At 49.0% G+C, this 121,896-nt stretch overlaps 2 protein-coding genes and 1 long non-coding RNA gene across 6 annotated transcripts; 2 read left to right on the top strand and 1 right to left on the bottom strand.

Moving 5' to 3' along the window:
• Positions 1–3,948: 3,948 nt before the first annotated feature.
• On the top strand, positions 3,949–40,146 carry RCC1L (RCC1 like). Of its 2 annotated transcripts, none has more exons than XM_031432776.2 (11): positions 3,949–4,321; positions 11,916–12,045; positions 14,711–14,839; positions 15,675–15,741; positions 16,315–16,366; positions 18,135–18,219; positions 20,939–21,120; positions 24,015–24,102; positions 24,964–25,137; positions 27,589–27,674; positions 39,140–40,146. In XM_031432776.2, the coding sequence occupies exons 1-11, from the start codon at positions 3,995–3,997 to the stop codon at positions 39,215–39,217; spliced, it is 1,398 nt and encodes a 465-aa protein (XP_031288636.2). In that variant the 5' UTR covers positions 3,949–3,994; the 3' UTR covers positions 39,218–40,146. The 2 variants fall into 2 exon arrangements, with proteins under 2 accessions (XP_031288636.2, XP_031288640.1); XM_031432780.2 differs by having other exon boundaries at positions 3,959–4,024.
• Positions 40,147–43,992: 3,846 nt separating this feature from the next.
• Positions 43,993–95,172, bottom strand: CASTOR2 (cytosolic arginine sensor for mTORC1 subunit 2). The gene is made up of 9 exons (XM_031432781.2): positions 95,003–95,172; positions 64,261–64,331; positions 55,985–56,178; positions 55,183–55,315; positions 54,548–54,671; positions 53,685–53,795; positions 53,188–53,270; positions 49,616–49,710; positions 43,993–49,534 (listed from the first exon to the last, which is right to left on the bottom strand). The coding sequence occupies exons 1-9, from the start codon at positions 95,113–95,115 to the stop codon at positions 49,469–49,471; spliced, it is 990 nt and encodes a 329-aa protein (XP_031288641.1). The 5' UTR covers positions 95,116–95,172; the 3' UTR covers positions 43,993–49,468.
• Positions 95,173–95,480: 308 nt separating this feature from the next.
• Positions 95,481–107,108, top strand: LOC116147185 (uncharacterized). Of its 3 annotated transcripts, none has more exons than XR_010377698.1 (4): positions 95,481–95,512; positions 96,549–96,623; positions 97,198–97,287; positions 105,922–107,108. It is a non-coding gene; the product is annotated as an uncharacterized LOC116147185 (long non-coding RNA). The 3 variants fall into 3 exon arrangements; XR_004130670.2 differs by having other exon boundaries at positions 95,481–95,732; XR_010377699.1 differs by having other exon boundaries at positions 95,481–95,766.
• The last annotated feature ends 14,788 nt before the right edge of the window (positions 107,109–121,896 follow it).

Here is a 121,896-nt window from a genome sequence, read left to right as displayed (position 1 = left end):
TCTGGTTCTCAGGCTCAGACTGGAACTATACCAGGGCCTTTCCTGCATCTCCTGCTTACAGATGGCCAATTGTGGGATTCCTATTTCTCCTGTTGGTTCTGTTTCTCTGGAGAACTCTCATACAGTAATACTCACATAATTCTCGTTTATCAATGTATGTCTCAGCTTTATCAGTAAAAGCAGAGCTGGAGTAAGTCTTGTGCACAGAAACTTCATTTTGGAGGCATCAGGAGCGAGAGCAGGGAGAGTTAATGAGCAGTATTGTCCTTTCCATACGGAGGCCAACTACTTTTGACCCTCTTTGCCATGGGGATTGAAAAGAACCCGTTCGCCAGATCAGGACCCCGTGGGAAGTTCCAGAAACTATGTTTATCTGCTCCAGTAAAATACTACCCCTGACACAGCAGCTATGCTTGGGCTGTGCGCTTGGCTAATTTTGTAGTAGTTTACAGTCATCTGCCGCAATCCATCTGGTTTTTGCAGGAGCCAGACAGGTGAACTGAGTGTGATGGGAACCACCACTTCTGAGTCCTTTACATCTTAGAAGATGGTGCCCAGGTCTGCGATTCCACCTGGGATGCAGTGTGTCTTCTCAGTTAATACCGCCTGGGTCAAGACAGGGTGAGGGGACCAGTGTGAGCTGATGAGAATGTCTGTCCCAACTGTGTACCTGGGAACCAGGTATATTTCCACAGGGAGGGTGGGACAGACTAGTGCCTGGCTCTATATGCCCTCACTCTGACTGGGGGCCTTGGTGGTGTTTCAGGTCCTATGATGTCAGTGTCAGCTCAGACCTTGTGTCCACTCTTGGGAGATCTGATTCTCACTTCTCCAGTGTGTAGTAACTCTGGCAGATAACCAGAGGTTCCTTTGGGAAATGATAAGAATATTCATTGACTCCACTTGGAGCAGCTCTGCAGGGTCCTTCTTCAATGAGACCCAGCCATCCCTATGGTTTCTAGACTCTGGCCTGAGAACTGGGTCAGATCCTAAAACTGGGTGAGAGATTGATTTTCCATTGTACTAACTAACGTCAGCCTTTTGCTCACCAGATTGCTTTTCCTTGTTACACAAGTCAGGAAAGCACCTTAGCTGTCTGCCCTTCCATCTCATCCCTCAGAATAACAAGAAGGGGGAACTTGTTTTAATAGGGAAAAGGGGATAATTGGGAGGGGCTGTGATAACTGAAGAGTCCATTGGAGGAAGCTGGGAATCCCGTGTATGGAGGCTTCTCATTGGTTGGGCTGCCACAGTCTCTGATGGTCTGGGCTGTCAGGGGATGGAGAGTCGTTTTCTTATTCAGCCGGAGGGTAGAGGCACCTCCCTGTGGGAGGTGTAGTATGTCTGTTCTTGTTTGGAGTAATTGATGATGTCTGGTGCGGTGTGAGAGCTCCGCTACAGACCTGTACCGACTCCAGTTTCAGCTGAAGTTTCTTTAACAACATTTAGATGGAATTAGATGGGCAAGGCTTTTGCTAAGGGAAGTACCTCTGTAAGAGAAAATGGCTGGGTCTCGGGGTGGGGTGAGGGGGGTTGCTGGGAAAGCTGGGAGAGCCATCAGGCCACGATGCAAGTGTGACTCTAAATGAGAGCGAGAAAGAGGGAAGGCTGGGTAAAAGTGTCCTACACTGCGGTTTACTCTAAGGAAAGGTAAGGTAAGGTCACTGGGGAGGCCTTGAGCCTAAGGTGCCCATCAGAGGAATCCATGCCTCCCAGGATCAGGTTGGCCTGAGTGTCTGTCCCTGCCTCCTTCAGTCACTGGGAGCAGTCCAAGGGAAGCATGACCTCAGTGCAAACGGGATAGAGTTCATAGCTTTGGCTAATTACATTCTCTGTAGTTGGAGGAGCAGTCTCATGGCTACCGCATCTCATTGGTCAGTGTTCCCCATCACCCTGTTTAAAATAGCCCCACAGAATGTAAAACATTGACCATATTTCACCACAGAACAGTAAACTATGTTTCACAGACTGAATACAAGGCATGTTCCAGGACAACAAAGTAATTTGAACTAGTTTTGGGAGTAGATTAGAACTAGATTAGTTCCAGGTGTGGAATTAATGAAACAGCTAAAATTGGAGTTGGGACAGGTCTGTAGGGGGCGCTCTCTTACCCCAACATGCATCATCAATTACTCCAAACAGGAAGAGACCTTGCCTACATTTCCCACAGGAAGGTTCCTCTACTTTACTATCCAGCAGGAAGAAAACTCTCCACCCACTGATGGCCCAGCCAGAGACGGGCAGCCTAACCAACAGGCAAGAAGCCTCGGTAAGTGGGACTCCCAGCTTCCTCCAGTGGACTCTTTGGTTATCACAGCCCCTCCCAATTATGCCCTTTTCCCAGTAAAAGCAAGTTCTTTCCTGTCCTCTGGGTTTGTCTATGGCATAGTTCTCAGATCCCAAATTGCAGTTCCTCGCTCTTCTTAAATAAGCTCACTTCTGCTGGCAAAATAACTGGCTGTTACATTATTAAAGTTGGCACAGTTATCAAGCATATAAAGACAAGGAGAGAAAAGGAATTAAGAGGAGGGAAAAAAAGAAAGTTTGCCCTCGACGTTTGGGACTAATGTTCAGGAACGACTGTCGTGGATCACAATGGACTGCAAGAGCTCCTACAGGCCATGAAGTCCAAACATCCTCTTTATTTAAAACATTTTGTATTTTATGTATTGATTTTTTTTAATGCCCTCATTTTAGAGGTGAGATCCAGATAAGAGACAATTTCCCAATGAGATAGGATGGGACCTGGAACCACTTACCGGAGTGCTTGCACCTGGGCAAATGACTCCCCCAGCAACAGCATAAAAGGAAACTACAAAGGACTAGAAGTAACTGCAGGCATGTCCAGTTGGGGAAACTATGAACAGTAAGATACAAAAAGGCCGCAAATCAACTGACACTCCTTGAGGCGCCAGGAGGAAAAGCAGGGTACTGCGCATGATCCCTGCACACAGCACCACCAAGGAGGTGGGCAGGCCAACTAAGCTATGCCTCCTGCTCAGCCCAGGGGTCCGCCCCTGTTGTTACCCCACTTAAGGGACTAGCTCGCCCAGACTCAGGGAGTGAGCAAGGGCACCTGTTACTTGTTTTTACTCCTTCCTGCTGAGTCCCCATAAAGCCTTGCCTGCATGTCTTGTCTGACCTCTTATCAGTTTCTATTGAGAGTCCAAGGGCCTGGGTCAGTAACACCAACACAACATTGCAAGTCACTAGAGATCCAGGACAGGAGTCCAGGTCCCTAGACTCCCAAATCAATCATGAATCTTAGGCGATGAGCAGGAGTTTGCCAGGCATCTGCAGGGAAAGGAGGGGAGTGGGAAGGGCATTCGAGGCACTATGTGCAAAGTAGGGAGGCCTGGAACATCTCTGGGGTTCAGAAATTACAAGTAGAGTCACCTGACTCAAGTGGAGTGAGGGGTGGTGGGGCGAGGTGACGCTGGGCGCAGGATGCACTGTCGAATATAGCAGGGAGCTCACTGTGGCTGGAGCAGGGGCTGGATGGCCTGGGAGCGGGAACAGTGGCAACGAGGCCAAGTAAGAAATGACGAGGGACAGTGGCAAAGGGAGTAAAACAAGATACAAAAGAGCACTATAAAGGAGTTGCACAGAGTAGGCAACCTCTTAAGTTTTACCTCTTCTGATTGCGAAGAAGCAGAGGGCCTTGCAAAATGAAAGCACCCGCCCAAGTCGGGGAAGGTGCTCAGCAAAGGTGCGTGGCGCGGGGAGGGGAGTGAGTTAGGCCAGCTGCCCTTAGCTAAGAGACAGGTCGTGCACTAGGTGGACAGGGACAGGCCCTGCCCCCAGGTTGGGTCACTTAAGGTCCGAGTACCCGGCTCCGCCCAGCCAGCCCTCCTACCTCCCTGAGCCATTGGCTGCCTTCAGCGCCTTTTTCTTCAGCCAGTAGTAAGCGTGGCCGCCGGTTCTTCCGCCGGGCCTGGGGTCAAGGGTTACCAATATGGCGGCGCCCAGGAGCGGCTGAGGCGTGAAGCGGAGGATGGCGCTGGCTACGCTGGCTGCGCTGGCGGTGAGGGCGCGACTCGGGCGCCTGCTGAGCGGGCCGGGACGAGGGCACTGGACGGCGGCCGGGCGCTCCCGGAGCCGGCGCGAGGCGGCGGAGGCCGAGGCTGACGCGCCCGTGTTCCAGTACGTGGGCGAGCGCGCGGCCCGCGCAGACCGCATCTTCGTGTGGGGCTTTAGCTTCTCGGGGGCGCTGGGCGTGCCCACCTTCGTGCTGCCCAGCTCCAGGCCCCAGTCCCGCCCCGGCTCGCGGCCGCGCCGCAGGATCCAGCCTGTGCCCTACCGCCTGGAACTGGACCAAAAGGTGCGGGCCGCGGCTCCCACTCTCCCTTTCTCCCTGCCTCCGATCCGCCGTCCGGCCTCCGCCGCTCCTCCCGAGGCACTCGGCCCTCCTGGAGAAGTTGGCGACTCTGGGTGCACAAACTTCGGGGAGGAACACTCTCGAGCGGGCTGCAGCCTGGCGCGGGGAAAGCGTTAGGGCGCTGCCAGCCTTTGTCCAGTGGCCAAAACGTGCCAGGTGTGCCCGGCTCTCGTCGTTTGCACGTCTCCTCGGGAGTCGGAGTTGGCACCACAGTTACAGGGGAGAAAAGGGAGGCTCAGAGAGGTTAAGAGGCGGCCCTACAACTGGTAGGGGTGGGATTCGCGGTCGCACCACTCTGACTCCAGAAGTTCTGATGTTAGGAAAGCCGACTTCAAAAGGTCAGAGAAAACGTGAGCTGCCTGGAGTTGGTGAACAATTCTGAAAGGAAGGTTAACAGGAATGAGAGGAAGGATGAAAGGTCTAACTACGCTGGAATGGTTGAACAGGAGGCCTGTGAGTCGGCTCAGATTTTAAAAGATCGTAGCAAAGAACAGCTACCGGAGGGCGGCTTATCTCCGCAGCCAACACAACAAAGAGCAAAAATGAATGGATATCAAGGATATCAAATGATCTTTTGCCCGAAAAGGGAAGATAGAGAATAACGGAATTTAAGCTCCAGATGAATGAAGAATTGGGTTTTTTAACTTATTAGAGTTCTAAGAGTTACTTATGTATTCTGAATATAGGTACTTTTTATCGCATCTGTAATATGTGCAAGTATTTTCTGCCAGTCCGTGGATTTTATTTTCTTAATAGTGTCCTTTGAGGAGCAAAAGTTTTACATGTTTATGAGATTCAGTTGGCCAGTTTTTCTGCTGTGTATGGTATTTTTTGTGTATCTAAGAAATCTTTGCCTAACCCAAGATCAGAAAAATAATTTTCCTGTGTTTTCTCCAGCAACTTCATAGTACTGTTTCTTCGATTTAGGTCTGTGAGCCAGCCATTTGAGCTGACTTTTGTGTTGTGGTGCTGGGTAAGGTATGGTGATGTGTATCGTTTTTGCATGTGGCTATCCATTTGTCCTATCATCATTAGTTGACAACACTGTCCTTTTCTTAATTGAATTGTCTTGGCACTTCCTTGAAAACCAGGTGATTGTAAATGTAAGGGTTTATTTCTGAATTCTCAGCTCTGGTCCATTGATCTATATGTTTACCCTTATGCTAAAACTACACTCTCTTGATTATTGTGGCTTTGTAATTGGTTTTGAAATTGGGAAGTGTTAACTTGTGGCTTTTCTGGGTCTTTTACTTTTCCATACAAATTTTAGAATTAGCTTGTCAATTTCTGCAAAAATACCTGCTGGGATTTTGATAGTGATTACATTGAATCTGTAGATCGATTTGGGCACAAATGCTCTCTAAGCAGTTTTGAGTCTTCCAATCTGTGATCATGGAATGTCTCCCCCTTTAATTAGGTCTTTAATTTCTCCCAACTATGTTTTTGTAGTTTTCAGTTTACAAGTCTTACACTTCTTTTGTTAAATTTATTCCTATGTGTTTTTCCTTTTTGATGCTCTTTTGAAGAGAATTGTATTCTTAATTTCATTTTTGGAGTGTTCACTATTTTTACATAGAAATACAATTGGTTTTTATATTTTGACCTCATATTTTGTGACTTTACCAAACTTGTTAGTTATATAACTTTTTGTGTATTCCTTAGGATTTTCTACATACAGGATCCCATTGTCTGGTTGTCTGTGAATAAAGACAGTTTTACATCTTCATTTCCAATTTGGAAACCTTTTCTTTCTTTTTCTTGCCTGATCGCACTGGATAGAACCTTCAGTACAGCATTGAAGTGGCATCCTTCCCTTGTTCCTGTTGTTAGGGAGACAGTATTCAGTCTTTGACCATTAATTATGACATTAACTGTAAGTTTTCCATAGATGCCTTTTGTCAAGTTGAGGAAGTTCCCTTGTCCTGCTTTGTTGAGAGTTTCTTTTCTTTTTTTTAAATTATGTATAGGGGTTAGATTTTGTCAGCTGCTTTTTAAATGTCTATTTAGGTGATCATGTGTTTTATCCTTTATTCTATTAATAGAATATATTACATTAATTGCTCTTTGGCTACTAAGCCAACTGAATTCCTGGGATAAATTCTACTTGGTCATGGTGAATAATCCCTTGTAGATTACTTGATTTGGTTTGCTAATATTTTTTGAGGGTTTTTTTTTTTTTTTCCCTTGTGATACCCTTCTCTGGTTTTGATATCAGGGTATTACTGGCCTCATAAAATGGATTTCTGGGAAGGCTTGTAAAGAATTGGTATTATTTCTTATTTTAATGTTTGGTAGAGTTCACCAGTGAAGTAAGTCATTTGGACCTGGCTGGGCTTTTCTTTGTAGGAAGAACTTTTTAAATTACTAATTCAACTTTTAAAAACTTGTTATAGGTATATTAAATTTTTCTGTTTTTTTGTGAGTCAGCTTTGGTACTTTGTGTCTTTCTGGGAATTTTTCCATTTTATGCCAGTTATCTAATTTGTTGGCATAAAGTTTTCAGTATTTGCTTATAATCTAAATTTCTGTAGGGTTGGTGGGTTAGTGATGTCTACTCTTTCATTTCTGATTTTGTTCATTTTTATTTTCTCTCTTTTTACCGTGGTCAGTCTAGCTAAAGATTTGTCAACTTTGTTAGTCTTTTGAAAGAAACAACATTTGATTTAATCCATTTTCTCTATTGGTTTTTCTGTTTCATTGATTTCCAGTTGAAATTTTATTATTTTCTTTCTCTGCTTTAGGTTTAGTTTGCTCTTCTTTTCTAATTTGAGGGTGAAGGTTAGGCTACTGGTGAGATCTTTCTTCTTTTCTAATGTAGGTGTTTATAGCTAAAATTTCCTCTTTAAGCACTATTTAGCTGCAGCTCATACGTTCTGATATGTTGTATTTTGATCTTCATTCACCTTGAAGTATTTTTAAATTTCTTTGTTGATTTCTTTGACCCCTGAGTTACTTAGAAGTGTATAATTTCCAGATATTTATGTTTTTCCTAATTTCTTTATTTGTTGGTTTCCAGGTTAATTCTTTTGTGGCTACAAAACATACTTTGCTTAATTTCAGTCCTTTAAAACATACTGGGACTTTGTTTTATAGCCTAGCATATGATCTATCCTGAAGAATGTTCCACGTGTGTTTGAAAAGTAACTGTATTCTGCTGTTGTTTGGATGGAGTGTACTATAGCTGTCAGGTCAAGTTAGTTGATAGCTTCTTGATTAAGCTATTTGCCCCAACTGTTAATCCACCACCTCAGGCAGCTGCAGTGTTATCATTAGCCTCTGACTATCATAAGCAAACATCCTTGGGGAAAAGGCTGTTTGTACTAGATGATACCTGGGTCAGGTCACATAAATAGAGCCTTGTGGTTGGGGTCTTCCAGGGAACCACTAGGCAGATCAAATGAGAATTCTCTGGGAATCGGACTTTGAAGTTGCTCTAGTCCTGTTTTTCCTCCTCTAATGGCTTCCAGACTGCTGGTTTTCACTGTATCTGTGAGCTCTTCGTTTTCAGTAGCTGAAGAGAGGTGGATGGGAATAGGTCAAGTTAAAATGCTATAAAGGTTGTTGGCCTTACTAAGATTCAGCTGCTTTTCTTGAGTAAACATTCCGCAGATTGCTTTAGGTCTTTGGCTAATTTCCAGAGTTGAAGAGTTGATTCCGCCAATGTTTGCCAATGTACTTGTTGCTTCACCATTTTCTTTCAATCCATGTCCTTTTAATGTAATTACTAATATGGTTGGATTACATCTGCCAGTTCGTTATTTGTTTTTATGTCTTTTTTTGTTTCTCTATTCTTCCTTTGCTGCCTTATTTTGTGTTAAATAGGTATTTTTCTAGTGGATCCTTTTACTATATTTTTGGAGTTGTTTGTTTTTTTAGTGATTACTCTTGGGATTATAGTATGTAATATCTTAATTTATAACAATCTATTTTAGGTTAATAGGGAACTAATTCTGAAAAGACTATAGCAGCTTTGTTCCAACATAGCTGCATTTCCTCTTCTCTCCTTTGTGTGGTTATTGTGATGTATATTACATCTTTATACATTTTGAGTCCTAACAGTACAATTTTATAATTATTACTTTATGGAGTTGTCTTTTAAATCATGTAAGAGGTGAAAAGAGAAAAAAACTTATGTAGTGTTTTATAATTATCTTTACAATTACCTTCACTGGTGTTCTTCATTCTTGTGACTTTTAGTTACCATCTGCTGTCATTTTCTTTGAGTCTGAAGGCTTTCTTTTACTACTTGTTGAATCAGGTCTGCTAACAGTGGCTTCTCAATCTTTGTTTGGGAATGTCTTTATTTCATCTCCTTTTTTTTTTTAAACAATAGTTTTGCTGGATATAGAATTAATTCTTGGTTGATGGTTTTTGTCTTCCAGCACTGTGAATATATCATTCTACTGGTTTCTGTTCTCCATTGTTTCTAATGGGAAGTCAACTGTTAATCTTATTGTTGTTCCCTTGTACTTGATGAGTCCCTTTTCTTTTGATGCTTTCAAAATTTTCTTTTTCTTTCAACAATTTAACTGTGATTTGTTGAGCAACTTTAATCTGTAGATTTATGTTTTTTCCCTAAAATTGGGTAAGTTTTCTGTTATTATTTCTATAAGTATATTTTTCTGCCTCTTCCTCTCTCTTTTTCAAGACTCCCATCACATAGATGTTGATACACTGGATGTTGTGTTGCAAGTTTTTGAGGCACTGTTGACTTTTCCCCCCTATTTTTCAGAATGAACACTTTCTATTGATATTTCTTCAACATAACTGATTCTTTCTTCTGCCATCTCAAATCTGCTATTGAGTCTATATAGTAAATTTTAAAATTTGGTTATTATACCTTACAACCCTAGAATTTCCATTTGGGCTTTTAATGCTTTTATTTCTGTATTCAGATTCCATATTTGTTGGGTCATTGTCATCATATTTTCCTTTAGCTTTTTAAACATGGTTTAAAAATATTCTTTGAGCAGTAGTTCACTGAAGTTTTTGATAAATCCAACATGTAGGTCCACTTAGTTTCTGTTGCTTTCCCCTCCTCCGTGTAGGTCATACTTCATTGCATGTCTTGTATTTGTTTATTGAAAGCTGGACTTTTTGATGGTATAGCAACTTTGGATTCTGATGTCCCTCACCTCCACCTTTCTGGGTAACTTTTATGGACATAATCTGTGGAGTCAGTCTCCCCCACTGTGTGTGGCCACTATTGTCTGCTTGTGTTTTTGTTTTGTATCCCTCCATCTCCCCCCCACCCCAACCTGCTGCCTCTTTTTTTCTTTCTTTTTTTTTTTTTAAGCCAGGCTCCTTGAGGGTTGCCCCTTACCTGCATACCTTTGTGGTCAGACAGTGATTTGGGCAGAAGCTGTGGTCAAACACCTTGAGCATAAAAGGTTTCTACCCTCCACCTTTGATTCTGTGTGTGGATTGGGGACCACAAGCAAAGTTCAGCCTGATCTCAAGTCTGCCTCAGCTTTCCTTCCCCTGGGAGCTCAGGGCTCCTCTCTTCCATTGTGTAGTTTCCCAGCCAGCCACGCATGTGTGGAGAGCCTTCTCTGGGTCTCTAATTTCTAGAACCTTCTCATTAAATTTCTGATTGGCCTGCCTCCCCCTGCCCCCACATCAGGAGTGAGTTGTGGATCTTCCTTGTTTGTTTCCTACTGAGTTTGCTGTAGGGCATGAGTTTTCACCCTCTACTCCAAATTCAGTCAGTCCTTTGTGGCAACGAAGCTGACGGTTTTCACGGCCAGCCCTGCCCTTTTGAAACTTCTGTGCTGGCTGAGCTGGGGTAGATGGAGTAGTCCAGAACCCCTGGTTTCTCACCTGTAGTCCTAGCAGTCTTTTATGAGTAATTTCTCAATTTATTTGCCTTTGATTTCTTGAGCCCTGAAATGGTTGTGTTTTTTTCTTTTGCAGTTTTGTCCAGTTTTATACTTGTTTTTTAAGGAAGAGGTTTGCTAGCCTTTCCTACCACCATAGTTGGAAAGTCTCCTCCTGCCACATTATTTTAATATTACTTAATGCTGATTCTGTCAGGGATTCAAAGCCTTTTCATGTATTAGCAGATTTAATGATATAGTAGGTGCTTACCAAATATTTGTTGCATGTTGAGTAAACAGACACCACAAGCAATGAGAATAACCATAATGTGCTGGGCATCAGCTTTGAACTGACTTCTTTTCTATGTTTCCTGCTTTATGGTCAGGGGCTGGCTCCTGCCTGCCCAGTGGGTCATTTCTGTGAAGCTGGAACCATCCCAGAAGGCCAGAGAACTGAGGTTTTTTGACTCATACAAGGATGCATGTGTATAGGTTCCATATGACTGTTACGAGAGAAAATGTCACAAGGCAAAGGGGGGATATATAACTTTCGGATGACTTGATTAAACAAGTCACCAAATGTAAAAGAAGTACTTAGCTTTCTTCAAGAAATGCTGGAATTAAAAAAAATCCTCACATTTGTTATCAGTGGTAAGTTGGCCCTTTCATCAGGGTTAGGTTAGGTTTCCATGTAGTCTCTGAGATTGACTACATAGGCCTTTGGTAGACTAAGCGGCCAGGAGATAGCAGGGGATCATTAGGGTGACTGTAATTTGTCATCATTTGCTTGAGAGTGAACTTTGTGACATCAGGTGTAAACCAGGACGATCTCAGACCAGCTGGGAATGTGGCCACTCTGGGCATCATGGGAAGGGGGTTGACCCTAAAGCCAGGCTGCCTTTGGTTTGCTTCCGGCCCCAGTGCAGCCTCAGTTTCTTCATCGAGTCAGTGAGGGTTGGGATTGATAACAATGTGGGTAAAACACCCAGCAGGGACGCTGGCCCTGTTAATGTGTTATGTTCATGTTCTATTCACCGTAGCAGTAAGACTAATTCTTCTTCATGGTGATGGTAGTTTGAGAACGTAATGGTGTAGCATCGGGGTTAAGAGCATGCACTCTGCGGTCAGGCAGCTTCCACTTACTGGCTGTGTGACTGTATTAAGCAAGTTACTTAATCTCTAGGAGCCTTGATGTTCTCATCTACCAAACACTACTACTGCCGCCAATGACAAGTACATTACATAGCGCTTAGATTAAGTCAGGTACTGTTTACTCTAAGGGCTTTAACTATATTAACTCGTTTAGTCCTCACAACCATCCAATAAGAGAAGCACTATTATTTCCATTTTGCATAGAGGGAAACACAGAGAAGTTAAGCAATCTATCTCAGGGCACATAGCTGGTAAGGGTCTACCAGCTGTAAACCCTGTGGTCTTGCCGAGATTCACACTAAGGGAGTCTTCAACCTAACTACTATGTGGGACTGTGTCTTGGTGTATGGGGATGATTTGATACCTAGACCATTGGGTGATTGTGAAGATTAAATGAGCTAGTACGTATCAGGCACTTAACACATAGTAAACACCCCAGTAAATGGTAGTTCTGTGGTAATAGTATGTGTTCTTGGAATGGATAGACAACCTGTCATTTATTGCTGGGAAAACTTGATACCACAAATCAGTCAATGTTTTCTGTTTTTTTTTTTTTTTTTTTTCTTCAGATTTCATCTGCAGCCTGTGGCTATGGATTCACATTGCTGTCCTCTAAAACCAAGGATGTTACGAAAGTTTGGGGAATGGGTCTCAACAAAGATTCTCAGCTTGGATTTCACAGGAGCCGGAAAGATAAAAGTGAGTATTCTCACCTTGGTTTCTCTCTGTTGGGAATGGTCTGAGAAAGCCCCCTTTGATTTTCAAAAGTACGATTACATAAACCAAACCGTTAACAACAAAACCGATGGAGACTTTAAAGGGATGTTGTTTGAAACCATCTAAACAAGATTTATCTTTTAGCCTGTTTGGTAATGACTTTGAACCTGAAGGCAAAGGGGCACTTGCTGATAAGTAAAGGTGTTCTTTTTTGGCCCAAGAGATGACCTTTGTTTCCCTACCTTTGAGATAGCCTGAAATATTCTACAGTGCCTAGAATATGGTCTGGGGGAAAAAATTCAATGAAATCTTTAAGATGATGGCTTGATTGCAGATATTTGAAACTTGAATTTTTAAAAATGTTAGAAATGATTTATAATGACATTTTAAAAAGTAGACATTAGCCCATCAGATTATAAGTACAATAAGAAACATATTTTAAAATAAATACTCAGAAATACATACTGGATACCCCCCCCCCATTTTTCCTGTTCCCCCGTTCACATGCAAATTTTTTCTGTATATATATACATATATATTGAAGTATAGTCAGTTTACAATGTTGTGTTAGTTTCTGGTGTACAGAGTAGTGCTTCAGTCATATGTGAATATACATGTATTTGTTTTCATATTCTTTTTTACTGTAAGTTACTACAAGATACTGAATTTAGTTCTCTGTGCTATACAGGATGAACTTGTTTATTGCAAATGTATTTTTAATATAATTTTGATTACACCTTACGTTTGTGTTTGTGCCTTTTTTCACTTAACTTTCTGTCAGTATTCTTTTATAAGTTAGTTTTGAAGTCTTTATTAGCTGTAAGATGCCACATTACATTTTTTTATACCTTTTACCAGGAACAATTTTAGACATATACAGAAAGCGACAGAATAGTATAGCACACCTTGTGCTCCGTTACCAGCTCCAGCAATCATCAACTCATGCCAGTCTTGATTTATTCATTTCCCCTGCCTTTCCTCTCACTAACATCATGTATTTCTTCATAAATATTTCAGTATATATCTAGAAAAATAAGCACTTTTAAAGAAACATGAACATAAATTCATTATCTCATGTAAAAGTAATTAACAGTGTAATCCCTTAGTATTGTCAAATATCCATTGTTTAAACTGCCAGTTGTCTCATGAATGTCGTTAGGTTTTTATTTTATTTTTAAAAAATTATTTGTATCGAGATCCAGATAAGGTCCAGACATTCCAATTGGTTGTTTAGTCATTTTAAGTCTTTCGAGTTTGTTTTAATCTTTTTCTCCTTGAAATTTATTTATGGAAGAAATCGTGTTGTTTATCCTATAGAAATTTCCCGTCTGGAGTTTGCTGAATGCATCCCCGTGGTGCCATTTAACATGATCCCCTGTCCTCTGTTTCCTGTCAGTTGGTAGTTGGATCTAGAGCCAGAGTCCCTGTAAATGTTGTATATTGACTGCTTCCCAGGCCCTTACGGGTCGGTGAAGATAGTAATGGGAGGTGTAAGTTTTCAGTATTTTAAAGTACTGTATATTTTCAGCTAATAAGGCTGTACAAGCTGACAGCATTGTTCAATTTCTTTGATTTTGCCTAGAATTGCATTTTCTTATTGTGGTAAATCAGTTATTCCATGCTAAATCGAAAGTTCTGTCTGACAAGTTCCTACCGTGTAGCGCAGGGAACTATATTCAATAGCTTGTAATAACCTATAGTGAAAAAGAATGTATATAATTGAACCACTGTGCTGTACACCAGAAACTAACACAATATTGTAAGTCAACTATACTTCAATTTAAAAAGAGTTTTGACCTCCAAAAAAAAAACACCGTCTGAAAGTTGTCAGTCACTGATAATACAAATTGGCAAATGTTTTATTATAACAGTTATAATTCCATGTATTTGGTAGACAGAATCTTTTTAAGCATAGGAAAGAAGAGAGGGGTCACTCATAGCGAGCAGGTTGAGAACCAGTGCCTTTGCTTGTCGTCTTCTTAACTCCGTTACAAATATTTAGAAGGTCGTTGTTTAAGGCTTACAAGAGGGACTCCCTGCATACACCAATCTGGCTCCTCCAGTAGGACTGCAAAGAACAATAAGGTTCTTCCTTAGGTGTCTTCTAAAACACTTTCCCCCTTTCTTGCTTATTTAAATATTAAAAAATTCTTTTTTGAATGGATAACATTTGCATCATTCAGAATCCTAAAGGATTGAAATATGGTGAAAAGTCTGCTTTCACATCTGTCCTCCCAGCCACAGCTTTTCTCCCTGTGAAGACAACCTGTGTTAACAGTTTCCAGTCTGTCCTTCTAGAGAGATCTGACGTATGTGCAAGCACGTGCATCTGTGTGTTCTTTTCACTTCCTTTTAATCCAAGTGGTATCATACAATATACACTGTTCTTCGGTTTACTGAGAAATTTTAGAGAGTATTGCGGGAAGAAAATGCTTTTCCTTTCCTTAAAAATCTAAAAGGTGTTAAATGACCCGGGTTGGGAGTTGGGGACCGGAGTTCTAGTCTTTGCTCTGCCACTAGCTTAAAACGTGTCTCAAGTAAGTCATTCCGATCTCCGTATGGGGGATGGACAGTATGATTTCTCATGTTAGAAATGCTCTGACTCGGGCCGTGTAATGTGCTGTGAACCTGGCTGTTGTTGTTTCAGCAAGGGGCTATGAGTATGTTTTGGAGCCCTCACCCGTCCCACTGCCGCTGGACAGACCTCAGGAGACACGGGTGCTGCAGGTCTCCTGCGGCAGAGCCCACTCTCTCGTCCTGACAGACAGCGAAGGAGGTGAGGGACCTGCTCAAGGGTGATGGGAGAGCGGGGGTCCGCTTTCTTGCCGTTGGGCCCGAAGTGGCTTGTTTGCGCCACATCTAATTAACGAAGCTGTTGGCATTTTCCTGAGCAAATCAGCAGGGTGGCCGCAGAGAGCTGTACTGGCCAGGGCTTGCTCACTCTTTAATGCTCTGTATGGTCCTTGGCAAATCTCAGGTGTTTATAAATGTGACAGTGCACATACCAGGCAGCCGTATCAAGCCTCCCGCTCCCTTTGCTGTGAAGTCGCCGAGCCTGGCTGTGTGTGCAGACGGTTTTTCCTGTTGTGCTGCAGGCAGCCTATTTGCTAACACTTACTCCAGGTGGTAGGGGGCTTTCACGGTCCAGGCTCCTGGGTCACCCCGGCCCTCTCCAGAAGAGAGGGGGTCAGCTTGACTAAAGTTGTCAAATTTCATTTTTCTGGCTAAGTGTGCTCTGCAGGAAAAGGTGAAGGTGGTGTTAGGAACTCTGCAGAGGGGACTCGGCACTGAGGGCAGCCTAGTCACAGGTAACAGGGAATGGGGGTGCCAAGGCTTCTCACAGGAGGTGCTCGCCTCGTAACGTGCAGTTCCCGAAAGGCAGAACTAGGGCCCGGGTGGGAGGCGGTGACAGTGGCCCCGGAGGCTGCGGCAGGCTAGACCCCAGCAAGCCTGTAGGCGTGCTTGCAAAGGCTGCGAATGTTGAAGGGAGTCAAGTGGCAGCCAGGGTGAGTGGTTGGGCTAGGACCACGCTTGAGACTCTCTTCCGGTCCTGACATTTGAGGGTTCCATGGACCTGCAGAACTGATTTAATTGGTGGTGTTATTCTTTAGTCTTCAGCATGGGAAACAATTCTTATGGACAGTGTGGACGAAAGGTGGTCGAAAATGAGATTTACGGGTGAGTTCCCAAAGGGACTGCCCCTTCGCCAAATCGTGTTAGGCATTAAACCCCTCTTGAGTGACTACTGTGTGATAGACCCACAGAGCAGTAAAAAGCCGGGTTCCTCGTGCCTGAGGGGAGCAGGGAGGACTCACTGGGAGGCTGTGGAGAGTATCGTTACGTTGCAGGAGGAGGTCCAAACATTAGCTTAGTGGGAGGGAGGGCATGTGAGCATTGACTGTGATGAGTGACTCAATCTGTTATTTTCCCCAAATTGACCAATGTAAAAATTTCTCTCTCTTTCAGTCCTACTCATTTTAGTCTTTAAAAAAAAATTCCCTCTAGTTCTCACATTATGTTGCTGGGTCTAAACACCAGTCACAACTCTGCAGCATATTAAAATCACCAGAGGATTTTGTTTTTCAATCGTGTCCAGACCTACCTCTTCCTTAAAATTTGACCTTAAGGGTTTCCCTAACGTTACCATGTGCATGTGGGGGCTGCCAGTGGGGGTGATAGGGGAGGGGCCAAAATCACAGTGCTTACCATGACCATGTTTCTTGCTTCTCCCCAAATTGCTCCTGGCTGTAGCGAGAGTCACAAAGTCCATAGGATGCAGGACTTCGATGGACGGGTGGTCCAGGTGAGAGACGTGGCCTGAGAACCAGTTGTCCTGCCTCCTGGGGCACTTTCTGAAAGCGTGAAAGTTGAGTGGGGCGATGGCAAATTGTTAGGGGCATTTTCTGAATTAATAAATTATTGTAGTAAATATTATTGCCTGTCTACTATAGGCCAGGGTTTACACTAGCCTGTGGGGATGTGAAATTTAATAAAAATTGGGGTTGGGGGGGCGGGTAACACTGTACTGGGAGAAGCAGGTTATAAACACTAACTGAATCAGAGTATCAGTGCTGTGTGTGCTCCAGGCTGCTTTGTCTTGCTCACTGTTTTATTCCCATCCTCGGTGCAGTGCCTGGCACGTGGTAGATACTTCAATACTTAAATATGTAAAGAAATGTATACATAAAGTGCTTACAAGAGCACCAGAAGGAGAATTGTTACATGTACCTGGGGTGGACAGGAAGGAGAGATGGCATCATGGAGGAGGTGGCAGAGGAACTTACCAGATGGGCCAGGGATGGGTGGGAGGAAAGGTTTTATGGCAGAAGGAGCAGCCGGAAGGCTTTATCGTGCTGAGAGCATGCAGCGTGGCTGGAGTTTGGTGTGCCTGTGGGGCAGTGGCATGGAACTGGCTGAAAGATGGGCTGAGAGTGAATGATGCAGGGTCTTATATGCCCTGCTTAGACTTTGTCCTCTTGATGGTTGGAGGCTGTCAAAGTTTCTCAGTAGGGCGAGTAACAGCCAAGTCATGGTCTGTTTAGAAAGATAACTTTGGCCATGGAATAAAGGAGCATTGGGGGAGGAGGTGATGAAGGCCATTTGGGAAGCTGTGGGGAGAAGGGACAGGTGGGGAGACAGGTAAGGAGAACTGACTGGATGTGAGGTGTGATTAGATGGGCAGGTAGGCAGCTGGAAGGAGCTAAGTGTGTGATTCCACAGGCTAATGAGTGGCTGCTGATGTTCTTGACCTGGTGGCAGGCGGAGTTCTGGAGAAGAGCAGGCTTGGGTCGGGTGGGAGGGGAAGCGAGGAGGAGGTGCAGAGGGAATTTGCTTTTAAGGTGGCAGTGGAGTGGAGTGCTTATTGCACAGGCTTCACAGACACAGGGATGTGAGTTCAAGTCCCTGCTTCTCCACATATTACCTGGGTGACTTTGGGCAAGTTACCAAACTCCTCTGAAATTCTGTTTCTTACTGAGTGGCTGTGGTCACTGACAGCACAGTGCCTGGCAGAAGGAATGTTCACTAAATGGTGCTTTTCGTTAGGCAGTTAGCATGTTAGGTCTGGAACTCAGTAGAGTTGTTGAGACTGGAGGTGACAATATGGAGGTGACGGTGAAAGCCTTGGGGACAGACGCAGTCTCCCAGGAAGCATGTAGAGTGAGGAGGGAAGAGGACAGAGGACAGACTTGGGAGAAGGATTCCAGCACTGAAGGGTCTGAGTGGAGACTGAGCTAGAGAGGCAGAGCGGGGAGGGAAGAGGAAGGCTTACAGAGGAGGGAGTGGTTCCCCAGCAATGCAGTGGGGTGGAAAAGCTTGCAGGTTTGCTCCCAGGACATCTGGCGCTGTTCTTCAGCAAGGGCAGTCTCAGGGGAGTGGGAGACACAAGCTGGGCTGCGCTGGATTGAGAACGAGTAAGATGTGGAGGCAGAGGGGGCAGCCTGCCAGCCCCGGCCGTGGCCTGCTTGGGGCTCAGGAGCAGGGGGAGTGGTGCAGAACTCTGGGCTCTTTGACTGGGACACTGGGCTTCTAAGGATTCCTTCTCACCAACCTCACTCCTCTTTGTCTGATAGGTCGCCTGTGGTCAGGACCATAGTCTGTTCCTGACGGATAAAGGAGAAGTGTATTCTTGTGGATGGGGCGCCGATGGGCAAACAGGTACTGTCCCTTCCACCGCTTGCTGGGGATGGTGCAGCTGGCTGGAACCCGCCTGCCGCATTGGACTCCTACCTCTCCTGTCTCTTCCTGGGGAGTGCTATTCTGTTGTGTCCTGTCCATTCCCCTCATCCCCGGCTCCCATAGAAACGAGCTGATAAACAGGATCAGATAGAGGATTGGAGCCGCCCAAGACGAATTCTGAGGCTTTTTATTTTTGTTTTTTTAATGGAGGTACTGGGGATTGAACTGAGGACCCCTTGCTTGCTAAGCATGCGCTCTACCTCTGAGCTATACCCTCCCCTCAATTTGAGTCTTTAAGAGACAAATGCTACCTAAATGGAGCTCGATTTCAACTGATTTGAGAAGGATGTGATTCAGGGAGAGAGGAATAAGGGATAAGCTTTATCAACCTCGTGTGTTTTATCTTTTTGTTTTTGGTATTTGTCTGAAGGGAGGACCTTAAACTTAAGATTTATATCCTGCATAAATCCTCTCTAATCCTGCCGCCACATCAGATCATCTTTGTTCCTTGACTGTTTTCTTTCAGTCCTTGTTCATATGTGTATGTCTTTTATATGGTAATTATGGTAATCATGGCAGAGCTGTGATTTTTATATGCTTGTTTTATTGTTAAGTTTACATGAACCATTTTTCCATGTTGGTATACTTTTCAGTTACGTTTTTAATATTTGTGTGATTTAGCATCAGACTAATATACCATAAAGTAAATTACTCAGTTTATCATTTTATCAAATAGTTGTTTAATCATACTTTTTTCGGGGTGGAGGTGCAGTGGCCATTCAAAATATTATGGCATTTGTCATGTATATGTATCTAGCTTTTTCTTTCATTTGGATTATTGCCTTAGGATAAATTCCCAAGAGTGGGTCAAAGGATTAGAATGTTTTTATTGTTTTCAGAATGTGTTGTTCAGTTGCTTTCCAAGTTTTACTAGTTTATATTGCCATTAGCAATGTATGGAAGAACCAACTTAACCATAACGTCTCTAGCAACAAGTATTGTCAAATTAAGTGTGCTGATTTAATTACTATGCCAGCTTTTAAATTTCTTTAGTGACTAGAAAGGTGAAGCTTCTTCTTTTTTTAAATTTTGGTGTGGGTAGCTCTTAAAATTCAGCTTTTTATAAGAAGAATGTAAATTGTTGATACATTTGGACAGCATAGACCAAGGAATAAGGTGAAAGGTGAAAGTCTCACTCGCTGGAGATAACCATGGTTGACAGTTGCCTGGTGCCATTCCAGAAGGTCTCCGTCACATGCTATGCCTCCTACGGCCTCACTGCCCTTGCTCACCAGGCTGAGTCCAGCCCTGTGGGCCCCTATAGGCTGTTCTGGAGCCTACCCACCTCTTTGCTGCCATAGGGCCTTTGCACATGCCATTCCCTTAGCCTGGAATGCTCTTTTTTGCTCTCCTTTTCATCCTGTAGGCCTCAGTTGGGTGTTGCCTCTTCAGTGAAGGCTCCCTGACCATCCTGTTTAAATTGCTCATTCTTCCTGGCAGTTTCTGTCTTGGCATCCTAGTCCTTACTTTCATCACTCAACATTTTGAATTACTTTTTTAAAATTGTTTTTATTATATATGTATTATATTTGTAATTTTTATTCTGTCTATACCCAAAAGATGACATGTAGGCTTTGCTTTTGCCTGTTGCCAAGGTGTGCTGCCATTCTGACATGGCTCTGGGTTCCTTTGGGGAAGCCTGGTTTAAGCAGGTTCTGTTTCCTGCCTCAGTCTGCTGCCCAGGCATTACCTCCACGGCAGTGCTGACCGTAACATGAGTCCTCTGGCAAGCCCTTTCTTTTCCTCTGCTTGCTGTTTACCAGTCCAGTTTGCCAGTTTCGATTTGTTGTTTTTGGGGGAGAGTATGGGGGACTGAGGTGGAATGGGCTCTTAGAGAGTTTATTTTCTAGCAAGCCCCACAGTGCATTAGGATTTGCTGGTTGTAACTTTGGTTTCCCAGTGCATGTAAAAGTTATGTTTGCACTACCCTATAGTCTGTTAAGTGTGCGATAGCATTATGCCTAAAAAAAAAAAAGTACATACCTTAATTGAAAAATATCTTATTGCCAAAAAATGCTATCTCTGACAATATAGGGTTGCCATAAACCTTCGATCAAAACAAAAACAAAAACCCCAATATCTGTGAAGCACAATAAAACGAGGCCTGCCTATGTAGACAAGGTCTGATGGGTTCATTGTGTGGTGGTGTTTCATCTTGAAAGGGTTTCTAACTTGAATCAGACTTAGAAAGTATCAAGGGTTTTAAACGTAAACAGTTACTCTGATGTTTTTTCCTTTTCTGAGAGAACCTGGAGAAGGAAGTTAGATAGCACACAGAGGAACAGATGAGCATTTCTGAGTTGACGTTTGTAAAGTGCTTAAAACAGTTCGGCACATAGTAAGTCAATGCGTAAGTAAATAAATAAAAACCTAATTACCCCCCCAAACAAAATTTAAAAATAAATAAATAAATAAATAAATTTAAAGGGGGAATGTATAGCTCAGGGGTAGAGTGTGTGCCTAGCATGCATAAGGTCCTGGGTTCATTCCACAGTACCTCCATTAAAATAAATAAATAAATAAACACCTAATTACCTCCCCCCAAAACAAAATAAAAAAAAAATAAGTCAGTCAATGCAAGTGTTGGTTAAAAGAATAAACAGTTCAAAGTAAGTAACGCAGTTTTCCGTGGTGGCAGGTCTAGGTCACTACAGTATCACCAGCACACCCATCAAGCTGGGTGGAGACCTTGCTGGTGTGAACGTTGTCCAGGTGGCCACCTACGGCGACTGCTGCCTGGCTGTGTCGGCTGATGGCGGCCTCTTCGGTTGGGGAAACTCTGAGTACCTGCAGCTGGCTTCTGTCACTGACTCCACACAGGTATGAGGTCACCTATAGCCTGGTGCTGGGAGGTTTGGAAATAGAGCATTAAGGACATTTACAAGAGGTTTTTCACTGAGGTATGATGTATAGAGTGCTGTGTAGGCCTCACCTGCTGTAAGATGCCTCGTCAAGGGACTGAGTTCTTGGTGATCTCATTGGAGCCTGGAAAGAAAACAGGCTGAAAACCATCATTATCAGTACTTGGATGAGACAGTCCTGGTTTAGAGCAGTACTTTAGATGTGTCCGTGTACCCTGTTTTGTTCTGAAAGGGATGTGAGGCTGTTTACACAAGTTCCTGTGATGTCATGTGCATTTTGTTGTGGTCTAGCATTATGTGCCCCTAAAGCACACGATCTGAGGTGTGCACCTCGATGAAGACACCTGTGTGACGCCCAGATCAAGCAGTAGTGCACCAGCAGCCCTGCCTGTGGCCTCTCCCCATCACACCCCTCCTTCTCACCAAAGGGAGCCAACATCAATACAATACAGTAGGATTCTGAACATTTTATTAAGGAAAATTCCAAATATAAACAAAAAGTTGAGCTCACTGCATACTTAATCTCTGTATCCATCACCCATGTTCAGCAATGACCAACTAACAGCCCATTCAGAAAAACAGATATAATTCACCATTTTAAATTGTATGATTTAGTGGTTTTTAGTATATTCACAAGGTACTGTCTAATTCTGGAACATTTCTATTATCTCTCCCCACCAAAATATCAAAACAAAACAAAAAAACCCCACACATGTAATGGCCAATTTTGTTGCATCTGTAATTCCATATACTTTTCTGTCCTAGGTTATTTTGAAGCAAATCCTGGATAGCATATCCATAAAAGTTTCAGTATATATCTTCTGATAAGGACTTAGTATCATCCAACTTCTGACAACATACAGAAGGGTCTTAAATATATATTACTGGATAAAGAAATATGCACAAAGGGATAAAGTTCAGCTAAGAGGATGAAAACATTCATTCTCTATGGTCAAACGCAGTGGCTAGAAGTGGTTGCAGATTAGGCTCTGAGCTCTCTTGTAGCCAAAACAAAGACAGAAACATGGTCATTTAAGTGATTCATTGTTTCTATAAGATAAACAGCAAATAAAGTGTCCAGAAGCAGTGCTGCTCTTCCTGATAGCGAGGCCTGAGACCAGTGTCTCCCACGGCCTTCCTGTGGGGGACAGATCCAGGGTCATGTCATGTTATCTATGCTGCGTAACAAATGACCCCAAAAGTTAGTGGCTTAACACACGTTTATTATCTCACAGTTTCTGTCAGTCAGGAATCTAGAGGTGGCTTAGCTGGGTCTTCTGGCTCTGAATCTCTCAAAGCTGGGTGGGAGGCTCTACCTCCAGGCCCACTCTGGTGGTTAGCAGCAGGATGCAGGTCTTTGTGGACTGTTGGGCTGGGGCCCCAGTTCCTCCCTGGCGCTTGGCCGGCTCCTAGTGGTGGTTGGCCAAGCCTCCTTGGTTCCTTGCCGTGGAGGCTGCTCCATGTGACAGCTCACAACATGGCAGCTGCCTTCAGCAGAGCGAGCAAATGAGAGGGAAGAGAGTGTCAGTGAGATGGAAGCCAGTGTTTTATAATTTAATCCTGGCAGTGACTTCCCCCAACTTTTGCTGGAATTCTGGTCTTTAGAAGTAAGTCACTGGGTCCAGCCCCCCACACAAGGGCGCAGATTCCACACGGGTGTGATTAGCAGGAGACGGGTCATTTGTCTTGGAAGCAGCCCACCACACCCGAAATTCTTTACTTGGCCCGAGCCTCATCCTGTTGGTGACAACAGTCGTGCGTTGCCAGTGGCTCTTTGCTGGAGCATCTCTCAGCCTTTGCTGAAGGCCTTGTGCCAGAGCACAGTTAGGCAGAGAAGCCCTGAGAGCCAGACAGCGGAGGCCAGGCCAGCACCGACAGCCTGGTGTCGGCTGGGCATACATCCTCTGGATCAGGAAGCCCCTTTGGAGTCAACTTAGGGCTTGTTATCCTCCAGCTGTCTCCATTAGCACGTAACTCTGTAAAAATTCATGGCTATCACGGAAGCACTTAAAACCTATCTTTCCAAAGGTATTCCTCAGTAGAGGCGCCAAGATCAAATCCTGCTGGAAAGCTAAGTTGGCTACGCTACATTCTGCAAACCCCTGACCCTTCCATCTCACTGAGCAGAAGTGCCACTTGGCTGTGTCTAGGCACTGAGAGTTCAACATGTCCCAGGGTGACTTCATGCTCATCCCTGATGCCCCAGTCTTTCTCCCTTATTACCCACGTCCACTCACATTCCCCTCTAGAAATCATGTTCCTCTCCTGCGTAAAACCCTTACTGGCTCCCACTGTGCTTAGGATAGAGACCAGATCTTTACAATGGTCTATAGCATCCTGTGTGATCTGGTTTCCCTTCTCCCCAGCAGCATCCTGCAGATACTCCCCCTCGTCCCCCAGCTTCAGCCACCCTGCCCTCGTTTAAACTCCTGAATGTGCCATGCTCGCCCCACTCCCTTTGCACGTGCCATCTCCCCAACTTGGGATTTCTTCTCTCCTCCCCTGGCCTGCTTCCTCCTGACTGCTCCTCCCCACAGACGAGATCAGGTTCCCTGTCTCACACCCAGAGACCCCTGCACTTTTCCTCATCACACTCAGCTCAGATTCATCTTTTGTTGGTCTTGGCTGACATCTGCCTCCTCCACTAGACTAAACTCTGAGCGTGGGACTGGGTCTCTCTCCCCGTCTCATTCCCAACACCCGTTAGATGTTTAGCATATGGATGACGTTCAGGAAGTATTTGTGGAGTGAGTGAATGAACTGGGACTTAACCTACTCTGTACATAAAACAGAAGATCTCCAAGTTCTTGCTGGTTTGTCATCCTCACAGTATGGATTGTTCTTTTGATTCAGGTGAATGTCCCCCGGTGCTTGCCCTTCTCAGGAGTGGGGCAGGTGAAGCAAGCTGCGTGTGGGGGTACAGGCTGTGCTGTCTTAAATGGTGAGACCCTCTTGCAGACAGCTCACTGGGAAGCTGGCAGTGGGTGGGATGAAGGAGGGTTGGTGTCCATGGGATTCACAGGCTGCAGTCCTCAGCGTGAGGAAGGGACGTGGTTGTGGGAAGATCTCGTTAGTTTGGGTTCAGTTAATAGAGGATGAGGGTGACATTCTTCACAGAAAGATAACAGCCATGATTTATACATAGACAGATGGCCAGCACAGAGCTGCGTAACTCTATCGCAAACCTCCGGAGCAGAGAATGACTACTTTCTCCCCCTCCCTGAGCCTTGGCCAAAGACTCCAGCCCTGCCTTCTCTGGAGAGGCTGGGCCGAGAAACCACAGGCAGACGGGAGGAGAGCCTTAGGGCTCAAGATACTGAGATCCAGGCCCTTGGGATTCAACATCTGGCACCACTGATGAGTGTTAAACTTTTTATAACCTGAAAATCATTTGTATGAGTTTTAGAATCTGGCCAGAAGTTGTGCTTGTACTTGGCTTGGTCTTCTGATCTGTGTGAAACTTAGAGCTGTTAGAAAAAACTGCCCTTCTAAGGCTCTCCTATGTGCACATGGAGCGGTGGGTGATTTACAGACTAGTTCTGTCCAGGGTGCCCTCAAGACGTGGGCTCATTTGTCTCCTGAGATTGGTTAGCTGTCTAGACATGTTCCACAAGCAAGAATCTGAAAGAGGAGAAAAGAAACATGATTTTAAATACCTATCAGCATGTTCTTGCCAAGCAAGGAGAGGAAAAAAAAAAAATCCATGTGGATATAATGCATCTTGGTGGTGTGGTTTGAATTTCTAGCGAGGGCGGGCTGCACTTGGTTTGACTTCCTGACTGTTGCTTTTACTGTAATGCAGGAGAAGGACATGTTTTCGTCTGGGGCTATGGAATTCTTGGGAAAGGACCAAACCTAGTGGAAACGGCTCTTCCAGAAATGATTCCACCCACTCTCTTTGGCTTGACGGAGTTCAACCCAGAAGTCCGGGTTTCCCGCATTCGCTGTGGACTCAGCCACTTTGCTGCCTTGACCAGTAAGTGACCAAGCCGGGTGGGCCCCAAAGACTGACGGAGCCTCCCCCTCTCAGGCCCAGCCCCAAACTATGGGCCGCTCTGTTTCCATCCATCCAGTGGAGTGGCGCCCTGGTGTGGATAATTAAAGAGAGCAGCTAATCCAGAAGTTTGGCTTGAGGTTGTATAATATGTGTCTTTTTATCATCCTGGAGATTTGTTTTTGATTCATTTGGTTTGTGGTTAGGCTAATGTTACAGTGAATTTTCTCAAGAGGACACCAGTCGCTGGTAGGAGAGGGGACCCTCAAGTAGGCCAGGGCACTGGGGGAAACCAGCAGAGGTTTGGCGCGTCCATGGTGGGTAAGTAGTAAATGAACGTGTGGGGCTTAATCCCGGGCCTCGGCCAAGCCTAGCCCCTCATCCAGCCGGGAATGCGGGGCGGCAAGAGGCAGGTCTGTAAGCCCGCCCTGTGGTTTTGTGGAGGTAAATCTGCCCGATTTCTCCAAAGTGCCGGGGGAGAGAGTGATCAAAGGGGAGGCTTCTGAAGTGGAGGTTTTCTCCAAGGTTTGCCAAATTACAAAGCCACAAAATACCCAGTTCCTCTGCAGACCTCCAGCGTGCCTGCTTTTCTTGATTACATCTTTTATCCCAGCACAGTGGCTGTTCAATTTGCTCCTCTTTGGTTGAGTTGAATAGTAAGACTGAGCTAAATTAATTTCACTTTGTGATTCTTAAGTAGATTCACTATTTCCTTGCAATTTAAAAATCCTTTCATCTCACGGCAAGTAATTGCTTCCTTTTTAAACATCTGGGTTGGGACAGTCCGTTTGGGCCATCCTCGTTTGTGTTCTCTGGCCTCATACTGATGTGAGGACCGCTCCAGATGACCACCCTCTGTACCCGGGTCCTTGCCACGTTCAGTCACCGTCTGCAGTTCAGATTTCCGGGGCTTGAAACAGCAGCTGCGGCGTGGGCCGCTGAGGTGGTGGGTGGAGTGTGTCCGACTGTGTGCACTGAGGCACCGAGTGCTAGCGGTGGCCCCTGGGGCGAAGAACCCTCATCGCCCCTCACGCAGTCAGCCGCTTCCATTTGCAAACGAGTCTGGGTCACATGAGCGTTTTCAAGCTATCTTGATGTTGCATAGAAGAGGCAGTAAGGACGAATTCTGGAGGTAACTATTGTCTATTTCCAGAATGTTTTAAGGCTTAAACTATGTGCAAAGTCACATACTTGGAAATCCATATGAAATCTTCGACTATGATAGATTACTTTGTTTGCTGTCATGCCATGTGTCCATTTTGGGTCACAGTGAAATGAAATCCTACCTAGACCAGTAGCCACCCTCCAAGTTACTACCCCTCAGTAGAGGGAGCCTCAGAGCACAGGTTTCTCCCCTGTCTGTGGGAGCGTTTGCCTGCGGCCGGCTGGGAAGTGGAGTTGGTTGGTTTACCCTGAGGTCTGCTCACGTTTTGGGGGCCAGATGGAACTGTTCTGTTACCCACATAAAATCTGAGGTGGAAGACCAAGGATGGTGATCAGACCAGAGGGCTCTGACAGCTCATCACAAAAGGATTCCGAATTTAATCAGCTTGGATTGTTTTCGGTCCTGGCTTTCCAGGTCTTCTGTTTCCCATGACCAAAGCCTTCTGCTAGATGGGCAGTGGCCAGTGGGGCCTCTGTGCCAAGGGTGCCCGCAGCCGGTGCGGATGGAAGTCTGGACTGAAGGCTGGGTTGTGGGAAGCTGCCCTTCCAGGGCTGGGGTCCATCCTGGAGACTGGCCTTCCCAGAGCCCAGTCTGGATTGTCTCCTGAGTGTTCTCTGTAGCCTGTCCTTTTCTTTCATGGCACGTCTTACAGTTTTAAAACATGCATTTGTTGGTTTAATCATTTGTTTATTTTTTGCTCTTTGACCAGCTCCAGCCCCATGAGGACAGGAACAGGTGTGTTCAGTCACCATCCTGTCCAGGCTTCTAGCACACAGACATAGACCTGCCCACAGAGGCACCCGGTCCCCGTGTGTCACTTGACCAAATGCTCCTGATATGTGGGGACCTAGACAAGGAATGACAAATCTCACTCTAGCAGGGCATGACCAGAATTTGAGGATGCTGAGATTTCAGGACTCGTGGAGGGCAGGGTTTGGTCAGATGTAACTGGGCCATGAGGGGTGTGCATTATGGCCGAGCAGAGTGCGCTGTGTGCAGGAGCCCAGGGGCCCGCAGCTCCACGCACACCCTCATCTCCCATGAGATGGACATAGTGTAGATCTGGGCTCGGACATGTTTTTGGCATGAGGATGGGACTGTGTAATTGTCCCTTCAAAAGAAAGCATTAATGCCTGGGAGAAATTGACGTTTAACATGGATTTGTTTTTACCTGGTTCTAAAAAGCTTGTTCTCATGATCCTTCCCCTTCTTGGAGACTTGCTCTTGGCCTAAGCCCTAATGAAGCCATGGTTTTCCTTTCTTTGCAGACAGAGGAGAGCTGTTTGTGTGGGGCAAGAACATCCGGGGGTGCCTGGGAATCGGTCGCCTGGAGGACCAGTACTTCCCGTGGAGGGTAGGTCTGGACTGGACGGGTTATGGGCATGACCCCAGAGCAGATTCACCTGACGTGGCGGCTGGGCCTCCACCAGGTCCTCAGGGACTGCCTGCCCGCCCTTTGCGCCATGGTGTCAGCTGAGGCTACGTGCTGGTGAGCTGCCCAAGCGCATGCCTGGCACCAGCCTCTCAGGCCACAGAGCGCATTGACCTCAGCTCCTTCCGGGCCCTAGGGGGTGAGTGGCCCGCCCAAGGGGGCATCAGCCTGACCTGGGCTCCAGTCGTAAGGTGCCTGTGAGAGGCCTTGCTGGAGGCGGTCTGTGGGCACACGGGTGCCTCAGGGCAGAGCAGGCCGCAGGCCCAGGGCCGCGGGGCTCCTGAAAGAGGGGAATTGAGATGGAGTTGATGTGCCAGGAGCTGTTTACAGGGGCTCATGGACAGGAATGTTTTACAGAGAATATAAAAGAAAACAGGATGTTTAATATCTAAGAGCGCCTTACCACAGCCACCAAAGTAAAAACAAAGGCTCTTCTTAGGGGGAGGATGCAATTATACAAAAAGGCTCATTTCAAAATTAAAGGGGAAGGAGAATTGTAGTTTATCTTAGTGTTGTTTACTAAGCCAGTTCTTCAAGATCTAAAAAGAAGCTATTTTTCTGAATACAGACCATTTGGACATGATACAAAATGTAGTATGAAAAATAAGTCTCCCACCTCTGGTCCCAGAGGCAGCCACCAGTTCTGGTTCCCTCTGTTCCCTTCCAGGGACGGGCTCTGTGTAGAGAAGCGTGTGTGCGTGTGCACGCCTGTGCGCGCGCCTGCCTAAGGGTCTTCTTTGTAGCTTACGTTTTATTGTGTTTTGAAATTGTTTAAAGCATTTTTTAAAAAAACACATGTAAAAATGCAGAAGAAATGTATAATTAAAAATAAGGATTTGTCAGTCAAAAAGCCACAGCAAAATATTCTGAGGCACTTTAGTATTTTAGGGGCTGTTTCCCTCGGCCCCTCCCTTGGCTGCCGGCTCTCCTGGCTCCTTGTGATCTCGGCACACCCTGACTCCCTTATAAAAGCTGTGGGCGCTGTCTCTAAGAGAACAGGTCAGAACAGGCCAAAAGGGAGACTTTAAACTCGACTGTGCCCCAGAGTTGTTCCCAGGCTGCTTGGTGCTGACCCGCTTGTAATGCCAGGAAATGCATGAGCCTGGAAATGCCAGCGTGTGTGAGCAATGGCGCATCGGCCGGTGGACGGCAGCTCAAGGAACGTGCACGTGGAGTAAACATCCCACTTGTTCTTTTGGGAGTTCGTCCCTGCCCTCTCTAACCCCCCAGAAGGACTTCTTTCGGAGGGGAAGCTTGGGAAGCAGTCAAGCAACTGGGTTTTGGATAACTGACCATTGTGACTAGGGGCTCCCCACCTGCCTTCATTTCCTCCAAATCAAAACAAAGATAAGCCATGAAATAAGGTTTGAAATCAGAGAGCATTTTCTCTGTTGAAATGGCCGAGCCAAGCCTGGTCTCTGTGGTAGAGTGGGGAGCGGTAGGCTCTGGAGGCCGGCGCCCTCACTGTTCAGGCCAGACTCCCCTACGCTGACTCCTCCTTGTCAAGTGTCCCTCTGGAATGTCATTCCCGGGCTCCATGCCATTAGGGAGAGGCCACTCCGCTCTGTTCCTGTGACGGCTGCTTTCTTGCCACACTGTTGTCTCCCCTGGTGCATTTGTGGAGCCCTCAGTGTCTGTGGGGCTCCTTCGCCCCTTGTCACCTTTTGGTCAGGGTTGAGAGAACTGGGTGAAGGAGAGGGCTTGGAAGGATGGCGCTGAGGTCCGGGGCTGGGCCCTTTCCATGCAAGCTTGAGGATGCGAGTCTGGGACTCTCCCAGAGTGGAGGTGGCAGGCACCAGGTTTTTGATCAACTAGGTTGGATTCCTTAAAAAACTATACTTTCTTATTAATCTTCAGTAGGGGATATGTTACATCCTTTAAAAAGTATTCCAAGAGGGGCGGGGATTCAAGACGGTGGAATAGAAAGATGCAGAGCTCACCTCCTCCCACAAATACATCAAAAAATACATCTACGTATGGAACAATTCTCACAGAATACCTACTGAACTCTGGCAGAAGATCTTACACAAGCAAAGCTACAAGAAAAATCTCCATGTAACCAGGTAGGAAGGAAAAAAAAATTGGGATTGGACCTGCACCCCTGGGAGAGAATGGTGGGAGAGGAAGGGTTCCTTCAACCTGGGGAGCCCCTTCAGTGGGGAGATCAGCAGGGCAGAAAGGGAGCTTCCGAGGCTCAGAGGAGAGTGTAGCAACTGCTTTCCAGCAGGCAGAACAGAGAGAGACTGGGGCAGAGGATCCCTGCCACCTCGCTGCGGTCCCCAGCCCGAGACATGAGCCTGCTGGTGCGTGCTGGGGCTGGGTGCTGCAACTTGGGCTTCAGGGGACAAACCCAGGGAGAAGACTGGGGTTGGCTGCGTGGAGACATCCTGGGGGTGCTGGAATGTAGAATGGGCTGAAACTGGAAGTGTGTGCAGTGGAGCCGGGGTCCACCATAAAAAGCTCCATTGTTAGCTTGCACAAAGGGGTGGAAAGGGAGGGGCAAGACCTTGCCATAGCAGCCTCCTTCTTGGTGTGTTCACAGGGTGTGGCCCTACCATAAAAACATTTTTAATGTGTGAAGGGAGGGGCTAAAAGCTGAGCAGTGGCCCAGGCAGCTTTTGTGAATTTATGCCAAATGCCTTTGTAAGCTCACTGCCTGTTGGACATCTGAGCAGAATACTGGCGTGCAGCTGGGGCAGGTCCAGTGTTAACAGCGGGCACTCAGAGGTAGGTCTGGGGTCTGGGCTGACCCTATAGCCCAGTGGGTGCTGGTGCTTGACTTCAGCAGATCTCCCCTGGTGGCTTTGTGAGCACAGGACTTGAGGGACACCAGGGCAGGCTGCCTGTATTCCCATGGCTAAGGTGGGGCCGGGGGCAGTGTCAACAACAGTGTACTTCATAGGCCTGCACAGTTCCAGTGGACAGCTCCAGTGGAGGAATACTCAGTGGCTTCCCAGCTGAAGTGCTCCAGTCCTACCTGCCTCACACAGCAGCCCAGAAATGGATCTAGGGGTTATTACACCAACAACTGGGGAGCAGACTCAGCCCCTGACAGGACTGTGACAACCACAGGCAAAGAGGAGGCCTCTCCCAACATCCAGTGCAGGCTCTGGTCACCACAACACCAGTCACACACCGCCTGTCAAGGGGATAACAGCCAGCTCACACACAGGAAAGATGTGGCAGCTATCTATACTAAAAAGGGACCTGGCAACAAAAATAGTAGATGCACGCGCACTATATACAGAAGAACAGCCCTTCAAGACCAGAGTAGATAATGATTACTCCTAAATTCATAGGAGATAATAAGAATACTGAAAGAAAGGCTATTGATAGAAATGCAGGTTACTGTAAAAAGGAACTAGAAACTATAAAGAGGAGCCAATTTATATCAGAAAACTCTTTAAGATGAAAGCCAAGTTAAAGGCAATAAATAGCAAACTAAATAATGCAGAAGAATGAATGAGTGATCTGGAAGATAGGATAATGGAAATTAGCCAATCAGAACAGCAGACAGAAAAACAGATGAAGAAAATGAAAGCAATATGAGATCTATGGGATAATATAAAGCGTGCCGATCTACACATAATAGGGGTTCTAGAAGGAGAAGAAAGAGAAAAGAATTGAAAACATTTGAAGAAATTACGGCTGAAAACTCCCCAAACCTAAAGAAGGAAACAGATCTCCAGGTACAGGGAGCACAGAGGGTCCCAAACAAGATGAATCTGAACAGAAGTATTATAATTAAAATGGCAAAAGTTAAAGAGAAGATTTAAAGGCAGCAAGAGAAAAAACAAAGAGTTAGCTACAAGGAAACCCCCATAAGGCTATCAGCAGACTTCTCTATGGAAATGTTGCAGGCTGGAAGGGAGTGGCAAGATATATTCAAAGTCCTGAGAGAGAAAAACCTGCAACTAGGATACTCTACCCAGCAAGATTATCATTCAGAATAAAAGGAGAGATGAATAATTTCTCAGACAAGCAAAAACTGAAAGAATACAGCAATACTAAACCTAGCCTCAAAGAAACATTTAAGGGTCTTCTCCAAATAGAAAAGAAGCAAGAATCTATAGAAAACAGAAAAATCACAATTGGAAATATGATAACTACAATGAACAAGCAAAAGGATAAACATGAAGATATAAAAGAGGACATCAAAATCATAAAATATGGAGGAGGGGAGTAAGAAAATGTAGGTTTTTTTTTTAAGAATGTTTGAGTCTTTATGACTACCAGTCTAAAGCATGTAGATACAGTCATGTGTTAATATACTTGAAAAACAGGGTAACCACAAATCAAAAACATACAGTAGAGTCACAAAAACCAAAAGAGAGAACTCAAGAATAATACAAAAGAAAATAATCAAACCACAAAGGAAAAGAAAAAACAAAGGAACAGAGAAGAAATACAGTCAACTGGAAAACAAGGTTTATAATGGCAGTGAATACATACCAGTAATTACCTTAAATGTCAGTGGACTAAATGCTACAATCAAAAGACACAGTGGCAGATTGGATAATAAAACAATCCTACAGTATGCTGCCTACAAGAGACCCACTTTAGGGTAAAGGCACAAACGGATTGAAAGTGAGGGGATGGAAAAAGATATTTGATGCAAATGGAAATGACAAGAAAGCCAGGGTAGCAATATTCATATCAGACAAAAGTAGACTTTAAAACGAAGTCCATAAAGTAAAATAAAGAAGGACACTATATAATGATAAAAGGATCAATATAAGAGGATATTATACCCTTTAACATATATGCACCCAATATAGGAGCACCTAAATACATAAAACAAATACTAACAGACATAAAGGGAGAAATTGTTGGGAATACAATAATAGTAGGAGACTAACACCCCACTAACATCAATGGACAGATCTTCCAGACAAAGTCAGTAAGGCAACAGAGACACTAAATGATGCAGTAGTACAGTTAGACTTAATATTTGCAGAAAATCACATCCAAAAAAACTCAGAATATACATTCTTTTCAATTGCACATGGAACATTCTCTGTGGTAGACCGCGTACTGGGACACAAAACAAGCCTCAACAAAGTCAAGAGGACTGAAATTATTTCAAGCATCTTTTCTGACCATAATGGCGTGAAACTAGAAATCAACCATAGAAAGATAAACAAGAGAAAAATGATTGCGTGGAGACTATATAACATGCTACTAAAAAACCAATGGGCCAATGATGAAACCAAAGAGGAAATGAAAGAATACCTTGAGACAAATGACAATGAAAACACAACCACACGATCTGTGGGATGCAGCAAAAGCAATCCTATGAGGGAAGTTCATAGTGACACAGGCCTTCCTCAAAAAACAAGAAAAATCTCAAACAAACTAACCTAAGAATTAGAAAAAGAACAAACAAAACCTTAAGTCAGCAGAAGGACAGAAATAATAAATAAGGACAGAGAGAAAATAAAAGAGAGATTAAAAAAAAAAAAACAGAAAAAAAATCAATAAAGCCAAGAGCTGGTTTTTTGAAAGAGTAAACGGAATCTACAAACCTCTGGCCAGGCTCACCAAGAAGAAATGAGAGAATCCAAATAACTAAAATAAGAAAGAGGAGAAATTACAGACAATACCACAGAAATAAGAAATAAAAAAGAGAGAATAGTATGAACAATTATATGCCAACAAATTGGACAACCTAGAAGAAGTGGACAGGTTTCTAGAAACAAAGTCTACCAAAACTGAATCAAGAAGAAACATAATTTGAACAGACTAATCACCAGAAATGAAATAGACTCTATAATTTAAAAAAAACTCCCTGCAAACAAAAGTCCAGGACCAGATGGCTTCACTGGGGAATTCTTTCAAACATATAAAGAAGAGCTCTTAACAATCCTTCTCAAACTCTTCCAAAGACTGAAGAGAAGAGGACACTCCCAAAGTCTTCTGTGAAGCCACCATCACCCTGATACCAAAACCAGACAAAGACATTACCAAAAAAGAAAATTACAGGCCAGTATCTTTGAAGAATATAGATGCAGAAATTGTCATCAAAATATTAGCAAACCGAATCCAGCAACACAGAAAAAGGATCATATACTATGATCAAGTTGGATTTATGCCAGGGTCACAAGGATAGTTCACACAGATCAGTCAATGTGATACACCACATGAACAAAAGAAAAGGACAAGAACCACATAATCGTCTCAATAGATGCAGAAAAAGCATTTCATAAAATTCAACATCCATTCATGATAAAAACCCTTGCCATAATGGGTATAGAGGGAACATACCTCAACATAATAAAAGCTGTTTACGACAGACCCACAGCCAACATGATACTCAACAGTGAAAAGCCGAAAGCCTTCCTGCTGAAATCTGGACTAAGAGAGGCTGCCCCTCTCACGACTGCTGTTCAGCATGGTATTGCAAGTCCTAGTCATAGCAGTCAGACGAGAAAATGACATAAAGGGACCCACATTGGAAGGGAAGAAGTAAAACTGCTACTATATGCAGATGACACGACACTATCTATAGGAAACCCTAAAGACTCCACACAGAAACTACTAGAGCTGGCAAACGAATTCAGCAAGGTAGCAGGACACAGGATTAACGTATAGAAATCTCTTGCATTTCTTTACACTAGCAATGAAATATCAGAAAAGGAAAGTAAAAAAAAAATTGGGACTAAACCTGACCAAGGAGGTGAAAGACATATTCTGAGAACTATAAAACACTAATAAAGGAAATTAAAGATGATTTAAAGAAATCGAAAGATACCCCATGCTCTTGGACTGGAAGAATTAATATTGTTAAAATGGCCATAATACCCAAAGCAATCTACAGTTTAATGCAACCCCTATCAAATTACCCAGGACATTTTCCACAGAACTAGGACAGACAATCCTTAAATTGTTATGGACTCACAAAAGATCTAGAATTGTCAAAGCAATACTGAAGAAAAAGGAGTGAAGCTGGAGGCTTCAGGCAATTCTACAGAGCTACAGTAATCAAAACAGCATGGTACTGGCACAAAAACAGACACGGCTCAATGGAACAGAATAGAGAGCCTAGAGATAAACCCACACACCTACGGTCAATTGATCTCTGACAAAGGAGGCAAGAATATATAGTGCAGAAAAAACAGTCTCTTTGGCAAGTGATGTTGGGAAAGCTGGACTGCCACATGTAAATCAATGAAATTAGAACACTCCCTCACACCATAGGCAAAAATAAAACCAAAATGGCTTAAAGAATTAAACATAGGACAGGACCCCATAGATCTCCTAGAAGAGAATATAGGCAAAACAGTCTCTAACATAAATCGTAGCAATGTTTTTCTAGGGCAGTCTGCCTAGGCAATAAAAATAAAAGTAAAAGTAAACAAGTGGGACCTAATTAAACTTACAAGCTTTTGTGCAGCAAAGAAAAGCATAAACAAACCCCAAAGACAACCTACGGAATGGGAGGAAATATTTGCAAATGACATGACTGACAAGGGCTTTATTTCCAAAATATACAGACAACTCATACAACTCAATAACAAAAAACCCCCCAAAAAACAAACAAACAAAAAAACAACGTACCAGAACATGGGCAGAAGACCTAAACAGACACTTCTCCAATAAAGACATGCAGGTGGCCCATAGGCACATGAAAAGATGCTCAGTATCGCTAATTATCAGAGAGATGCAGATCAAAACTACAATGAGGTATCAGCTCTCACCAGTCAGAATGGCCATCATTAAAAAGTCCACAAATGATAAATGCTGGAGAGGGAGTGGAGAAAAGAGAACCTTCCTACACTGTTGGTGGGAATGTACTTTGGTGCAGCCACTATGGAAAACAGTACGGAGATTCCTTAAAAAACTAAAAATAGAGTTAACTATATGATCCAACAATCCCACTTGTGGGCATATATCCAGAGAAAAATCTAACTCAAAAAGATAACATGCACCCCAATTGTCAGAGCAGCACTATTTACAATAGCCAAGACATGGAAGCAACCTAAATGTCCATTGATAGATGACTGCATAAAGAAGATTGGTGTACACACACACACACACACACACACGAATACTATTATCATAGAATGAAATAATGCCACTTGCAGCAACATGGATGGACCTAGAGATTATCATACTAAATGAAGTAAGTCAGAGGAAAACAAATATATATCACTTATATGTGGAATCTAAAAAAAATGACACAGATGAACTTATTTACTAAATAGACTCAGACACAGAAAACAGACTTATGGTTACCGGGGGGAAGTTGAGAGGAGGGCTAAAGTAGTTGGGATTTATGGATACAAACTACTATATATGAAATAGATAAGCAGCAACAAGGTCCTACTGTACATCATTATAATAACCTATAATGGAAAAGAATCTGGAAAAATACATATATAACCTAATCACTTTGCTGTACACCAGAAACTAACACAACATTGTAAATCAACTGCAATTTAAAAAAAGTGTACACCGGAAATGGACACAACATTGTAAACCAACTATAATTAAAGAAAAAAAAAGTATTCCAAGAAAGAAGAAAAAAAAAGTAAAGCCTTATTTGTAGCTCCTACATTGGTACTGACTAGTTACTCTTAGACTCACGGAGCCTGGGCTTTTCTGATGGTTCGTAGGTCCCTGAAGTGACCTCTGAGCAACCTGATTCGAACCTCTCCTTCCAGAAGCTTTCCAAGATGTTTTCCTGCTCCTCATTGATGCTCGGAGCCCAGAGGGGTTCAGTGATTTCTTCAAGGTCATGCCTAGCAAGAAGCAGAGCCAAGATTCAGATGCAGAAATGTCTGACTTTGAGATGATGGTCTTGTCACCACAGTCCCCTCTTCTGGGTGGGCTTGAGCTGGAGTCCCCAGTGGTGAAGAAGAGGGTGAGGTGGGTCCCCTCTGCCCAGCGACTGCCCTGCGGGCCTGGGAATGGACCACTAGGGGGAGCTCACCTTCACCCCCACCCTCACCCCCTGCCCAGGACGTGTGCTCACTTTCCAGGGAAGAATGTGACAGCCCAGCTGTCCAGTGCTGGTGCTTTGTACCGTCTCTCGTCCCCAGAACACCCAGTGAAGGCTGGGCTGTTGGACGCGGCCTGCACCTGCGCACACTGACTTCAGGAGTCTCAGCTGCTCAGTGGGCCGGCTGCGACGTGAACCTGTGCTTCCCCATGCCCTGCTGCTCGGGCCCGGCTGGGGTTCGGGGCATGAGCTGGGGACCCTCTGGCTGCTGGGCCTCTATTATGTGGCAGCCTCAGGAGCCGCTGGGCCTCCTCGCGGGCTGAGCCATCTCCCCACTGTGGCTCTGCCTCTGGGTGCCAAGCAGGGCATCTGGGATGCAGCCGAGTGGGGAGGCGGCGAGCCTGGCTGCCTGTTCACTCCCAGTCCAGTGCTCGTCCTCAGCCTTACTGTCTTTCACCTGGTGGGCGTGTGTCTTAGGAACCTGTCCTTGTGCTGAGAGATGTTCCTACACTGATTCTGCTCACAGTTTTCAGAGTCACTGAAACCGGCCAAATATGGTTCTATTTCTGGATCTGTTTGCCTTTGCAATGTGAGTGTAAACTGGTTTAGAATAGAAACTCCTTTTAACCTTGACAAGGACAAAAATAAAACGTGGCTGAGGGCAGCCTCTTGGACTCACTTCAGGGACTGAGACTGAGAGAGCTGTCTCGCCAGGGGGCGCTGGAGCCCCTGGGGCCGCCTGCTGCTCCCTAGAGAGGCTCCCGGGGCCAGCTGCAGCCACAGCTGTCATCCCATGTGTCCCCAAGGCCACGTGGTTCCCTCTGCTCTGGGCTCTAATGGCCATGGCACTTGGGGAACAAGAACAGAGGTGCTTAAGTGCAGCAGCCTGGCTGCAGGTCAGCGGGAGAGTGGTGCTTTCCCGGGAAAGGTCAATAAAGCGCTCTAGTGGTCTCGGGAGGTTGCTGGGAGCTCACCTGGACTGGTCACCCTGGGCAGCCTGGAACGCTGTCTGCAGCTCCGGGCCTTTGCGATGAGCTGGGGGCACCGCTGTGTGTTTATTCAGTGATTTCTGTAACAGGTTTTGCTAAAGGCGTTTGTTTAGGGAGGGAGGAGTGGGTAGCATCCGTTTGCCTTGTGGCCAAGAGCCCTTAATGGACTTGTCTCCCAGCGGTCAGCGCTGCTGCTCTGGGCTTTTAGGCCAGGCCATCTGGATGAGGCCTTTTCCCCTCTTAAGCTCGGTAAACTCTGCAGGCTGTTACAGATCCCTTTCCAGCTGTCCCCGGGGAGGCATGGCGAGTTCCGATCCGGTCAGAAGAGCAGCATCAGCGTCCTGGCAGGAGGCTGGGGAGTAGGTGGTGTGGGGGCTCTGTCTTAGAAATTGCCCTCTGAGAAGACACTACATTTGTACTGCTGCTTCTTGCGTCCAGAATCTCTGGAAAGAGAAGAGTGAAGTTAAAAGTAGTTTCCAGTTCAGAGGGAAGGTGGGGAGCCGGGCAGGTGATGACAGCAGTGGTGTCCAGATGTATTTAATGCCTTTTGTTTTTTTCTCTAAATGTCACTTTAAATTGTAGCCACATGACTACCACCTATTTAAAGTAATATTTATAATAACGATAGTAATACAACAACAGGAGAAAGCAAAGTGCTCCTCTCCTGGAGAACCCGGTGGCTCTGTGGACCTGGCGATCCCAACCGTGCCGTGGGTACTGAAGAGGAGCTGCAGGGGTGGGGTTTGTCTCCAAGGCCCAGCTGTGGGACAGCGAGGGTCACCTTAAAGGCCAGCTGACTGGAGCCTCCACAGCTGCACGAGGCTGTCTGCACGTGACCTGGAGGGTTGGGCCTTCTGTGATGATGTCATCAGCCTGGGTGGGCTGTGTCTGCAGGACGACCATCCAGGCCTCTGGCACCTTCTTTAGCAAACACCCCTCGAGGGTGCCCAGGACTGGGGAGCAGCCTGCCTGAGTCTGGGGCTGGAGCTGATGGTAAAGTGAGTGAAGATGCTGGGCTGGGGCTGCCTCATTCCCAAAGTGGGGCCTGGAGGCAAGACAAGGCAGGAGGGTTTCTTGAGCTGTGGTGGTGACCCTGAGGAAAGGTCACTGAACCCATGGCTTGAACGCGAATGTTGCCCTCTGGGGAGTTACTCAGAGGAGCAGCCTCTGCGGGACGTGCATGTCCCCGGACGGTGCACGTAGGATCCCTGCTCGGGCCCAGTGTGGGCTCTTGGGGTATCTGCCGTTGATGCTGGGGACTCAGGGTGGCCCTTCCCATGGTGATTGACCCTTCCCAGCTGATTCTGCCAGGTAGGTATGAGCACCCACTTCAGGCAAGGGAGCCGAGGCCGCGCGATGAGTGAGGTCACCTCCCTAGAGGCAGAGCCAGGCTCAGGCCCTTGCTGGGCCCCTGCCAGGCCATCTTCTCTTATGGTGCGCCGGGTCTCTTTTCTCAGGTGACGATGCCGGGGGAGCCTGTGGACGTGGCGTGTGGTGTGGATCACATGGTGACTCTGGCCAGGTCATTCACCTGAACCTCCTCCCTGACCCGCTTGAGCCCAGCTCCGGCCTCAGGACCACTTGGACTGCTTAGCAGAGGTAGTTGCCAGGGCTCTGGATGGTAGCCGAGAGGGTCAGGGCCCTGCGTGTGGTGGGACGCTCTCCTGCAGCCTGGAGTGGCAGGAACGGCAGTCCTGGGATGTGGTCCCCTCTCCCCTGGAGGGCGAGCCATGCTGCCCGCACTGGGCCGAGGCCCGGGGCTGCGTGGCCCTGGCAGGGCGGGGGTGATTCGTTCACCTCGGCTGTCTCTGGGAACACAGGGCTGCTTCTGGTGTCCTGTCTGGGAACACAGGGCTGCTTCTGGTGTCCCGTCTGGTCTTAGGAAAGCTTAGCTCTGACAGAGGCCATTTCGTTGTGTCTTAAAAGGTGGCCTGGCAGTGTTGAGGGCTCAGGAGAGCTCCTGCAGCCCTTGGGCACAGCAGCGCTCCCGGCTGGTGTCTGGGCAGCTGTGCTGGGCATTGGGTGGGCCCTGCCTGACTGAGGGAGCCGGCTGGCAACTGCCAGGGTTCCTTCAGGCCCCTGCCCCTCAGCCGTTTCTGGTCGGCGCCCCCAGCCCGCTTGCTGCCCGGACACCAGCCAGAATCCCCTGGACCCAGGTTCTCTCTGGAAGTGCCAGTGGGCGCCAGCCTGGTACCCTGTGGGCCCACGGCTGTCACCGGCCTCGTGACCATTCTTACTGCCTGGCTTAGAAGACTTGAGGGGCCCCCTCGGGAAGAAATGCTGAATTCTTGTGGGTCACGGACTTCAAACACACCTGCGAAAGCTTGGCTGGAGTGCCAGCCTCGGAGAAGAAAGATTCAGAAATGGTGGAAAACATTCATGTAACTTGTCTCTTTCTTTAAAAACATCTTTTAAAAGTCTCTTTTGGAATAAAGTCTATTTTTTGCCTTTTTACTTTTAAGAACTGACAAGGTATTTTTATTTTACCTGATCATTTAGAGGTTAGCTTTCAAAAATAAGGCTTTTAGTAAAGAAGCAACTAGAAGCCAGTGAAAAATACTTTAGAAGACAGTCCTGTCTGAAACTGTTTTCTGAAGAGTCAACTCCCACAGTTCATTTGGGAGAAAATGATGAAGTACAAAAGTAACTGGTAATCATGTCACAAACTAGGACCTCACTCAGTCTGCCTACATCCTCGGCCTTTTATTCATTCACTCAACAAACACTCATTGTGCTTACGTGCCAGGTACTGTTGATCACGCTGGGTCACGTGCTGACAGAAGAATCCCTGTAAACAGGTCTCATGACGCTTACATTCGAGGAGGCAAAACAATAAACAAGCAAAATGCCACGGACGTGCGATGGCTGTGTGGGCAGTGGGGGGAAGTAAGTGGGAGAGGGGACGGGTGATGCTGGGGGGAGCTTGAAGTGGAGTGGACGCTGAGCACACGTCCTTGCTGTGACCTGAGGCAGCGGGGACCAGCCAGGCGGTGTCGGGGTGAGTGGCCCTGGCACCCCTCACCTGGGCTCCTGCCACCTCCACTTGTCAGGGGGTTGGGATTCTTCTGTTTATTGTAACAGGTTTTCCATAAACTTGAAGTAGAAATTGACAACTACCTGTCATTTACCTTCCTGCAGCTCCTAGTTGGGCGGGGTACCGAGTCACCCCAGCGGAGAGCAGTAATCTGTCCTCAGGCACACACCGTATAGCACGTGCTGATTTGCAGAGGGCAATGCCCTGAAGGGCTGGTCGGGGTCCCCCCGTGATGCTCAGAGATAGCAGGGGATGGTGGTGATGGAGGGTCTCTGTTGAAGGTGGGAATGGTTTTTAGCCTCCCCCTCAAGTGGCAGCCAAGACAGATCCAGCAACTGCCTGCACCTCAGACATGGCAGCCAGGGTACACTAAGGGATGTCCTCAGATTGCTCTTAAAATTCAGCATCTCCTAGCAGGGCCTGGTCTGCCCGGCCAGGTGGCACAGCTGCACCCTTTGTGGGTGACGGGTTCCTGGTCGGAGCGCATCTGCCAGGTCCTCTGCGCTCATGTCCCTTCACAGCTTTTGTCCCCTCAACCCCAGCCCCATGCTGAGAACCACGCAGGTGAGGGTCTGGCTGAGTGCCCAGCACTAACCTGGCATTGGGTGAAAACTCGGGCTGCGTCTGTGAAGATCCGTGCTGTTCTCCTGCGTTGCACCTGGTCCCAGCGCCTCCCCACCAGCCACGGGAGTGACTCAGACCGTCCTGAGGGCCCTTCTTCCTGTAGTCGCTGGATCAGAGCTGACCAGGTGCCTTGGCCTGTGTGGTGTGACGTACAGACACCTTCAGGCAGCCTTGGGGGCCGCACCTAGCACTGGCCCGGCTCTGTGAGACAGAGCCCCAGGGCCCGCCCGGCTCCGGAACTGTCCCCCAGGAGCTTATCCCCACCCCCAGGAACCCCACACCTGCCTTTCTCTCCCAGGAACCCATGCTGCACTGATTAAGAAATCCCAGCCTTTCTTTCATACATCCTTTGGAACTCAGCCTGGAGCATCAGCAGCCCAGATAAGGGTTGAGCTGGAGGCAATGTCTGGAGTCCTAAGCTGTACTTTTCTCACATCTGGGGCTACACTGAGATGTGTGCTCAGCAGTCACATTTAGAAGGATAAATCCAGATACTGTGGTCACCTCAAACCAGGAGTCCACTGTCTTGCCAAGGAGGCCAACAGGTGGGATGTAGCGGGTGGGGGTGGGGACAGCCCATGGAGGAGCAGAGAATCTTGGTCTTCCTATTGCTCTGGTAGCCTGGTAGCAGCGGAGGTGCCAAGAGACCAGAGAGTAGAGCACATGAAGCCATGACCATCAGAAAATGGCCCTTTTGACAAACTGGACCTAATCAAACTTAAAACCTTTTGCACAGCAAAGGAGACCGGCAACAAAATGAAAAGACAGCCTACAGAATGGGAGAAAATATTGGCAAATGACGTGACTGACAAAGGCTTAATTTCCAAAATATACCAACAGCTCATACAACTCAATAACAACAACAACGACAAAAAACCCACCAAGCAACCCAGTCAAAAAATGGGCAGAAGAACTAAACAGACATTTCTCCAATAAAGACATACAGGTGGCCAACAAACACATGAAATGATGCTCAATATCTCTAATCATCAGAGAAATGCAAATCAAAACCACAAAGAAGTGTCACCTCACACTGGTCAGAATGGCCATCATCAAAAAGTCTATGAATAATAAATACTGGGGAGGGTGTGGAGAAGAGGGAACCCTCCTGCTCTATTGGTGGGAATGTAAATTGTTGTAGCCACTATGGAGAACAGTATGGTGGTTTGTTAAAAAACTTAAAATAGACTTACCATATGATCCATCAGTCCCTCTCCTGGGTATCCAGAAAAACCAAAGACAATAATTTGAAAAGATACCTGCACCTCAGTGTCCATAGCAGCATTATTTACAATAGCCAAGGAAACAGCCCAAGGGCTCATCAACCGACAACTGGTTTAAGAAGATGTGGTATATGTACTCCACGTGTATATATATATACAATGACATATTAGCCATAAAAAAGAGTGAAATACTCCCATTTGTAGCAACACGGAGGACCTAGAGATCATCATACTAAGTAAAGTAGGGCAGAGAAAGACAAATATTGTATATTACTTATATGTAGAACCTAAAAATAATGCAAATGAATCTATATGTAAAATAGACTCACCAACATAGAAAACAAACTCACGGTCACCAAAGGGGAAAGGGAGGAGGGAGGGATAAATTAGGACTGTGGGGTTAACAGATACACACTACTATATATAAAATAGATAAAGCTTTATGGTATAGCACAGAAGACTGTATTTGATATCTTACAATGGAAGAAAACCTGAATCACTTTGCTGTATACCTGAAACTAACACAGTGTTGTAAATCGACAATAATAATAAAATAATAATAATAATAATAATAATAATAATAATAATAATAATAATAATAATAAATAAATGCCCCACTTGAGCCCACCTTGGAGATGAAAACTGGCTGTAAGCTGTTCCATGGCTGCAGTTGACCCTTATCCCGGGGGGAGAAGCGGGGGTCTGAGTGGGTACACAGTCCTGAGCGCCTGCTGTGTTCCAGGACCTGCTGGGGCCGGGGATGCATGGTGAGAAGGATGCATCCACCCCAGCAGGTGCATCTGGGGGCTGCCTGCCCCAGATGAATGCAGGATGAGGCAGCTGCCCCACGGTGCAGCCAGAGGAGGCAGTGTCCTCCATGGGGGCTTTGGGATTCCTTTGGGCAAACTCGACGCCTTAACCCTGGCCTTCTCAACCTTGGCTGTGGAACAGAATCATCTGGGGACAGTTCTGTTTTTGACATACATTTTGCTTATTCATCAGTTGATGGACATTTGGGTTAGTTCCACTTTTTGACTACTGTGAATAACGCCAAAACATCCATGTACAAGTCTGACATTGGCCCAGCGTTTTATTTGTTTTGACCATCCCCACACAAGTATTTGGCTGGACGTGTTTTCAGTTTTCTTGGGTCAGTACATCAGAGTGGGATTGCTGGGTCTTTCAAAAGTTTCCACACCCACAGAAAGCAGGACACATAATTATTTTAAGCCTTAAGTTTTGAGGCAACTTGTTACACAGCATCGAGTAACTTAGAACGAGAGGGGCTGTATTAGAGCTATTTCCTTTCTCAGATTCTTGCTCGGCCTTCCCAGCTCCTGGCCCGTGTTCCCCCAGCCTCAGTACGGAGGATGGAGAGAGATGAGATGCAGCCCGGGTCAACACAGAATCAGGCAGACGTCAGCCAACATCGTTTTTTTCCTCCATTTTAATGAACACTTTACAAAGTACAAAATATACTGTTTTTTGGGGGGGAACATTAGGTACTTTTTTCTCTCTGTCATACAGTACATGAATCTCGAGGGTTTTGTATTTCTTCAAGAAAGAAAGAAAGCATGAGGACCCCAGGGTGCAGGGCTGCCCAGTTCTCCCCTCACCCAGACCTTGGGACAGGTGTAAGGTGTCACTTCTACTGCTGGTGACCCAGGGCATGCCGGGTGAGGGCGAGACCCAAGACGAGACCCTGGGCAGGGCAGAGACCCCTCTCAGCCCCACTGTGTATCCAGCATCCACTTAACCCCATCTCAGAATAACGGAAATGATTCTGGCAAAGAGCAAGAGGAGGGCCTGGGGTTTTGTTTGCTGTTAGCCAACCCTCCACCCCACCCCGTTTCAGAACCAACTTTGCCCAGTTCTTCCTGGACCATTAACTGAACAGGTAAACTGAAGCAGTGGAGAGGAAAATGCACTGCGCATGGCCTCTGTCTTGGGACCTGAATTTGGCCTGTTTTTCATTCCCCTGCCGTGTCCCACCTGTAGTCTCCCAACTTTGTTGGACGCTCTTCGTGGACAAACCCCAGTAGGCGAGGGGGCACCGATCCCCAGAATCTCTCCCTATAAATACTGTCTTCAGGATTGGCTCTTCCTGGAGTTGGCCCGGCAGGTCTAGACCTTGCAGGGGCACCTCTGCCCCCTCCCCAGAGCAGTTTTAACAAAGTCAAGGGGATGGGCGGTCCCGTGATAGAGGTCTGCCACCCCCACCCTTTCAACTGTACATGTGGCCCACGGGTAAGAATGTACCAAGGTCTCAAAATACTCAGTGAGCCAGTCCCTTAACTCTGATCTGGGCTCTGCTGCTCACATACGTATTAGTGGGTGTTACAGCACACGCCCACACGTGTGTGTGTATAAACAGAACACTGTCCTGACTCCCAGCACTGCCCACTGTCACAGCATCCTCCACCTTGAACTGAGAGCCACAATCCTCCTCCCCACCAGGCTGCCCACGGAAGCCACGGGCCAGGCTGAGCCTTCTACCTCCAGTCCAGGTCACAGATGGTGCCTTCAGCCCCAAGGACAGCAGGCTGCCTCAGTCAAGAACTCCTGTCCTGCTCCGCCCGAGAAAACAGACTTCCTAGGAGGGCATGGGTTTCAAAGCTGAAGCTTGCAGCCCACCCCGTGGCTTTCTCCCCGGGTTTAGGGAGAGAGTTAAGCTTGTCCTTTTGCTCCCTCTAATTTGAAAATGAAACAAAGAAAAGAGCTGGGATGGGCTCTGAGATGGAGGAAAAGGTATCTAGCTATACCAGGGCTCAGCTCCCCTCAGGGCAAGTCCCAGCCACTCTTCCCAAGCCCGCTCTCCGCCCTCTGCCCGGCTGACCACCGTCAGCCATTGTGGTCATTCCCATCCCACGTGGGTCTTTGAATAGAGGGCTACTTCCCACTCCAGACCTAGCACCTCCTTGGCACAATACAGGAAACCCGAAAAGCCAAAGCCCCTGGCTTTCCGCTAGGAGACCCCATCATCCTCCACCAAGCTCCACTCACCAAGCGAACCACCACCGCCACTTCTCGGCGGTCGTGACATTGGTGCCTGGGCTGCTCCCCAGCCCTGGCTTATGTGGGCACAGATACATTGGGGGTGCTTCCTACCTACCCCTCACCGTTTTCACTCAGGAAGTGGCATCAAAAAATCCCTCAGCCACAGGGCTGCTGTGCCATCACCTGGGAGGTTCCCAAGGTCCCCTCTCTTAGCTGGGTCTGGGAAGAGCCCAGACCCAGAGGCTCAGAATGGTGGCCCAGGGTGGATGGGAACTGTGGCCAGAGGGGCTGGTGGGTGGGCAGGTTCATTTGTGATTATCAGGCAAATGGTACCCTTGGCTTGGGGTAGTGGCCTGACCTTTCCCACCTTCCCAAAGCCTCCTCTCCTGACCTCCATGGCATCCTCTGTCACCTCAGAGGGGACAAGCCCCAAATGACCAGGCATCCTCTAGATACCACATTGGTCACTGAGGACATGCTGCCTTAATGGGAGGCCCCAGCAGCCAGCTCCGGGCCACCCACTCCCTCCTTTCCCACCGGGGGCCTGTGGCCTCGAGCTGGTGGGAGGGGACAATGCTGGTGCCTGGGGGGTTCTGGACCCTGAATCCTGGGAGGTCTGTGCACCTCTCGTGCTCAGATGTGTGCCCTGGGCTGAGGGCAGTGGTGTGGGCACCGCCCTACTCTGTGCTGGCTCAGGCCTGGGGCTGAAGGAGAAAGGGGGTTTCTTAGGAACCAGGGGAGCCCGCAGTGAGGGTCGAACCAAAGGGGCAGATTTCTGTAACTGGGGGCGGGGGCGAAGAGGGTGTCCACAGCTCCCCGCCTTCCTCCCTCTCCCCACTCTGTAGTGTGTAGTGATGGGGCGAGCGAGGGGCAAGGGCAGCGTTCAGATGGTTTGAGCTTTCTTACTAGGGAATAGCACAGAAGCAAAAGACACACCTGGAACCCAGGTGGCAGCTCCAGGGCCGCCTGCTCACCCCCCAAACACAGCCAAGAGTGCCCAGCCCAGCAGGGTGTGCTCCTCAGACTGCCTCTGTGGGTCTGGAGACCCGGCAACCGCTGGAAATGGCTGGGGGCAGCCAGCCACAGGGAAAACCGCTCACTTTCCCCAGATGGCTGGAGATCAAACCCCTGACCACGATGACCCCAAGGACGTGCTGGCCTCCGCACACGGCTAGGGGGCAGAGGATGGGGAAGAGAGGGAGTGGGTTTCCCGGATGTCGGCTCCTGCCCCGTTGGCTGGATACACACCTGTGCAGCGGGGAGAGCCGAGTCCTTGCACCAGCCCCTCCTGGAAACGTCAAGGGCATCCACCCACTTCTCAGAGAGGCAGGGCCTGTCCCCAGGATGACACCTGGGAAACGAACCTGAGCTTTCTACCTTGCAGGTGAAAGAAACCAGGTGAGCCGTCAGTGATCAAGGGTGCGGGGAGCAGACCTGGACGGAAACCCAGAGGGTGACCGTCCAGCTGACCCAGGTCTTCAGGTCGAGAGGACTGGCAAGGGGGCCGTTCTGTTCCAAAGCAAGAAATTCCAACTGCTCCTCCCTCCGTGCTGCTGTCCCCCAATAAAACAAGGGTGTCTGGGGGCCTTGGTGGTAGAAATGGGGGTGGGGTGGGGTGGGAAGGAGCCAAATCCTACTTTCAAGGGAGACTCGGGGAGGAGAGGGTAGGGACCCTCAACACGCACCCCGGGGCTCAGTTCCTGGGCTGCTGGTTTAGTTTTTCTCAAGTCAGGGCCGAGGCCGCCAGTCGGCTTCTCTAATAATCGTATTGCCTATATACTTGAATTAAAAATATATGGTGGCTCAAAATGTGCCTGTGTGCATGGCAGACACAGCGGGGCACGCCCACACACACGCGCACGGACACACAGTGGAGTCTGTGTCCACGTACTGCGCACACACCCGTGCACGCGCTCTCACGCTATATATTAACATATATTGCTCAAGTATATATGCTATTTACAGTATATATCTATATCAACATAAAACACAGGTATTTATATGTGTGTACAATATACGTCCTAGGGGGTCTGGGGCACACGTTTCTGGGGGGCACGGGGCCGACACTGGCTCGGCGGGAGGAGAGGCGGGGAGGGGACACGGTGAGGGGAGCCGACGGGAGGGGGTCTGGAGAGACGCGCCACGGAAAAATCAAGGCCTTCCAAGGACACAAAGGGGACTCGGGGCCTGAAGGGCCACCCCCATTTTGGAACCAGCAAAGTATTGACACGTTTTGGTTGTTTTGGAGTTTTGTGCAAAATGAGTCAACTTAAAAAAAAGAAAAGTGGGTTCTGAATCAGTGCTGGAGCCCTGAATGCCTGCAAGGACCTAGATGCACAGCTCCCCCACCTGGTGGGCTTGCAGGGCTCAGAGGGTCCCACGCGGCTCGCATGTCACCAGGCCAAGAGAAGGTCCCTTCTCCGAGCACACACGTCAGCTGCTGCCCGAGCGCCGAGGAGGGCCCCTCAGGTCCTGCTCGCTTGGAAAGCCCTTCCAGCTGGGGAGGAGGCACGGGAGTCACCCCATTGTCCATGGGGGCTGGCCTGCCACCTGGCTTTCCACCTCCTTGTGGCCCTCAGGGCCCCTCAGATGCTCAGAACGACTCTGCCTGGGCACCTGTCCGTGGGACTGGCTGGGCAGCCCTGTGTAGGGGGCCCTGGGGACCTGTCTCATAGCAGACCTCTGCTCCCAGCTCCCTGCCGCAGAGGCCCCCGAGGCAGCTCCAGCTCCCTGTGCCCGAGCCCGGCCCCACAGGGTGCCAGCCAAGCAATGTCAAGCTCTGGGCCCCCAGCGGCCTCAGAGGGCCCTGTCCCCTGAGGCTGCTGCCGCCCGCAGCCTGGGTGCAAACACATTAAATAAGAAACTAAAATAAGGTACGGCTTTCGCTATTAAGGCTCAGATAAGCTGCCTCCTAGGTCGTGTACTCATGAACGCCACGGTCCCTGGACTGAGGGACAGGTGGGCAGGTGAGTTGGGGGCAGAGGCCTTCTGTGTTTCCCCCAAAAGTGGGGTGGGAGCGGGGGGAGTGGGCAGGATGATGGGGGAGCCCTGTGCTGGTCTAGTCAGCTGCTGGGGAGGTGGGGGTGACCTAAGAAACCCCAGGCCCCGAATGCTGGGGATGTCCCCACTTGGGGGAACCGAGGCTCTGCCTGCCCAAGAAGGAAAGGCAGAGGGGGTAGGAGCTTGTGCCCCAGGCTGGGGGGGTGTCTCCCGGGAACCCCCTCCCCCAGGCCTGAGTGCTTATGATGGGGTCTGGACAGGGCCCCCTTGGCAGTCTTGCTGGGAGTCAGGGCACAGGCCCTGCGGTTGGCAGGCAAGGTGGCTGGCGTTCCCTCCCTCAACTCAAGTCCCCACCCGAGCTCCCTCGGAGCCTCGCCAGCACAGGACCAGAGGGCCGCCCACTGGCCTCCACTCTGCAGGAACAAGGGAACCAGAGACCAGCGACCACAGCGTGGTCTCATGAGGGCCTACCGGGCTCCGTGAACTCAGCCCCGCTCAGCCAGCCCCCCAGGATGACACAAGAATCGGTACCCTAGTGTCTTGTAGAAGGCGCCAGCTTCCTTCGGCGTCTGCCCCAAGCTGTGGGCAAGGTTGGATGGGGAGGTGGGTCAGCTCACAAGCTCCCTGGGCCTCAGACATCATTTTCTGGGGCAGGGGTGGGAGGAGAAGGTGCAGTGTTCTCTGGAGGGTCTGGGGGCTCCAGGAAGGCAGGAGGGCAAGGGGAGACCTTGGCATGGGCCTCAGGCCTAAGGGAAGGGTCAGCCGTTGGAGGTGTCTCCCAGAGGCCCCTGCTTTGGGGTCCCCGGGGCTGATTTTCCAGTCTGTTGAGAAATACTGCATGAAGAGTCTTCGGGGTGGGGCCAGGCCCAGGCCTGGGGGGCGGCCGGAGGGGAGCGGAGCAGGCCCTCCTAATGCTTCTCTGCTTGGCTGACTTTCAGGGCGCTGATGACACCGTTGATGTTCTCTTCTGGTACCTGCAGGGGCGGGAGGGAGTGAACACCTGTGAGCCCCTGGAACCAGCTTCTCCTGCGCCAGGGCGGGTGCTGGATACTCACCAGTGCGTGGTCAAACTTGAAAGTACTGATGTAGTAGGCGGGGATGTCTGCAGCAGCCAGGGGCTCGGAGATCTGGGCCACAATGCCGCACTCATCTGGGGACAGAGGTGGGGACCTCGCTCAGCCTCCTCCCTACCCCGTCACCCAGCACATCCTTGGCCCTCCTTGCTCTCCAGCTTCTCCATCCTTCTGCTGGCAGTGCCTGCCCTGCACCCAGTCTTCCCAGAGACTCCCCACCCCACGCCCTGAAGGCTTAGTGCACAGGCCCCTCCATCCAGCAGCCTTCTCTGACCTCCTTGGCCAGTGAAGAGCTCTCTATCCTCAGGGCGCCACAGAACCCAGCTCTAACTGGGATCATCTGCCTGTTTCCGTGCGTTGCACATGGGATTCACCTTCCCTGCCACCTTGCGAGTTCTCTAAGACAGAGCAGGAGGCAGTGTGCGTAAAAAGGGGACATGGGTCCAGGCCCCCTTTTCTGTTGCTCTGACTCTTTTCTAGCCAGATGATGTGGCCAAATCAAGCCATCTGAGCCTCAGTTTCCTCATCTGAGTCCCTCCTGGGTAAAGGTCCCTGCCTGTCCTAAAGGCAGTCAGGCAGCTGATCACAAGGAATGTGATTTCTCCTTCTAAATCTTCAAAGCAGTGGCGCTTTCTGGTCTCCCCCAAACCTCAGCCAATAAGGTGGCCTTGGGGTTGCCTGGCGATGGTCCTCCACCAACCTCCACCTTTCTCCCTGATTTGAAGGCACCATGCAAAGCTTCCTCCTACAGGAAGACCTCCAGGATCTGAGGACCACTGTTCTCCATCAACACAATACCTCAAATGCGTCTGGCAATGATGCATTTCCCCAACACTGTCCCCACTGAGTGGGAGAGTCCAATCTGGCCACCAGCTCCCCATGGGATTCTGAGGCCTGAGCCTGGGCATCAACCTGAGGTCCAGCCTTCCTCCACTGCCATCAGCGCCTAAAGCATCCTCTGCACCCCTTCACTCCCTGGTCCTGGTCCTGCTCGTCAGCCCGTCCTGGGACCCAGGAGGTGACTTCACAGGTCTCTCAAGTTTCCGCTTTCTGCTCGGTCTCCCGGGGCTCCTGGATGGAGGCCCCTTCGGTGGCTGTTCAGGCCTTGTGACTGCCTGGGGTGCTATTTAGTGGAGACCGGTTGTATCCTAAGATCCTTTAGCTACAGACACATTCATTTTTATTCCTACAAAAGGGGGGTGGGTAGGAGATTAGGGTCTAGAATGGTGCCTTTCCAACCGTGCGTGGTCACGGTGACCCATGTGGGATATCAATTTAGAAGACTGGTGACCAGCATTTTACAAAATGACAATAGAAAAGGATAGTATTGGAGTGAGCTGAGTTTTGTGAAACTGTAGAGTTGTCTGTGTATGTGCATCCTGGGCTGTGATGGAAAACATATTTATCCCAAACTGTGGTCAAAAACATATGGAATCCACCAAGCTAGAATCTTTCAGATTCGCAATAAGTTATTTTTCTTGCAGGGCTATTTACAGCTATTAGCCTGGTGCTAAACCCCTCCACATCCTGGAAGGCAGATGCAGCTGCTGCCCGCCAGGTTCACGGTGCTGTTCCTTGCAGTCTTCCCTAGGGCCGCCCAGAACAGCCCACAGCAACACGCAGAGGGTAAGACAGCTGAGTTTCATCTGCTCTCTCCACCTTGATTCTCCCTTCATCCTGACTTTCTTTTTTCTGTAATATTATTATACTGAGTGTATTCTGGTAAACTCCGAACCAAAGCTGGAAATAAAAAGACAAGCCGATGTGCACGTATTCCTGCTTCTTGCCTGAGTCTCCTCCCCAGTGATGCCTGGCTGACCCTCCTGCTCTGCTGGTCCCTCTACCTTCAGGAAGAAATGGTGACAGACCCATTGGTCTGGCATCAGGACCCTGCCCCTCTGCCTGTGATGACCCAATGAGGCTCCTCTCCCACTGTTTCTACTGTGGAGAGGTGCCTCTGTGTCACACCTCCCTCTGTTGGCACTGCCCTCTCCTCCCCATCAGTGGGGTAAATATCTGCTGGTCAGCTCTGGAGCCACCTCCTCCGGGAAGCCTTCCTTTCCTTGACATTCTCCAAGCCTTACACGTGACAGTGACAGCAACTGCTGCTTGCAACCAGTTGGTGTAACTGACACGTTGCGGAGCGTTCAGAACCACCCTGAAGCAGCATCCACTGTCATCCTTATTTTACAGGTCAGGAAACAGAGGCTCCCAGGTTAACGGCACCCCCGAGGTCACCCTGGTTTCCTTCAGCCTTCTTCACTGGCGACCTTTCCTCTGGGTGACTCAGTCTCCACATCCCCATGGCCCTGAACTGGGCAGCGAACGTGGGTAGGAGAAATGCTGGGGTCTGTGGAGAATGTAGGTAGGAGAAATGCTGGGGTCTTGGAGAAGGCAGCCTGAGAGACAGGCTGAAGCCCCGGGTCGGACCAGGAGCCCTCAGTATACGTGTCCTAGCACTCCAGAGAGCAGCCCACTACCCTGCCCCCAGGATGCTCTGGCTTTGGCCTTGATGTGAGCAGTTAGGGGGTGCTGTCCAGTCGTGGAGTTACTGTTCCTCTGTGACCTTGCTGACAGAAAGGCACAGGCAGGCGGCAGAACCTGGCTCCCTCATGGACCCGTTGCCCCCAGGGTCAAAATGCCCTGCTACCTCTGTGTCCTGTCCCAGGAGCAGAGCCCCCAGGGCTGACCTGATGGCCCTGGAGCAGTCTGTCCTTAACTGAAACACTCTATGCTCTGTCTATGGGAAGTCAGGGTTTACCGACCCCACCAGGGCTGGCTGAGGGGTGCTCCCTGGAAACAACCATCCTGTGATTTACCAAGACCCTCTTCTGGGCACAAGCTTTTTGGTCTGACAAGTCTAGCCCAAAGAAATCATTTCTATTACCAAGAAAAAGCTCGCTGCAGTCACCACAACAGGGCCAGCAGCCTACACCCGATTCTGGGAGAATCAGTACCGCATGGCCCTTCTAACTGAGGGGTCTGAGACCATGGCTCCTTGGAAAATGCTCATGGGACAAACTATCTCCCAAAGACAGTTTGGACAATTGTGGACATTGAGGCTAGACTGAGTCTTAGGGAATTCGTGTGAATTTTCTCCGACGGGATCAGGTCACTATGGGTACACAGGGAGAAGTGCTTCTTCCCTGGGACAGAAAAGGTGAGGTATTTAGTGGGTGAGGGGCTGGGACGTCTGAGTTTTACTGAGAGATGGACAGTAATTATGTGAAAGAAACTCATTAAAAATGACAGCAGTCATTAGCTGTCAACAGTGGGACTGAGGAGTGATTTTTTTTTTTCCTCTTCAATTTTTACCATGTCCCCAGTGTTCTAATTACAAGCAGGTTTTAATTTTCGAGTTGGGGGAAATGAGTGCTGTGGTTGAAGCCGCTCCTCCCATCCTCTGGAGGCCAGTGCTTCCTGTCGTTCAAAGGTTAAGGGACCGTGGGCAGTGGGGACCTCAGTCTCCCCATCTATACCAGGGGTACAGGTGCATCAGCAGTGCTGGCCCACCCCCCACCCCCCGTCCCAGTGCTGAAGTCCGTGGGGCTCACCGAATCCCAGGGGCTGTCCTCCGATCCGCACCATCTTCCAGAGCTCTCCGGATGCGCTCGTGAACAACAGGTTACTAGGAAACCTTAAACGGGAGTGAGCAATGTTGGGATGGATGTTCATCCCCAGATGTTAACCATGCTCCCTCCGCCAGCCCTCCCTGCACCGTCCCCTGCCCCTGGGGCACTCAGTGCAGGGCCAGAGCGAGGGGGTGGCTGGCCTGAGCTCAGGGGTCCCAAGGGGCCTCCCGAACCCTCGACGCACTCGTTGTGTAGCTCCCTCATCTGGGGGCGGGCGGGATGGGGACAGGAATGCAAGGCAGGGGCCGGATTTTGGAACAACTGCCCTCTTTGCTCGGACTGGTCAGGTTACCTCTCCCCAGCTCTAGATGGGGGGCTGAGGGACAAACAGTGATGGATGACACTGGGTGACCCATGGTCTTTTAGGGCAGGGTGGGTGACATGCCCATCACAAGCCCCCCCCACCCTGGCCAGCTCACCTCTGCTGGGTCTGCACGTCCATCACCAGGGAGATGTAGCCCTCGATGAGGGAGAAGGAGAAGAAGCGGATGTGGCCGCAGTCGTCACCGGCTGCCATGGGGTCCTTCACCCTGGGGGCCGAGAGAGCTGGTGAGGGGTGGCGTGGGGCCCCTGCTACACCGTGACCCCTGCCAAGCCCGCCTGCTCTGCCCATCAGCCTCAGGGTGCTGGGGAGAGCACCAGCCTGGCCAAGTCCTGGCTCTGATCCTGCCTCACTGGGGGACCCTGAGCCAATGCCCCCCATCGGTCTCCTTCTCTGTGAAATGCGAATGATTCCACGGCATTCATGGAGGTGAGCACTGCACTTCACAGTGCTGGGACCCAGCTGGCCCTCGGCGCAGGTGACACTTGCCCGGTGTCTCTGTCCCTGTGTTGGCCCACATCTCAGGGCACACACAGCCTGTGGTCACTGTCAGCTTGCTGGACCCCGGCCCCACCCCACCTGGTGTTGGCTTAAACTTAAAATCTGCTTTATGGAAAATTGCAAAACCTGGCATCCACCAAATGAAAAAACTTGAGTTCCTGTCTCTTCAAGTGACTAGGCTCGCCCTTGGAGCTCAGGGGACAGGGGGTGTTTGTCACATCTACATGTGGGCTGGGGGCTTCACCAAGCTTTGGGGCTCCCAGGGAAGAATGGCTCCCCTCTTAGAATGGGGCTTTGGGGTAGAGCCATGACTTCCCCTCTTAGACTAGTTTCCAGGGCTGGTCTGTGCCTCACCCTCGAGACTGGCTCCCAGAGCAGATTTGTGCCTCCCCTCTCAGACGCGAGTTCTAAACAGACCCACGTCGCCCCTCAGCCCAGCCTGCAGCCCCTCACTCCTACCCGTTGGAGTAGAACATGACGTCCATGAGGAGGGTGGCAACAGCAGGCAGTGTGTCGGGGTCCAGGCTGGTGACGCAGAACCTGTTGCTTGGGCTGGACAGGGGGTGGATGACGGGCCTCTGGACTGCGAGGGCACAGACATCAGGCGCTGAGCGGGGACGGGAGGAGCAGCGGGGCAGTGGGAGGGCCCAGGAACAGGGGTGGGGGCAGCAGCAGCTGCTCTGGGGAGGACAGGCTGCAGGCCCTGTGAAATCTGGCCCCCATCACCACCTAAAGCTCTCCTGATTCTCCAGGCTTACCTCTAGGGCCCAGGACCTTTGCACATGCCATGCCAGCTGCCTAGAACGCCCTTTCCAACCTTCACCACTTGGGTTAGCTCCTATTTGTGCTCCAAGCTTCAGCTTGAGAGTCACTGGCTTTAGAGGCCTGCCCTGATACCCCAGGTCAGGTTAGGGGTGGCCTCTGGCCATCGCTGGCTGCACCCTCGCTAGACTTTGGGCATAAGGTCTGACCAGGACTGTTGTACTGTGTTATGCCTGGCCCTCAACTGATGCTCTAAGAACGGGGCTGCCCTGGCACAGGACCTGATAACTTCTTGATGTCTCTCTGCACAGATCCCTCCTCCCTCAACTCACCCATCTTGGGCTTCACAAAGCCATTGGTGATGCCAAGATTCTCAGCTGCCACCGTCTCGCCATTGACAACCCGCAGGATGGTGAACTCTGATGACAAGGTGTGGGTGACGAAGGGCAGGTCCCGCTCTCGCACCTGGGGATGGGGAGTCAAGGATGTAAGTGTCCCATGGTCCCTGGGTGGAGTGGGCCTGGAGGCACTGGCCCCTTCACTCTGAGATTTGAGATTCTGTACCCAGAACCAGCTTCCTTCATTCTTGTCTCTCGCTGTCCTGGTGGGGGACAGGAGCCCAGGATCAGGGCATGTGCTTTCCCAGGAGCAGCAGGGAGGACACAGAGGGGAGGAGACTGTGCCGAGGGCCAGGAGGTACAGGTCCACGTCCCACTCTACACTCTTGAGTGTGGTGCCCAGATCTGTCTCCAGCCCTCCCAGGCCCATGCTCTGGAGGGTGGCCAGGCCCCACAGGAGACAAGCAAGAATGACACGGTGGCTAGGAGTTGCTGCTGGCTCCGTGACCAGACACCCCAGGAGGGGTATGGGATTGGTGAGCCAGATGTCCAGCTGGGAGGGGGCCCCACCCACATGTCCCCAGCCCTCACTGCCTGGCCTCCAGCTCAAACTAAGCTTGGTCCACACAAAAGGCAGACGGTGGGGCTGGGCCTAGGCCATGCTGACAGAGGACTAACGACCCGAGGTATCCTTGACCTCTCTCTGCCTGTGACCCGAGGTGGGTGACAGACTCTGCAGACCGCGTCTGTGGAGTGCCCACAGTGCCCAAGGCCCTCAGCACGGGCCGCGGCTTACCAGAATGAAGTCCGTCTGGTAGGTGGAGAGCATGAACACGGAGATGTTCTGGTCAGCCAGCGGGGCGATGACTGACTTGGCGATCTTGGTCACGCCGATGGGCTGGGAGCTGGAGAAGCTGCCGCCGCCTGACACCACGTTGAGGGCCAGCCAGGTGGCGTCAGCCACACTCAAGTGCTCTGAGGAGGGCAGCTCTGGACGGGGACAAGGCAGGCAGGCCTGTGACTGATAAGCCCCAGTTGTGTGACCTCGGCCAGCACACCCTCGGAAACTCAGTGCCCCCATCCATCAAAGGAGGATGGGATCGGCCTCAAATGTCCCATCCTGGGAGGACAGAGCAGGGAAGGCCCTCAGAGGCCTCTGGATGTGCCAGGCAGCTCAGCAGGGCGGGAACCCCAGGGACGAGTAGTTTGTCTGTGTTGGGCCTCAGTCTCCCCAGCTGTAAAACGGTGAGCACTTGGCAGTAATGACTGTGTTATTTCCGGACTTTTCACACATCACAGTCGCCTGCCCAAACCCACCCCATACCAGGGCTGCTATTCCCACGGTCCATGTGACAAACCAGAACTCTGAGGGGCTGGTGACTTACCCAAGATCACTCAGAGAATAACAGAGCCAGGATTCAAACCCAGGTCTGACTTATAAACAGACCCTCATGCTCCATGCTGGGCACCACCTGGGAAGAAGGGCAAGGTCCCCAACAAGGGCGGAGGCTGAGCGACCCCGACACTGGTGAGTTAAGGGGGCTGTGATGACATGATGATGCCCAAGGGAAGCTGGGCTGGCCTCAGGCAAGAGGGCCCCTACCCGCCCAGCTCCGGTCACCATGGCGACTGCAGCCCAGGGAGCCCGCTGGGCCTGCTGGCTGGGAAGGGCTAGTCCTCTGCCAGGCTGGCTGGAGGGGCAGAAGGTTTGCCAGGGAAGGGAAGGGAGTTGGGGAGGGGAGCAGAAGGAACAGTTTTAAAAGGACCTGACCTCGGGCTTCCACACCCAGTCTGTCCACCTGTTATCTGGGGTGTCAAAAGACAGACTTCTCAGCCCCAGGACTGCCAGAGGAAACACGTTCCACAGAACTGGGGGTCCCAGCTCAATCCTGAAATTCTAAGGGCCCTGGACCTGGCCATGGAGGGGACTTCCTGGGGGGAGCTTTGTGAGCCCCCAACCCTGCCGTCTTAAGCAGAGACAGCCCCAGGAGCCACTGAGGGCTGGGTGCCCCGATGGTCCTATCATCTGAAACACCATTTTGATATAGTAATAAACAAAATATTAGTAAACATATTTAATGATAAAAATGTAAATGCCCCTTTCCATTAGGGCAGAACCCCTCAAGCCTTCTTGGGAAAAATCTGGGAGGGTCCTTTATGTCACCACATGCTAACACAACAGGGCCATGTCAGCTTTTGTGAACCTGTCCTCTGCCTGCCTAGTCCAAGTTCTTCACAATTCAGAACTGCCCAGTGGCTTCCCATGTCCTCTGGAGTAAAAGCCAAAGACCCTGTGACGCTGGGACCCAGCGCTGTTCGAGAGGGCTTTCTGGGATGAGGGAGACGGTCTACACCGGCGTTGTCCAAAGCGGTAGCCACTCACCCCATGCGGCTACAGAGCACTTGAAATGTGGCTAGTGCTACAGAAGAAATACAGCTTTAAGTTTTATTTATCTTAGTTCATTTAAATGCCCATAGCCACCTTGGGTGAGTGGCTACCTCAAGTCTATGACTGGCCCCACTAGCAGGTCAGCTCCCCCAGGGCGGCGGTCCTGATTGGCATTGTTTTCTGCTATTCTCAGTGCCTGGCACACGGAGACTGCAAACAAACGGATGAGGAGGAACACGGGCAGCTATCCCTGCCTCTCTACTCTGTCCAGGCCCCTGTTCCCACCCATCTACCCTGTCTGCTCCCCCCAGCCCCTCAGCTCAGTCTCTGCGGTCACGGCTTGGTCCCACTGCCAGACCCTGGGCGGGAGGTGGCCTCTGACATCATCCCCTAGTCCTATACCCGACTTTCCAGGATCAGGAAAGCCAGTGCCATCCCGAGACACTGCCAACTTCTTTGACTTCTCAGTCCACCAGTGGGGACTGAGCAGAATGCGGTCCATTTGCTCAGAGACATATGTACACTGGCTCTGAGAAGCCAGCTGCTTCCCCATTTCATAGAACAGGAAACTGAGGCTCAGAGATGGAAGCTGACTGGCCCAAGGTCATGCTGCAGTACATGATGGGGGTGAGGGGTAGGGATGTTTCATTCTGGGGGTGGCACACCTTCCAGACCCACCTTGCCACCGGCCCTCTGTGGGGTGTTGAGCAAACTCCTCTTGTAGGGCTTAGCTTCACAACTGTAAAGTGTGGGTGTCCGGGAACCCGGGGTTCCAATGCCCCAGTCTGACACCACGGTCCCACCCGCAGGTGGACACTCCGCTGCCTCAGCCTCAGGACTGCCCTCTGTCCCCTGTCCATCATCCAGTGGGGTCCTCAGTGAGCACGTGGGGGTGGCGGCACAGAACCCAGGCTTTGGGCTCAGACGGGGACAAACTCTAGTCCTGGCTCCATCCTTTCCAGTGGAGGCTGCCGGGAAGCTGCTGCCAATACAGTGGGGAAGGCTGTTCCCTCTGAGTCCATGAAGCACTGGGGTAAGTGCATTTTCAGGGGGTGCTGGAGTCGCCAAGGCTCTGCTCCGAGGGGTCTCTTGGCAGTTTCGGACAGGCCCCAGGCTTGAGGCTTGAGGCCGACTGGAAATGGGGGCGTAAGTGGGTGGGCAGGGGATGGCGAGCAGCCCACAGGCTGCCACTGCCCAGAGATTTCAGGTCAACCCAAATGCTGGCCAAGGTCCGGGCGGCCAGTGAGCGGGGAGGGGTCTGTCTACCCAGCTCCCGGCCTCTGGGCCTGCTGCTCCCGGCTCTCAGCCCTGGATGGAACCCAGTGAGGTGCTTCAGGCAGCAGGCCTGGACGGAGAAGCCGGTCAGCTCTGGGTCAGTGGTCACTTCTCTGAAGCTTCCAGAGGGCAAGCTCTGTCAGAGCAGCAAAGCAGGAGGCCACAGAGCTCGCTGCCTCTGGCCCTGGGAACCCCAGATGCTGCCCTGGCACTCTGGGGGAGAGGGGAGGCCTGCCTGGGCCCCCTCCTCACCCGGGCCAAGCCTCTGGGTGCCCAAGGTGCTGCTCTGGGGCTGTGGGGATGGGCCGCCGGGAGGTTGGCCAACAGGGAGTAAGCTCGCCCTTCCCTAGAGGAGAAGTGGACCTATTCCAAGACTGAAATGGAGTATTATTTCTGTCACTGCCCATCGTCCAAGACCCTAAAAATAGCCTCTCAGAGCTGAGGACGCTCCTTGGTGGATCGCTGGGGACGCCTGCCACCTTCCAGACACAAAGTCAGCAGCTCTGTCTCTGGCTGCCCCCCCCCCCCCCGCCTCACCAAGAGTCCCCCATTTCCGGCTGCAGGACGCGTGGTTCCCTGTGCTACGTGTTCACGCCCTCCACACAGTTTGTCAGGCTTCTCCTACCCTGCCTGCTGCAGGGTCAAAAGTCCTGGGGTCAGGTGGGTGGGTTTCACCTTGCTGTGTGACCCTGGGCAAGACCAGCACCTCTGCTGTCCGAGGTTGACAAAACCCTGAGCCTTTCTGTTACAACTCTGCTGGTGGTAGTTTTGCTGGTTTCTGGATGGCAGTTGGGGAGAACGTATTAAGAGTTTTAAAATGTGCAGTTTCACTGTAAAGGAGTAGTTACTCAAGGGACAAAGAGTCATGAGTATAAGCGTCCAACCCAAAAGCATTTCAAATGAAGACCTGGGAGCTACATAAAAGTCAATGTCAGAGCCGGTAGCCGAACCACAGTTCAACTATGACAGAATACTATGCATCTGTTTAAAACATATGTTTTCCAAGACACTCAGCATCGCTAATTTTCAGAGAAATGCAAATCAAAACTACAATGAGGTTATCACTTCACACCAGTCAGAACGGCCATCGTCAAAAAGTCTAGTAATTATAAATGCTGGAGAGGGTGTGGAGGAAAAGGAACCCTCCTACACTGTGGGTGAGAATGTAAACTGATGCAGCCACTATGGACAACAGTATGGAGGTTCCTTAAAAAGCTAGAAAATAGAGTTGCTGTATGATCCATCAATCCCACTCCTGGGCATATATCTGGAGGAAACTCTAACTCGAAAAGACCCATGCACCCCAATGTTCACAGCAGCACTATTTCCAATAGCCAAGACATGGAAACAGCCTAAATGTCCATCGACAGATGACCAGATAAAGAAGGTGGGCATTGTCCCCATCAGTGTTTATGGGGAGGGCCAGCTTCAGGGGAAGTAAGAACCGGCTCGATCAGAGATCCAGGCTCCTTCTCTCACCTGGACCTTGTGTAGAGGGACCCCTGCTGGGGGCAGTACTTTGCCCCAAGGCTTACTGAAATGGTCAGTTATGAGCTTAGAGCCAGGAGGGCGATGCCAGGAGCGCTGATGGGCACTGCACTGTTAGCCCCAGCGGACAAGCAAGGTGGATGTGGCGACTACCTGGTGCAAGTCATACGGCCCTGCGAATGCCTTACGGAAATGAGGGGGAAGGAGGCGGTCCTGTTCAGGGATGAAGCCACGGAGGCCCCAGTTGCTGAGCAGCTTGCTCAGGAAGTAGCAGAGCCTGGATCCGAATCCAGGCCTCCCCATCTTGGCCCTGGGGGAGGCCAGCAGCTACTCCTTCACATTTCCCTCCCTCTGTCTTTTGATCAGTCAGGCCTACGGATCACACCGACACACACAGGGGACTGTGATGGGCGGGGCTCCTCTAACTGCAAACCTGGGGTTCTGCTCACTCCCCAGCGGTCAGGGCAGGGGCTGCTGCTCCTCTTATTCTGGGTCCCTGATAACATGTAGCACTGCACATAGTAAGTGCTCATTAAATACATAAAAGCTCAAAACACACACATGCACATCGCTTCTGTTTGCCACCCAGACACACAGTATCCATTTGAGCCAAGAACCTCTAAAACCCCACAGTGAATGAGCTGTCTGGTTAATGCCACTGACCATCACCCCTCCCTCCCAGGAAAGGTCCAGTATCTTACATACAAGTGAGCTGTGGACAGCTGCTGGTTTCTAACTGTAAAACTTCACGCTGGAGTACTGCCAGCGAACAATAACCGAGGCACCCTGGCTCATGTTAACAGTGGCCAAGGGAGGCCCTTTAGTGAGAAGCAACATTTGCAGAGCTGGGAGACAGGACACCTTCCTTCACATGGTGGGCGCAGCCAGCGTCCCTCCCTGGTCCCTCCGGGGCAGCCACAAGACGAGACTCCCTTTCTGAAGAGGAGCCTCTTGAGAAACCCGCACACACCCCTTCCAGAGCTGAGGCGAGAGGGTGGAACTCAGCATCACTGCCTCTCACTGCGGCTCCCACCCCGCTCCACCCCAAATCCTGCCCTCTGAGAGACTTCCCCACTTCTCAACTGCTCCTGACCCTGGTCTGTTGGGAACCACCACCCTTCTCAGCAGTATTTTCTTCTCATTTTGGCCGAAACCACCCTGAAGGCATTTCCAAGTTCAAATCAGCCCATCACTCATAGTGAGTCCGGGCACATGTCAGTTTCCTCACTTGTAAAATGGGTCTTCTCTCTTCAGCCTCCAGGCCACTGGAATGATCCCAGGAGGTGGTGCGCCTCTGCTGAGCTCCAGTTACAGTGAGAGCAGTGAGGCTGAGTGGGAGTCTGACTTTGCGTACCTTCCCCCCGCAGCTCCACAGCACGAGTGAGAGAGATACTTACCACTTAAAACAGAGGTACACAGTTTTCTCTCGGGCAGAGATGGATATCCAAGCAGCCTGGTGTACTGACCAGGAAGTGAGACTCTCACTCAGAAGTCACAGGGTTCAGGACAGCCAGTGGCTGGGCCACTCTTCGGCTGATAGTTTAAACTTGCCTCCCCATGCCCCACCTTCCCAGGACCGAAGTGCAAGCTGACGGCCTCTTCGTCTCCAGCTGGGAACCTGCACCTCCTGGTCTGCCCTGCTTTACCCTGCTGAGGGCCTGCTCCCTGGAAACACCCATAAAGGGCGCCAGGAGTGAGGCCTGGGGTGGCTCCATCACATGTCTGTGCTTCAATGTCCTCATCTATAAAACGAGGATAAGAAGAGTCGTTTCCAGCGTTCCGCACAGTGTCTGCGGACAGAAGCACCGTTAGGGCTGGGGAAATGTCCACCTATGTCGACTCAGGGGTCAAGTCTCAACCCTCTGGTCTTGCCTCCTATTTCAAGGGCCTCTGCTGTAGGGTCTCCTGGACGGCGGGCATCCTTTCTCATATGCCCTCCCAGCATCCATGCCCTCCTTGTGCAACACCTGCCACAAGGGCAGCTCGACAATGAATGGTGTAATTAGCTGGCAGGCCCTGAGGCCCAGGGGGTTGGAGGTGGTGCCTCTCATTCCGGCTGCATCTCCAGGGCCCAGCAAGACGCCCGCACATGGCCAGTGCTCAGTAAATACTGCCTCCCGCCACCCCTGGGCGCTGGCTCAGAACAACCAGCCACTCAGCTCAGCTGAAGGACAGCCAGCTCTCTGGTTATTGACAATTCCCGCAAACACAGCCTTCCAGGGCCTGCAGAACCGGCTCACCAGGTCCTGCAGCCTCCCTCCCTCCCTCCCTGCTCAAGGTATTTTCTCATTTGCTGCCTCCAGAGGGAGAGTCAGAGATAGAGCCTGCTCCCATCTGGGAAGACGGATTGCACAGAATCTCTCTTCCCAGAGAAGAGATACCCTGGGGTGTTCCTTCCACATCCGAGGTGCCCCAATTCCCAGCAGTTCTGAGTGCCCATGAGAAAAGAAACATGTGTTTGGGTTGCCCAGGCAGACACTCTTCATGTGACTGTGTTTTGTGGTCAAGGCAAAATTCCCATCTAAGGCGCCTGTCCTCAGAAAATGTTAGATGAATGAATGAGTGAGTTGAGTGAGTGACTAAACGGGTACTTTGATGGTGGGGCAAGGCCTCCCATGGGGTCTGCCCCATCCGTGCTCTGGCCACACAGCTGCCCCCTAGGAGGCAGAGAGGGACACTGTACCTCTTGGGATGTGGGGGGCCAGGCCCAGCCCCCCATACTGGTTTGGTGCCCGAGACCAAGCGCACGTGAGGATGACAGAGTGTAGTGGGGCAAGTTGCTTCCCGGGGCTTCACTTTCTCACCAGTAATAGGGTCAATACCATTACTCCAGCAACGCGAATCGAGAATCACAAAACAGTCAACTTCTGACCCCACAATGCCATTTCTCAGGCCCCGTTTTGGGAATTAACCTGCGTTAAGGATAAGTTCCTAAATTTCTCACTGGAGAACAGCTAAAACAACTTTAATGCCAACCGTAGGGGCCTGAGCAGGGAGGCAGGACTGCTGCGGGAAGGCTCTGATGTCTCAGGAAGTTTTTAAGTTGTAACGTGAAGTGAAAACGTTTCTATAAATTCAAGGAGACCACCTGAGAAAGAATTAGAATGAAAATCAAGAAAAAGTGACTAGTAGTTGTCTTTGGGGTGGGACTAGGGTTTTAAAACATGTTAGATTTGTTGCATTCTCTGCGTGTTTGGAAGACTGTAACTCAGCTCTGGGGGGAGCTCAGCTGGTGGGTCAGGACATGCGACTCCTGCCTCCGCTCCCAACTCCTCACTGATAACCGCAGGGCAGGTGACGACCCCTCTGCAAGTAATGCCTATCACTCAGCGTTCAGCACGAGTGATGCTCGCCGTCACTTCAGAGCAGGACAAACATAATGAACTTAAATAATAAAACTAAAAGGGTGTGGGGGAGGCGGGATGGAGTTTCTTTTTGGTGTGATGGAAATGTTACGGAATCGGACAGTGGTGATGGCCGCACCGTCTTGTGAATATCAAAGACCGCTGAACCTCTGCACATTGTAAAATGATGAATTTCGTGGTATGTGAGTTATATCTCAATTTTAAAAATGGAAGGAAGATAAAGGAAAATCATGAAAGGATGGTGACTGGGGCTTGTTTCCGTGAGAACAAGGACTAAGGACGATTTAATACACCCCCCCCTCACAGTCAGTGCCCCAGAGAGCATGCCCCTGGCATTTCTGGCTGCTTCAGCTCCTGCCCCCTTTTAGCTCTGAGGCCTTTCCTGAGGGAAAGTTTCATGAGTAGAAAGGGAGGGGACCAGCCAGAACACAGGGAGAGAAGGAAGCTCTGCCGACTTCCTAACCCACCAGCAGGTGGGGGCGGAACTAAGGCAGCGCCAGCCAGCACTGACCGCAGGCCCCCGTCCAGCCCAGGCCCCAGGACAGAAGCACTCACCCAGGAAGCCCTCCTCGTCGACGATGATGGTGTAATCCTCCGGCGTCTCAGTCAGACTGAAGAACTTGCACCTGGGTGGACAGACAGACAGACACAGGTTGTCATAAGTCCCGGCAGACCCTGTGGCTGGCAGCCACCCACCTGTGACCCCGCGGGAGATGACTCAGTTTACCCAGAGTGCTGCCCCAGGCTGCTGGGGGGCTGCTTGTCTCTCCTTCCAGTGCCCCAGTTCTGACTCAGGAGGTCCCAGAGAGGCCTAGAGATGCTGACTGTTCCCTCTGCAACTCCCAATCTTTGGGGGCCCCTGAGCCAGCCAGCCTCCAGGGTCCTGTACTGTCCCCAGGGCAGCTCTGGCAGGGATCATGCAGATGAAATATCTTTTCCACAGCAACTCCCATTGCTGTCCATTCCGACCACTAGGACTGTTGCTGTCCCTGCAGCTCCCCTCGCCCTCTGCTGCCACCCCCCCCCCCCCGGTCCTGGCCCCTCTCCTCATCAACCTGAGAGCTCCCACTGTCACTTAACTGACAGCCCGGCCTTTAGAGTACTCTCCTTCCTTGCAAGAGAGAGGAGTGTGGCTGACTGCCATCTTGGAGCACGGATCTCCAAACTGCCACATGTCGCCTTTGGTAATACTGTTTAGCCTAGGGTGTAAGTTGCTCATTTCCACCCCCAAAATGAGACCATCAATTTCCCAAGGCCAGGGTGGGGTCTGGCAATCACTCCATCTGTATCTCGTCCCTGCTGGTCTCAGCCCTGAAGCACACTCTTGGTGACTGGCAGACATGCTGGGCTCTGGGTCCAGACAGCCCTTGGGCTGAGCTTCGAAGCTTTCCATCACCAGGTGAGGGGGGTTACCACCCCTCCATGCTTGTCTCCCCGCGCCCTGTCCAGCTAGAACAGCCCCCAGACCACTGTGCAGGCAGCTCCAGGGAGAGACGGCATGCGAAGGCAGTAGTGTGCGGGAAACAGCCCATGGTCATTTATTCATCTGGGGTCACAGATCTCAAGTGTCAGGCCCAGCACGGGCTCCATGCCCAATGTGTAAAACCCATCCATCACGGGAAGTCATGACAGAAAGAGGGCCAACGAGTAACCCCGGCAAGGGCCCAAACGTCGCTTCTACAAAGATTAAAATGGAAAAGCAATCTTGATGTAGAAGCTGTGTCGCAGCGAATGGGGGTGGCAAACTTCAGGGATCTCTCTCCTCCTGGTCCCCCGATCCCTGCAGCCGCCCGGCAACGCTGAAGCCTTATCAGCAGAACCCCTGAAGCACCCTTTTCACTTTATTCTTTAAATTTTTCACAAGGAAGGAGAGCAACCAGAACTGGCAGGAATGCAAATGGTACAGTTGTTTAGAAAACACCAGTTTCCTAAAGAGTGAAACGTACGTGACCACAAGCAACCCTAATCCTGGGTATTTACTCAAGAGAAATGAAAACACATGGCCACACAAGACCTGTATGCAAGGGTTTACAGCCTGTATGTGCAATCACCCCAAACTGGAAACAACCCAAATGCCCTCCCTTCAGCTGGAGAACTGGATAAACTGTGGCATATCCACACCATGGAACACTGGTCAGCAACGAGGAGTGAATTACCGATCTGTGCGATAACATGGATGACTCTCAGCTGCATTTTGCTAAGTGAAAATCAGACTTAAAAGGTGACACGTTATATGATTCCATTTATATGACTTCCTGGAAGAGGCAAAACGGTAAAGATGGAGAACAAATTTGTGGTTGCCCGGATTTGGGTTGGGGTTGACTTGTGAGGACCACTGGGGACCTTTAGGGGTGACAGACTGTTTGGTATTGGGATTGTGGTAGTGATGACAAGATCATACACGTGTCAAAACTCAAAAGAACTGTACCCTAAAAGGGGTGAATCTTACTGTATATGTAAATGATACCTCAGTGAACCCAACTTCAAGGAAAATGCTTGCGCCAGAGTCGTAGACAAGGTGGCATTCTCCGTTCTCTGCCTCCGACATTCTGCTCAACCAGCAGCACAAATCTTCAATTTCCCTCCAGCTCTTTGGTTTTCAAATTACATCTCTGTCCCTGCCTGTCCCATATCCAATTTGCAACTATTGCCTAGAAAAATGAAATCTGTAATTGCTGGGGGACAACGGCAAATTATCACCTTAGTGAGTGGCAATCACTGGTCTGGCCCAGCTTCTTTTTGGGGTGGGGACCCCTGTGTGCTCAGAAAGAGCCTTGGAAGCACCCCCCACCCCAAAGTCACCAGATTGCCACGAGCAGGTACTCCCTGGGTAGAGAGCCCCGTGAAGGCAAACAGATGTGGCACTGGCTCCCCGTGCCCTCTCGGCGGTGAGGGACACTCCAGAAATAGACCATGTCAATGACCCTGGAGGGCATAAACACCAGCAGAAGGCAACATCAGCCTCTATATAAATGGGGAATAAATATGTTGTTGATGTGGCCTGTCTCCAGGGGCCGAGGGCCAGCTGTTGGACATCCATCTCGGAATGCGCACTTTGGCACGGGCAGGCCTCCAGGAGGGCGAGGCAGCCAGAGGGACCTGCCGCTGTTGCTCTGATCATTAAACTCAGGAGCAGACTTCCTGCTCTCCTAATGTCACCCCCCAAGTCCTGCATGTCTCTGAGCTCACCCTATCTTCCCTCCCGAGTCACTCTGAGATCTGTTTTCCCCTCTCCACCACTCCTCTCCAGGTGAATGCTTGCTAGAAGACCATACTAGCTGCCTGCCTACCTCATCTAGATCCCCCATTCTTCACCTGCCTCCTCAGTCTCATGCCTCCAAAGGCTGACAAACGTTCTTTCCACTGCCCGACATACCCTCCCTCCTCGTCTTTAGCTGGACATGAGTTACTCATCCTTTATGACCCAGTTTTAGCTTTTTCTTTGAGGTGAAACTTTTTCTGATTGGCACCAGCTACTTTCCGTCTCTCACTTCCCACCATAGGGGTGGTCCTCCCTTGAAAGTAGGTCTATGAGAGGTCATTAAGGCCACTGTAGGCAGCTGGGTTGGTGGTGCATCACACTCTAGGGGAGAGTTCGTTCATCTCAAGTGTATGTGAAGTATGCCCTTTGAGTTGGGCAGTGCGCAACCTATACAACTGCACATGACAGTCCTGAGTGCTTCCCACAATCTATTACAAGTAATGCTCACAGGCAAGAACTATGGGTTCTCTTTATACACACCTTATACCTGACACTGGCTGAGCAAAGAACCAACACTTGCTGTCTGATGAGCAAAAGAGGGAACTATGGCCACATTTCTACCCCCAAAGCCAGAGAAGCCCTGATCAGCACAAACCCTCCTTGCCTGTGTGTGGCACTGCCTTGACTTACCCTCCTCTGGGAGACACTCAAGTCTCCTGTCCCAACCCCACGCTCTCTAATGAGTCGTGAATAGATCCATACCCCAGATGCTGGGTCCCTGGTATTTGTGGCCTCTCTGTACTTTGTCTACAAGTAGCTGGAGAGAGGACCTAAACCCAGCAATTACTCAGCTTGCTGCGGAGTGCTGGTAGGAAACCCGAGGAGGAGGAGAAGTGTTTGCCCTCTAGATGCCCTCATGGTGCTTAGGAACAGAATGAAACAACAGGGGAAGAGAGAGCAGCCTGGGAGAGAGGGAAGAAGACTGGGGTCCTGGAGCCAAAAGACCTGGGTTCCAGTCCCAACTTGGCACCTGGGGGCGGTGAGCCCTGGGCTGCTTCAATCCCCTCTACAGTGAGGGGCAGGTTAAAGGTGGACTAGTTCTTGTCTAGCTCCAGCTTGGTCGGAGCACAGGCTACATGGAACCCTGCCAGCTCCACAGCAGGGTGAACCTCGAGGGGCGTGGCAACAAGGCATAGAGAGATGATCCCAGAACCATCAAGTCTGCCTAGAAAATGCTTTTCAAGGACAGGCAAAACCGCCCAACCAGCTCCGATCAGAACCCAAGACAGATCTGCTGCCCAGGAAGCTGGGTAGGTGGTATATTAGGACTCCGGGGGGAGGGCTCATTCATCTCACAGTCTATTTGTGAAGAGTGCCCTTAGAATTGAGCGGTGCACAACCTGTGCAACCGTGTGTGATGATCACTTGGCTGGTCCTGTGGGAGCAGTCAGGTAGATGGGATACAAACCTCTAGAGTCTTGAGCAGTGAAGGAGGGAAGCTGGGGAACATCAGCTCTGGGGAGAGCCCTGGTTAACTGTGGTTCAGGATAAACCCCAGGGATCATACAAGTCCCCTGTCCAGGGGAGCCAATGCATCCTTGGGCTCTGTGAACAGAGCATGGGTGCCAGATAGTACTAGAGGCCACATCAAGAAGTCCCTGTCTGTTTGGAGCCTCACGGCCCACACGGAACAGGCCCAGAGGAAATGAGGGGACTTTAAACTGTACCCACTTCAACCCAAGGAAGATTCCGGCTGCCATCTTTAGATCTCTGTGGTTGTTGTGGACCATAGGATGGAAACAATGCTACTGCTTATGACTGTGACTTTAGGCAAGTTACTTAACCTTTCTGTGCCTCAGTTTTCTCATGTGTACAATGAAGATAATAATAGTTTCTATTTCATAGGGTTGTTGTTGATGAATGACTGCATGAATACCCACCATGACTATGGTAAGTATTCAAATATGTTGGCTAATTTTCCGTCTTGGAGGGCAGAGGCAGCTAAAGGGGTGTGGGAGGGCCACGGTGAGGGGGCCGGCTTGCGGTCCTAGTAAGAAAAGCTTTAAAGTCAAATGGGCTACAGAGACCAACGGGCTGGTTTGGGAGGTGGTGAGATGTCATTTCTCCAAGGGGCTGAGCCCCAGGCAGGTGAGCTGCAAGGATGCTGCTGCCTCGATAAGGAGGATGGATCAAGCCCCCGCCAAGGTTCTGTGGAGCGTCGAGTCTCCGATTCTTTGAAACCACTGGTTCTTACACACTGACCCTACACAACAAGCTTTGGCTAGGAAGTCTCCATTCATCTTCCCAGTAACCCAGCTCCCACCAGGCAGCCAGAGAAGGGAGGATGGTTTATGATGGAAGAGATCGACTTAGACTGAAATTCCCAGTGAGTCTGTTGGAGCCAAACTGGCTCTCTGACATGCCACACCGAGGCCTCAGGAATCATCACAGATATCTGGCGTGTCTGAGCACAGGGACCATGCAGATTAGGGGAGCCAGGGAAATGGCCTAACACATCACTGTTGGGTGGGAGCTCCGATCAGCATCCGTCTCGCCTTCTCCAGTCACTGAGTGACTCTCCTGCTGGCTGAGTGATGGTCCTGCAAGGCTGTTCTGCGCTCCCTCCCTTGTTTCCCACACACACAAAGACCCCCTTACAGAGTCAGGATGCAGCAGAAGTTGCCTTTATGTGGAGTCTCACGCAGAAGACCTGGGTCTCTGGGAGAGAGAAGCTAGCTTTGTGGGCCAGACCTCATCTGGGATTGGGCCTCTTTTCCACATAACGTGCCCTGTGTCAGCCAGACCCTGCTGAGGTCACCTGATGCTGCCCACAGAACAAGTCCAGTCCTCTGCATTTAGAGCCTGGTCAGCAGGGCTATGAAATGAGCAGGAGCCTTCAGGCACACTGGACGGAACCTGCAAACAGGACTGAGAACGGCCTTCTAGCACGTTCCAGAGTACTTGTCCATAAGCTGCTCTCATCCCTTCCTTCAGGCAGGGCTTCTGAATGCCCATTCTGAATTTCAGCACCAGCCTGGAGAGCCACAAGTGTTTCTGGCCAAGTGGAGCCTGTCCACTCTGGAAGGAGGGAGGTTAGCCACATCTTTCTCTATGGCATATCACAGCGATGAGATGGAGGGGCCAGGGCCCGACCCGTTTTTGGGGACCACCCATCCCGGACTCTGTCAGCCCCACTGATGCTTTTCTGCAGTGGAGCACAGGAGCCTTGCACACTATATAGTGAGTGACAGATGCACTTCGGGGCGCTCATGGTGCTGGCCTCATGCCTTCCCGGGCTCTTCTTCCCACAGGACAACCAGGAGGAGGGTGTGTGTCAGGCTTTTTTCTCTTAACCAGCTGCAGATTTTCATCCACTTTCCTGGGTCTTCAGGAGGTCCCTCATGTTACCTGTACTTCACTTCTACTGTCTTTAACAACTAGAAGCTGCTGTTTCAAGTTTTAGTTAGAAATAAGCCCTGTGTCAGTTCTGTGATTTGAAGGGCAATCCCAAAAAATGTCTTCTATTAAGATGGGAAAAAAAAATCTGCTCATGTCTCAGGTGGCCAGGAGAATCAGACAGCATAGGTAATGGGGTTAGAAAATTCTAGGGTGACACACACAGGGAGGACTGGGTAGAGGAGAAGGAACTGGTAAGGTCTGGATAAAGCTCCCAAGACCGAGGCAACAGCCTAATGCAGTGGGCTAGATCACTCAGTCATTCAACAAATTGTTAAATGCCTTTAATGTTTAAAGGCACTGCTTCAGGTGCTGGAGACACACCTTGAATAGCTGGACAATTAGAATTTACATGGGGGCAGGATAAATAAAATAGTGAGTCAGACAGTGGTGCGGGCTGCAGAGCCAATAAAATAAGTGGATTTGCAATTTAAAACAGAGCAAGGAGTGGTTGCTAGGGGCTGTGGGGGAGGGGGAATGGGGAGCAATTGTTAAATCGGTGCAGAATTTCAGTTTGTGATGATGAAAAGTTCTGGAGGTGGATGGTGGTGATGGTTACAGAACAATGCGAATTTAAGTGCTTAATGTCGCTGAGATATACACTGAAAATGGTTAAAATGGTATATTTTGTACTCTGTAAATGTATTATGTACCTTTGTCCACAATAAAAAAAACAATTGAGCAGGGAAGGTCTTCACGAGACCTGTAGAAGCTGGAAGAGCGGGTATGCTGCTGTTCCAAAGCCTTCAGGTCAGAGTGGCCTTGTGGTGGGGGAGGGGGAATGACAGGTGGTGACATCTGAGGTAATGGGGGAGGGATGATGCCTGTGGCCACTGTAAGGACAGGGTGGGGCCAAGAGATCAGTTAGGAAGCTATTCGTCTACTTCAAGGAGGCTGGTGAGAGCTGACAGTGGCTTGGACCAGTCTGGCGGCGGTGGTGGGTGTGGGTCTGTTTGTGGCCAGGAAGTAATCAACAAATTGGTGCTAGGAAGTTGGTGAGAAACACGAGGCCAAGGCAGGGAACCACTGTCTTCCACGGTCAGCATTCTGGTCAGAGGCCCCAGGAGAGAGGTCAGCAAGCAGAGGTGGGTCCCTGAACTGGCAGAATTCACTCACCTCCGAATCTGGCCCCGACTGACTGCGCTGGTCCTTTCCTCCATGGAGACCTGGGTTGGTGAGGAAGGTGGGGCTCCCTACCCTTGCCCTGAGGGCCAAAGCACAAACCACAGGGAGCTTGAGAACGGCTCTTCCTTCTGGCCATGCCAGAGGCCTGGGGCAGCCGAGCAGGTAGGAAGGGTCCTGGTAGGAATGCCGTCTGCCCGTCTGAGGATGGCCAGTTTCTTGTTTGTGAACACGAACCCAAGGGCAGGGCGCATACGAGGCACTGGCTAGTGGTTCCCTTTCTTCTTTGGGAGGGACTGAGATGGAAAAAAGCCCGAGTGGGCATCTTGGCTTTTACTACCCACCCACGATGAGGCTGGAACAACTTACTGGTCCTCCAATCGCCCCAGGTTCCTTAGACTGTGAAAGAAGTTTGAAGATACCTCTCCTGCAGGGTAGTTTAGGGTTTAAGGAAGAGCTCAAGACCCTGCCTGAGCACGTGCAGTCGCTTGACGCAGTGAGCCGGCCTGGGGACCGAGGTGGGACTGGACGTCCGTGGTGGCATTACCGTCCGGGCCGTGCTCAGGCCCTGAAGTGGACTCTTGGCTTCTCTGGTGTTAAACCATCTCTGCCTGACTTTGCGTCTCCCCATTCCTGTGGCCTCCATCCCAACCCTTAACAGCTGTACAGTCAAGTCTCACGCAGCAGTCAATGAGCCCAGCCCAGATCCCCCAGGCAGGCTGAAGACCCCGTCCCAGTGCACTCTCACCCCCACCTGCCTATCACCTCCCCAGCGATGACAATACCCACTGCGGTGCTGAGATGATTCACTTCCTGGCCTGTCTCTGCTGGCAAGGTATCTGTTCCAGGGAGACAGGCCGAGTCTATCTCATCCAGGTCCCCTACGCCTCGTACAGCACATGAAACGGGGTCCACGTGTCATCAGTGGAAATGGAATGAATATGTAGTGTAATTAATGATTCCCATTTTGTAGACGGGAAAACTGACACCCTGTTCAGTGAAGGCAGATATGGCCTTGGGGCCACTGTAATGTGTGGTCTCTAAGGTGGGGGGCAGCCCGGGGGCAGGTGTGGCCCACAGAATATTCCCTATGACTCAGCTCTTCCCCGGGAGCCATCCACCCTCTTAAACATGGGTAACCGGAGACACGGATGAGAGAATTGATAACAGGCTGTAACAAACACCTGGCTGTAACCCACATGCCCATCACTGGGAGAGGAGGAGGAGGAGGACAGAATATTACCCAGCAGTCAAAATGAACACTACAAGGACTTGCAAAAATACAAATGAGTTTCAGCAATGTAATAGTAGATGGGAAAAAGGTCCCCAACTCTTATGTACAACATGGTACTCTTTTACCAGAGTTAAAAGCAGCTACAATGAAACAAAAAACTCAACACCTTTAAGACTACACAGAGTTTCAATATAACTACATAGAAAGAAAGAACACGTTACCTGGGGTAGAGGATGGGCAGGGGAGACCTCTGGTTAGTTGAAGGGTATTGTCTCCATCCTACTTTTGCTCTGGCTTTGCATGTGCTGATCACACTATTAACTAGTTAGTTCAATGAATAAAGGTGGGCTGTGAGAGGACACACGATGGGTGAGGGTGATGAACCTGAGCTGAGGAAGAAGGATGAGGGGCTGCAGGTGTGTCCTGAAGGCAGCTGCTGCTTTCAGGGAACCTGGATCAGGCGAGCGTTTAAGCAGTATGCAACTGGGACTGGGGTCTGGCAGAAGGCACCCAGTGACGGAACAGGAGCCAGGCTAAGCTGCAAAAAGGTGCCGGAAACGCAGCAAATGAGCCACCCAGAGGAGGAGGCCTGAGAAGGGTTCAGGTGCCAGAACCAGGCAAGAGTCCCAGGATGAAAGGGCAGGACTGGTCCCAGGGCTACAACTCACCCCCACCTGGGCCATTCAACTTGGCGTTGGCCGATCAGTGATTTGGGGGCTCACTTGGGTGTGACAGATCTACATTCGCTCCTCAACTTGGTCCCCACAGTCCAGCCTCTATCTGACCCTCTGATGGCGCTGTGGGTAACGAGCTATGCTGAGTCCCAGGTACATGACCTTAGATGCTTACGCAGACCTGGAGTCTACGTCCTCTCATAAAGAGGGGATAACCTCACCGATCATGGGGCCAGTGTGTGAGATCGGCATCCCCTTTACAGATGAAAGCACCAGGCACCAGTGGTTGCTCAAACAGCATTACTTTCTTTCTTTCCTTGCAGTTTGGATAATGGTGCTGATGTTCCCCTGGTTTTCTCAGAACATAACTGGAAGCTTATTCAGTCTCCCCTGTTCCTCATACTGCAGCTGAGGACACACACAGATACACACCCTCCAAGGATGCAAACAGCTTCTGGTCAGCAGGCTGCAAACAATAATCAAAAGGCTCGATCCTAAAGCAGTCTGTGGTCTTCGTCCCCGAGTCCCGCCCTACCAAGTCACTGACGCTATTAATGGGGAACCAGTGTTCCCTAAAGGGTTTGCTATTACAGGACTTTGGAGCCACGCTGAGGTGCTGCCTGGATGGAGCTGCCATCCTGTTGCCTGGCAACAGGCTGTGATGCCCCCACTCCTGGGCCACTCCAGCATCTCTCTCATCAGCAGCTACTCCAATTCTGTACCATTTGCTCCAGGGGCAGGGCATCCTGGGTGCTCCCCTTGGCCAACCCCATCCTTAGATGATCTCAGTCCAGCACCATCCTCCTCAGCAGCAATTTCCAGCCCAGAAATCCCCCAGGGCCTGGCTCTCGCCTGTCGTCTCCCTGCAGGACCAGCTCAGCCCTCCCTCTCCACCTCACTGTGTGTGCACGCTCCACACCCCAACCTCTACCCCAGAATTCCTAAGATTTCGGCAGACCAGTGAGGGCCTCCTCTCAAAACATCTCTGCCTTTCCATCCATCTCATCCCTTCTCTCTGGCCTTGGAAAAAATGGTACCACCAAGGCAGCCTTTTTTTCTCTTAAGTCCCTGATCCCACAAGCGCCTTCCTCTCTGGAATCTCATCCTTGGCTACTTTGTCTTAGTGACAAGCAAGCTCAAGTTTCCTCCATCCTAAAAAAGTCCATCTCCACCTCAGGCCACCACCGCCAACTCTGTAGTCACTGCCGCTGGCCAGCCTCCACCCTCTAGTGGGTCCTGCTCAGCTCACCAGTGACCGCTGCCCTCCTGTCCTTGACCTATTTGCTGGACCCCACGTGGCTGGCCAAGGCCTCAGCCCAGGGTCTCCTCTGAATTCTGATGCTGACACTCCTCTTGTTTCCTGCAGTGACTTCTCTTTGAAGCCTCCCCAATGCTGGCTCCTCACCTTACACCCTCCCCCCGATTCTCTCACTCTCAGGGTCCCAGGGCTGTGGCCCAGGCTTTCTCCCCAAGCTTCAGACCCTACACTGGCTGGACCAGTCTCAGACTCACTTCTCACATCCACCCTCTAAGAGGGAAGTGTTGATGCCCATTTCACAGACAAGCAAACTGAGGACAGCAACCTGCCCAACGACCGAGAACACAGCGCGTGCCCTCATCCCCATGGGACGAAATGGAACTCTGCATCAGTTGCCCGACTCTAAAAACCCACTGCTATTCCCCTTGGGCCTGGCCGACAGCCAGCCACCGGGGCTGAGCCAAGGCTTGGGGCTGCCTCTACCCTGGGGCTGAGTGGCTGAGTCATCTCAGAGAACATTCTCATTTTCAATAGCTGTGGCCGCCTGTTATGGGCAACCCGGCTGACACTGGAAACATGATCTGTTTACTCTTGTTGGATTCCGAACCCAGCAGAGCGAGGCCCTCACACGGTCCTCTCCTGGGCATCCTAGGCAGTGAGCCCCGGCTGGCTAGTCAGAGCCCTGTGGACTTCAAACCGGGAGGGGGAGGGGGAGGGTGGGGGAAGGGGGAGGGGTGGGGGCCATTTTCAGGTAAACTCGTCTAGCAGACTCACTCTGAGATTTCAGATTTATGAACCAGATAAATTAGCAGAGGGAAGAGATTTGCAACGGTGAGTTTAATTGGTGGAACCGTTCACCGCAGGTTCCCCATTAAATTCACAACAAGGTAAGGCGGGGCGGCCTTCCTGGAATCACCCAGAGATGAAGGCGGACCACAGGGAGGCACAGAATCAGGCTGGGATGGCCGCTGTGTGCTGCCTCCTTTGGTAATGGAACCCTGGACCCAGACTCTATTTGCAGACCCCTAGGGAGGGGGAGCTCACTCCTTTGCGAGGCAATTCATTTGAACCTGGGTTAGCTCATTTCTAGAAAGCTCTATCAATGCTGCTTCCTTTTACCCAACACACGGAGAGTCTTAATTCTGCCCTTCAGGAACCCACAGATATTCACTCCAGCTGGGAAAATGACAGGACAGTCACCTCTTCCCTCGGTGGGAACAGGGCTTACAGGCAAAAACATTGCATAAGTCCCAGCTGTTTGCTTAAAGCGCTGGTCCTCTACCTTGGCCACACATTGAACTCACCCGGTGAGCTCTAAAAAGTACCCACTGGGCCTTTTGAGGGTGTACAGCCAAAGGTGGAAAACCAGAGAGGCAGGGGGCTAGCCTCCCTCACTGGACGCCTGGGCCTTCCTGGCCAGGAGAGGCTGCCAGCCAGCTGCCTAACAGGGGGCTTGAGCACGCACACCTGTCACCACGTTCTGGGTACCCACCCCGGGCAAGTGCCTACCTGCAGGGCACTGTCCATTTAAGGAGCTCTGGTGTGCCGCTCCTGGGGCTGCCGCACACCCGGCTCTGCTGTCTTTATGTTTGCACACTGCTCCAGGCAGCTGGCACTAATGGGTCCTCTGAGACAAAACTGAGGATGCCTGTTAGACCCTGCGGAGCAAGCTGCTCCCTAAGTTGGAGGCACCACTGTCTCCAGGATGTCAGCGCCCAGGCCTGTGGGTTTAAGCTGCTTCTAACAACGCCCGTCCACTGAAATACCAGCAGGACGATGATGATGGGACAACTTCTTGGTTCGCCTGTGACTGTCTCACTTTGGGCACCAAAAATGCTTCAAAAACGGGCAGAATCATACAGAGTTGACAGAGCTTAGGACAGCAGGCAGAACTGGGTGATGGAGGACCTCTGGGATCCTGGGAATGTTCTCTGTGGGTTTCTCCTGGGTGCTGGCTCCCCAGGTGTGGTCAGTCCTTGGGAATTCACTGAGCTGCACACGGATGCCCCAATGCGGCTGCTACTTCACTACCAGAGAAGAAAAGTCCCGGGTTAGGGGGGTAGGTATAGTTCAGTGGCAGAGTGCGTGCTTAGCATGCACGAGGTCCTGGGTTCAATCCCTAGAACCTCCATTAGAGGAGAAAAAGTCCCAGGGGCAGGCTGGGCGGAGGCCAAAGGGGGTCAAGTTCTTGCCGTTCTTCTTGTCTACCTTGGGTCTTCCTGTGTCACAGTCGAGCAGAGGTGGTGAGTGGTTTCCCTGGAGGTGGCCACATGGCTTACAAACCAGCGTGGACCTCAAGGACACTCAGAACAAAGATCTGAGGGAGCACCGGCAGTGAGGAGGTGACCCAAACATGGATGAGGATAAAGGATTCTAGAACGTCCCCTTGGTGATATCCCTCTCTTGGGCCAGGGCCTCTGGGCTCCTGAACAGCTCTCATCATTTTAGGCAAGAAATGCTTTTAAAAGTGAGATCAAATCTGGGCTTAGATCATAATTTCTTACTGATGACTTGTTTCTTTTCACCCAAAACATTTTTTTTTGAACTGTGGCATAATTTACTGTAATGAAGCGTATAGATTTTAGGCATGCAGTCAGACAAGGTTTAACAAATGCATACTACCATCCTAGACTGCTTGCTTGCTTCTGTGCTTCACAGCCATGAAATCATCCAGTGGGTACTATTTTACGTCTGGCTTCTTTTGTTCAATGTATTGTTTGTGAGATTCATCCGTTTTATTTTATATCATTTGTAGCTGCTTTTATTGCTGAATGTATATCTATATATGTTTATATATACTTATAATGTATTATAATATATTTTAATTTATCCTTTCTCTTGTTGATGACATTTGGTGGTTTCCTGTTTTTGGCTATTATGAATAAAGCTGCTACAAACATCCTTATTAAAAAAAGATTTCCTGGCTGGCTTCCTCTGCCCCCAGTTTCCATAATTCCACAAAAGCAGCTCAAATTTGCCCCCAAAGAACTCCTTTGCACACCTCAGCCCACCCAAGCACGCCTGGGCCCCGCCCTCTCTGTGGGGTGGGCCTTGGGGCAGGGCGTTCAGGTGCTAGCGAGACTGGAAGGGCGCCCCGCTGGTGTGGGGCTGGGAAAAACAAGCATGCGAACCATGATCACAGTGTGACTGCAGAAAGGCTGTGAAACAAGGAAGCGTTTAAAAGGTAGCACCAGTGTGGGTTTCCTTTGGATGGGGTGCCCGGAAAGGGCTTGGGGTCGGGGGGTAAGAGATCCAGGAAGGGGTGGCAGCACACGCAGGGGACCCCGGAAGGAAAGACCCCTAACTCAAGGAAGAGAAATCCTCTACAGCGCTGCGGTCAAACTGTCGCCAGCGATTCGAAACATCGACTATCTTCTACCCCGTGATACAACGCTGAGTGGAAAAAAGCAAGCCCCAGAAGAGAGCACACAGCCAGATACCCTTGTCAGATGGAGACCCAGGACAAAACTGTCAAAGTCAAGGGAAAGACAAGCGTGGGTGGACAGCCGTTACCATCAATGTCACGGTCGCGGTGGGGCGTACTGTTATTCAAGCAACAAACGTCACGTGAAAGCTAGGATCAACAAGTGCATCACAGACCAAGGAAGATGAGTAATTGCATTCTGTACACCTGAGGTCCATTAAAAAAAAAGGCTTTGAAATGTTTGAGGGTCTACGTCTTAAGCAGCTGACTTTGGCCGCATGGAGGAGAGCTGTTCCCGTACCTCCATGGCAATCTCGCTGTTCTCTGTACCCCCCCCCCCCCCCACCTGCTTAGTCCCATCTTCTCTTAGGTTGGAGAGCTGGGCTCATGCTTCATTCACTATGGGCCACCGGTGGGGGGGTTTCCAGGGTATGCTGGGATGCAGGGCCCAGAAACCGAAGCCTGTGAGTCTGGCCAGGTCAGACCCCAGCCTCTGTGCCAGGTGGAGAGCTGGACGGATGGTCGGGAGCCCCAAAAGGAGGCACGCTCACCTGCTACAGTCTTTACCAAGTCAGCACAATCTGGCCAAGTCACCCCCAAGATAGGGGGTCACACACAGACACGTGTGTATTTCTACAGGGGCCCCAGGGACAAGAAACCAAATGGGGTGAGAGAGAGGATGGGAAGAGGACCTCAATCAAGAAAGGGCTTGGAAATGTCTCAAACAGGGGTTACAGCTCAGAGGCCTGCAAGATACTTGGGTGAAGAGAACCAGGAGTCAGATACGTTTTGCATATTAAATACCCAGGAACATTCTTCACTTGCACCAAGAAGGGGTGTTCCTTTCAGCCTTTCTTCCTAGCAGTTTTGGGAAATAATAGTAGAGACATCTTATTCAGGCCAGTAACAACATGATGACAAACGGGCCTGGTACCTGGTTTCAGTGAGGGTCGGGGTGGGGGACATGGTGTGGGGGGAAGGGATTAAGGCTGCTTGGAAGAGGGGAGGAAGAGGGGCAGCTGCCACTCAGCTCTGAGAAACTGTTCCACGTGGGCCCTGGGTTGCAAGATCTTCCAATTTTTCCAGAAAAGCTGGAAATCCAGATTTCTGTAATCTCTCTCAATATTTAAATGTTACGGTGTAATTAAAAAAAAACACACTGGGTGGGCCAAAGAAAACATGCCTGGCCTACAGATATCCCGTTTTCCCCTCCCAGACCCCTCAAGTGTTCAAATGTCTTGGGTTCTCGGGGTGATTTCCTGGATGAAGGGGTGTCGGGTGTCTGTGTGTATGCCACTCGTGGGATCAGTGCCAGGAGTGCCGGAGCGGGACCCTGAGCTCAGGGCCCTTGGGACTCCTCAGAGCTCCCTGGGCTGCCTCTGAGGTGGGGTCAAGAGTAGGTTAAGCAAAATAGAAACCAGATCAAACAGAAGTGGCCTGTGCCCATCTGGACGCTGACCTGCGTGGCTCAGTTGCTCACTGCTGCAACTGGGCTACGTCCTGACTCCTGGAATTCTCTGGGGCTCAAACCCAGGGCCTGGGTAGCAGCACCTCAGGCCCGGCCTGGCTGTTTAGCCTTGATTCCTGCTCCTAGCAAGCTGGATGACCCTAGGCATGCCCCTGTGCCTATCTGTGCTTTGGGTTGGTGCCTTGTCACTCCTGGAGTCAGAACACATGCCCTGCTTCATCATTGCTCCAGCTCTGTCAAGACGCTGCCCTGTCCACTGTGGTCCCACGGGCCCAGTGCTATGCTTGCTGGGGATGCAGACACAGTGCAGTGTTTACATAAGGGGGCGATGCAGGGAATAAGCAGAGAAGGGCAAGTGGGGGGAGTGCTGGGGGGGTCTGAAGCTCAGGGAGGGCATCCTGGAGGTGGTGACGCTAGAGCAGAAAGCTGAAATAGAGTAAAGTGTGGGAGTGGCTGGGATGTCAGAATGGAGCCCTGAAATCCCAGGATGGAGTCAATTCCCGCCAGCCTGGCCAGCCCAGGCCCAGCCACATAACACTACATACAGCACACAGGCTGCTTTGTCTAGAAGCCCACAGACTGCACCCCCAGCACCCGCCTTGACAGGGTGTCACATATAGGCAGGTGTGACCCAAGTCTGCCCAACCCCAAGTCAGGACAGCCATTACCAAAATCAATCTGGCATTCTCTCTTATGGAATCCAAACCAGGCTTCTAGAACAGTGCTATCCAGAAGAGCTTCCTGAAATGATGGAAATGGTCTACACCTGAGTTGCCCAGCTGGGTAGCCACCAGCCAAGTGTGGCTACTGAGCCTGTGAAATGAGGTTACTACAGCTGAAGAATTGAATTTTTTAAAAAAATCTTATTTGGTTTTAATTAAAATGAACTTAGCCACATGTGGCTAGAGGCTATCAATTTGAACAGCACAGTTCTGGAACTCTTCTACCCATCACTCACTCAAATGCAAGCAGCTTCCACCTGAAAAAAAGCCCATGGCCCCTCCTTGGCCTGCAGCTCCAGGTCATTTGGCTGCAGTTAATCCCCAAGGCACTGGGACCATTCCAGGCTTGACTCCATCTCCAGCTCCTTGATGTCCAGAACCTCACTGAGATCCTCAGAGAGAAGGACTAGCTGCTGGCACGAGGCGGGGTCTTGAGTTTACCACTACTTTCCCCCAGGAAAGGCCCTTTCGTCAGTCACTTAGCTCAGTGGAGAAAATGTTGAGCCTTGACACTTAGCTCTTTTAATGGGCTCAACCCTGGCCGGAAAGAAAGGGCAGGAAAACTGTGACTGTGCCCACGAGTACCAGACCTACTTGCCACTCCCTCCCCACCACCGCCGTTAGCAAGATGGGCACAGAGGCTCGGGACAGTCTCCTCAGGGCTTCTGCCACTGGCTCTCACTCTCAGGGGCCCGAGAGGGCTCGGGTGCCAGAACAAAGGACCAGACACTGGGGGCCTTAAACAACAGAAGTTTACTGCCTCCGTTCTGGAGGCAGGAAGTAGGTCAAAGTGCTGGCAGGGTTTCCGGCGAGGGCTCCTTCTTGGCTTGACAACAGCCTTCCTTCTGTGCCCATGTGGAGAGAAAGCAAGCAAGTATCTCTTCTCATAAGGACACTAATGCTACTGGATTGGGGCCCCACCCTTATGACCTCATTTAACCTAATCACCTCCAAAAGACCCATCTTCAAATACAGTCCCCCTGGGGGTTAGGCCTTCAGTATGTAAGTTTTGTGTGGTGGGGGGGGTTACAAATACTCAGTCTACAACACCTACAACTGGTTACTGAGAAGAGACCCATGCAGCAACTGGACAAATGACCAGAAATGATGGAAAAGGGCTGAAATGAACATAAGCTAGTGAGAAACAGTACAGAACGGTTTCCAAGCTGAAGGAAAGGAGAGGAAGTGTCACGTCAAAGGCTAACGGAGCAGGGAGGTGGGGGCTCGGGGTTCCACGTTGACCAGCAGCCTGGCTCCCCAGGACCTGTCTGCACCCGGGGGATCAGTGTAACCACCACGTGTGTTGGCAAGTCCTCTCCTTTAAAGACTGGGTTCCAAATCCATGAATTAAAAGAACTGAACTAAAGATGTCAGGCTGGGTCCAGCTCAGAGCAGTGGAGAACTAGGCACTCAGTGTGCTAACATTTTCCACCAGGGAGGGCAGTGCTTACACCCAAAAGGCGCTGCCAGACCTCAGGCTGAGGCATGAGGGGCTGGAAGGGATCCCTCTGTCCCCAGTCTCCAGCCCTGCACCTCCCTGTCTCGGAGAGTCCAGGGCAGGTGTATGGACACCCCAGACAGAAAGAACACGCCGCCTCCGCTGTGCAGCTCTGCTTCCCCCAGTCACGGTCCGATGGGACGGATTCCCCCAGGGGTGACGGATAAGCCCCCGGAGGCTGGAGGCACAGGCTTCCCGGACTACACACCGGCCTGCACTGCTCCCTCGAGGCCCCTCCTTGGTCTGTCCCTGTCCTTGGCAGAAGGATACCTACCTGCTCTCACAGGACAGAGGTGTGTGTGTGCAGCTGGGTGGGGGTGATATAAGAACCTACACTCTGTGGGAGCACTCAGAGGTCCTGGCTTTGGAGAACAAGTGCTTCCCGGGGCATTAACACAGGGCAATCTTCCAATGGCTCGATTTTTCACGGGACATTTTAGCAGCACGGCTGGTGTGCAGGGAGGCTGGCAGTACAGGTGGGCACCGAGGGGTCTCCCCTTCGCCCCCGCCTCCAGCCCCACAGTTCTCCCTGCGCTTGGACTCTGGACCAGGCACTGACCTGAGCATTTGATCTGTATATAGGATCTCATTTAATCCTTGGAGCAGCCCTTGCACTGTGATCGCCTTCTGCGTTTTTTCAGTGGAAACTGACAACTTGAGGCAGTTAAAACCAGGTCGATTTGGACTGAGGAGCTGAGGAGGGTGGGGGGAATCACTCTGAATAGAACTACTCTGAGAAGTATTTAGAAAATAGCAGATTAAAAAAAAAAAAAAGCAGTTTCACTGCCTTCAAGGGTGGTACTCTGTACACCTGGACTACCTGCTGGGGCCCTCAGATCTCGCTCTGGGAGACAATGTGGACCACTCACCCCAAAAGGAAGGACTACTCAGCTTAGGGGGCTCCAGCCTGGGTGGGTACAAATGAGTTCTGTCCAGTAGTGGGGTCCCCATGCCAGAGCTGCACCTGTATGGGGCCAAGCCATGGGAAGGGAACTGGATCCCACAGAAGCCCTAGCGCCTGTCCCTGAGCCCTACTCCAGTCTCACCCCTAAGGCAGTGAAGATGAGTGGAGTCCAAGGACCCCTCTGAGGCCTCCCCACCCACCCCTCCATGCCAGTGGTCCAGATCCTACCACAGGCTCCAGGTTCTAACCTCCGCGAAGCATGGGGTGGGGGGAGTTTCTTCCTACCGCTAGGGCTTCCTCTCGAATGTATCACATTCACAGCTGGGTGACACCTCTGTCCCAGTCCTAAGGCCTCTGAGGCCACGTTCAAACTCTCCCACAGAAGCATGGTATGGACACCATCTCCGTACCCTGAATGGCCAGAGAAGGGCCATGCCCTGCAGGCACTCCTAGGGAGGCACTAGCATGGACTTAGAAAGGGACCCCCCGCCCCCGCCATTCTCAAGCCCACCTGAGGCTGCAAACACAGCCCCCCGCTCCTCTCAGGCTTTAGCCCCTGGTCTCACTTGGGCCAAACCTTCCAGGCTGCATAAAACACGACTGCCTTGCCCTGTTTTGCTGATGCATCTCAGAGACCAGAGCCGCGGGGCTCAGAGACGGGAAGCGATAGGCAGAGGCTGCACAGCTTGAACACAGAGGAGCCGGGCCCCGAACTCAGATGGTGGGACTATCCAGGGCCAAGCAGAGATTGTCAGGCAGAGAAGAGGGTAAGGAGTGTCACAGGGGAGGTGTAGCAAGAACAAAGCAGGAAAGAAAAGGCAGGGAGGAGCTGGGGTAGGGGAGGCTGGAGGGTGGGGCCTCGGGCCTCCACTCAGGGCCTGGACTCCAACCCAGAGTAGTTCACGCTGTGTAGGTTGGGATTAGATTTCTGCGCAAATCAAAGCTGCCCTTCTGCCTAGAAAAAGGGCCTAGAGGGGTCGAGGGTCACCGGGTCAAGTGAGGGGGCTTGAATGGAGGGGACTAGGGCAGTTGGGGGTACAGAGTAGGGGCTCAGAGAAAGAAACTGGTGATGGGCTGGGTGGGAGGGAAGAGATGGATGGGGATGCAGAGGAGGGTGGGAGCAGGTCTGGAAGGGAGATGACGAGGACCGTCTGGGACACGCCAAGCCTGGGGTGTCTAAGCATCAGCCAGGCAGAGCTGTCGGGCGCAGGGTGCAGAGAATGACTCCCAAGACCTTGCTGGGAGCAGAAAGCTCACACCTTTAAAAGGCCGACTAGAGGACACCAGTGTTCTTGGTTCTGACAAGCTGCTCCTACAGTGGGCCACCTGCCTACCCCAAAGGCTCTCTGGTCCGTGTGCCTGCAGACACTAGCCTCTCCCGCTAGCCTCTGCCTCCCTGGGCCCTGGGGCCAGTCCAAGCTAGTCCCCAGAGCTTACTCAGTCGAGAAAAACAAAAAAACAAAAAGAAACCCCACCCCTTGTCAAATAAAAATCAGAATTAGTCATTCCAACCTGTATCAGCTCAGCCCATCCAACGATTCTGAAGCAGAACAAGCCGTCAGCGCCATGGGGACAAAGGCCACCACTGCCCCTGGCCAAGGCGCGCAGGCCAGCCCAGGGCACTTTGGTCCTCAATGAATATTCATTGAATTCATATGAATAACCAGCTCAGTGTGTGTCGGATGCCTAAATCCCTGATGTAAAATTTCCTATTTAATCCTCAGCACAACTCAAAGAGCTCGATATTATGGTGTCCACTTTAAAGATGCAAAAATTGAGCCTCCTTTGAGGAGCTCAAAAACTTGCCCAGGGTTACAAAACTGGTGGGATGAAAAACACATTTTCTCGACCCTTACAAGTGTGTACATCCCCTAAGAAGTGGGCCTGAGCACAGGCCTGAACCCCAGCCTGCTAGGTAGGTCTGCTGTGTGACTTGGGGTGAGTTATGAGCAGCTGTCTCCGCTGCCGGCTGAGGTGGGAGAGCCCTCCTCCCTACGGGACCTGCTGAGGCAAAAGGATGAAAAACCCTCGTGCAGCCTGGCACGCAGTAGGCTCTCAAGAAAGATCTCTGAGGCTGAGTTTTGTCTGTTCTAAATCTATCACATCAGTCACTGCCTCAGTGACTTTTGAGCCCTGAAGGAAAAAGATTGGACTCTTCAGAACAAATTTCTACCCACTGCCTTTCCTGCTCAAGAAAGGAACTAAATTATGGGGCCGGGAGGGGCTCGAAAAAAAGGCAGGCCTGGTGTGGAGGCCCTGAGGGTAGAGAGGAAAGTCCAGGTGAATGTCCAGGAGGCCCAGCCTGGACTCCACGGAGGGCCAGTCTTGGAGGGGAAGCCAACCCTACTCTGAAAGTAAGCACCTTGCTACTGTGCAGGGTCCAGGGCCTATGCAGGAGGAGAGAGGTCTGACCTGACCCCCGACCCCCGCCCTCTGCCAGGGCTGTTCACCTCTTGGCTGCCTCAGCTCAGATCAAGTGGCCACAGCCCAGGCTGGGTCAGCGAGGGAGCCCGCCCTCCCCTGACACCTCCTCAGGGCCTCCAGGTGCGGCCTCCCCAGGGCCGCCTTACCCTCTCGGGGCCCATCACTCCAGTAACCACCCACTCCAGACAGGTGAGAAACAGGAGGTACCTGGGAGCATCTCTGATAACCCCAAGAACCACCAGAATCTACACGTGACACTTCCTTGCCTCCACTCACAGAGAGACCTGCTAGGTGACACCAAAGTCTAGCAAGCTCGGTACCAGGACAACTATAAATGACACCTCCTGTGGCCAAGGGCTTTATCTGGGCTGGCCTTTCCCCATAATCCTGTCTGCCCACAAAAAAACTGAATCTCCCAGAGATTCAGCAGCCCAGCTGTGGCCACCCACCTGGTAAGGGACTCCAGGCTCCTACCCACACTAAGCTAGTGTGATGGTTTAAGAACACGGACTCTGCAGCCAGAGGCCCTGGGTTCAAATCCCTACTCCTCAGGTACGGTAAACGGTGCAGCCGCTGTGGAAAACAGCCTGGCAGTTCCTCCAAGTGTTAAACACAGAGTTACCATATGACCCAGCATTTTCACTCCTAGGGATCCACCCAAGGGAAATGACACTTGTATACAGATGTTCACAGCAGTGAGCTTGACAACAGCTAAAATGTGGAAACAATCCAAATGCCCATCAATGGATGAGTCAACAAAATGTGGTCTATCCATACAAAGGAATATCATTCTGTCAGAAAAAGGAGTGACGTACTGAAACACGCTACAACACAGATGAACATTGAAAACAGGATGCTCAGAGAAAGAAGCCAGTCACAAAGAACCATATATTGTATGATCCTATGTATATGAAATGTCCAGAATAAGCAAATCCCTAGAGACAGAAAGTAGACCATTGCTGCCAGGGGCTGCGGGAGTGACTGCTTCATGGGTATGGTTTCTTTCGGGGGTGATGGTGAATATGTTTTGGAATTAGACAGTGGTGATGGTTGCACAACTCTGTACATACAAGAAGCTACTGAGGGTAAACCTGAAGAGGGTAAACTGTATGGTATGTGCATTATATCTCAATAAAGCTGTTATTAAAAAAAAAAACAACCTACTCTTCACTTGTTGGTTTTGTGATCTTGGAGAAGGTCCTGAACCATCCATGCCTCAGTTTCCCCATCTATAAAATGGGGCCAGTAATTGTACCTACGTGATAAGGGTCACTGAGGATGAAATGAGTTATCACAGGACGTGTTCAGAGCAGTGGTCTCACTGGCTGCTAGCTCTTTCCCTCCGTCTGACTCTGCCACCCACGCTGCCCTGGCTCCCTGCCATCCACTTGCCACGCTGCTCTTTGGTTCCGTGCACTCGCCAGGCTCCCACGTTTTTTCCTCTCTCCCCAAATTTTCATAAAACATCAGATCCAATTTAACATCTTAATCATTTTAAAGTGTCCAGTTCGGTAGTAAGTACATTCACGTTGTGTAACTGATCTCAAGAACCCTGCATCTTGCACAACTGAAACCCTATACCCACTGAATAACAACACCCACCCCTGCCCCCACCAGCTCCTGGCACCCACTGCTCGACTCTCGGTCTCTATGAATCTGACTGCTCTAGGGGCCTCATGTAAGTGGAATCACACAGTATTTGTCTTTTTGTGATTAGCTTATTTCACTTGGCATAATGTCCTCAAGGCTCATCCATGTCGTCAGAATTTCCTTCCTTTTTAAGGCTGAATGATATTCCATTGTGTGCATATACTGCATTTTGCTTATCCGTTCATCTGTCAAAGGACACGTGGGTTGCTTCCACCTTTTGGCTACTGTGAATGCTGCTGCTATGAATATTGGTGGGCAGATAAGACCCCCCAAGCTTTTAAGCTTAGATCTCAGAGGCTGAAGTGTGTCCAATATATTATATTTGAGGCAAGGAAGAGCGTAAGGCACCCAGAGGTGAGCTTTCCCTTAGAAGCTGTAATTTAACACACTCACAACAAACTGAGTGGCTAAAGGTTTGGGTGAACTGGCAGCTGGGGGGGTGGATCTCGGCAGATCTGTCTACTGGTACCCAGGTATAGCTGACTGCTCCAGCACTGGCGAGATGAGGCTGGTTTATTCAGGACTAGATCCTAGGCCCAGAGGTCAGTTAGAAGGAAAAAACTAGCCAGTGTGTGCAGGCTCAGTCCTTTGCAACAGAAGATGGGTCACTGCAAAAGAACACTGGTCCTGAGGCCTGGACATGCACCTGGGGTGAGAACAGAGGGGGAACAGCCCTCCCAATCTACACCCTGAGGCACAGGTGATCCCAGAAAGGCACTCACCTAGCCCCAGGGTGGCTTCGAGGTGACTCCAAGAAGAGTCTGTGTTAGGTCTCTGGACTTGTGAGGGCCGTCTGGCTGGACGATCACACGTTCTGGTTTGCCCTGCTGTCCAGGGTAATTATTTTTAGTGCTCCCTGTTATTCTCAGAAGTGTCCCCACTCAGATGATAAATTACATAGTCACTGTATCAGTTATCTGCTGCATAACAAATTACCTAAAAAACTTAGTTGCTTGAAACAACAGCCAACTTTGATCTCTCTTACAGTTCCTATGGGCTGGGAATTTAGGCATGTCTCCTCTGGGCACTTCTGGCTGAGGGTCTCTTATAAGGTCGCAGTTCAGAAGCTGGCTGGGGTTGTGGTCACTGGAAGGCATGCCTGGGGCAGAAGGACCTGTTGTCAAGGTGACTCACTTATAAGCTGGTTGCTGGTGGGAGGCCTCAGTTCCACTCCACTGTGGGCCTCTCCGCAGGGGTGCTTGAGTGTCCTTCCAACATGGCAGCTGGCTTCCCACAGAGCAAGAGAGAGACGGAGCAAAGCAGTGCCAGGCAGAAGCCAACCTTTCATGCCCCAGCCTCAGAGGCCTCGCAGCATTCCTTCTGCCATCTTCCGGTCCTTAGAAGAAAGGCACTAATCCAGACCCCACACTTAAAGGCAAAGGAGCTCTAGCTTTTGAAGGGAAGAATGTCCAAGAATCTGGGATATTTAAAAACTATCACGCTTACTATAAAAATAGGGCATGTGTGGCATAGAGATGGGGCAATGCCAGAGAGGACAGAAGAAGTCAGACTAAGGAATATTCATAATGCCAGATAAGGGGAGTAAACCAGGCCCAGGGGGCAGTCTGAGAAGGTTTTTGAGCAAGGCAGAGACACGGTCAGGGATTCAGAGGGAAGCAAGCTCCGGTGGGGCCACAGGGCCTCCCCCTGGCCCTCGCAGTACCAGCTGTTCCCTGCTCCTGGGCCTTCGGGCCTCTCACCTTTCACAGAGAACACACCCTCTTCTCCCCAGACAGAAGCTCCTTTTGTGTCTCCCCCTGCACATAGCAAGGGCATGCTGCAGGGTTTCTACATGAATAAAACATGCCAATTTGCACCCCAAGCTGTGGTCACACTGGCCACAAGTTGCAGCATGTGCTCTGCATACACCTGTCTCTTTCCAGCCTGTTGGCCTTTGCTCCTGCGGTTCTTCCTGTCCAGAGGGCTCTGGCCACGCTAACCATTTGCACTGCCCTGGAGGCAGACAGGACTGGTGGGGATGCTATTTGGATAATTCAGGGGAGAGATGTGAAGGACTGGCCATGGCAAAGGCCATGGGCCCAGGTGAAGAGGGTGGACCACACTGAGCAGCTGGGTATGGGACAGGCCAGGGACAATCCTGTGCTTCCCATACCTGGTGCTTGGGAGCCGGGGCTGAGCAAGCACCTTCCTCTGCGACAGCAACAGGCCACGGCTGCCCTAGGAGGGCATGGGAAATGCCCACTCTGATATCCCCACCTGCACCCCTCCTCTGATCCATCTGTGCCCACCCACTCCTGCTCCCTGCCTGGTCTGTCTTCCTTTATCCCCAGCACCTCCACCTCCTGATGTTTTCCCATTCCACCCAGACTCAGCTCACACTGTCGCCTCCTCTAGGAAGCCTTACTTGCTTACAGCTCTGGGGTGCTATGGCATTTTCACAGCCCCTTTTGGAGGCCCTAAATGATTAGTTTCCTTGGCTAGGTTCCTGGAGGGCAGTGACAGAATCTCCACTTCCTAGAATCAGTATGATCGTGCGTGTGCAAGGAGCCTTAAAAAGTCTCCTCACCCTAGGCTTTTCAAACTGCCTCCACAGACTCAGCAGCCAGCTTCAACAGGGCGTTTTCTCTCTCAGCTGTTACTAGAGTTTGCAGTGGACCAGGCTCCATTCAAAGTGCCTGTCATGGTTTGTCTAAGTCCTCAACACAACCTAGGCAGTGGGCACGATCACTGTTTAGAAACTGAGCACACAGAGGGGTCAAGCACCTTGTCTAACATGCTGCCGCCAGGACGTAGGGGTGCTGGGATTCCACTCCAGTCCAGAGTCGCAGGCGCTAACTCCCCTGCCAGCCTGCCTGTCCCTAATGCGATCAAGCAGTGGCCTGGCCTCTGGCACTCAGGAAAACAGTGGACTCTGGAAGGACTTTTTGCAATTTTGAGCTTTTCTCCTGTAAATGCCTAAAGTCTCTAGTGCTCATGATAGCATGTTGGCAAGATTTCCCAGAGGCAGCACCGTGGATGAACGATTGCAGGCCAAACCATACCCAAGACTTGCAGATGGTGAATCCAGTCCAGGTGGACAGGGTGGGTTTCTGGGAGCACGTGCTTACTGCCTATTACTTAAGTGTCTTTTTTTTTTTTTTCCTTTTTGCCAATCAAATGAGATGGACTTTCTAGATACAAGCATTTCATGGGCAAAAAAAGAGGGTGCTGCAGCTTCCTGCCATCTGAACTTGCATTTAAGGACAATGATCTTGCCCTCATCCCTGTTTCATTGCTATGGCCTCTCAGAGACACCTCTGCTAAGTGGCCCCTGGGAGGGGGTGTCCAAACCAGTATGATTTTAGACCTGGCCAGGTGGACAGGTCTATGCCAGACTTCCCGGGTTCAAATCCCAGCTCTGCCACTTCTGTGTGTCCTTAGGCGCTCAAGTTCCTCGGTGTCCTCATCTGTAAGATGGGGGCAAGATGGGGGCACCATCTAGCTCCAACTTTAGAGGGTGGTAGTGAGGATTAAATGAACAGATGTATGGTGCCTGGAATAGTGCCTGGAATGTAGTAAATGCCTTATAAGTGTCAGCTATTATCCTTGTCATTCTTTTTTTTTCAAACATGTATACATGTATTAATTATTCCCACTTTCACAGAAAGCAAATTGGAAAGTCCCAGGGGGCCCCACTTCCCAGTGGACAGGAGCCCCAAGGCAGCCGGCCTCAGCTGCATTGGTGGATCCTGATTGGTCCGTGATGGTCTCATTTCCTGTGTCAGTGATTGGTGGAGGCATGCTCATGAGACCCAGTTCTGACCAGTGAGATGAGGAAGTCTGCATATGAGGTGTGGGTGTATTCCTGGAAAGGCTTTCTCAGAGACAGCCTGGAGGCAACTGCCTTTTCCATCCTCTGGGTCCTCCACCATGCCTTCCTGCAACTGCCCATAATGCCTGGAGCTACCCCAGCCATTCTACAGCCTCAAAGAGAAAGACTGGGTCCTTGATGACATCATCAAGCCCTTAAATCACCAACCCTCGAGCAGCCTGACTTATAATCTCTTATCTCGCAAAGTTCACACTTCTTACTGTTTGGGCCAACTTATTTGCAGCCCAAAGGATCTTGCTGATATTCCATGGCTGGTCATGTTACATCTTCTTGAGATTAAGCCCATCATAACAGAGAAAGGGTCTGAGCTCAGCTGTGCACTCAGGGAAGACTTCCTGGAGGAGGTGAGGCTAAAATGGAACCTAAAAGAATGAGGTGGACAAAGTGGGTAGAGCAAGGAGTGACATTCCAGGCAGACAGAACAAAGGCCTGAGATTGGAGACACTACAGGGCGTATGTGTGTGTGTCTGTGTGTATCTGTGTGCATACATGGAAGAAATAACCTGTGAGACTGGAGCAGTGTAGTGGGCTGTAGCACGCCCTCAGTCAGGTACAGAACTGCAGGTTATCATGGGCTGAAGGGAAGCTCTATGACAGCCTTGATTCTGCTCACCCAAGGTCTTGCACTCCAGCGTTGTGCCTAGAATAATTGTACTCAGCCTGGCTTCTGTGCCCTATTCCAGTCATATCCAGATGCTGCCCTGAGAGTTGGGGCAGGGGGACTGGGCCTTGCTTCTCCAGGTGTGATTCTGCCTGCCAAGCCTCTTCCAGCCCCCAAGGCACTCATAAGAGACTCTGGCTGAAATCTGGGTCACTCTACACGAGTCAGACATCCATCAAATAGGCAGTTACTAAGTGCCTACAAAGCAGTGTGCTAAGCACAGTGGAGAAAGGACCTGGTTTAAATCCCAGTTCTGTTTTTTCCCAGCTGTGTGACCTTGAGCAAGCCACTTTACTTTTCCAAATCCAGTGTCTTCACCTCTTTGGAATAGATGGTGAAATCAATGGCAGCTCTGTTATCTCGGATACTTGGGGGGTGGGGGGTGGCGGCGGGGAAGCAGTGGATAAAAAGATGCACAAAAAGCTTCCTGAGAGTAAGGGTTATAATCGAGGTGATAGGAGAATAAGACAAGCAAAGGATACACTGTTATGGATGAAAGTTGAGAAGCGATGAAAGTTAAGGGGAGGAAGTAGAAAGTCTAGATGGGAGGTGATGAGGGACAAGCATTCCTGGCAGAAGATAAGGCCCACAGAGGCAGGGCGGAAGGGATGTGGAAAGCCTACAGGTTCCATCCTTTGCCCCTGAAGCTTTAGAACAGTATGCTGCAAATACAGGGCTGGACATAACTGTTGAATATGGGTGTCTCTGGAACCTCTAATAGCAAATCTCTGAGTCTGAGCCAAAAAGATGCTGATTCAGATCCTAGTTCTACCACTTACAGTGTGACCTTGAATGAGTCACTCAATCTTTGAGACTCAGATTCCTTCACTGCAAAGCAGGTGTAAAATCTAATTCACAGGGTTGTACCATGCACAGGATCCCGGGCCAGGATCTAGCTAATTCCTATTTTTTTTAAAGCCCGAAGATGTAGTGCCACCTCCTGCAGGAAGCCTTCTAGGCTCCCCCAGGCAGTCCCCCAGATCCTTTTTCTACCCTTTAGACATTCTCTTTCCTGCTGTATTGTGATCACCTCATCCTTCTCTCCCATCAGGCTCTGGGCTTTGAAGAAGGAGAGGTAGGGTATCTCAGCATCCCTTGAACCCAGCTGCACCCCTATACGGAGTAGGTATCTACCAATGCCACATCCTTCCCCAAGCCTCCACCCAGGTAGGCATAAGAGGGAGGAAGTGACTGAGTCTGCTGGGGGTGGAGGGAATGGAGGTTCAGGAAAGTTTTGGGTGATAGCACTAGATCTTGAGGGTTGAAAAGGAATTTACTGGTGGTGGGTGGGTGGGAAGGAGGTTCCAGGAAGAGATGAAAGTATTAAAGCAGGGAGGTGTAAAGGAAAGCAAATTGTGGGTCACAGAGTATTTGCCAGAGTGACTGAAGATGAGGACTCTGGAACCAGATCCCAAAACGTCTCAAATGCCATGGCAAGGATTGGCTCTTCCAGGGAGGGGTCGGAAACTTGTAAACAGGCAGCACAGTGACCAAAACGACAGGGTTATGGGCCACCACTTGGGGGCACGTACTGATGGAACAATCAAAAAGGACCAAAAGTTCTACATGGATGACCGATCACTGAAAATCACTTAAATAATATATCCACACCCCATCACCGTTCCACTTCCAATAAAGCCAGTTTCCACAGTCATTCCCTGCTACACACACAGCAGCCCTGTGAAACTGAGCGGGCCAAGTGGTGCTGTCTCCATTACAGATGGACAAAGTGAGAGCCAGAGGAGGAGAGGGATCTTGCCACAGTCACACAGGCAATGAAGGGGTTGGTCACAACCGAAGTCAGTGTCCTGGCCCAAAGTGCTGGGGAGGCAGGCCTTTGGCCATTTGACAAATATGCTCAGCACCTTTGAGAGCCAGACCCTGGAGACATAGAGGTGACCTTTGACCTCTGTGTCATCTTGAGACTGGACTGGTCGGTCACCTGGGCCTCAGACCAGCTGCCTCTTGCAGGAGAGGGAGAAGCGGGGCCCACGGAGGAGTGGGGTTTCCATGGTCAGACCGGTCAGCAGGGGCTGACCCCCCAGAAATTCCTACCTATGAGTCCCCTAAACTGGACCCTGGGGTGGGGGCTGAAAGAGGGCCAGTCCCTTCACAAAGAGAAAGGGGCAGAGGGAGTGCCCCTTTGCTGCCTTTCTAAGAAGCCCCCAAGTGCACCCTCCTTCTAGCACCCAGGCCCCGCAGAGCGACAGCCTGAGTCATCATCCTGGTCGGCGGTTTGAATGGTAGCTGAGAAACCAGCCAGGGGGCTGCCGGGGGCTGCCGGCCAAGGGTTGGAAAAACAAGGCCGTTTTCTCTTACCACCAGCCTGGGAATCTCAAGACAGGCTTGGGGGTGGGGAGCAGAGTGCAGGAAGATGCAGGATGGGTGGGTGTCAGCAGCCAGAGGGGGTTGGGGGGGGCAAGGAGGAGGGGAAGGTTCAGGATCTGAGCTGCTGGCTTTTGTTTTCAAATGACCTGTTTAATAATTACCTTTGCAATCAAAGGAGCCCTGGCCCTGAGAAGGTGAGGATCTCAACCCTCCATACCCCACCGAGCAGCCGGAGAAGAAAGTAAACAAGATGCCACTAGCTCTTACTATATCTCGCAAACAATGGCGGGACTGAGCTGCCCTCTCAGATACACACATCAAAGTGAGATTTCCAGGCAAGAACTTTAACAGGCAGATAAGAGGCTCTGAATGAATTATTTCCTCACATCCCCGGAGCTCCCTGAGCTCAGCGCCCAAGGGGGCACCCTAGGGGCCCATCATTTTAACGTTAACCTTGACCTGTACTTTATTCATTCATTTTGCAAAGGAGGAACACCTCTGCCTCAACCCGCGGAAGACCCAACCAGCAACAACTTCATCCCTTTAAACAGTCACAATGGTGGACAAACAAGGAATTTAAGTTACAGCGGCTAGCTCACACTCACACTCCACTGGTCTCCCGCTCCTTAAAAACAAACAAATAAAACACCCTAATCCAAGTACCCACTCGGGACTAACAAAATCAGACCCTGACCTGGCATTGGGAAAAATCCAACTTGGTTTTTTTTTCTCCAACCTCCCAAGGCCTTCAACTATTTTTCCCCCTGCAGCATCCAAGCCCAGCCTCAAGGCAGAGCCATAAACACGCCTGCTCCTCCCCCTTTCACGGTTCGGCAAAACACCCCCCCTCCACCTTCCCGGACCCCGAAGAGAAAGAACCACAGCGACCCTCACCCGCAGCCCCCTCTTCTGCCCTCCCCCAGCCTCCCGCGCCGTCTGCAATCCTCGCAGGCACCTTCAGATAAACACCCACTAATGATTTTATGATTTTCTGCTCTGGGTAGCCGCGCTCAGCAGAATCCCTTCCCCCGCCCTTGCGACGGGGGCCGGCCCAACCGAGGGATTGGGGGATGGGGGGCGTTAGTTTGTTTTTTACACTGCCGCGTCCCCACACCTGTTTTTCATTCATTCATTCGTTCGTTCATTCATTCATTCACGGATTCATTACAGCTGCCTCCCCGGTCCTCTGGATCTCGGGGAGGGAATGGGAGGGGGCTGAGATGGGGAGACAGCGGCAGGGGTGCATCTTGGTGGGGGGGTCGGGGTGAAAGGACCCTGTTGGAGGGCAGATTGGGTGGCTTTGTCAAACACAAGGCGAGCGGTGGGGCGGGGGCGCTCCCCGGGGCTCGAAGTTGTTTTCCGAGCCGCGGCGGCGAGGACAGCCGCCCGGGTGCGCCTCTTTGTCTCTCCCCGGCCGGCGCCGCGTCCCCGCGCGCTCACCTGGTCTTGGAGGACAGGAAGGCAAGTTTGATCAGGCCGTAGGTGAAGAGCGGGATACTCTCCTTGGCGACGCTGGCAACTTGCAGCCGGTGCTCCAAGATGTGGAGTTCCATCGTCCGCCCGCGCTCCACGGCGGCTCATCCGCGGGGGGCGAGCCGCGGCCCCCGCCCCCTGCGCGCCCAGCCGGCACCGAGCGCCGCGGGCAGCCGGCCCGGGGACCGGGGCCTCGGAGCCGGGCAGGCCGGGGCGGACAAAGAGGAGGCCCGCCAAGCCGCGAGGGGCCGCGGGCGGCGGGTGGCGGGCGGGCGGGCGGCGGCGGGCGAGGGCGGCAGCGCTGGCGGAGCAGCGGCGCGCGGCGCCCGGCGCGGAGAGCAGCTGGTGTTCGCTGTAACAAACAACTTGCCACTCAAACGCAGGCCCGCTGGGCATGCGCGGCCGCCGCGGGGCGTGCCGGGACTTGTAGTCGCGCCGCCCAGGCGCAGCCGGCTGCTGATGTCAGGGGCCGGCCGGGTGAGGAGAAAGTGCGCGAGCGCGCCCCCCTCCACCCGACCCTGGGCCACCTGAGAGGCGGAGGACAGAAACGGGGGCCTTGCGAGTCAGCCTGAACCTGGGTGCAAGCTCTGTTACTCAGAGCTCGGGACTAGGCGCTTTTGGGTGCAAAGCGAGTGGCCCAAACAACTCCCGCGCCGGAGGAGGCCCCAGTCTGGGAGGGGGAGATTTGGAGAGACCGGTAATTACAGTGCAGAGAAGCAACACAGAGAGAGGTGCTGGGGACAGAGATGGAGCCGGGGGATCTCAGAGGGTTTCCTGGAGGAGGGGACATCCAGGCTGGGTTCTGAAGGATGAATGGGAGCTTGCAGAGGAGGGGGAGGGGGCGCGCGGGGAAGGAGGCGGGTGGCCTTCCAGGCAGAAGGAACAGCGTGTCCAAAGGCACAGAAGCGTGAAAGCCCGCACGGGGCTGTGTTTGGCTTTGCTGGAGCGGAAAATGTGAGGGACGAGAGGCAAGAGATAAGGCAGGCGCAGTCACCAGGAGTCCAGTCGAGAGGGTCATGTGTGCAGAGCTAATGAGGTGGCCGTTTATCATGTGGGAGAGAGGGTGATGGGGACTGGGAAGACCGAATTAGTGAGAAGTCTAACATACACCGAAGGGCTTCCCACCCTAGGCCAGTGCAGTGTGCCCGTGACTGTGTCTTGCGATGATTTCCCCTTAATGGCTGACAGGTTTTGAAATTTTCTAGGTTAAAGTTACTGGTGCTTTGCTCTTTAGCAGAGTAATTTGGGGACGTGATGGATCAGGTTTACCTGCTGGGGCCGTCTGGGAACTTTCTTTTTGAGGAAGATTCTGGCCATACTCTCCCACATTCCTCTCTCAGCCCTCTGTTAGGTAGGAACAGGCTTCCTCGTTTCCACAAAGGAGCTGAATCCTGCAGTTCTGGGAGCTCTTGAAGCGTGCTGAGCCCCTTCCCACTTTACTTTCACTAAAGAATTTATCACCATCTAATAAAGAATATAATTTCTTATTTGCTTGTCTGTCTCCCTCTTCTAGAATCTCAGCTTCATGAAAGCAGTGATTTTTGTCTGCTCTCCGCTGTCTTCCCAGTGCCTGAAATGTGGCTGGCAGGTGAGAGTCATGCATTCAATATTTATGGAATGCATAAATGCATACATCTATTCCTTTAGCATCTAGAGCTCTAGAAGGCCCAAACAAAAATGCATCCAGGGTCCAGGCAAGTGTGAAGATGTGTGAAGCATTGGGTATCAGACATTTGGAAGTATGTAGGAGAAAGGAGGCCAGCCTGAAGGCATAAAATTCATTTTTTTGCAAAAACAACCAGGGGGAGGGTATGGCTCAGTGATGGTAGAGCAGATGCTTAGCTAATGCACGAGGTCCTGGGTTCAATCCCCAGTACCTACCTCCATTAAATAAATTTAAAAAAAAAAAAAAAAACACAACAACAACCAACAGGTGAAACCAAATAAACACAGCTAAAGGCAGGATTTGGTCAGTTTTCTGACTTCTGCTCTGGATGGCCTAAGTTAGTATTTTTTAATCTGCAGGCCATGACTCATGAGTGGGTGGGAGGTGAAATCAATTTAGCAAGGCATGACTAGCATTAAAAAATAAATACAATTGAATAGAAAGGGACACAGAGCTTTGGACCTAGTAGGTTACTATTATCTTTTCTATGTTTCAGGAAACTTTTTTTTGGCCACTTGTGTACGTGTGTGCACGCAGGCATGTGTGTGCATCTGTGAGCATGCATGCACTGGATCTCGATGCAAAGGTATTTCTTTCTGTGCGCCTTGGTCAAAACATTTGCAAACACAGGGCTTTCTCGTTAATCAAGCCAGACTGTTGTAAAGTTTGCAAATTTAGACCATGTTTGTTAGATTTACAGAATTGTTTTCACTGAGCTGTATTTGGTGCTTAAGATTTTTGTGACATTGACTCCTGAAGTAAATGTGGGGATGTTGAAGAAATTGCCCTCTGTGTTGCCAAATCCAGAGGATAGTTTCAGGTTGGGGCTAGGGTGAGACATTCATTCCCAAGGTCACGCAAGTCCTGGCTTGGCATGTTCTTGTGGAATTCACTCATTTCTTGATTCCTTAGCATTGCGTTCTTCTGGGCCTTTCCTGGTTCTTCCGGTTTTCTATCTTTGGTTTCTTTTCTGCGCAACCCTAAAATGAGTAGAGGTGTATTTTTACAGAAATAGCTGCCAGCGAATCATGCCTCGTGGTAAGGCATCCAACACTGACTTTGGGTTTGTCTGTGTGACTTTCTTTGCCCAGTGAGGTCTTAGCTTGGTAGCAAATGTGCTTGGTAAGTCCTGTGCATAGATTCCACATATAAGTGATATCATACATTTGATTTCTCTCTTTGACTTACTTCGCTTAATATGATAATCCCTAGATCCATCCATATTGCTGCAAATGGCACTATTTCATTCTTTTTTTTATAGCTTAATAATACTCCATTGTATATATACATCACCTTTTCTCACATTATGGGTGGACTCAGTCTCTGGCTTCTAATGTGTATATACACCACATCTTCTTTATCCACTCATCTGTCAATGGGCATTTAGGTTGCTTCCATGTCTTAGCTATTGTAGTCCTTTGTATTGAGACTTGCCCACTTAGGATGCTGCCCTGAGGCCATCACACTATAAAGAAGCCCAAATGAAAGGCCACATGGAAAGAGAGACCCAAGTGTTCCAGCTGTTCTAGCTGAGCCCAGCCTCTTGTCAACAGCTGGCATCAATCAGACATGTGAGTGAGATGATATTGGACCTTCTAGCTCACTGTCTGGATGAATCTGGCCACATGAATAAGACAGGTGAAATCAGGACGACTACCCAACCAACCTACAGAAAAATAATAAATACAGCTGACCTTTGAACAACAGGTTTAAACTGCTGAGTCCACTTATATGCCGATTTTTTCTGACAGTGAATAATGCAGTGCTATGTGATCCATGGTTGGTTGAATCCGTGGATGCAGAGCCGTGGATATGGAGGACCCACGTATACAGAGGGCCAATTATAAATTATAAGTAGATGTTCAACTGCACAGAGGGCCACAATTCCTAATCCCCGCCTTATTCAAGGTTCAGCTGCAGTTGTTTTAGCCACTAATATTTGGAATGGTTTTATTATGTAGAAATAGATGGCTAATGCTTTCCCTCAACCGTCATCTTCTCTCACATTGTGGGTGGACTCAGTCTCTGGCTTCTAATATGTTGATGGCCCCCCAAATTGACAGTTTCCACTCAGAACATGTCCACAGGGCCCAGATTCACATATCTAATTTCCTAGCAATTGGTTACTTCTACCTGAATGTTCACAGGCTTGGGCCAAACTGACCTGTTCAAACCTTACCTCATTTTCTAACCCACCCCAGACCTTCTCTTCCTCCTGTAATTCCTATCTTGGCTAATGACATCATCGCCAGTCCCTAAAGTTCCCAGCCTGTTAGGGCGTGTTGTATTTTCCAAGATGGCCACAACGAGATCTTCCATCCGGCATGCTCTTCTCGCAACTCGACATTGATCACCGTCTCATTAGGAGGTGGGCCAGTGTTTTCTCCTCTTGAATCTGAGTAGGCCTGCAACTCCAGAGGAAATGACACCAGTGACTTCTGAAACTAGGTCATACCTGGTGATCCTGTTTCCACCTGGTCCTCTTGGGACGCTCACTCTCTAAACCCATCTGCCATTCTGTGAGGAAGTGTGGACCACATGGACAGATCACAAGTGAGCATTTGTATTGGTAGGGCTGTGTAACAGAGTAACACAGACTGGGGCACTTAAACAACAGAAATTTGTTGTCTCACAATTCCAGGGGCTAGAAGTTCAAGATCAAGGTGTTGGCAGGGTTGGTTTCTTCTGAAGCCTCTCTCCTTGGCTTGTAGATGGCCGCCTTCTCCCTGTGGCTTCACATGGTCCTTCCTCTGTATATGTATCTGTGTCCTAATCTCTTCTTCTTATAAGGACACCAGTCAAATTGATTAGGACCTACCCTAATGACCTTGTTTTAACTTAATACCTCTTTAAAGACTCTATCTCCAAATACAGTCGTATTTTGAGGTACTAGGGGTTAGGACACAATTTGAATATGAGTTTTGGAGGAGGGGACACAATTTGGCGCATGGCAGTATGACAGCCAATAGCTCCAGCTGAAGTTCCAGCTGATAGTATCACCACCAGATATAGTAAGAAAGCTTCTTGACACAAACACACGCGAGACCTTGAGCAAGAATCTCTCTGCTGAGCCCAGTCAGCATCTAGATCCATGAGAGATAATAATAAAAGTTATTGTTGTTCTAAGCCACTACATTTAAGCATCAATAGATTACTGGAACATCCTAGAATCAACCTGGTTGGTGGTGTTGATGAGGGGGTGGGGACAGATGGAGTTGACCAGGGAATTATCCTTGATTGATACCTCTTGCTTCCTGCCCCTACCCCCTCCCAATATCTAATCAATCACCAAGTCTGAATGATTTTATATTCTGCACACCCCAGTCCTCTCTCTCCACCTTGACCACCATGTTCCCACCTCCGGACACAACTTCCCTGTCCTAGATGGTTGCAGTGGCCTCATAATGTCCATTCCTTCCTCGTTGTGTTGCCAGGGTAGCTGTTCTATGCTGTGTCCCTATCCCACTATCTAACTCCTTTAGGGGCCACAAGCAAACCACATCCCTCTTAAGAAAACCCGGATCCTCCATAGTTGGTCTTATGTGAAGGGAAAGAGGCCCCTGGCTCCTACACCCAGCCTCTCCAATATGGTAGCCATTGGCCAAACATGATTGTTGACCACTTGAAATGGAGCTAGTGCCACGAGAAACTGAAGCTTTAATTGTACTTCATTTTAATTAATTTAAAATTAAAAACTGATATTCGATTCAGTCACTGGAAAACATTCAAATATGCTTGGAAGAGGCTGCCCAACTGTCCTGATTTTCCTGGGACTGAGCTTTTCAGGATGTGGGACTTCGAGTTTTAAAACCAGTGTGTAAGTAAACCAGGATGAGTTGGTGACAGTACTTTGAAACAATTTGGTTATGGAAATCTATGAAATCCAAGTATAGATGGATTGAGTCTTGTGGATGAGAATTATGCATCTGACTGGAGATAAGCCATAAATGTCAAATACACCCTGGCTTTCAATGACTTGGTATGGAAAAAAAATGTAAAATATCTCATTAATAATTTCTTATACTGATCACATGTTGAAATAATAATATTTTCGATAATGGGTTAAATAGAATATATTATTAAAATTAAGTCCATCTATTTCTTTTTTACTTTTTAAACTTTAACGTCATGTATGGCTTGCATTGTATTTTTATTGGGCAGCATTGCCCTAGAGCAATGGTTCTTAAACTGTGGTTGGTGTCAGAATCACCAGGGCACTTGGTAAAGATACTACCCAGGCCCAGGCCCTGGCCCTGTTCTGCTTTGAGGAGCTTGGACCTCTGTTCTTTATCAGCTCTCCAGGCCTCAGTCACCCTGCTGTGGCAGGGTGGGATGTGGGAATGTAGATGCCAGAAGCCCCTTATTCTTAAGTCTGGAGTCTCTGGACCCAAGAAAGCAATGCCCAAGGACAGGCAGAACTTTTCACTTTCACAGCTATGGCCTATCATGGGCTTTACCAGCATGGGCTGCTCAGATGGGGTAGGAGTGGGAAAAAGAAGAGAGAGAGGGGAGGGTCAGGAGAACTAAGGGGCATCTTTATTTGGGGCTCAGGTTCTTTCTGGATCCTTCCGTAGTCACTAGATGAGCTGACCTTGAACTTCCTTCTCTGGGCTTGATAAACACTGAAGGCCATGGGGAGTCATTGAAGATTCTTGAGCAGGGGAGGAGCCTGTTGAAATGGATGCCTTGTTGGCTTATTCTGAGGAAGCCCAGGCCTTAGCCACCTCCCTTTCCTACACTTTTCCACAGGACTGCAGGAAGAAGAGATTTCTCTGATTCTCTGCTAGACATGCTTCTCCCACATGCTTGCCTACACCCCAACACAGGAAAAGATGGTCCCCAAAGTGCATTGGACTGAATTAACATAAACTATCATAGCTTAATCCCCATCAGTCATTATCCTGATCTCAGGCACAGGCTCTTCCTTCCTTGGTGCTCTCAGGCCTGCCCAGCCTTCCCAGGGGCCCCAGACACCAAGTACCAGCCTCTCTGCTGCAAATCCACACTTAGAGACACGAAGCATCACTTGGCCTCACCAAGGTAGAGAGTGTGGGGTATGGGAAACCAAACAACCAACCAACCAACCAACCAACCAACACTTCATCCTAGAGGACCAGGCCTAGTCTGAATTTGGCCTCTATCCCCTTCTGGGCTGTGCAAGTTTCATCTTTCTCTGCTTTGATTTCCTTATCTGTAAAATGAGCATAATGGTGCCTCTCTCATAGGATGTGCTTGTGTGCATGTGTGCATGGGGATTAAATGAAAGAGTGCCTTTGGGAGAGCATCCAGTGTTGTTCCTGGCACTCGGTAGATGCTCAGTAGCTGCTCAGTAAATGTTTGTTGAGTGAATGAGTGAATGCTTAGATGGGCAGCTCTTTGGCAGTCTGGCCCAAAGGTCAGGCTCCCTCTGTGGCTTCTACTTTACTTCTTCCTGACTTGAGGCTCCCTCAGTGAAGGAGGAAAGGAAAGAAGGGGGTGTGTCTAGGGCTTCTCCTTGCTGTCTGTGCATTGCATCAGATTCTCTGGAGAGCCAGGGATTCATATGCCTATTTTATAGATGGGGAGACTGAGGCTGGGAGCTGGTCAGGAGGAGGGAAGCCTATGGGCACAGCTTTTCTTGGGTCTCCCAAGGCCTGCAGCAGGGCCGGGCACTTGGTGCTACTTAAGGAACACTGGTTGACTCAGTGAGTGATTGTTAGGTACCATGGTGACAGCAGGAGCTCCGTTCTTTCTCTTGTGCCATCCTTGGGCAGGGCTGGGGCAGGACAGGAGGCCACTGAGTCTTTCTGTCTTCTCTCTCTCTCTGTTTTGGATCATTTCCTTCCATACTTTTTTCCTGCCTCCCCCACCCCTTCCTATATATTTCTCAACCTGTGCCCTTTCAGCATTTTTTTTTTCTTTTTCTTTTTCCTTTTTTGTCATTATCTGTGACTGAGGACCGGACTGCATGTTGACATGGTGGATGATAGAGGCTGAGAGGCTTCCACACCCTGCTAATCACACCCCAGTGCCTCAGTTTCCTCATCTGTAAACTGGGGGTGTTTTAAGAACTCAAGGTGGTGTGTGTAGGTGCTGAGTCCAGGCCTGGCCAAGGGGAAGAGCCCAGTGGGTGTGAATTGTTGCTGTTGTTCTTACCTGTGTCCAAGGCTGGCCCCTCTGCAGCTTTTTAATATTCTGGAAACTGACTCTGGAGGTGTGATTTGGGTTAAATTATGCGTCAGTTTCATGATCACTAAAATGCAAGTGTCTGGATGGCTGCTTCCCAGGAAGGTGGTGAGATGTTGGTCATTAAGTCATTGGGACAGGACAACCATAGCTGAGTCCTGTGGAACTAACACACAGCCTAATTTGGATTGTAAGCTCAAGGAGGGCAGGGCTGGGTGGTGTGTGGCCTTCCCTGGGATGGTGTCCATTCAAGTCTTGTGGAGTGACTCAGGATGCACGTGTGGTGACTGGCAAGTGGGGATATCCTGGGGTTCCTGGGTGACCGTAGAGCCAAAGCAGCCCCAGTGTTCCTTCTTGGCAGGTCATAGCAGAGGGAGTTAGACCCAGGACCTCCTTTTGGATATTGCAAAGGTGATTTGCTCCCTTGGGAAGGAATCTGGTCTCTTTAAAATCCTCTGTGAAGATGCAGAAACATCTGCAGTGGACACTGCTGGGGTTGCTCATGAGATATTAGCCACATCTCGGTGAAAAGAGCAATTTATCAGAGGACGTTCCTTCCAGCAACGGAGAACCTTTCAGAACTTGATTGCACTTAATTCACCAGCCTTTCCAAAGTGTTTTATTCCACTCTCAAATGAGATAATGAAGCCCTTTAATTTACTGTTCGGCTCCCAAACAGAGTGAGTGGGTCAGGCATTGTCCACACCTCAGGCCTGAGGAGATGGAAGTCTGGACCCAGGCGCAGGAGGCCGAGTGCACAGTCCTGTTGCCATGGCCTTCTCAGCCTGGAACTGCCCATCTCCTGGTGGGGGGTGGCGTGGAGTCCCAGGCAACCCAGGGTAAATCCCAACCTTGTAGCTTCCTTCCTGTGTATCCCCATGCAAATCTCTCTCTCGAAGCCTCAGTTTCATTATCTGTAGAATGGAGCTGGGTGATAACACTGTCACAGCAGGGTTGAGGTAAGGATGAAGGATGATATGGCTAAGAGGGCAGTGCCTGGCGCTGGGTAGATGGTCAATAAATGGCAGTGTCATTGGACAGTGAAGTTGAGCCCTGAGACCTCAGAGGAAATCGTACTTGCTACCGGTCCTGGGGGATGTTCACATTTATGACTCTGCCCTGGAATCACACCATCAGCACCAAATAAAACAGCCTTCAAGACCCTCACCCCTGCTCATCTGCCCACCCCATCCTGATCATTTCACTGGAGCTAGATCACTGAAATAGACAAATGGATGATGGATAGATGGCTGTAAAAACCCAGACATCGGCAGCATCAGAGCCCATCCCTGGGACATCCAGCCTCGCATTCAAACCTGGGAGCTCCTTGACATCACTCGCCCTGGTTCTCACCCTCTACTGGACATGCATATTCTAACACATACAGTGGTGCGAGCTTGGGTACCTCTAAGGGGCCCCATTAGATTTGTGTTCATTACAATACTTTCTCCTCAAAGCAGTGATATTGCTTGCTCTTAAAGTATCAGTATATTATGGGGGCAGGGGGAGGGTACAGCTCAGAGGTAGAATGTATTCTTAGCATGCACAAGGTCCTGGGTTCAATCCCCAGTACCTCCATTAGAAAAAATTAAAATAAATAAACCTAATTACCTTCCTCCAACCAAAAAAAAAAAAAAAAAAGAAAGAAAGAAAGAAAAAAGACCAAAAAAATCAGTATATTATAATTTCCTGAGGACAGAATGAAGCATCCTGAGAAAGGGATGTGTTTTCTAATTTGCCCAGAGGTCAGGACAGATGAGTAGCTTACCCTTCCTTCCCCCACTGCCCCAGTGGCCTTCTCCAGTGCAACCCCACACTCTCCTTATGGTAGGATTCTGGCATTTGTCCTCTGTTTCCTGCTCTGGCCTGGGGGGACCAGTCAGGACTTGGACTGTTGGCTTCATCTCAGGCTGGCTTCCTGACTTACTCTTGTCTCCTTGGTTCCTGACCCCAAGTTGGTTCCTGTTGACATCCCCTCCTCCCTTCACTCTGTACACATAGCTCTCTGCCCTGCCCCTCCTGCTCTGACCTTAGCCTCCTTCCTGATCATCCAGACTTACCCCGGTGTCTGTACTTGTGGTGGCTGGTAATGGCCCTTAAAGATATCCTAGTGCTAGTCCTTGGAACCTGCACATAGTACCTTATGTGGAAAAGGGGTCTCTGCAGATGTGATTAAATTAAGGCTCTTGAGATAGAGTAGCCTGGATTATCCAGGTAGGTCCAATGTTATCACAATATCTTTACAAGAGAGAGGCAGAGGGATAGTTGACACACAAAGAAGAGGAAAATGTGGCGTGACTGCAGAGGCGGAGATCAGAGTCATGTGGCCACAAGCCAAGGAATGCTGGCCACCATCAGATTCCAGCCACCGGGATTCTCCCCTAGAGCTTCTAAAGGGAGCACAGCCTTGATGGCACCTTGATTTCTACCCAGTAATACAGATTTTGGATTTCTGCCTTCCAGACCTGTGAGAGAATAAATCTTTGTTGTTTTCAGCTGCCAAATTGTGGTCATTTGTTACAGCAGCCACAGAAAACTGGACCAGTGTTCTTTCCTTCTTGCTCTCATGGGACCTCTTCACCTTTCAAAGTTGCTGCTGTTTATTTCCAGGAGCCCTAGCAGGTATCTCACTAGTGCTCAGGAACATTCGTCTGTCACATTGTATCGCCATTTTCCTCCTCCTGTGATTGGCTTTCAGGCTGGGATGGCTGCTCTCAAGCTTTTTGCTGTGGCCTCTACTCTTCAGAAGGCCTAGGACCTCTCCAGGTTGAAGGCTGGCTTGGCCACAGCCCAGGCCTCTGAGCCACCCCCATCACCCTAAAAGGGAGTTTCCTCTCCCCATTTGTCCCTCTAGGTTTGCTATCTGTGGTCACACAGCTCTGAAATGTGCCGTGTCAGCTCTCAGTATTGTGTAGATGTCTTAGGGACAGGGCTTGCCACACATTGTATTTTCAAAAAAAATGGTAACAACAGTGTCTCCCATCCCACATGGTCTTCATACAATGTGACTCTGACTCCTTCTCCTGGAATCTGGATGGATTTGTGACTATGGCAGAAGTAATACAGTGGGTCATAAAGAGTGATGTGGCTTCCACCGGTTTGCTTGGGATGGTTGCCCTGGGGACCTGGCCATCATTCTAGGAGGAAGCACAAACAGCACATGGAGAGGCCCACTTGGAAAGGAGCTGAGGGTCTCTGCCTGCAGCTTGCACCCACCCTCCAGCCATGTGAGTGCACCATCTTGAAAAGTGGATGTTCCAGCCTCAGTCAGCCACCCTAGCTGGTGCCGCCTAGAGCGGAGATTAGCTGTCCCCTCTGAGCCTTGCCCACGCTGTGGATTCCTGAACAGAATAAATGTTTGTTGTTGTTTGAAGCCACCAAGTTCGGCATGGTTTGTTTCACTGCAATAGACAACGGATTCCTCCAGTTTTCTCTTGTATTGTCGTCCCCTGGGACTCAGACCTGGCGCCATAGGGCTGAACCCAGGGTCAACCTAAAGGACTGATCTGGCTCCATCCACTTGGAAATTACATTTTTCTTCCCTCAGGTTGAGTCTCTTCCTGGGAAGCTCTTGGGTCCCTTTTGCCAACTGACCCATGGGGGCAACTTCCCTGGTCCTCTGGAATTGACTGGACATCCTGGAGGACCAGAGTTTAGCCAGGACAGCACCTTCCTTTCCTTCTTCTACCCCTAGTCACAATCTCAGTTATTTTATGAGGATGAACTGAGGCTCCGAGAGGTTGAATTGCTCTCCCAGGGAATATGGCTAGGGAGTGGAAGACCGATTTGGACCCATGTCTGTCTGGCTTTCCACTACCCTGGGGGCTGCTTCCTTGTGCTCTGTGCAGAGCCTGAGGCTCCAGAGGGGCGCCTTATTTCTCACTAAGGCCCTAAGCTACTTCATCATCCTCTCACAGACTCCCTTCCAAAAAAGATATACGGTCAAATGGCTAATAAGCATATGAAAAGGCATGCAACCTCATTAGTAGCAGGGACGTGCAAGTTAAAACCCCAAGTATACCCCTACTGTGATTGAATGCAAAGGTGCATTGCTCAGATCCCCTTCCATGGATCTGTGGCCCCACCAGCCGTTTTGGCCAACTTGGGCCATTCCAGCTTTACTGCTCCCTCTGGGGTCAGGGGAGGCTCACCTTCTCCCTCTGCTCGCACCTGTTTCCTTCCTGACCACAGGTGTTAATCTCAAGAACACTTCTTAATAAACATCCTGTTTGCTAAACTCCATCTCTGAGTCTGTTTCCTGGGGAACCTCACTGGTAGCAACCACACATCCACTAGAATGGCTGAAATATTTTGAAAAAAATTTATCCTGTATTTCACACTTCACAACATTATAAACTGGAAACAGACCTACACACAGATACACCAGTTGATTTTTGAAAAAGGTGCAAAGGCAATTCAATGGAGAAAGGATAATCATTTTAACAAATGGTGCTGGAACAACTGAACATCCATTAAAAAAAAAACTTGATTACTTATACCTCACAACTTATACAAAAATTAACTCAAAATGGATCACAGACCTAAAAGCAAAGCCTAAAATTAAAATACTGCCAGAAGGAAACATAGGAGAAAATCTTTGTGAGTTCAGGTTAGGCAAAATTTTCTTAGTTGTAGCTTCTATATCCATGAGCTGTAAAAGAAAAATAAGCTAAGTTAGGTTGCATCAAAATTAAAAACATCTGATTTTCAAAAGACATCCTTATGAAAACGGAAAGACAACCTACAGACTGGGAGAAAATATTTACCAAACACATGTGATAAAGAACTTGAATCCTGACTACAAAGAATCCTGAAAACTCAATAATAAGAAAACAAATAACCCAATTAAAAACAGTCAAAAAATTTGAACAAACCCTGCAGGTAAGAAGATATATGGATGGCAAATAAGCACATAAAATGATGTTCAGCATCATTAGCTATTAGAGAAGTGCAAATTAAAACCAAAATGAGATACCTATTACCATGATGTAAAAAACAAGCTTGACACTATCAAGCTCTGGTGAAGATGCAGAACTACCATTCATACAGAATTGTGTAGAAAATTTAGAAAATAGTTTGGCAGTTTCTTATAAAAGTAAACATACATTTACCAGCAATCCTACTCCTACGTGTTTACCCATGAGAAATGAAAAACTTATGTTCCCACAAAAACCAGCCCACAAATGTTTACAGCAGGTTTATTCATAATTGCTCTTACTGGAAACAACCCAAGTGCACTGTAACTGGGGAATGAATGAATAAATGGGTACACCCATACAATGGAATACTATTCAGCAATAAAAAACTGTTGATACACTTAGTAACATGGACGGACCTCACACACCTTATGCTAAGTGGATGAAACCAGATTTAGAAGGCTACATACTATATGATTACAAGGGTTGGGAGTGGGGTGGGGGAGGGATTTAGTGCTTACAAAGGGGCACTAAGGAATTTGGGGAGGTGATAGAACTGTTCTATATCATGATTGTGATGGTGACCATGCAACTGTATGCATTTACCATAACTCACAGAACTGTACACTAAGGAGAGTAAAGTTTACTGTATGCAAATTGTATCTCAATAAACTAGACTGAAAGTATTGAACCAAAAAGCATTTTATGTGTTATACTGCATGTATCCTTCTGCAGCTTGCTTTTTTTTTTTTTTGCTCACCATTAATGATTTATACAAGTTGACACTGTTTGTGGAATAATGCTACATGTAGCTCTTGTTCATTCATTTTTAGTGCTACATCATATTCTAGCATACATAGAATACTTTAATTTGCTTACCCATTTTCCTTCTGGTGGACATTTCTTTGTGTCTGTTTTTTTTTTTTTTTCCCCTTCTATTTTAAGCAGCGGTGCAGTAGACATTCCTGTAAATGTATTCTGGAGCACAGGTGCTGAGATTTCTCTCTTGGTTATTTACTGAGAATAGTAAATTGAGCAGGTGGGGCAAAGACTATGAGCATCTACACTTTGCTGTCCAAGGGCTTATACCAACTGACTCTACCAACATTATATGAGAATTTCGTTCCTCTACATTTCCATCAACAATTGTATTATAAGACTTTGACTTCTGCTTAGCTGATGAACATGAATTCGTATCAACCCCACCTGGCCAGCAATTATTATTTTATATATATATATTTTTTTCACTGAAATTATGGTAGATCAAATTTGCTGCTAAATTAAATTTGCTGATATTTTATTTAAGATTTTAAAACATGTTCATAAGTGTATAATGGATCTGTATTTCCTGTTAAAAAATTATCCTTGTCTGGTTTTGCCATCAAGGTTATACTGGCTTCATAAAATAAAATAGGTAGCTTTTATTCTTTTTTTTTTTTTTTTTTTTTTTTTTTTGGTCCTCTGAAATGTTTCTGTAAAGAGTATGTATTTTCTGGTCCTCAGAATTTTCAGAAAATTTGCCTCTAAACTTACTTGGGCTTGGGGTGGAGGAGGTCAATTCAGAATTGATTAAACGTATTTACTAGTGTGGTTACTGTTTGAATGACTATCTTCCTTTTCATTCCTTACTTTTCTTATTTGTGCCGTTTTTCTCCTCCTCCTCCTTTTTCTTTGCATAGGCTAACTGGTATCTTTATTGTATCATTGTTTTCCTCCAAAGACCCAGCTTTTGGTTCTGTATTTGGATAGGATGTAAATTTGACTGCTACAACAGAAACCTAAAATTATTAATGACTTAAACAAGTCATGCACTTTTTATTACCTATTGTGGGCTGAATTGTGTCCCCCCCACCCCCAACCCAATTCACACACTGAAGCTCTTCAAATGTGATTGTATTCGGAGGTAGCGCTTTTAAAGAGGTAATTAAGCTAAAGTGAGGAACCATTTTGATGGGCGGGTCCTAATCCAATCTGACTGGTGTCCTTATAAGAAGAGGAAATTTGGACACATAGGGGAACACCAGATGTGTGCGCTCCCAGAGAAAAGACCATGTGAAGACATAGCAAGAAGTGGAGGCCATCTACAAGCCAAGGAGGGAGGCCTCAGAACAAAGCAACCCTGCTGACACCTTGATCTCGGACTTCTGGCCTCCAGAACTCTGAGAAAACAAAGTTCTGTTGTTCAAGCCAGTCTGTGGTATTTTAGGATGGCTGCCTGAGCAGACTAACACACTGTCTCACATAAAGTCACAACTTTTATGGAGGTCACTGGGGGCCCAGGCTCTTTCTCTCTTGTTGCTCCACCATCCTCAGCATGACCTGCCATCACGTCTGCATCCCAAGCAGCTGGGAAGAGAAAGGGGAAGGGCCAGAACACTGTGTTTTAGAGATATGACCCAGTACTTGTGCCTACTTCCATGTTTTACATCTGGCTGGAGAGGTGACTGGGTGGCCATGCACCTCCTAGAGATTCTATCGCGTTGCAGCAACGTGAGAATGGAAAGTGGGGAACAAGGGCAGTCTCTGCTATACGTTTTTTAAAATTCCTTTCTGTTTCTTCTTTGTTTTCCAGCTCATTATTTCTGACCTATTTTTTGTTATTTCCCTCTTTGTACTTTCTTTACATTTGCTCTGGTACCCCTTTTCTAGCTCTTTTATTTTATCACGTTTGACTCATATGTTTTACTCTTTCTTGATTTTTAAATTCATGAATATAAGACTACGCGTTTGCCTCTAAAAATGATTCTAGTTCCATTATACAAGTGCTACTCTAATTGTCACTTAGTGATAAGACATTTGTAGTTTTGAGTGCATTTTCCTCTTTTACCCAGGCGGTATTTCCAAATTTCCAAAACAAAACATTTAAATTAAATTGTGGTCAGAGTGCATGTTCTGGATGATAAACATCTTTTTAAAAAAATTTGTCAAAGTGCTCTATGACTTAATAAATGATTAGTTTTTACAAATTTTAATGTGTGTGAAAATTATGAGTATTCTCAATTTATTAGGTCCTCAATTTTTTGGATGGTACAATATTTATCTACCTATCCATCTCATATATATGATTACATTTCTTATTTGTGTTATCCAGATGACATGTATTATGATTAATAATGTATTTGGACTTATACCACCTCATTGCATGTGTTTTACTTATTTTATCTTTCTTTTCCTTTTTGTCTTCTGTGGGTTATATATGTGTATATACGCATGCATATACACGCATATGTTGAAGTATTAAATGTTGCTGGTTTGGAAGATTGAGATTATATTTCTTTCTGTTTTTTTTTTGGTGGTGATGTTTAATTTTCAATAATTTAAAAGATTTCCTCTTTATCCTTGATTTTGTGTAGTTTAATTATAATAGAGCCATATATAGACTTTATTTATGCTGTCTATTCTTGGGGTATATTTTTGATTTGAGGGTTCATGGTGCTCTTTAGCACTTGAAAATAATCATTGATTGCCCCATTACATATTGCTTCTCCATCATTTCCTCCTCTCACTTTTTCTGGAACTTCCATCAGTCATATGTTGAGATCCCTCCATCTCTCCTCTGGTTCTCTTAACTGCTCCTTGGTATATTTTATCCCGTTGGCTCTCTGTGCTCTCATGGTGGTGGTGAGGACACTTCTGGTAACAGAATGGTCATCTGATTGGGAGTACATGGAAGGCTGCACTCAGCAAGTGGTGTTTGTGTTGAGATCTGAGGGTGGAAGAATGTCATTTAGGAACAGAGAAAAGTGAGGTAAGGAAGACTCTTCCAGGCAGAGGGAGCAGGATTTATAAAGGTCCCAAGATGAGAGGGCCCATGTCACTAAGAGCAAGAGAGGGTTGGAAATTGGGGTCTTGAGTGGGTCAGATGTCCTGTGGGTCCCAAGAATCCTGTCCCCACCTAGCACTCTCCTCTCCTCTGACCCACTGGGTGTGTTGAATGATCCTTCTGGGCTGCTGCCTCAGCTGAGATGAACCCTGTGGTTATACCTTGATCCTGAGCCCTGGTCCAGCTACCCGGGCCTGGCCAGACCCCTTTCCCAGGGCCAGATCCTGATTCCATGTCATCAGGTCCTGCTCTAATCTGGGCAGGCTACTCAAAATAGAATCCTTCTCCAGCGCCATTTCGAGCAGCTTCTCTCCCTGGAAATCTGCTGCTGGGCCACACATCCTAACAGCCAGCCTGGACATCACCTCCAGCCTGGCTCCCCCACCCCTGGACCACCTCTGTCCAGGCTATACAATGAGGTGGCCACAAGGGGCCCTACTGGTTCTCAGCTTTCACCTCCTCATCTGCTTAGTTTGAGTTCCCTCCGAAGCTGGCCCTGAGACAGGGATACAAGCACAAGTCATCCTAGAAACCCAGGCAGGGGTGTGGAGATGCGAGACAGGGAGAGAAGGCAGCCAATGCGGGGACTCTAACAAGCCAGTTGCCACAGAGGCAGCTGAGCTGCACTGGTGACTCGAGCTGTTCCACCTGCGGGGTGAGGTTGCCCAGGTGTGTATGCACCGAGTCCCGTCCGTCCTTGGTGAAGGGCAGCCCCTGGGGCATTCCATTCCCTGTTGCTTGCCCCTGCCCCACTTAGGCAGCACAGACTCAGGGGCTCGAGAAAGCCTTAGCAAAGAGCTGCAGATGCTGCCCCTGGGCCCTGGCTTGGAGAGCCTAGGGAACCCGCCTAGCCAAATGCAGAAGCTGGAGTTCCTGTTCCACCATCTGCAAAGCAGAGGCATTGCTACTTGACTGTTGCCTTGCTGTGAGCACACTGTGACTTAAGACATGTCAAGGGCCTGGCCTTACTGGGCATAAAGCAGCCTGATAAAGCCCAGGAGGGTGAATAGCTCTCTGTGCTGTACAAATGTGCCCTAGATATGTGGGCAGCAGACCCAAAACTCTGAGACAGAAGCTAATCTCTTTTGCTTTGCCCCCCCCCCCCATCTCTGGCCACTGGTTCCTGCTGATGTGACATTCTTGTTCTAAAAACAGACATGTAACACCTCAAGCAGATTTGCAGTCCCTTGACAGCGGTCTTGTCTGGCACATAAAGGGCCTCTGCCTTTCTGCCTGGCTTCCCAGAGCCTGGGAGAAGAGGTGAGGACCAGTCCGAGGGGGCTGCTCTGAGAGCAGCATGGCACCCGACCCCACCACCCACCCTTCTGGACGGGGGAGGTGCCAGGAGTCGGAGCTCCGTCTGTCTGGGAGCTCCTGCACTGGATTGCTGATGCTGTGGAAGACTGACGATGTGCCCTTGGCTGACTGTTTCATTCTTTTTCTCTCCAGCCCTGTGGCTGCTTTCAGTGACAATCCAGAATATACCCTTGAGGCTGGGGCTTCCTGTCCAGAGCAGGGTGGCTCCACCATCAGTTGGGGGCCCCCGCTGCAGAGACGCTGAGGCCCATGAGATACAGGCACGTGCCCTGTTCCACTTCCAGGAGGCTGCCTGTCCCAGGCACTTTACAAATCAACCATGAAGCATGGCAGCAGGCCAAGAAGGGCCCAGGCATTGCTCTCCTGGGGTCTCAAGGGCGCCCTGTCACTCTGGCTGTTCCGTTATCTTTATCCAGGGTCACTGAGGCTTCCCCACTGGGACTGGGGGCGCTGGGCAGAAACCTGGCCAGAGCAGAGCCTGGGTCAACAGCCACAGCTCATCCAGCAGCTGGGGCTGGCATTGGTTTCATAGCCTCAAGCCTAGCACCCAGTGGGTGGGCGAGCCCTGGGCACCTGTGGATCCATGACGTGAAGCCCTCTTCCCTTGTCAAGTATCCCCAGTGACAGGTGCAGCTCCTGCTTTCCCATCTCATGCCCTAGAGCCCCACTGGAGCTGTCTCCTCCCTGAGGTCTGGCCGCCTTGGCTGGGCGCCTGATGCCCCTCTCCAACTCCTGCCAGCCCCTGAACCCGGGACTGTCCTTTTCCCTTGATCACTTACTGGGGGACTCAGTTTCCTTATCATTAACAAGGGTGATATCACCTGCTCTGAAGAGTTGTCGGAAAGGACAGTGACAATGCTTCTAATGCCTTTAACCCTGTCCCCAGCCTAGAGCAAGCACTCCACAGAAGGAGGCCGGGATCATTCCTGGTTGTTGATAACAACCTCCTGCATCTCTGTGCCTCCCCTGGACTCTGAGAGTTGCTGCTACCATGAATCCCACATTTGGGCCCCTGAGAGTAGTGGTGCCCAGCAGAACTTTCTACAGTCGTGGAAATGTTCCATGTCTGAGCTGCCCAATATGCTGGCTACTTGAATGCATGTGGCCAGGCCCTCTTGAGCACTTGAATTGAGGCCAGTTAAAATTTTTTTTAACTTAATTTAAATGTGAATAGCTGCATGTGACTAGGGGGCTACTGAATGGGATGGCACAGTCTTAGAGAGGAAAACTGGCCTGGTTCATTCATGGAACAAATATTTATTGAGAGCCAACTCGTTGCTCATTTAGGTGCTGGGATTTCAACAGTGGACAAGACAGGCAAGGTCCTGGCTGTCATGGTGACAGAAAAAGTTAAATAAATAACCAAGGCAATTCAGTGACAGGGGATGTAGAAAACCCCAGAGCACCCTCAAGTGCTAAAGCAAGAGGACACTTGCTGTCTTTTTTTTTTTTTGTTTTTAATCTTTATTTCCTTTATTGGATGAAATGATTCCCTTTTCTTTATTTTAAAAAATTTCCACTATTTCAAAAATTCCTGATCCACGTAGAGAAATTCCATTCTATCATTAGGCAGATTTTGTTATATTGTTTTGTCTCTTGATGGACTAGTCCTGTTGATTATTATTATTATTATTTTTGGCTTCATGAATAAGCTTTATTTAAGCTTTAAATAACACATAATTTTAGTGACTTAAGTTATTCCAAGGCAAAGAAAAATGATGGACAGCCCCCTAATTTATTATATGAAGTCATAGTGACTTAAATAGCAAAACTTGATATTATCAAGAAAGAAAAATATGTTCCAATTCCACATATACATAGATATGCAGAATTCCTAAATATTACAAAGGGAATTTAGCAATATATCAAAAATAATTCACTATTAAGCAAGTAGGGTGTATTATGGGAATGCAAGTGTGGTCCAAGAAGTTAATGAACATCATTTATTATATCAACAGGTTCCTAGAGAAAATATTTTCAGTACTGTAAAAAAATTGATATAATCCATGTTTATTACATTTTATACATCGGAAGTCTTTGCCTTTGTGTTGGTCTTCTCAGGCTGCTGTTACAAAGCCACAGACTAGGGAGCTTAACAACAAAATTGTATTTTCTCTCAGTTCTGGAGGCTGGAAGTCCAAGATCAAGGTGTGGGCAGGGTTCGTTTCTCTGCAGGCCTCTCTCCTTGGCTTGTAGATGGTCACCTTCTCCCTGTGTCCCCACATGGCCTCTTCTCTGTGTATCTGTGTTTTAATCCCCTCTTCTTGTGAGGACCCCAGCCATACTGGGCTTGGGCCCACCCTAAGGGTTCATTTTAACTCAATCACTTTTTAAAGGTTTATCTGCAAATATAATCACAATCTGAGGTACTGGGGGTTAGGACTTCAACCTATGAATTTGGGGGAGATACAACTAAGCTCATAACAGTCTTCAACCAACTGGTGTTGAAGCACATCTCTGAAAACATAAGTGGCATTGAACTTCAGCTAGGAAATCTTACAGCTTTTAAAGCATATGCCCTCGGCAGCATCTTTCTTAAAATGTTTCATGTATGCACAATGGCATTTATAAGGCCAAGCAGGGCCATCACCTCAACCAGGTCACAAGGATGACTTCCATTTGGTTTTGCTTTGTGCTTGATAGCTGGCACCTAAGTGAAGGAAAAAAATACTCTCCACCGAAATTCTTTCCACCAACATTGGCTCCTTGCTCTTGAGTACCTCTTTATCTCCTTGGACAGGGTGCCGACAAACACCCTGATTACCCTTCTGCATCTGAGCACCTAAGATCCATCTCCTGGCTGCTGATCTTAGCATTTCCGTGGATATAATGGCCCCTTTTTAAAAACAGCCAATTTGAGATAAAAATTAAATATAAGAATCAAGGGCTGAGCGTTGAGCAATGTGGTGTCCCCAGGGTTGTATTGATGACATAATTGCTGGTGAATTCCACCCACTGAGAAGCTGTATTAGATCAATCCATATGGCCCTGCAATGTGCACAGAGCAGAACTGTGCTAGATTTAGACCTAAGTTTGACGATATCTTTATTAAGTGGATCAGATAGGGAAGGTCTGAAGTGTATCACGTTCTGAGAGAGAGAGGCATCAAAATCTTTGTGCACTTACTGTTTTTTTGTAACAAGGTCACAGACAAATTTTAACATTTCAAACTGAACATCTTTTTTCCTTTCCAGTGAAAGAAAAAGAAAAACAACGAACTTTTTATAATGGAAAAAATTTTAAACATTTGCAAAAGTGGAGTAAATCATACAATGAATCTCCATTGACCCACCACCTAGTTTAAGTAACGATCACCCTATTGCCAACTTCACTTCCTCTCCTCTCCCCATCCCCTCTTTCTCTTGGCTGGAAGATTTTAAAGCACATCATAGACATGTCATAAAAAGAAAAATTAAAAATAAAACAGAACAAAAATTACAATACAGAATGTCATTTCCAAATAAGATCCTTTACGTTCTGCTGATTTTCTGTCAAGTGGCAGGGCTCCAGTCACCATTAGGAGAGGATTTATTTTTAAAGTGACAGTTTCAGCAGCAAGAACATCCGTTAAGCATCACCCAAGAAGAAGCTATATTGTCAACATGCCCAGTTAACCCTCCCAAACACCTCAAACCACCTTTTGCTGATTTTCCTTAACCCTGCTTTTCTTGTTTTATATTTGGAGAGGAGAGATCTGAGTGCTCCTATTTGCTTGATGTTCATATTCATATGGATACAGTCGCAGCGAAAGAAAGAAGAATGCTGGGGCTCTGCCTGCCTCCCCACAGGTTGCCTGGCAGCCTTCAGGGCCACAAGAGGGCACGTTGTCTGTTTTCCTGTTGAGCACAGCGGTGTACGCATTCTGTAAGGGTTTTGTTGAGCAAAGAATGGATAAAAAGGGAGTTGGAGCAGAAGACGACTCCCCACCTCTCTGCCCCAAGTATATTGTGTATTGAGGCGTAAAGAGGTCAGAAGAAAGGCTTCCGGAGTGCCAGGGGATGAAACATAAGAGAAAAGAGCAGACCGTCCCCTTGCTGCCAGGGCCTGGAGAAAATTAGAAAGGCTAGTAGGAGAAGAAAGGTTGGACTCCATCAGCGTTTTATCTGTCTTCCTCTCTTCCCCCTCCCCATCATATTTTTCTTCTTTACCTTCATCTCCATCTCCTCCTTCTTCAATGTCCTCCAAACTACTGGGCCAACACTCCCTCCCTTTCTACTCCTCCCCATCCACTGTACTTTCCCCTTCTCTCCTGGTTCTGGTTATTACTACTGCATAACAAATTACCCTTCCATGGAGCAGCTTAAAATAATTATTTTATTTTGCTTGCCATTTTGTAGGTCAGGAATGAGGAAAGGGTTGGGCTGGACAACTCTTTCTTGGGGTCGACCACTTGGTTAAGGTCACTGCTGGCTAGCAACGCAGTCATCTGAAGGCATGACCGGGGTGGCCATCCAAGATGGCGCACTCTTGTGTCTGCCAGTTGATGCTCACTGGCTGTTGGCTACTGCATGTGTCCCCTTCCTCTGGCAGCCTCTGGATGGTTGATTTCTTACATAACACCTAGCTTCCTCCAGGGTAAACATCCCAAGAAAGCCAGTGGAAGCTGCATGGCTCTTTCTGACTAAACCTTGGAGAGTCAGTCACTTCTGCTATACTCTATTGGCAGAAGCAGTCGTGAGCCTGCTGAGATTCGACAGGAGGGGACCTGGACCCCACCTCTTGATGGTGGAGTGGCAAGGTCACACTGAGGAAGGGCATGTGGTATGGGAGAGATCGCTGTGGCCATCTTTGGAAAATGCAATTGGCCACATCTTCCATATCAGTTCTGCAGAGAGTTTGGCCAGATACCATCTTTGATGCCCTGTCCTAACTCATCTGCACCAGCTTCAGCATGGTCAGGGCAGCAGGCAAAGAAGCTTCTGCTTCCTGCTGCCTCTTCCCACTGGCTCCTTCAGGGCCTGCCTGGATGTTTGGCCAACTTCCTTCCAGATTTCCACTGACTTCAGTTGGCTTTGAGGCTAGCTCATCATTAAATGGAACTCTGTGGAGAGCACTCTATTTCCAAGAGGGTTTTCATCAAGATAAACATTTATTGAATAATGCAATTTAATATTTGTCACTTCAGCTCTGGTCAAAAAAGAGAGCCCTTCACCTTCTTCCCCAGGCAATCCAGACCTCACTGAGGGCTGGCAAATGTTTCCTAGAAATCTGGGATTGGTCAATAGATTCTGAAGTGTTCTGAAAGAATGGTGGTAGAGTTTGTAATGCTTTGGTTCTGCCTTCAAAGTGTCCTCACTGGCATGTTTGTTCATTCTGTTTTTCTTGCTCTGGCTTCATCACAATGCTCAGTTATTCCCTGTTGCTCTTTTCTTCTCTGAGAAGCTAGTTCTTCTGCACTGGAGTTGGGACTGGTCTCAGTTACTGGTGATATGGTTGACTTAGGTTTGAGGGCCCTGCTATCAGGTAAATTCATAGACTCCATCCCAGTGAGATGCCCACCAATCAGGGGGCTGGGGGCCTGTGACTCCCTGAGGGGTGGCTAATCTGTCCATGGGATTATCTTGTATAACAGACAGAGTTCCTGGTGTAGCTCCTGAGCCTGGCCCGGACCGGCCCACCTTCTCCAGCCTCATCTATTCCCCGACTTTAATTATTGATTCAACGTCTTTAATAGATAAAGACTTATTTAGATTAACTATTTCCCCTTGTGTGTTGGTAGATTGTGTGTTTCAAGGAATTGGTCCATTTCATCTAGGTGATCAAACTTGTGGGCATAGAGTCATTCATAATATTCCTTTATTATCCTTTTAATGCCCATGGGATCAACAGTGATGGCCCCTCTTTCATTTCTGATATTGGTAATTTGTATTTCTCTATTTTTACTTAACCTGGCTAGATGTTCATCAACTTTATTGATCAATTCAAAGAATCAACTTTAGGCTTCATTGATTTTCTCCATTGATTTCCTGTTTCAATTTTATAGATTTCTGGCTTAAATTTTATTATTTCTTTTCTTCTACTTATTTTGGGTTTAATTTGTTCTTATTTTTCTAGTTTCCTAAGGTGGAAGCTTAGATTATTGATTTCAGATCTTTTTCAGTATGTGCATTCAATGCTATAAATTTCCCTTTAAGCCCTGCTTTTGCTGCATCCCACAGATTTTGATAGTTGTATTTTCAAAATACTTGAAGATTTCTTTGGAGACTTCTCCTTGGACCCATGTGTTATTTAGAAGTGTGTTTTTTAATCCCCAAGTGTTCAACAACTTGGGAGCTTCTAGCTATTTTTTAGTTACTGGTTTTTAGTTTAATTCCATTGTAGTCTGACGGCATAATTTGTGTGATTTCTATTCTTTTAAATTTGTTACAGTGTGTTTTATGGCTCAGAATATGGCCTATTTTGGTGAATATTTCATATGAGTTCAAGACGAATGTATATTCTCCTTTTGTTGGACTAAGTATTCTCTAGATGTCAATTAGATCCAGTTGATTGATGGAACTGTTCAGTTCAACTGTGTCTTTTTTGATTTTCTCCTTGCTGGATCTGTCAATTACTGGCAGAGGGGTTTTGAAGTCTCCAACTATTACAGTGTATTCATTTATTTCTCCTTGAAGTTCTGTCAGTTTTTGTCTCGTGTATTTTGATGCTCTGTTGTTAGGTGCAAATACATTGAGGGTTGTTATGTTTTCCTGGAGAATTGATCTTTTTAATCATTATATAATGCTCCTCTTTATCCCTGATAATTTTCCTTGCTCTGAAGTCCGTTCGGTTTGAAATTTAGTAGAGGCACTTCAGCTTTCTTTCAGTTAGTGTTACCATTTTATATCTTTCTTCATCCCTTTACTTTTAAAAACTTGTTATTTTAAAATTTTTAAATTGTGGTTCAATACACATAGCATGAAATTCACCGTCTCAATCATTTTTTTGCGTATAGTTCACTAATGTTATGTATATTCACAGTGTTGTGTAATCAGTCTCCAGAACTCTCTTCATCGTGCAAAACAGAAACTCTACACCCATTAGACAACAGCTCCCCATTCCCCTGCTTACCACCCCTGGCAACCACCACGGGACTGTCTGTTGCTATGAATTTGACTACTCTAGGTACCTCATCTCATGTTAAGTGGAATCATACAGTATTTGTCCTTTTGTGACTGGCTTATTTCACTTGGCATAATGTCCTCAAGGCTCGTCCATGTTGTTGCATGTGTCAGAACAGCCTTCCTTTTTAAGGCTGAAAGATACTCCATTGTGTGATATACTGCATCTGTTGATCCATTACTGGAAAATTGCACTGTGTCCACCTCTTGACTGTTGTGAATTGCTGCTGTGAACATGCATGTGAAAATATCCCTTTAAGACTCTGATTTCAACGTAAGAACGATTTTGAGTATATCCCCAGAGATGGAATGGCTAGATCGTATGATAAATCTAGTTTTAAGTTTTTGAGGAACTGCTATACTGTTTTCCACAGTGGCTGTACCATTTTGCATTCCAGACAATAATGCACAGGGTTCCAATTTCTCACATCCTTGTCAAGACTTGTTATTTTCTGGTTTTTGTTTTGACAGTAATCATCCTAAGGGTATGAGGTGGTATCTCATTATAGTTTTGATTTACATTTGCTTAATGATTAGTGACGTTGAGCATCTTCCCATGCACTTGTTGGCCATTTGTATATCTTCTTTGGAGAAGAAAAACTTCTATTCAAGTCCTTTGCCTCTTTAAATCAGGTTTTGTTGTTGTTGCTGTTGTAAGAATTATTTATGTATTCTGAATATCAGCCCCTTACCAGATATATGATTTGCAAATATTTTCTCCCATTCCATTTGTTGCCTTTTTATTCTGTTAATCATGTCTTTTGATGCACAGAAGTTTTAAATTTTGATGTAATCCAATATGTTTACTTTTTCTTTTGTTGACTGGGCTTTTGGTGTTATAGCCAAGAAGTCATTGCCACATTGGAAGCTTTTCTCCTACATTTTCTTCCATAAATTTTATAGTTTTCGGTGTTATGTTTAGGTCTCTGATCCATTTTGAGTTAATGTTTATGTATGTTGTGAGGTAAGGCTCCAATTTCATTCTTTTGCATGTGGATATCCAGTTTCCTAGAACTATTTGTTGAAAAGACTGCTCTTTCCCCACGGAATGGTCTTGGCACCCTTGTCAAAACCATTTGACCACATATGTGAGGGTTCATGTCTGGGTTCTCTCTTCTAGACCATTTGTCTGCATGTCTGTCTTTATGCCAGGAGCACACTGTTTTGATTACTGTAGACTTATAGTAAGTTTTGAAATCAGGAAGTATGAGATTTCCAACTTTGTTCTTTTTTTTTTTTCAAGATGATTTTGTCTATTTGGAGTCCTGTGGGATTCCATATGGATTTTAGGATAGGATTTTCTATTTCTGTAAAAAACATTGTTGGGAGTTTGACAGAGATTGCATTGAATATGTAGATTGCATTGGGTAGTCTTCCCTTTATTTTTTTTTAAATTGAAGTATAGTCAGTTTACAATGTTGTGTTAGTTTCTAGTGTACAGCAGAATGATTCAGTTATACATATATATTCTTTTTCATTATAGGTTATTACAAGATATTGAATGTAGTTCCCTGAGCTGTACAGTAGGACCTTATTGTTTATTTTATCTATAGTAATGTGTATCTGCTAATCCAAACTCCTAATTTATCCCTCCCTCCTTACCCCTTTGGTAACCATGGAGTTTGTTTTCTATGTCTGTGAGTCTCTTTCTGTTTTGTAAATAAGTTCATTTGTGTCATTTTTTAAAGATTCCACATACAAGTGATATCATATGATATTTATCTTTCTCTGTCTGACTTCACTTAGTATGATAATCTCTAGGTCCATCCATATTGCTGCCAATGGCATTATTTCATTCTTTTTTGTGGCTGAATAGTATTCCATTGTACATATGTACCACATCTTCTTTTCCTAGTCATCTGTTAGTAGACATT

This window comes from Camelus dromedarius, chromosome 24 (genome assembly GCF_036321535.1).
Source record: "Camelus dromedarius isolate mCamDro1 chromosome 24, mCamDro1.pat, whole genome shotgun sequence".
Lineage (NCBI taxonomy): Eukaryota > Metazoa > Chordata > Mammalia > Artiodactyla > Camelidae > Camelus > Camelus dromedarius.
The sequence above is the reverse complement of the archived record's forward strand: the minus strand, read 5'-3'. Positions and strand labels throughout refer to the sequence as shown.

Excerpts from the sequence above, each read along its gene's own strand:
- RCC1L (XM_031432776.2), top strand. The coding sequence starts at position 3,995 with ATGGCGCTGGCTACGCTGGCTGCGCTGGCGGTGAGGGCGCGACTCGGG. Across the intron at positions 4,322-11,915 it reads GCCTGGAACTGGACCAAAAG|ATTTCATCTGCAGCCTGTGG; the intron begins GTGCGGGCCGCG and ends TTTTTTCTTCAG. Across the intron at positions 16,367-18,134 it reads TCGATGGACGGGTGGTCCAG|GTCGCCTGTGGTCAGGACCA; the intron begins GTGAGAGACGTG and ends TTTGTCTGATAG.
- CASTOR2 (XM_031432781.2), bottom strand. The coding sequence starts at position 95,115 with ATGGAACTCCACATCTTGGAGCACCGGCTGCAAGTTGCCAGCGTCGCC. Across the intron at positions 53,796-54,547 it reads GTCATGTTCTACTCCAACGG|GGTGAAGGACCCCATGGCAG; the intron begins GTAGGAGTGAGG and ends CTCGGCCCCCAG. Across the intron at positions 49,711-53,187 it reads AGGACAGCCCCTGGGATTCG|ATGAGTGCGGCATTGTGGCC; the intron begins GTGAGCCCCACG and ends CTCTGTCCCCAG.